Source organism: Alligator mississippiensis, chromosome 12 (assembly GCF_030867095.1).
Source record: "Alligator mississippiensis isolate rAllMis1 chromosome 12, rAllMis1, whole genome shotgun sequence".
NCBI lineage: Eukaryota > Metazoa > Chordata > Crocodylia > Alligatoridae > Alligator > Alligator mississippiensis.
In genome coordinates this window covers 42320685-42440108 of record NC_081835.1, presented here as the reverse complement: position 1 = coordinate 42440108, position 119424 = coordinate 42320685, and the positions used below count along the sequence as shown (strand labels likewise).

Here is a 119424-nt window from a genome sequence, read left to right as displayed (position 1 = left end):
TCACTGAATATGACCCGGTCTGGTGGAACATGGAGCGCCTATACATGAGCGTGGAGGCCGCTGCAACTCACTGGAATTCCAGCACATCAGAGCAGACTCGATTAATTGAGTCTGCTGGAACCTGGCAATTACCATGCTCCAGGAGCCTCCTGCACCCCATGTATCAGTGTCCCTGCACTTAAAAATAGTAGGAGGCACTTTAATTAGAGCAGCACTCGGAGCCACTCCAATTAAAATGCCACCGCCCCCACACCCAGAGCACATGCAAAAGTGTCCCTAGTGACAGTAATTCAATGGTGCTCAATCTTCTGGCCCTGCAGGCCAAATTAATGGTGCAGGGTTGGTCTGCAGGCCAGATCAGGCCATGCACTGCCTCCACCCAGCCTTGTACACCTGGATCCAGCCCTGTACCACACACCTACTCTGGGATTGGACCCTGGAGTCCCATGCCACTCCCCACACACTTGGATCAGGCCCCACACTGCCTTGCATGCCCAATCCAGTATACAAGGTCATGCTCTCCAGCCCACTGGGCACCCCTTGAGGGCAAAAATTTGGCAGCAGAAATACTGCTGCCAAATTTCCAGGCTCATGGGGAGTCCTACATGTCAGGTCACCCAGCATCAGGGGCTGGATTTGGTGTGTGGGCAAGAGGTAAGCACCCCTGACCTAGTTAAACATCACAATAGTACAAATTAAGCAGCTGCAAAATGTGGCAATTAAGGTTGCATGAGGCATCGCAATCATTTCCTGACTTTTGAGTGCTCCATTACACAACATTTACGTTATGTTAACATTCTTTTCTGAATGGAAATTCCTAGGCTTATTAAAAAGAAATTAAAATGAAAAAGAAATTCTATATGATATGGAACAGCATCTACAGAAAGACTAAAGAGCTCCTGCTTTAGTAATTTAACATACAGTGTGTGGCAAAGCATGTTATTGTTGTCTAGCAAAACTATACATCATGAAAAAAGAGCTGTTTCACAGTCTTTGAGTTTATGATCCAAAAGCAACTAAAGGAAATATTTCCCTCTACTACTGTACATTATTTTCATAGATTTCATAGACTTTCAGGGTCGGAAGAGACCATCAATTCTGATCCCCTGCCCTGGGCAGGAAAGAGTGCTGATGTCAGATGAACCCAGCCAGGTGTTTGTCCAGTCTTCTGTTAAAGACCTCCAAGGTAGGGGAGAGCACAATCTCCCTTGGAAGCTCATTCCAGATTCTGGCAACCCACACCATAAACAAGTTCTTCCTAATGCCTAGTCTAAATCTGCTCTCTGTCAGTGGGTGGCCGTTATTTCTAGTTACTCCAAGGGGTGCCTTGGTAAACAGGGTGTCTCCTATTCCTTACTGTCCCCCACTCCCTTGGAAATTTGTAGACGGCCACCAAATCCCCTCTCAGTCTTCTCTTATGGAGCCTGCGGAGATCCAGGTCCCTCAACCTCTCCCCATAGGATCTATCCTGCAGGCCCCTAATCATATGAGCGGCTCTCCTCTGGGCCCTCTCAAGGCTATCCTTGTACTTGTCAACAGCAATTTTCCTTCACCATCATGTTGCCCATTCACCAGGCTTGGTTAGGTCCTAGCAGGTTCCTCACAATCCTGCTGAATCTAAATAACTTCTCTCATCTGCAAACGTTGCCACTTCCCTGCTCACTGCTCCAGTTCAGCCAGTTATTTAAAGCCACAAGGACCAAAAGAAACTCGCCACACATAAAATAATTAAATGACTTCAGAGATGCATCACCCTGTATCAAACCCAATACCTTGCCTCTGGGGCACTATGCAGGCTCTCTCAGATATCCTGCCTTGCAATGAGGAGAAACATTTCTTTTCTCCCCAGAGGGGCATTATGAGATAAAAGCACAACCTGCCAGTGTCTGGGCTCCGGGTCCATCAGCTCTCTGTACGTGCTGTGCTTGGCGCTGGGGCTATGGAAATCAAGGCGGGTGCTCATGCGGATCACTCCATGCCAAGCAGCAACTTGTTTTAAACTGAGCAGTGGTGACTAGACCACAGGGACCGAGGCTGGGTTGGCTGTTGAGGGCAGCACAAGCACGGAGCAGGCGCCACACTGGTACTGTTTCACCTGCAGCTTGTCGCAGCAGTGGTTTTTGTTACGGACTACGATTCCCAAGATGCACCGGGCTCGCGGTGCTGGAAACTGACCTTCGCGGGGCGAAGCGGCGGTGTTGCTCTTTCTCGGCTGGAAGCCGCGGAGCTGGCTGCGCGGGGCGGCGCGTCAGCGGGGCAGGGAGCGGGGCTCCTGGGCGGCGGCGGCGGCGGCAGCAGGAGGCTGAGGACCCCAGGGCGGCTCGGCCACGGGGAAGCAGACACTGCTGCGGGCACCGCCGCAGCACCCAGTTCCTGTCGGAGCTCTGACCTCGCCGTGCTGCCGAGCAGGGCCTCCAGAGCGAGTGGGAAGCATTGCAAAGGTTGGTCCCTTGGAGCTGTCCCCTCATTCTCTCTCTTCTTCCTTGCATGTCTCTGGTGTCCCTCGGAGGCATCTGGCAGCACAGGGAGATCTGCTTCCCCGGCTTTGGAGCCCGTGCACTGAGGTGGGATTGGTGCACAGTGCACTTTGCAGTACAGGCGATTGGGCCGGCACCCTAGCAGGGGATGATAGTGGTCCGTGAGAGACAAAAGTGGGTGGATGGCTTCAGCCAGCCTCTGCGGTTGTGCTCAGGGAGAGGGGTGGGAAGGGGAAGTGAGAGAGGGAAGGGAAGGAGTGAGGGAAGGAGAGCTGTCTCCCAAGGGTGCTTCCAGGACCCCCAGCTGAGGTTTGGGCTAGTGCTACCCTTGACTTGGGCCCCAGCTCAGGGTGGAGAGTGGGCATGGATGATGAACACAAAGGCTGGTGCCGCCTTGGGCAGGGGCTTGGACTTGGACTTGACCTCTTGAGGGCCCTGCCAGCTGGTTTTCCTGTGTTTCTAAGCCCAGAGCAGTATTCAGGTGCTGGTGAAAAATACTAAATGGGAGCCCTGGAGACTTAAACTCTCTGTTCACTGCTACCAGCCCCTCAGGTAACCTCCTGACAAGATCTGCCTACGCTCCAGGCACTGCTTTGCACTCAGACACTGGGCCTGGGTCAAAGAGAAATGACTGCTTCTGGCCCACCAAAGCCTTGACCTCTCTGTAGATGGGGCTGGCAAGGAGTGGGGCAATTAATCCTAAGGGCAGGGATGGCTGTCATGACAGTCTCCTCCCCACATGACTCCACTGCACAAGGGCCTCCCAACTGTCATGGGATAGGAACTATAATTATTGCCATCTTGGGCAATAATTTCAACCAGCAATTTAGAAGCAAAAGGCTCCCCTCTCATTCCCCTTGACCACCAGTGGGGAAAGCCGTTTGCCACCACAGGGAACTGGTGGGCTGCAGAACCTCCACCCCATAGGCGACTGGTAGGGGGTGCACGTGCCCCCCCTGATGAGACCAGTGCCTCCCCCAGTGGCTGACACCAGTGCTGTCAGTAGGGCTGGTGCCCCCCCGACAGGGCTGCAGATGACTTGTGCGGGTGTCCCCCCGGATTCAGGAGGCACCAGTCACTCATGATCCACCCCGAGTGCAGTGGAGACCTTCTTAGCTTCTGCTTTCCAGCTGGGTTGGTCATAGAAATAGCCCTGTAACTCCTGATCCTCAGAGTTCCTCCCCATCCTTCTTTGGCTGGGAGATCCTTTTTTCCTGTCAGCTCTCAGACAATTCACAACTGCCTTGATGCAGCAAGGAGGGAAAGTGTCAGGAGCTTTGGCCTGAGGTCAAGGTTAGATCCTGCTTTTGTTGTGCAAGGCAGTTATGTGTTCAGCCTGTGTGAAGCCAAACTGCAGGACTGGAGCTAGTCAAGTGAGAAGTTTACAGCAGGCCTGCACTGTTTGAGCCCTTTCCAATGGGAGCCTGATTATAGAACACTTCCAGAAGCAGGCACAAATCTTATCTTGTACAGCAAAAGTCACCTTACAGCTAACTGTGTTTGGTTGCAGAGCAAAAAAAAACACTCAGAAGGGGAAGAACAGGAAAGGGCATATGTTAGCACTGGAGTCAGGAGGAGAAGCACAGGGGTTCAGGACTGTTTACTGCACAAAGATTGTTAAATCATGAAATGGGATTAAGGACTGTTGTTAAACAGTTGATACAACTCATTTGGTGAACAACAGAAAGACTTTATTTGCTACAGGTATTCATTGGTAAATGAGCCCAAAGCAAAGCCCAGTATATTTAGCTGTAAAAGTGATAGTATCTCACCAATTATAGGCAAAAGAGGTGATTGATCTTGTCAGCTTCTCTAAGGTGTGGATACTTTCACCAAAAGATCAGCTGGGCATGGTAGCAGTCCGTATCAGAATGATTTCTCATTCTTGAAGCATGCCCTGTTAGCTGCTTCATTCCTCTTTTATACCCTTTTGCTCAGCATCTTCAAAGCATTCTTGTAGTTGTGTAAATCAAGACAGAATCCCAAGCAGTAATTAACAGGAAAAGCCTGTTAATCAAACTGTTCATTATTGGTTATCAGAAAGTTCTAGTTTTGATTTGATTACCTTCCTCAGTAACAAGGGGTTATCCATTTCTATTAAGTTGGAACATATCAGGAAATTGATTAACAACCAGGGAAAACACAAGGTTTTTGAGGAGTTGTCCTTGGAAGAACACTGAGGCAAAACAAGAGTAAATCAGGAGACACCTATTAAAGCCCATATGAAGATTGGTTCTTCCTACACACAAACACAAGTTAATTGAAAAAAACTATTTACTATACTAATTAATCAAGGTTAGGCATTTTACACAGTTACATGCCAGACATATAGGAGCCTGCTTAAAATAATCCTAAATATAGTAATATAAGCTGGAAGTGATACCTCATTATTTCTTTCAGAAGGTCCAGCCACAAACTTATATTCTCTTGCACTTATGCAATTGTCATCAATATTTTGTAGTTTAACTTTTGTAAGTAGGCCCAGCTCAGCTTGCGTTTCACAGTTATCAAGATCTAATGTCAGCATCCTTAGGACTGTAACTCAGACAGATGTCAGATGATTTTAATTAGCATCCAACTGACAGTATGGTCCCGACACAGAGCAGGGTGTGGGAAGATAGAGGTATTGATGTGTAGAGATTTGTAATTTACAAATGGAGACTTCAGAACAGTTGCAGATCATTCCTACCTTTGTGCAGCTGCAAAGGTCTGAGTTAAAAGTTTCCTTGGTCCCAGCTGATGCTGTTCCTGCCCCTTAAAGCAGCAGGCTGCAGGCAGTTCATGGAACTCTGCTACATGTCATCTGATCAGCTCTTGGAAAAACAGCACAGGAGAGCTGTGAATTTCACTCCGTTCTGATCATCTTAAAGGACTAGATGATACAAAGAGCTACAGCAAAGCCATAGCACTCAGTTGCTTTTTTCTGCCCTCAGGTATTAATTATACACACATTGAAGTCAAAAGAGCTCAAGCACCCCTTCCATGCTTGGGGAAGCTTTGAAACAGATCATGTTAATGAACCATCCTTGGTTCCCACTATTGCTTTCAGTTCCTTTTGCTAACTGCCGAACACGTGTTTCAGGGGAAGAGAGAAGACTATGTCTGTTTACAGTGAGTGATTCCAGCCAAAGTAGGTCTTTTGTGTTCAGCACCAGGCTTGATATTAATAGATCCAACTTCTAGTTTCAGCTGTTATTCTGCAAAGAATTCTGCACAGAATCAGAAGATGAACTGGCCTGATCTCTGAGGCTCTACATGTTTCAATTTGGAAGGTCTGTGTCCAAAACATTATCATCCTTTCCAATTGATATCAGCATGGCCAGAGGAAATTAAAGAGTTAAAACTGAAGGTGACAGGGAGAACAAATGATGATGCTGCCCGCATCAGGATTGTTGCTCAGGATTGTTGCCCAGGGGCCAAGGGAGGTCAGAGACCACACCTTCATTTTAACATGGTCAAAACAGTATACTATATTATTCTGATTATAAGTCAACCTTTCTTTCCCTCCAAAAGAACCACAAAAATTGAGTTCCCCTACCATGCAGGGTCACCCTGTGCTTGAGTCTTGATAGTCCTGACTTCTGTAATAGCAGTATTTTTGTGCATGCAATAAACATACCAAGTTAGAATTGTTTTCAGTAGGGGTGCACTGATAGAGATTTTTGGGGCTGATATCGATAGCCAGTATTTCAGGAGGCATATCAGCTGATACCAATCTCATTTCTGATACAGCTACGTGCAGCTGGTAAGTCTGTTGTGGAGGAAGGGGAGGGAAGGGGCATAGGGGCGCAGATCAAGGCTGCTGTGGTGAGGGAGGGAGTGGGGCTGGGGCAGGTGCTGCCTGGTTGGGGCGGGACAGGGCGTGCAATGGAACCGCAGCTCGTCGGGGCGGGGGGGCTCTCGCTGCTGCGTGCACCCTGGGAGGACAGGGCGGGGGGGGGGCAGGGGAGGGATGTGTCTCAGATCTGCACGGGGCACAGGCGGCGCAGGCTGCAGCTGCGGACTGGGGCTGGCATTGGGGTGGTGCCAGACAGGCGGTGGTGCTGGGAGAGGACTATGGGGGAAGGCTGCAGCCACCCCAAAAATCACCATAACTGCCCCATAGCCCCCCACCCAGTGCTGCTGCTGCCTGCCCTGCACAGATCTGGGGATACATGCCCCTCATGCCCTCCCAGACGAGAGGTGGGAGCAACAGCAGGAGCTGCCAAATGATTGGACAAGCCGCAAATGAGCTGGGCGCAGCAGCAGGAGCCACCCTCCCCTCCCTTCCTGTGGGCCCCAGACAAGCCGTGGCTCTGTCCCTCCCCCCTCACCCCATCTGGGCAGTGCTTGCCTCTGCCCCTGCCCCAGCCTCAGCCCCACACCCTCCTCACTGCAGGGGCCTTGATACACCCCTCCTCTTCCACCAAAACAGACTTACCAGCTGCACACAGCTCTCCATGCTGCCAGCTGTGCTGCTCACTGCCTACATGCTGTGCTGCAGTTGTGCACATGCACAGGCCATTTATTAGCCAAACTATCGGCTATATCAGGCGGATTTCTAATACAGACAATTTTTTTTATATCGGTGCCAATCGGATACCGGACCAATGTATCGGTGCAGTGCACCTCTAGTTTTCAGAGCAGTTGTTATTTTAGTTTTTTTGCATTACTCTTGGGGTCCTTTCCTTGGTTAGTTGATTATTTTCTGAGGTTTTGCAAGGGCAACAGCAGTTCAAGGTTGTTATTGACTTGTATTTGGGAAAATAGCTGTTTTTCCTAAAATTCAACCTGAAATTGTAGGGTTAGCTTCAGGGTCAACTTGTAATTGGAACAATATGGTATTTCACACTGGCCCTTTTGTTGGAAGCAGCGGAACCATTTGGCCTGAAATTTGCCAGAAATCCTCATTCTGGTCAACACACAGAATTCCAACGTAAGGGATTAATGTTTAGAAAAATTGTGAGAAATTGAGAACAAGGTCTTATCATAAAAAGTGTTGGGCTGCTTTTCCTAAAGGGTTGCCCACAGTGTTGCACGTGTGGGTCCCATTATTTGTAGAGCTATTGTCTCCCACAATGCTAGAAGCCTTTTCTGATCAATCCTGCGTCTTACTTGACCAGGAAGTTACTCTCTACTCAAGGATAGAGCTAGCCTGGCTGAGCAGAGCAGCTGGGTCTCTGACTCTAACACTGATTTAATCCTCACACTAACCCTGAGGTTGCTTTGAATCCAGGGTGACTCAGCTCCTCTTCCACAGGCTCTGTGTGGTCATTCCATGTACCCTGAATGAAATGTTAGGCCTCCACTCAGCTTTCATCCAAATTAAAAAGGGGTCTGTTCAATGATGTTGAGCATTTCTGGCATTGTATCATGGATTGGATGCATTTTCCAAAACTTATTACACTGACAAGGAAATCCTTTTCTAGTTGAGTGTATGGCCTGTGCTTTACTGGCTATTATAATCATCAGTGTTATCATGTCTGCTAGAACTAGAACATTGCTGTACACCACCTTTTAACATTAATTTGCCAATATCATAGAAATGGTTGGCGCATCTACATGAGATGATTAACTGTTCAGTAGCATACTTTACTGCACAGTAAGCATATGCGTCCACATGTGCACATGCTTACTACACAGTAAACCTCTTGGTAATCATGAGTAAATTTGCTACCTGCAAATAAAAGTAGCAAATTTACTTTCAGTTGGTAATGGCACAATAGCACTCGTGTAGACATCTCACAGGCAGAAAATCTGCTCCTGGTCATCCATCCACCAGGGGGTGAGAGATTGCTGCCTGCTGCTGGGGTGGGGCTGGGACTGTGTCCCCCTGCCTTGGCAGCAGGGAGCTCCAAGTCCTTGGCTCTGAGATCATGATTGAAGAGCAAGGGCTGGGAGATCCTTATTTCCCAGCCCTTTCTCCTCCATCACAATTGGGAGCAAGGGGCTGGGAGATCCTTATCTCCCAGCACTAGCTCCGTGGCCCCAGATCCTTATCTCCTAGCGCCAGCCCTGAGGTCGCAGAGCTGGCGCTCGGAGTGCTGGCCCCATGGTGCAGAGCTGGCACTGGTGTTGCACAAACAGCTAGTTTCGTGTCCCTGGAGGCTTTTCCAATATACCTCAAGAGAATCATACACACTCAGGCTGGATCCATCTCAAGTTTATTTGTTTGCAAACAGATCAACAAGGGAGCTCAAAACTCAAATCCATGTCGACCCCTAGCCACACCCAAAGATACATTTTTATACCTCTCATGAACAAGATCCCATTGTGGCAATCTGTGATTTGCTACAGTTTTCTGCAAAGTTTATGTGCAAAGCAGGCAGTAATTAATCTGTGTTCCCACAGGAGTCAGCCTTATCGTGAACCAAGCATTGTTCGGACTGCTCTCTCCCCCTAACAGGACCCCCCCCTCCTGGCCCCGCAGTGATGGAGGAGAGAGAAGAAGAAACAATTTGCAGTTTACAGTTCTCAGCTGTGAAGCCTTTTGTGTAATGAGATTACAGTTCTCAGCTGTGAAGCCTTTTGTGTAGTGAGATGAGACATTTTTGCAATAACTCCCCCCTCAAGATGCTCTCTAACTCTAATCTTAATAGGTTTCAGCCAGTGCTAATTTTTGATAATGCACAAGCATTTCTTGGTTGAAGACTGACTGAATTGTCCGTTTTATGAGGGCTATGAGACAGGGTAAAATACAGGGGAGCAAGCAAAGCATTGACATTAGTAGGCACAAGACGAGAAAAACTCCTTTTAACCATCCAAAATTGGGGAGCCAGGATGTAAACCAATCAAAATTCCACCCATTCCATGTTTGGACGGGGACATGTGCAACCTTTTCCATTTCATCTGCTAAGGCTTTGATTATCTCACCATTATCGTCGATATTAATACAACAGTTTGATAAGTTCAGCTTTTTACATACCCCTCCTTCACTTGCAAGTAAATAATCAAGAGCTAAGTGATTTTGCAGTACCATGGTATGAAGTTGGGTGAGCCGGTCCCCGATCAGGCGTAGGGCTGCAGCAGTTTTATTTGTAATAATCTCCACTACGGCTTGGAGTCTAATAACGCGATTTGTCAAATATGTGGGCTCTCTCCCAACTACATTTGGCTCCCAAGTTGCTGGACCATAGTACTGAATTATTCTCTCCACTGGCCACTCATCCTTACCCCACTTTTGGCCCCGTCCTGCCGCTATTCTCTCGAAGGAGATATCAGTGCTGCATTTTGCTCAATGAATTTTGGGTTGTGTTGTCCAAACACCAGGAGTTGTGGGCTGTGTTATCCAAACACCAGGAATCGAAGCTCCTAAATAACAAGTCCCAGTCCATTTGGGGGGGAAGCTGTCTATATGCCCATTGCCCACAAATCCACCATAGCCCACAGGCTTCATTTGTGATGGTAGAACGAGAGCTCATTAAAGTTAGAGTTAGTGAGCCTCTTTGTGTTGAACTCTCACTCACCGTGGTACCATTTCGATAGTGAGTGCAATTAATGCCCCAAACCAAGATCCACTCCTTACCCAATAGGCAGCTACAATTGTCAAACTTGTTATATGAGACGTTTCCGCATGTCCATGCACCCTCCCAGGGGGCGATCTCCTTAGAAATCCATGTCTCCTTACACCTTGACTGTCCCACTTTAAACCCACCTATGTGTTGGGAAATGCAAATAGATCCACCAATTTTCGTCACCATAAGTCTCCCAGAACCATTATATCGTGAAGAGAAATTGAAATTGCTATTAAAGCCCCAATCTGAGACTATACCTGTCCTATTGAGGGGGATAGGCAAGAAAGGGACTCCTTCATCTCTAGAGACAGGAGTAAGCGCACACAAAAGACAACTCTGGTTAGTTAGTGCCCGGGCTGAGTCCTTGAGAAGGGCCACCCAGGAATTTCCCACCCATGTATTTGTAGGTGGGCTTTTAGGTTCCCATATACTACTGACAGGTTGAAGGCTTGAAGGTCAATCTTTGAGGATTGCAGACCAGATTTCTGGGTCCGGCTTTACACACAGCGGTGTTGTATCGCCGGACTGAATTATAATTTCTCGACGCGGGCAGCACTGGGAAATGGGGTGCAGGAGGGCACTAAGTACTGTAGACTTTGAAATTTTGTAGTTAGCCTTATTGAGGGTTCCACCCCTGCTTTGGGGACACTTACAACAGGTGGGCATAATAGCTGGGTTTGATATGCCTAAAAGGGAAAAGAGCCCCAACAAATAGACTAGGGCCCACATCTTTGCAAGCGTAACTTCAAATCTCCAGCAGGTTCACTTTTCCATTTGTTGGCTTTTTGTTCCCGGGTGTTATCAGCTTCCAGAGTGACCACACCCTGGGAGTTGGTGTCCTCCTGATGAAAAGGTTTCACCCTCGAGCAATGGGTCCACTTATCGCTGTTTGATAAGCGAACAGCTGTGTGTGTAGTCAGCAGCACCTGGTAGGGTCCCTCCCACCTTTCCGCAAGAGGTTCCTTTCTCCACTTCTGTACCAGGACCTGGTCACCCGGTTTAAAGTTGTGGATCGGCGCATCAAGCGGGAGACTCTGGAAAGGTGCAGCGAACCTGTGTAGGGAAGACAAAACAGACTGCAAGGCGATAACACGTTCCCAAATTTCAGATTTTCTCAAATCTACAGTAATCTGTTCCCTCCACCTTGCTGGCAAGACTCTGGGAGGCATACCAAACATTAATTCAAAAGGTGACAATTTAATCCCTCTACGTGGTGTGCTACGAATACAAGTTAAAGCCAGTGGGAGTGCCTGCGGCCATTTCAAATGAGTCTCAATACAGGTTTTTGTTAACATTGCTTTCAGTGTTCTATTCATGCACTCCACCTGACCTGAACTCTGGGGTCTCCATGGAGCATGGAGTTTCCACGTGATATCTAAAGCTTTGGACACTTCCTGTACTATCTTCCCCACAAAATGACTTCCTTGATCTGACTCAATAGACTCAGGCAACAGAAATCGGGGTATTATCTCGTGGAGTAGTACTCGTGTCACCGTGGATGCGGTAGCCGTTCTTGTGGGGTATGCCTCCACCCATCCAGTCAGTTGATCGACCAATACCAGCAGATAATGGTAACGACCGAACTTAGGAAGTTCAGCGAAGTCAATCTTCCAGGCTTGTCCAGGATAATGCGCCCACGGTCTTCCTCCCATGGGGGCTGGTGGTCTTGCAGATTTTGGGTTCACCTTTTGGCAGGTCGGGCACTGAGAGGCCACTCTCTGGGCATCGAAATAGAGTCCTGGAGCCACTATCTGATGAACTAACAGATCTCCCATGGCAGTGCCCCCCATATGGGTGGAATAGTGTAACTGGTGAAGTACATCCCCTAAGATACCTCGGGGTACTAATACCTTTCCTCCAGGTACGACCCACCATCCCTGAGGATTTTTGATGGCTTTGAGCTCTGCGGCCAGCTGATTTAATTTTGGGCCATATTGTATTTTACAGTCTTCTAAGCAAAAGGGCACCCTGTGGGCCGAACCCTGGAACACTACCTCTCCTCCCGTCTGTGCTGCCTCTTTGGCTGCCACATCGGCCTTTGTGTTTCCCCTTTTCTGGCGCTCGTCTGCAGCCTTGCCATGGGCTTTTACGTGTACCACGGCCACTTCTTTTGGTAGCCAGAGGGCTTCCAATAGCCTTACAATCTGTGGCCCATTTGCAATCTTTTGTCCAGAGGCCGTGATAAACCCACGTTCTTTCCACAACAATCCATGGGCATGTACAGTGGCAAAAGCATATCGCGAATCTGTAAAGATGTTCACTCTTTTATCTTTACCTAATTCCAATGCGCGTGTCAGGGCAGTGAGCTCCCTGACCAATTTGCAGGGAGCTTTTCTTTCCACATAGTCTCAGTCAATGTTACCACAGCACACCCAGTATGTCGCAAGCCATGTATTACACTACTTGAACCGTCTACGAAGAATTCCTCCTCCGGGTTCTCAAGTGGGTCATCTGCCAAGTCAGGATGAATCAGTACTGTCTGAGCCAATACCTCTAAACAATCATGGCACGGGGGTCCCGGTTCTGGCATCAGGTGGCTGGGTTCAAAGCAGTGGTGTGCTTGAAGGTAAGGCCTGGATTAGATAGGAGAAAGATTTCATATCTGGATTGTCTGGAGGGGTTTAAAATTTTTCCTCCCTCTCCTCCAAGGATCTGGGGAACTCCATGTGGGGTATGTATTTCCATATCAGCTCCCATAACAATCTTTTGAGCCTCCTCCACAAGAGTAGCTGTGGCAGCGACAGACCTCAAACGTGCAGGCCACCCCTTTGCCACCGGGTCTAGGACCTTGGAGTAGTAGCCCACGGGCTTCCAAGTTGGGCCCACCGGTTGAGTTAAGACCCCGGAGGCTACCCCCTTATTCTCATGCACATACAGTCTATAGGGCTTGCACCCATTTGGAATCATCAACGCTGGGGGTCGCAAGAGGGCAGCTTTTAACAACTCAAATGCATGTTGATTTTCCTTAGTCCATTTCCAATTTGTGAGACCCTCCTTTGTGAGGGATTCATATAGGGATTTGGCTTTTCCCCCATAATCCGGAATCCACAGTCTACAAAACCCGGTTAGTCCCAGGAAAGCTCGCAGCTCTTTGGGGTTTCTGGGAGCGGGCATATCCTGTATTGCTTGAATTCGATCTCTACTCAGAGCCCGAACCCCCTCCTCAATCTCATAACCCAAAAAGGTGACCTTTGGCTGGCAAATTTGAGCCTTTTCCCGTGACACCTTATACCCTTTCTTTCCCAGGGTATTCAGCAAGGATTCTGTCGCTCTCTTTCCCATCTGCACATCAGAACTTGCTATTAATAAATCATCAACATACTGCAACAACGCCACCTCAGGGTGTCTCCCTTTCCAATGCTCCAGGTCTTTTTGCAATGCTGTTCCAAAGATATGGGGGGATGATACAAATCCCTGGGGTAACATTGTCCATAACAATTGAGTCTTATGATACGTATCTGGGTCCTCCCATTCAAAGGCAAACAATTTCTGACTGTCTTCGTGTAGCGGAATAAAGAAGAAAGCATCTTTCAGATCTAATACTGAGAATACCTTGGCATGTGCTGGAACTTGGGTCAGAATGGTGTGGGGATTTGGAACCATAGGATGATCCACTAAAATCTTTTTGTTTACAGCTCTCAGGTCTTGCACCAACCTAAAGGAGGTGCCATCTGTCTTGGGCAACCCCAGAATTGGGGTGTTAAAGGGGGATGATCCCTCTATTAACCACCCATACTGCTTGTATTTTTCAATCAGCAGCTTCAAACCCGTGCGGGTGGCTTTTTTCAGAGGATACTGTCTCACACACACAGGACCCTCTCCTTCCTTCAGAGGAATTTTGACTGGAGTAATGCATTTTGCCCAGGCAGGAGTCCCATCCACCCACACACACGGATCAACATTCTCTAAAATCTCAATTCCTTTGGCTTCTGGCACAGTCTCGGCTGCCTGGAGGGCTGTTTGGTAATTTGAGCCCTGTTTTACTGATAGCCGCATTACAATCAGGTTTTCATGGAAGAAGATTTCAGCTTGTAGCTTTGTTCTTTCCGCTTTCTTCTGCCCCCCCTCAGGTTTCTCCTTTCATCCCCCACCGGTATTGGTGTTTTAGAATGGCTTGTGTCAGCTATCCCTTCCCGATCCGTTTGGTCTGTGTCCGGTGGCGTTTTAGCCTCATCCCTGCACCATAACCCTTGAGTCAGATCTTCCCTCACTATCAGAATTAAAGAGAACTCGGGGCTTTCTCCCAGCGTCTTTTGCCAATAGCATCTTACACATTTTTCCTTTACACTTCTGTACCCATGGGGGACTGGGATTCATCACAGCACTCACCCAGCAATCTACATACGGATACTGATCCCAATGACCATCCTTTGTTATCACACTTAACACTTCATTAGCCAATTTCACATCAAAAGAACCGATATTCGGCCACCCCACTCCAAATGATGGCCACTCCTCCTGACAGAAAGTAATTAATCTATCTTTTGACATCTTTATCCCGTAATCCCCTTTGAACTTACTAAAGTTCCTTAGCATGCATCCTAATGGGGTTGCGGAGTTTTCTTCTCGGGAGCTACCCGAACCCATTGTGTCAACCAATACACAAAATCACTCAAATACCTGTCCACTGGGTCACGAGGTTCCAGCTGAGCCCCCTTGCGTTCGACACTACCTTGTCAGGCAGAATCGGGGCGGCTAGACTCAGCCTTAGTCCCAGACCTGGTCAGCGGCTCATGTTTCTAAATGAACAAAGTCCCTGGGGCTAATGTTCAGACTTATATACTGAACGTTCCAAAATTCCAAATTCCCCAAGAGACCACTCAACAAAGTCCCCAAAAGACTTCTCAAATGACACAAGGCAAATGAATACTTACTCCGTCAACACCCTGGCGCCGTCTCTTCGGATCCACTTAGCCTGGTTGACTCATTTAAAGGAGAGCCTTTAACTTCTCGGGTGCCCCGACTCACGGTTCCAGTGCCCGTGACAGACTCCAAAAGCGGTCTGGTGCGCACTTCACGGACCCCTTTTCCGATCTTACCGTCCGGCCCCGAGGTAGTCCAAGGACATCTCCTGCCTGGCTCGCCAAATTGTTGCACAAATGGCTAGTTTCGTGTCCCTGGAGGCTTTTCCAATATACCTCAAGAGAGAGTCATACACACTCAGGCTGGATCCATCTCAAGTTTATTTGTTTGCAAACAGATCGACAAGGGAGCTCAAAGCTCAAATCCATGTCAACCCCTAGCCACGCTGGAAGATACATTTTTATACCTCTCATGAACAAGATCCCATCGTGGCATCTGTGATTTGCTACAGTTTTCTGCAAAGTTTATGTGTAAAGCAGGCAGTAAATAATCTGTGTTCCCACAGGAGTCAGTCTTATTGTGAACCAAGCATTGTTCGGACTGTTCTCTCCCCCTAACAGGACCCCCCCCTCCTGGCCCCGCAGTGATGGAGGAGAGAGAAGAAGAAACAATTTGCAGTTTACAGTTCTCAGCTGTGAAGCCTTTTGTGTAATGAGATGAGACATTTTTGCAATACTGGGAGCTCCCTGATGGTTGGGGCTGGGAAGCCTGTTCCCTGCCCAGGTCCATGAATGTGGAGCTGGGCAGGGAACAGGCTGAGAAGCTTGGTCTCCACTTAGCTCTGTGCTCGTGGAGTTGAGCGGGGAACATAATCCCCGGCCTGTTCCTCACTCAGATCCGCACTCTCAGAGCTGAATGGAGAACAAGCTCCCCAGCCTGTTCCCCACCCAGCTCTGCATTTGCTGAGGTGAACAGGGAATAAGATACTGGCCTGTTCCCCACCCAGCTCCATGCTCACAGAGCTGAGTGGGAAACAGGCTCCCCAGCCTCTGCCCTAAGTGCAGGGTGGAGGCTGGGAACTGTCCTGGTCTCACAGCCCTGTGTGAAAGAGCTTGGAAAGAGCCTCAAGAGTGGGGCAGGTCCCATTCCCCTGCCTTGATCTGCCGGAGGGGCAGCTAGCATCAAACTAGCTGCTGGCTGCCCCTCCCCTGCAGCTGAGACCTGCCCCCTGGGACCTGCCCCTCCCCTGCCACTCTTTCCAAGTCCCTTGCCCCTGATCAGGGAGCCAGGGCCAGGAGTTCCATGCTGTGGGGACAGGGGGACATTGTCCCCACCCTGGCAGCAGGCAGCCCCCAGGGGCAGGTTGCAGTGTCCCAGCCCTGGCCACGAGACAGCTGTCTCCTGGCCCAGTGTTCCCTGCCAGCCCCTGGGCTAGCATACATGTGGAGCCTAAACCTCCCCCTGGTGGTGGCAGAGACCCATAGCAGGGCCCCAGGAAGCAAGTCTAATCCCGTTTCTCTGCATGTGTAGACGCCTGCCCAGGAGCTTTTACTCATGAATAGTTTACTCACAAGTAAACTGATCCCGGATCAAATGCATTTTTAGGTGCATTCACTGAAAATCAGTTGGAAAGAACCTAAGGAAATCATCTAGTTCAAGCTCTGCTCCAAGGCTGAATCAACTCTTCATACAGCATTTCTGGCAGATGTTCGTTCATCTATCTAACCCTCTAAAATTTCCAGTGATGGAGATTCCAGCACCTCCCAAAGTAATCTGGTCCAGTGCTTAAGTGTCCTTACAGTGATAGCTTTTTCTGAATGTCTAACCTAAATCTTCCTTGCTGCAATTTCATAGATTTCATAGATTTTTAGAGTTGGAAGGGACCATCGAGTCTGACTCCCTGCCCTGGGCAGGAAAGAGCGCTGGGATTAGATGACCCCAGCTAGGTGCTTGTCTAGTCTTCTCTTAAAGACCTCCAAGGTAGGGGAGAGCACCACCTCCCTTGGAAGCCTATTCCAGATTCTGGCAACCCTCACTGTAAAGAAGTTTTTCCTAATGTCTAATCTAAATCTGCTCTCTGCCAGTTTATGGCCATTGTTCCTGGTAACCCCAAGGGGTGCCCATGGGCAACTGGTGCTGCCTTAGTCGGGGGGGACGTGCTCCCCCTGCAACCAGTCCTGCCGACTGGGGAGGTCCCCTGCAAGGACTGATTGCTACGGCCGGTCACTACAGCCGCTTCCGGGAGTGGCTGTGGTGATTGGCCAGCGCTTGCAGAGGGGGCATCAGCACTCCCACGTGCCCCGCCCTGCCCATCACCTAAGCTGCCACCCCCTCCCCCCCCGATGAATTTGTAGACAGCTAAAGATCCATTCTCACCCTCCTTTTGCTGAGGCTGAAGAGGTTCAAGTCCCTCAGTCTCTCCCCATAGTTTCTTACCTGCAGGCCCTTAACCATATAAGTAGCCCTCCTCTGGACCCTCTCAAGGTTATCCACATCCCTCTTGAAGTGTGGTGCCCAGAACTGGATGCAGTACTCCAACTGTGGTCTTACCAATGCTGCATAAAGGGGAAGCATCACCTCTTTAGACCTGCTGGTGATGCATCTTCTAATGCATGAAAGAGTGTGGTTGGCTTTACTTATCACTTCATTACATTGATGACTTATGTTCATTTTGGAGTCGGCTATGACTCCGAGATCCCTTTCTGCTGCTGTGCTGCTTAGAAAGTCATCTCTCAGTCTGTAGGTGTGTTGGTGATTCTTTCTCCCTAGATGTAGCACTTTGCACTTATCTTTGTTAAATTGCATCCTGTTCTGATCTGCCCACTTTCCCAATTTGTCCAAATCCACCTGAATCTGCTCTCTGCCCTCCAGCGCATTTACTTAGCTCTGTAATTTGGTGTCGTCCACAAATTTGGACAGAGTGTTTTCCACGCCCTCATCCAAGTCACTGATGAAGATATTGAACAGCACTGGTCCAAGGACCAAACCTTGGGGAACTCCATTGCCCATATTTCTCCAGGTCAAAAACAACCCATCCACCTCCACCCTCTAGGTGCGTCCCATAAGCCAATTCTCCACCCACCTGACTGTGTAATAATCTACATCACAACCGCTTAATTTAATTACTAATTTAGGCCCATAATTTCTCCCAACTGCAGTCAATAACAAGAATTTATTACCTTGTTCTTTGCAGTAACTTTTACATATTTGAGGACTGTTACCAGCCCCTCCCCCCTTCTATCTTTTTTTAGACTAAACAAATCCCAGTTCTTTCACACTTTCCTCATAGATCCTGTTTTCAGGATATCTGATAATTTCTGTTTCTCTTTTATGAACTCCACCTCTTTCTTGAAGTATGATACCCAAAACCGGACACAGTGCTCCATTTGGAACCTTACCAGTGCTGACTACTTCACATGTTTTCTTATCTTTGACAGTCCTGTTTATCCATCCCAGTATAATGTTTGTTTTTTTCACAACATTATGACATTTTTGACTTATGGTCAATTTGTGATGTATTGTAATTCCCAGTTACTTTTCTGCCGAAGTGCTGATTACCTAGTCATTATCCACCATGTATTTGTGTAGATGATAATTCCCAGTGTAATACTTAGTACCTTCCTTTATTGCCTTGCCTCCTATTTAATTTAAAACATTTCTCCAGTTTGTCAAAATTATTTTCCACATTTGCATTGTCCTCCCAAATGCCTGCAACCACTAGATTGGTATCATCTGCATTGTCCTCCCAAATGTCTGCAAGTTCTTCGAGATTGGTACAATCATGAGTGCAGATAGGGGTTGGGAGCTTTGTGCTGCCAGGGCAGTGGGATATTGTTTCCACCTGAGCTCTGGTGGCAGAGCCCGCCCTGGCAGCAGGCAGCTCCTGGGGGCAGGGAGCAATCTTCTGCCCCCTGCTGTCCGCACATTTGCTCCTGGTCAGCCATCTACATGTGCTGGACTGCACAGTAACTACTCCTGAGTAAATTTGCTACTTGTATTTATAGGTAGCAAATTAACTTGCGATTAGAGTAAATTACTGCACAGTAAGTGTCTACACGTGTAGACAGTGACACTTACGGGGTAGTAATTTGCTCTAATCTTGAGTAAAGTGTCTTGTGTAGACACGCCCCCTCTGGCTGGTATTAATGACAGAGTAAGACAGATATGGCACCTTCTGCTTTTAAAGTTTAATTAGATTTTCTATTTAGGTTACATCTAAAGAATTAATTTTAAGGAGTATCAGTAGGGGTCTACTTAATTCATGGTTTCATGGTTTTTGCAGAAACCACAAAAAAAACAGCATTGTCCACGATTGCCAGGAAATACTGTATTTGCCACAATTTCCCTTGAAATTAATTTAACCAACACCTCAGCATATTCAGATAATACGCTGCTTTAGAATGTCCCAATGCTTACCACAGTTCAAAGACAATGCACAATCACTGCAGCCATAGATCACATGATTGAGAGTTAGTGAAGTGAAGATGTTTCAGTGCTATCTTTTAAGAAGTTAAATGCAAAGCTAATGCCCTACACTAATTAGTGGTGAGGAACAGGATTGCTGAGAAATGCCTGTAAAATCTGCTCTTTGTGCCATGACGAAGGCGTGAAAATTGCTTTGTCTCATTGCAAGTTAAGTAGACCCCTGAGTATTGGTCATTTTTTTCCTCTTCTTCTCTATCACTGTATTTTAAAGGAGGCTAATGGATGATATTATATAAGGGATTCTACAAAGAATTGTCCTCTTTCAAAATAGCTCTGCCTTCTTACATTTCACTGGCAATGAGGACACAGGCTGTCCAAGTAACAGCCCAGCTGCTCCTCATAGTATTTCTGTCTCCTTCCTGACACTATGGGAGACTCATATTTCCCTTGATGGCTTCACTTACATTAGCATCAATAAGAGTTGGTAGTCATTTTGAATGAGGACGTCTGAGTGGAAGGCAGCTTGTGGCCTCCCTCCTATTCAGAATGATAGGAATTGGAGGGCATTTTAAAAGTGGGTAATTCTTTTCGAGTGTCTCTAAAAGAGGTAGGATGTGCAAGGAAAATAAACTAGAGACTCTGTCATCTATGTGTGAGAGCCTGAGCAACTGGCACGGCTGGCTGGCTGACCTTGTTCCTGACCCTAGCCTGACTATTCTGTTTCACCCGCTGTAGGCTATCCCTGTTTCTCATCCTTCCTACTTCCACAGCCTCCCCATTTCCTTCTGTTCTTGCCCTCAGGAGCTTCTGATTGATCTTCCCCTCCCCTAAACTAAACCCAATCAGCCCCTGTCTATGGCATGTTTATGAGAGGCAGGCTCTGCTTTCCAGCAAAACATTGGCCACATTTCCCCACTTCACCTGTCTCATCAACTTTCCTGGTCAAAGCAAGCTAGCCCAACCCAAAGAAATGTCATTGGGGCTACGTTTGTACTGCCTCCAGACTGAGCCCAGGGCACTGCCAAGGAACACGTCCCATCCCCTCACTCCCCTTCAGCACATGCCAGAGCCTGGAAATTAGAATACCTTAGAGTGGCCCTGAGCATGCACCAAGTCAATGCTTGAGAAAGGGAGTCTGAGAGCAGTGCTGAGTTTTGTGCTCAGGGCTACTCTAAACTAGCCTAATTTCTGGGTTTGGCTCACGCTGACAGAAGTGAGCAGACAAGGGTTGCTCTTAGGCTCAGCATGTATGTGGTGTAGACTCTTCCTATCTGAATTTTGTTAGGGCTGCTCAAAGGATATGCCCTTTCTAAATGGGCTAGGTCTTTAACCCTTTAATCACATTTGGGACCTTCACCAGAGGCACCATCCCTTCTATAGACAAAACTTCAGGTCTTCCTACTGTTGGGTATACTGAACATGATCTCAGCCTGACTGTTGTAGGGGTGCCCCTATAGATACATTCCAGCTGCTAGGAACTAATTCTAGAGACCGAGATTTAAGGATAGCTTCAGAAGGTAGCTTCATAGCATGAGCATGCTGTATATAATGTGTGACCAAAGCCTTATGTGTTCTCTTGTGTTCTGTCTCCCCAAGATGCTCCAGGCATTAATAAAGCAAGCTGAAATGAAGTATTCCTTTGGAGCAGAGATTCCACATACCACCAGTGCTACCCTATCCAGTCAATACTTCGCTGACCTATCCCTATCCCATCAGTGGGATGAAGGGCAGCAGCTCCAGTGTCCACTGTGTCGCATTGCTTCTGTTGCCCAGCCAGGGAGCAGCAAGAAAGGTAACAAAAGTATCAAAGGGTTGATGGTCTCATTTACATGCAGGTCCCTGTCATCCCCTGAGAAATGGCTGCTGATGTCCACAAGAAAAAAGGCTGGGAAGTGCCCAATGGATCCTTGGTGCCAGCAGATGGGCAGCACACAGAGCGGTCTGAGAGCCCTACCCCAGGTTTGGCACAGGGAACAGAACCAGGTAGGAGCAAATTATTGCTGCACTCCATGGAGTTAACCATACCCCAGCAATGCAATTGTCCTTCTGGCTATGGGAGGCCAGGAACTCTTCCCCCCTGCCCTGCTGGTCTTGGATTGGGATGGAGACTGGGGTGAGCAGTGCTCCAGCAGGTGCCCTGGATACCAGCTGCTAAGAACTTCATGCTGATTCTGGGTCCCCCAATCCCTTCTCAGGGATCTTGGCAGAATGAGTCTAGAGGAGCTGCATCCCTCACACACTACCTTGTGTCTCTGTCCCTGGAGACATTCTGGTGCAAGAGGATCCTACAAAGGTTACTGCCATCCCAGCATGCATGGGATTTGTGCAAGCCTTCTGCTGGCTTCTGTTCAGGAGAGTATGTACCTCCCTGGCCCTGGATTTGCAGAGCACGCTTCATGGTGAGCAAAGTGCCATGGGGTCTAAACATTGACTTTTCTGCCCGGGGGGCAGTGAGATCTATGCTAGGGTCCCAGCCACATTTCAGTTCCCAGGAACAATTCCCACTATGTTAAGGCAGGATCTGATCTTATCTAGAGATGGGTATGGCAGGACTATTCCTCTAGACCACAGACCTCCCCTCTTGGCACATTAAGTATTCCTCTGCTTCTGTACTCTGCTCTCCTATAGTTTCCTCTCCTTCAGTAAACATAGTCACTGGCCCTTGTATGAGTGACACGAGGAACCTCATGTGCTCTCCCTTTCTGTGCTCTGCCCACTGGTTGGGGAGCCTGCTAAGAGGGGACAGTGCAGGCCTTTGGCAGGGCTTATCTAACTTAGACATCACCTTCCCCATGTTCCTTGGGGGAGGGTGATGACTGGCTCAGCCAGGGCAGTCTGCAGGCACAGAGGCAGGGGCTTACTTTGTCTTGCCCAGAAACTATGGGCAGTCACATTTAGCACAGTCATGGCAGGGTTCCAGCTGCCTATGACTGTTTTCTGTGGCCTTGACTAAAGTCCCCTCACAGCTCTGGAGTGGAGATAGGGAAGGCCATAAAGCAGTGGCACCAGCCCCAGCTTTGTGCTGCAGGAGAGTATCAAGGGCTGTGTGTGTGCCTGCACAGCCTGTAGCTAGAGATAGGCACATCCTATTTAAAGGGGCAGCATCATTTTGTGACACTGGCCATGTTAGGAGGATAGGTCCCTATAAAGCTAACTTCTTCCTCATTGTGGGAGGAGGGAAGGGGAAGTGAACCAGCTGGGCTTATTTTTGTCTTGGTGTCAGAGGCTCCTGTTCTGCTGTTGACCCATCTGGCAGGAAAGGGGAGCTGAGGGGGGTGGGCATTCATGCACTGGCCCAAGGATTTCCGTAGATGGCTGGGAGTGACCACAGCTCTCTGGTTTGTTGGTTTCTAGGGGCAGGTCAGGAGGGGACAATGTTTGTTCACACCCGGTCCTATGAGGACCTGACAAGCCCAGAGGATGCAGGTGTCACATCCAGGAGCCCAGAGGAAGGGCAAGGGGACGAGGTTGACCAGACCAATATGGAGCAGATCAGCAAGGACTTCAGTGAGCTCAGCACACAGCTGACAGGTATGGCCTTGGACCTGGAGGAAGAGATGAGGCAGAGCAAGGAGGACAAGCTGGACCTCTCACCCCAGACATGCCGACGGGACTCTGTGCTATCGGGAAAGGAAGAGGAGGATGTGACTATGGATGCCTGGCGCATGCATCAGAAACATGTGTTTGTGCTGAGTGAGGCAGGCAAACCAGTATACTCTCGCTACGGGTCAGAAGAAGCGCTGTCCAGCACTATGGGGGTGATGATGGCTCTGGTGTCCTTCCTGGAGGCAGAGAAGAATGCCATCAGATCTATCCATGCAGGTACCATCATATCTGGGGGTGCCCATAAAGTGCATGTTACCTCCAAGTTATTGGGTGGGCCTTTTGATTGGAAAGGACTGCTGTAAGGGACTAGGGGAAATGACTTTTCCACATCAGAAAAACAGCAAAGCAGGGACTTTGTGATGGATCTGGTAGGGGGAGAAGCCTCCATCTGCACAGATTGAGGAGCTTCTTTAGTTACCACTGTACAGAATGGCATGAGCAACAGTTTTAAAAGAAGCTTACTGCCAGACAATGAGCCAGATTTCCACGTGCAGCTATCTTTAAGTCACACATATAAATGCCTCATCACATGTGTAGTGACTGCAGCTGGACTTGCAAATAGATAACTGTCTAATTTGCATAAGCAGTTGCAAATTGCTCAGGGTTCCCTGCCTGAATCCAGCCCAGGAATACTGAATTTGCCAAATGAGTCCATGATCATATCCACATCCCAGTTGAACTTCTTCACCAATGACCCACAAAAGGCACCATCACTGTCATGGTATTTCCCAACAGCACTTTGCTCACAGACTCACCTCTCCCTCCCTCCCCTTCCCTCCTTTCTCTCTCTCTCTCTCTCTCTTGCTCTCTCTCTCTTTCTCTCTCTCTCTCATTGATGGGACCTCCCATGCCGAACAGATGGCTACAAGGTGGTCTTTGTGCGCAGGAGCCCTCTGGTGCTGGTGGCCGTGGCTCGGACCCAGCAATCAGAACAGGAGATTGCCCACGAGCTCCTCTATATCTACTACCAGATCCTCAGCCTCCTGACCTGGACACAGCTCAACCACATCTTCCAGCAAAAGCAGAACTACGATCTGCGCAGGCTACTGGCAGGCTCTGAGCGCATCACTGACAACCTGCTGGACCTCATGGCACGGGACCCTAGTTTCCTGATGGGTGCTGTGCGCTGCCTACCAATGGCAGCTGGGGTGCGGGATGCTGTGAGTGCCAGCCTCCAGCAGGCCAGAGCCAAAAGTTTGGTGTTCTCTATCCTTCTGTCCAGGAACCAACTGGTGTCTCTGGTAAGAAAAAAGGACCAGTTCCTGCACCCCATTGACCTCCATTTGCTCTTTAACCTTATCAGTTCCTCCTCCTCCTTCCGGGAGGGTGAAGCCTGGACTCCCATCTGCCTGCCTAAGTTCAACTCCAGTGGCTTCTTCCATGCCCACATTTCCTATCTGGAGCAAGAGACAGATCTGTGCCTACTCCTTGTCTCCACTGACCGTGAGGACTTCTTCACTGTATCCGACTGCAAGCGCAGATTTCAGGAGCGTCTAAGGAAGCGTGGCGTGTACCATGCCCTACAGGAGGCACTGCGCACTCCTTTCTACAGCATCTCCCAAGTGGGGATCCCAGACCTCAGACATTTCATCTACAAATCCAAGAGCTCAGGGCTCTTTACCAGGTGAGAATCTGCGGCAGGTGATGTCCCCAGGTGCTGAACTGGGGCATGGAAGCCATGGTAAGAGAGTAACTTGGGGTGCTCTGCATAGGTGCCAACTCCATGGGTGCTCTGGGGCTCAAGCACCCACTGAAAAAAATTAGCAGGTGCTCAGCACCCACAGAGCCACTTGCAGATGTTAAAAAAAAAAAAAAAAAAAAGCGCTTTACTGGAAGAAGCAGCATGTTGGTTCTATCCGGCTCTGCAGTGTCTACAAATATCACACGCTTCAGCAGGACTTTTTGGCACTTTTAGCTAACACTAATTCAATCAGCTATTAGATAAAAGCACCAGAAAAGCCCCACTAAAGCACCCCATCTTTACAGAGGCTGCAGAGGAGGGTCTGAACAGGGCTCTTTTAGGCATGTGCGTGGCTCGCCACAGGACTGCGCCAAGTTAAAAGTAAAGTGCTGTTTTTTGTGGTGGGGGTTACATCTGCAAAAATACACCAGCAAAAAACAAAGATGGTACCTATGGCCCTCTCTACCCTGAAGGGCACCGGAGGGAACTTTCAGCTACCCCTCCAGTGGCCAGGGGTGTATTCTCTGGCTTTTAGAGCCCTGACCTGCCACAAGATTTGTGTGAGGGAGTCAGCACCTGCCTTCCTCTGTGCTGTCACTATTGAATAGACATATTGCTCAGTCTGGGAGTTGCAAGTCCAAGCAGGGACCCCCACAAAACCCCTGTTTATACTTCAATCTGGTCTTGCCTTTAGAGCCACATGTCGTCCACAGTCAGCTCTGAGCTTGCCACCAGCTGCATGACAGCAAACATCAGGGAAACAAGAGGCCCCATGAGATGTGTTATGGGGCTTCAGGGAGCTTTGGTTCTGGATGGACACTAATGGGGCAGCTTCAGCAGTAGGCAGGTGGGTGGCATTCCAGTGCAGAGTAGTTGTTCGTGGAGGTTTTCCAAGACAGTAGTGATAAGGGGATGTCTAATAGCTAGAGCTTCTTGGGTACTTCTGAGGCAGCTTTCCATCTTCAATGTGATTCATGCTCTGGGTGGGAAGACACCCAGGGAGAAGACACTTCTATGGGGAAGCATAAAGTAGGGACTCCCAGACTGTCTTTATCCCATTAAGCTCCACCTGAGGGATACCAGTGATGTCTAGAAGTAAACAGTTCAAAAGGAAATGGATATCAATGGTGCCCTGGAGAAAACAGTTTCTAAGCAGCTGCCAGATTTCCAATTCCCACACCATCCAGACACTTCAAATGAGTTGCAACAATATGGCTTACATGCCCTGTTCACACTAGGTCCCCCTTAGTTGTGTGGTTGGGAGGGTTGCAGCCTTGGTAGCACTGATGAGGAACATTACCAGGAAATCCCAGCCCTGGAACATGCACTCACTCTTATTACAGCTGCTCCAAGGGCTTTTCCCATCACTGCTGTGGCCCAGGTTCCTCCCCACCACCCCCTCCAGCCTGACAGCAAGTGTCTATGTAGCTATCCCATCTACACAGGGCATGAAGCCCCACTCCATCTTTGTCGCTCAAGCCAGGCAACTCTAAGGCAAATCTCCCCCAGGATTTCTGTTCTCGCTGGCAGAGAGATCATGGGGAAAGTTGATGATACCTTTCTACTCCCAGCCTGCCATTCAGGGGACTTGGGCTGTTTGCAAGAGTGAGATGCCCAGTCTGGCCCAAACTGATGGCATTTTAAATGTGGTAAACAAAATCAAGAGAGCCTGAACTAGCCTAGCTAGTTCCTTGGCCTGTATGGTTAGGGCAGAGGTCAAATTCAAGCTTCTGGTTAGGCCTCTTGCTGTTTGGTCTCTTCAGTAGACTCTATTGGCCTGTACTCTTTGGTCTATCTATCCAATAGACTCTATTGCACTGTACTGTTCCCCATTGCTGATGGATCATCTGGTATTGTCCAGCAAAGATACTTCTTGATAACATAGGAACAGCTGATAGGCTATACTGGCAGTGCCATGCGGACCAACACAGGTAGGAGGATGGATCATATTGCGGCATAACACAGGACAGATTTGCACCTTATAGACTAACTAAATCAGAGATGTATAGTATAAGCTTTTTTGAGCCTATAATCACTTCTTCAGATGCTCTGAAAGGTCATGCATAGAGCAGTGTATCAAATAGTGTGTGTGATTGTCAACTAGGGAGGAAGGGAATGAGGAGCTCTGGGGAAAAACAGGATAAAATGTGTTCTAGACATGGTTTTAAGGTTATTTCCATGTTATGTTACTCATAGCCACAAAGGCATACAGGAGTGAGGGACCTTTTCCTTACCCCCAGCCTCAGCCAGACATTTCTCAGCATTTTCTGCAGCTGTGATAGACGTGATCCTGTCCAGTCTCTGCTCTCCGTGACGGCTCACCTGTCACTCACTTTTCTCTCTTTGCTCTCCTGTTGTATAAGTTATGTTGTTCTCTTGATGTAAGCCCTGAGCCTTTGTTGGGAAAAGTATCATATACATTGCATAAATAAATACACAAATAAATAAAATGGACCTGTGTCAGCTATTATCCCCCAACCCTAGCTCAGGAGTTCCAGGGGGGCTCTCTTTCTATCCCAGAAAGAGGAATTCCATTGTTTTGTGTTGCAGTGTTTGCCTTGGTTTAATCAAAGGAATTTGTTTTCCTAGCCCTGAGATTGAGGCTCCCTATGTCAGTGAAGAGGAGAAAGAGAGACTGCTGGGGCTGTATCAATACCTACACAGCCGAGCCCACAACTCGTCACATCCCCTGAAGAATATATACTTCACTGGGCCCAATGAAAACCTCCTGGCTTGGGTAAGAACTGCTTGTCCTTCGTACCGCTGCACAGCCACCACAGAGCTTACCACAACCTCATTAAAGCCAGCAGGATGTTTGAACCTAGAGCATAGCAAGGAAGCAGTAAGAGCTAAAGAAGTATCTTTGGCTGGAAACAGTAGTAGATTCTTATCCTCTTGTAAGGACCAGTAACTAGACAGACAAAGACCCTCACACACCTATTAAGGGATAACATAACCAGGCAGGAGAACAAGAAGATGCTGACATAATCCAGCTAGCATGTACATGTGTCTCATTGTCCTCTAAAACGAATTGCCCCTGAATTAAATCTTATTTGTGCTGAAATACTGTCATGATAGATGCCCTGGAAATATCTAATGTGTATGAGAGAGATTCATAGCTTTTTCCTGTTTGCAGCTAAGGACAGTCTCCTTTAGCTCAAATGGCAAAGTCCTGACTTTAGACTAGGAAGATCTGAGTTTCATTCCTCCCAAGTCCGGGAAGTTCCAGCTGACTGTGGTGTTGCAGCATAGGGGCAGCCATAATGTCCCAGATATCCAGTGTGATAGTGTGGACTGGCTAGCACCTGGCGCAGAAGGGGTTAAAGAGAGCTTCTAGGCTGGGTGGCCCTGCCCTGGTATGCTTGCAGTTGGTTGCAGACCTCCAGGAGTGGTATTGAAGAGGGAAGTCAGGCTGAAAGTGGGGAGGACTCTCAGTACTAACTAAGCCTGGCTCTTGGTCAGACATATTATGAGGAGTAAAGTTATGTGGATTCCCAGGTCAGTTAGGGTGCCTTGGTAGATTGTAACACAAGGATCAGGCAGCTTCCCTGGTGCCCTGTTATACCCAGAAATTTGCAATGAAGCTCCCTTGATGCATCCCTTAGCATCTGATGTGTCCATAGCCTTTGTCTTTTCACACTGCAGCTGGGCAGTCTTGGAATTTCTAGACCCTGACGCTTCATAGCCATGTAGTGTCACAATGGCAGTGCATTTCAAGAGATTTCTAAGGTTTTACTGTGAGCCTGGGGTTGCCACTTGTGCCAAAGGTGGTGAGGAGGCCCTGGTTTCACCTGGATTAGTAATGCTGCTATGGAATAGTCCCATGTCTCCAGATCAGTCTCTGGAATGACACAGACTTGTTAGGGAAACAAGGAGATACTACTTCCGTCACAGGATAGCTGCATCAGAACAATACCTTTGCCATGCTGCAGAGTACAGTGGGAATCCTAAGAGGAGCTAGACAAACTGTCACCTATCAAACAGGGTCAGTCCAGCATTCTGCAGCACAGCCCAAAGCTATCATCCTCTTTAATATGGGAGCACAGTCCCTAGGGGCTACAGGTCCCAGCATGCAGTGTTCTGGCTTAAGTTGAGATGTCTTGCTGCACTGTATGCTGTGAGCTGTCATCTCCATAGGCCTCATTTCCCTACTAAAGATAAGGAGTATAGGATCTACTCCATTGGATGAGAATTACTTGCAGGCCTGGGCTCCTGGCAAATTCCCAGTGCGGCTCTTAAGTGGGCATAACTTAGGCATCACTTTGAGTCTGTAAAAGACCAGAGATTCAAATGGAGGAAAATTAATTACATCAGCTGTTTGTAGAAAGCCAATGAGATCCCAGTAATAAGGTTATGGTATTCAGTATTTAAACATCCATGAGCAGAGTGATTGATGTAAATTACCAGAATAGGCAAATATACCTTGTTCATGAATTAGGGCCACCATCAGTGAATGCCTCAGCCTCTGCTGCGATGTGCTTCATGCACACATTGCTCTTTTTCCCCTTGTACAGATGGGAACTGAAGCCTACCTACAAGTCAGCAGCAGGCCTTAACATTCTAGGCTAGGACTCTAACTACGAGACAGTCATACCTTTGTGCTCAGAAACTGACTGGTGTATGCTCCCCCTTCCCCAGGTGACGAGTGCCTTTGAGCTCTATGTATGCTACAGCCCCCTGGGGACCAAGGCAGGTGCTATCAGCACTGTCAACAAGCTCATGAAGTGGATCCGTAAGGAAGAGGATCGGCTCTTCATCCTGACACCACAGACCTACTGATGGGTGCTGGGAAGTCATCACTGGCCTAGAGAAGCTCCGACAGCACTGTGTAATCTGTTCCGAAAGATGGGCTCTTCTCAGGGCAGACCCGGGCCCCTTGGAAAGGAAGGTGGGGATGCAGGAGCAGAGCCGTCTGGGAATGTGCAGGAAGCATATTCCTGGATTCATTAAGTAGCTGGTCTTAAAACCAGAAATCATTACTTCCCAAGCCATATGCACCATTACTCTGGGGCTGGGAGCTGATGAGAACTTCTTCCCAAGGGGAATGCCACCTAGCCTACCCATCCCAGATGCACATTCCTTGCTGAAGCCTCCAGTGCATCAACAATGCCTGCAGGTTCTTAGTCTGTGTATTGAAAACTGAAGCTGTCCTATCTCCCCAGGAGACTTTCTTGTGTTTTGGGGTAAATCTCTGTGGTGCTGTGGTCTCTTAAGTGGGGGGTGTAAATCCCTGGGTCACTGGAGAGAGGTGGGTTAATCTATTCTTGGGTTTTTCTTCTGTGTTAGGACCCTAGAGCCCCTGATCCACTCCCATTTTTCAGTTTCTAGGAAGAAAGTCAGCTGGAGGAATCACCTAGTATAAGCCCCTCCTCATGGGCCACCCCTGTGTGAGCCATCCCAGACCAGCATTAGTTTAACCTGCCCTTAAATTTCTACTGACAGAGACTCCAAAACCTCTCTGGGTCACCTTGTGAAAGACACTCATTTCTGCTCTTCTCCATCAGTAGAGTCTCCTCTGAGAGCACAAAGGTGGCACCTCCCCCACCAACCATCCCAACTAGGCCTGAGGTGCTGGCACCTGCCTGCCCCTTCCCTCCCAGTCTCTGACCTATGTACCTGTGTAATGTCCCAGACACTTCCAGGGGCTCACAGGCCAGCTCCCTCCTACAGGGCAGCTATGGTTTTCTAGGATGTACAATGGACAAAGGAGAAGTTGCCAGGGGCAGGAAGAATTGTACTGTCCAGGGTCTGGATCATATGTCCAGCCCATCTTCTTGCTGCCATCCAGCATTTCCCCTACTTTCAGCATCTCTTACCAGCACCTCTCAGCAAGGCAGATGGTCCTTCATCAAAGAGGCCTGCCATGAGGAATGGGAGCTGGGAGGCAGGGAGCAGTCAGATGAAGGAAAGCAAGCAGGTCTCTGGGACTCCGCTGCAGCTTAATGCCCTGAGATGAAGCTACTGGCCTGCCTCTGCCAGAGACAACTCTGATAAGCCTCCCTTCCCCCTGCACTCAGGTCCAGGGGGTTTGTGGGGCTTGGTTCTAGTGATGAGGGAAGCTACAGCCACACAGCAAGGAGGAGGCAATGAAGCTGGCACAATGTGACCTCAGCACCTTGGTGCAGGTGTGGAAAGAACTGCCTGGCTGAGGAAGAGGATTAAGTAGAACTACTGGATGGGCAGAGTCACAGGAAAGGGAGTGCTTTGTGCTGATTCAGCAAGCCTGGGGCCATGCACATCCATGGCTCTATAAGAGCAGACACGGTGCAGTGGGGCCACGTAAAACTTTGTGGCTGTCACTGGCTGGGAGCTCCTGTTCCTGGGCACATGCCTCTAGCCCTTTCCTCCAGCAGGATCTGTACCTCTGTGTTATCCTCAGGAACATAAGGACATAATTGCCATACTGGATCAGACCAATGGTTTCTCTGGCCCTATAACCTGTCTCCAACAGTGGCAAAAGTGGATGTCTCTAGAGTGATCTACCCCCTAATCAGTACCCTCCCTGGCATCCACCATTATAGGTTTGAAGATGCCAGAGGGAACATTTTTAACCATTCTGTTCAATAGTAATTAATAGATCTATCATCCATGAATTTATCGAATCCCTTTTTGATCCTGGCTATGTTATCTGCCTCCACTACTTCCTATGGCAATTCATTCTACAAGTTAACTACATTTTACATAAAAAAGCACTTTATCTTATTAGTTTTAAACTTCCACCTACTAATTTAGTGTGTTCCCCCTAGTTCTAGTATTCTAGGACTTGGTGACCAATAGTTCCCTGTTCATTTTGTCCATGCCCTTTATAAATTTATAGACCTCTGTCACATCCCCCCTCAGCTTTCTCATTTCCAAACTGAAGAGTCCTGGCCTTTTTAGTCTCTCCTTCTATGGTAACTGCTCCATAGCCCTGATCATTTTGGTTGTCCTTCTTTGTACTTCTTCCAATTCTACTACATCTTTTTGAGACGTAGAGACCAGAACTGAACACAGTACTCAAGATGTGGATGTCCAGGGGATTTGTATAGTGGTATGATGTTTTCCATTTTGTTTTCAATTTCCTTCTTAATGATGCCCAACATTTTATTGGCTTGTTTTGGCACCGCTGTATATTGACCGTATGTTTTTAGAGAACTATCTACAAGGACTCTAAGGTCTCTTTCCTGAGTTGTAACAGCTGGGCTTAATCTCTCTGTCAGCCAGCCCCTCCAGGCAGATGCAGCCGCAGCTGCCGACCAGGCCTATATCCCCTAATTGAGAAGCTCATCCTGCCCCCCCCAGGGCAGCCCTGGACGAAGAGTCACCCCTTGCCCTGGTGAGAAAGGGTTTCTATGGGTGCTGGCTCCAACCTTCCTGCACTCAATTCTTCAGGTCCCCAAAACAGGTGCTCTCCCCTTCCCTGCTGGGGGCTAGATTATTATGGCCTGCTGAATGGATGGTCTGGGCCCAGCACTCCTACAGTGATGAGTCCTGGTGCATGAAAGGATGAGGAAAATGAGTGTTCAATAAAGAGCTATGATGAAACAAGCAATGCAGCAGCTAATGAGTTTTTTTTATTGCCCATAAATGGCCACATGATGGCAACAGAGAACATGAGCTGGGGAAGGACTGGCTGAACTGGAGACAGGAGTCAGCTTCCACAGAAAACTCCAACCTTACCCCTGCAAATTGCCCTTGCTCAGGGGTATAACTTGACATTTTGTTGCCGTGGGATAAGGGTGCCAAGCACATACCTCCTTGCATAGGGGCCACTGCAGCTGCAATGGTGGCTGATGCTGTCCCAGCAAGAGCTCCCAGAAAGCTGGCACTATGGTGGTAGCAGAACAGATTTTGTTAGGGGGTTGCCATTCTGGCCCCCCTATAACAGTGCCCAGTGCTAGGGCCCTGCTTGTCCACCCCTAGTCATGTTACTGCCCTTGCTGTAGCCCAGCCTGTCTCCAGCTGACTTGGTCAGTATGATGGTTGTTTGAGAGTTGGAGTTATTAGTGATAACTGCTATTTTCAGGATTTTTATTTGGTAACACAGCAAAGAAAAAAACAATGCAGTGTCCATATCATCTGTGTCCCAGGCCTATAGACAGAAGGGCTGTGTGCTACTGGTAGTGAACAAGCACCAAGAGACCCTTAAATGTGCCCTGTCTCAAGCCATTGCTCCAAGCAGGATTCAGCGATTTCCCTGGCTTGTGAAAGTGGTTCAGGAAGGTCCTGCCTGGACTGCCTCATGCTGCATGTCAGCCTGGACTCAGAGGAAGGACCAAGGTGGAGGCAGGGGGAATGCATTTTTTACTTTTAAAAATGCTTTGCCCCATATTTTATCTGCTCCTAACTTAATAGGGTCATGGAGCCAAGACCCCATTTATGCAAGAGCGCTCTCTGCTGCTCTGACTTCCCTTTTGGGGTGCTGGCTCAAGACTAGGTCTCCCAGGCAGGACTGGAATCCAAATAACACATAGCAATGATATATAACAGGGCTGCCCAACTGGTGACCCCATGAGTTAATTGGTAACCCCTAGGATTTCACCCAGCTGCCACTCCCCTCATTGCTCTAGCTGCAGCAGTAGCTGAGGTCTCAGAGCTCCTACTTCCTTTGGCTTCCACTTTCTACCCCTGTCCCAAGGGGTGGGGAGAAAGCACAGACCATGATGCTCACAAAGCCTACAGCCCAGGATGCCCACTGGTGTACATCAAGGGAGCCAGTAGCTAGGGAAATGAGGGTGAGGTCAGGGTGCCTGTGCCTGGCGTGCAGCCCCCCAGTTGCTTAGAAGTTGGACCACCCTGACATATAATATGAAGAATAAGCTACACTCATAGGATGCATCTTTATTCCAGTGTAATAGGGTGGTCTAGCAGGTCTTGGGGTTGGCCAGCCCAGTCCCATGATGTGTGTCTTCTTTAGGGAGATACATATTTAAGGGGACAGCAGAGTTGAGACTAAGTGGTTACTAAGGAACAGCCTATGGATCAGGATAGAGCCAAGCTGTCCAGTAACACTGAGGAGAACTTGGATGGGCCTGACATGGGGTTGTTGTTAGACTGAGGGAACGTGTTTGACCCCAGCATAGCCCTGTAGTAGAGAACTAGGGGATCCAGGATACTATGAGCCCGGGTTCCAGGATCGGAGAAGATGTGTAGGAAAGATCCTTTGAGAAGTTGAGGGGCAGGAGTGGGACTAGCAGTGCTTCCTAACTTAAAGGAACTGGGAATCTGATGACCTGGACCAGGAATGAACTGGAAACCCAAAGAGAAGAGGGCTGGGCAGGTAGGGCCAGCACTGACTGTGCATCATAGAGAACTTCTAGCCTGGCCCCAGGAAAGAACATGGCACCAGAAGTGCTCTGGACTCTGAATGAGTTATGGAAAGGAGCAGGGGGCCACACTGTGCCACAAACAGGTTTGCCCTCAGCCTACCTGGCATAGCTGTACTCGGGGATAGACAAGTGTATCAGGTAACTAATCATCCCCAAACCATGGTACAATCACAACAGGCAGCACTGGCCTGCATGTCACATGATGTGTCATGGGTGCCATGTCACTGGGATACAGCAAGTTCTGATTTGAAAGAAGCCACCATTTACCTACTGTTCACAGCTAGGTGTACCCTGAGACACCCCTCATAGGCCCATGGAAATCAGGCTTCCAGCCCATGGCCCAGAAGGAAGATGCCTTTGTACCTTGGATTCATTCTTGACTGTGGGTTAACAGGTATGACAGAAAGACCAGCTACTACCAGGGGATGTCAGGCTTGGAGTTCCTGGAGGTGGCTGTTACCTCAATACAGCACCAACAAGCATGGAAGCAGAGGAAACTCTTTGGGCATTTATACATGTGCTCTGTGGTAGAGGAGGGAGAGCTGTAATTAAAGTGGCTCTAAGAGCCACTCTAATCAAAGCGCCCAAAGCATCATGTGCATCAAGCTCATCAAACAAGCTTTACTTAAAGCACCTCCATCGCCATTTTTCAGTGCAGGGATGCTGATACATATGAAGCTGGAGTCTGCTGAAGCACGGTAATTACCATGCTCCAACAGACTTGATTCATCAAGTCTGCTCTGACACACTGCAATTACAGCATATCAGAGCAGCCTCATTGCACGTGTACAGGCACCCTTTAACATAAGCATCTAGTGTCAGCATTACAGTGAAAAAGTCTGGACTTCAGGATCCCTACAATGCAGCTATAAATCATGTCCATGATAGCGAATTTCCTAAGCCCTCCAGTTATTTTGTCACCTACCCAAAACCTTAACCCAAATAGCTCAGCAGTGAGGTTCACTTCCATAAAGCTCACTCCAAGCAAATCTGTTGAGCACTCTCCTCTTCACTGTGCCACAAAATTGTCCATCCATTGGGTTTAGGGGCAGAGTTATGGTTAAGATGGTCATGAGAGTTAGTACCTTCTTTTGGTAAATGCAACCTTAACTCCGCATTTCACACCCTGGCTGATTTTATTTAACTCTGCTCAGACAAGGTAGTCTAAGCAGAAAGGAGCAAAAAAGTGTAAAGGAAAAGTCAAAGGCAAAAAGAGAGGGAAAGAAAAAAAAAGAAAGGATAGAAAAAGGATAGAAGAGAAGGAAAAGCAGAAAGAAGAGTCCAACATTTAGCCTCGTGGATGTCCCTTCACTTATCCCTACTCTTATTTGTTGTAATTGCTCACCCTAGACTGCTCAGAAATGTGAGTGGACTTTACATTCAAAGTTCTGTTGTAGTAATATTCTAGTACAAGTACAACCATCATTATGGAAACTTTAAAACTGTGGGACGAAAAAGCATCTCCTAATCTAACACATTTACCCTCCCACCCTGGCAGCAGGGCAGTGCTTATATTTCCATTGTATAGGTCAAAAAGTGATGCTAATGATATGTCTCCACTACACCCCAGCATGTCCTCCAAACAAACACAAACTACTTATTCTTACCTGCATGCACCAAACCCAAGGCTGTGTTCAGAAAGCTGTTCCAAGGCCCATCTCCACCAGCTTCTCTCAAGTGTATGGGAGCCTGAGGTCTCAAGAGTGGCCGTGAGAGGACACCCAAGGTGGATGTACCCTGTATTTTCAGACTTGACATGTGTGAACAGGAATGTAGGGGTAGCCATGCTCAAAGGCCTCTCAGCTACAGCTGACAACTCCCCGGTGCTGACTTTGAGGAGGCACAAAAACAGAGCTGCTGCTGCTGCTAGCCTGGCCTCCACACCTGCAGCTGCCAGCCTCAGCACTGCCAATCTTCTTGCTGCTGCCACCACCCAGAGAGCAAAGAGCCTGGCAAGAGTCAGCGTATGAATAAGGGAGGAGGCCAGGCTGGTTCAAAGTGGGTTGGGGAAGGACAGGGAGGTGAGCAGCTCAGACTTGGGGCATCTCACCTACAGAAGGAGCAGGTCACTCATAAGCAGAGATGGGAGGCAGGGAGGCAGTAGGGAACGGTGCAGGAATAGGCCAGAGAGTTCCAGACAAAACAGAAACAGAAAAAAAGGGGATATTAATAGAGCCAAGAGTGAAGCTGAAGTAGATGTCCCAGCTCTGGGCAAAAGAAGTAGGTACCATGGAGAGGGTTGGGTTAGCACAGATTGTCCAGAGGAAGGTAGAGGAGGTGGAGGTGCTCGAGGGAGCCTCTGTGGGCCACAAATGTCTTATTCCCCCTGGGGACCCTGCTTTTCCCTCCTGCTCCTCTTCCTTCTGGAGTTAACAGGGTTGGGGTTCCCTGTTACACAAGAAGACTCAAAAGACTTCCTTGGGGCTTGTCTCCAAGAGGAGAAATGTTGCCATCATAAATATCCATGCTATGATCCATGGTAGCAAATATCCCCTTTTTATTAGAGAGGACTGGTGAGTGCTCCTGGAAATGAACTCTTTCTAGTGTCTTACTGTGGTGGGAGAAAACTCCCTGGGGTTTATTGCTTAGCTGTATAGGAACCAGACAACCACAGGTAAAGGTTTATTGTAGTATATTTGCTTGAGTAATGACTATTAAACCAGCAAAGAGGCAAAATGGCGCCCCCTCAAGGGTGAGGCGATTTTTTATATTTATTATAATAAGGCAAGACTTACAGGGTTAACAAAAGCAATACTTGGGCAGTGCTTTACAAATCTTTATAACAGCATATTTTTATTAAGCTGAGCTAGCACTTTTTAAAAGCTAAAAGTTAAGTAACAGTAACATTATGATACGTTAGCGAGAACTTGCAGTAGTAGATACTTCTTAAGGACACGATCACTGTATTTCGAACAATGGCTTCTTTGTCTTATCTTGTTTCTTGTTGTAGCTGATTTTACTGCACATAGACACAGATTCCCTTTCTGCATTTTACTCAGAAAATGCTTAACACAGTTAAGATGATTACTTGACACAAGCAAAGGCTTAGCTATCATTTTGCCTTGTGGTCAGCGGCATTTGTTAGGCCACAGGTCATGCGTTGTATTTAGCTGTAAAGCTAATATTTTTTAATAATCCAAATTATTGTTAACCTAACAGTATGTTATCAGAAAACTATTCTATTTCAGGGTAATAACAAACATGCTCACTATAATCCTCACTCTGTTTTAATTTTTTAGAGGAAATTTTGGAATATACTTTTAGGTATTTAACTTCTTGTGGGGTTAGGTTTTGATGATTGATGTTGGATATTTGTACAAACTGACTATATATTTTTATTTGCCTTTGTATAAACTGTTGTCCTAGAGAGCATAAACACTGAAAACAGCACAACAGGCAGATTACAGTTATAACAATTTTGATTAAGCTTAGTATAAAAGGTCTAAGCCATCCTGTAAGGGAAGGCAACCAATTAGTGAGCCAATTAAGAGATGTATCTTTGGGGATTTTAACTATATCTTTGGCTTTTTGGATATGGACAGCTGCATTATTGAGGTGGGTTTGTACTATTGTAAAAGAACTGTTAACCCAAATATAACATTCTGGTCCGATAACCGCACAAGCTCCCCCTTGAGCAGCGAGGAGAAAATTAAGGGCTATACGGTTTTGAATTACTATTTGTCGGAGTTTTTCTTGGGTGTCAACCAAGGCAACAACAGCCTTTGAGAGGTCTTTGTGATCTTTGCTGAATTTGTGAGCTATGATTTTTATCATAGTTTGGAGGCATAATGTAAATTTTTTAAGACACACAGTGCCTATTTTTGAGAGCATATTTGTAAGGGAACACCTGAGTAATATTTTTTTGGTAAGTTGAGTTTTTTTATATTTGTTTATTATATCACGGCTTTCTTGTAAATCCCTCTTGTTTCGCTACCTGCCCCGTGGAAGGTGTGTGGCGAAGGACGTAGAGGGATTTACCAGTGCCGGATAGTAGATATCTTTTTCTTTGGCAGGGATTTTATGGTAGGCGTGGGAGCCACAGACCCAGTATTGTCTTTTTAAAGCAGTGAGGTTTGAATACTTAGGAGGTATTCGGCCCCCGTTTCCTAATCCTAGTATCCTGCGTTCACCCTTTGATTTAAAGGAAGGATTTGTAGTTTTATTGAAGAAGCATTGTCCCCAGGAGGTATCAGTGTATAAACAATACCATAAAGTATTATTTAAAGAGGAGATGGGGGTATAGATAGGATTAGTGCCCTTGGTTAAATTTTGCTGTTGTAGAAATCATTGTAAGAACTGTAACAGGTAGGAGTTGCTGTATCATTATTATGCCAGTCTCCTCCACTTGAACTAGTAAAATAGTGGTGATATATGCTTGTGTCTAAATTAATGTAGTCTGATACTGAGCAGTTTATATAGAAACACTGATCTCTAACAACAGGCTTTATTAAAAGGAACTCCTGTTGACTTTGGTCCCAAGCTTGGTTATTAGAGGGGTTTAAATGACTCGATGGGGCCTAAGGGGATGGGAGTCATGGAAATTTCTCCTTGGGTGTGGAGAAGAAAATGACTGCACACCCAACAGTTACTTTGGTTTTTTGTTTTAGCGGCTCTCTCAACGTATTGGAGGTATATATTGTTATTAGAGATATGGGCAACAGTAGGTTTAAGAGTAGTCTTAGCCTGAGGAGACTCTGTAAATTATCTGAAAACTGGGTGGTTGGGCTTTATATCATATTCTGTTTTATAAGTAAATACCCAAACTTTTGTTGAACTATAACAATGTGAGGGAGGATATCAACAGGCAATGTTGACCTTCCCGTCTATATCAGAGAGTTTGATTGAATTGCTTATCTAGACAGGAAAACCTCAGGCACCAGGATTAGCACATCTGCAGCAACTGGTAGCTATAACCGACCCCTGTGAAAGACTTATTTCTCTACCAAAGATAAAGATTAGAAATAACATAGTTATAAAAGCCATATTATAACAAGATCAGCACAAACAGTATGAACAACCCTGCAGCTCTAATAACTGTTTTTCTGGGGCATGTTACAGTCTCAAAGTGTTTAGTTTTCAGCTGATCTAAAAGTGTCTAAAGGATGCAGTACTTGGAGTTCAGTGTTTTCTGGGCTGGGCAGGACCCCAAAAGGGTGACAGTTTATTAGTGGACTTTGATTAGTTTGAGTTTTATATTATCGAATGGGCTGTAGGTCCAGGAGGTGTTTGTTTTTATTTTTTTGTTTGTTTCTGGCTTATCCTTGTCACGGTCAGGTGGGCGCGCAGTGCTCCCGTGAAGTCCGCAGTCGTCTTCTTCTGGCTTCCCCTTTTTTAGGTCAGGGAAGCCTGCGTTGGAACCGATCCTGAGCTCTGGTGAAACTTCTGTCTTTTTTGTATGAGTATAATGAATCCAGTTGTTTTTTTTGTTATTTTTATGGTGGTGTGGGAGGTGAGAAGGACTTGATACGGTTCTTGTTACTTAGGTTTAAGGGGAGACCGATTCTAAGTTTTTACATACATCCAGTCTCCAGGCTGGATGCGATGTGTTGGGACATCGGCAGGTAAAGGTTGGCTTAAAGCAGCATACCTATGGAGAGATTTTAACTGAGACTGTAGAGATAAAATATAAGAGGTTAGTCCTTTATCGCCTAAAAGAGAAGAAGTGTGAGCCGGTAGTAAGGGGAAATGTTGGGGAACAGGGTGTCCAAACAGCAGCTCGTAAGGACTGAGCTTTAGTTTTTTCCTGGAGGTTGATCTGATGGACATAAGAGCCAGTGGGAGAGTCTTAGTTTATTTTAACCCGTTCTCAGCACATAGCTTTTTAATTTTTTGTTTCAGGGTCTGATTTATTCTTTTTACTTGTCCTGAGTTTTCTGGGTGTCAAGGGGTATGAAATTTTTATTTTATTTCTAGGCAGTTAGTCAGTGTTTTATTTAAGTCAGCAGTAAAATGTGATCTATGATCGCTTTTAATGATACGTGGAGGACCAAACTTGGGTATAATTTCGTTAAAGAGTATTTTTTTTATTTGTTGTGTTGTAGTTTTTTTGGTGGGGAAGGCTTTTACCCACCCCGTGAGTTGGTCAACAATTATTAGGAGGTTTTTGTATCCATTGTCTTTAGGCATATCAGCAAAATCTATTTGTAGTCTTTTAAAGGGAGTATAAGCCCGGGGCGGGCTCTAGGGAGTCCTGATTTTTTTCCTTTGATATTAAACTTTTTGTATATATTGTAGTGTTTTAAAAGCTTTTTTGTTTTCTGGTAGACTCCAGACTGTAGAACAGTCTATTAGTGATAGCAGTAAAAATTTTTTTTTGCAACTTAAAAGCTTGTTTTGGTGAAGTTGTTGTAGATAAGGTTTAAGGGCTGCTTTAGGTAGCACTATTCTTCCGTCTGGCAATTGTTATATTTTATCTTTTTTAACTACTTTATTTTACAAAAGATCAGGTATAGAAGGTTAAAAAAAAACCCCTCAATCTCACTAAAGAGAAACTATTCCAGGACATTCAGAACTTTACACCGTGACAAACACTTTTGCAGTAATACACATTATGCCTAACATTTCATATAGTTCTCGAGAAACGAGCAGTTCTACTCTTCCCTGTCTCATAGAACACATGTAAAAACTTTTGGCATTTTACTCTGAGAAAAAACAAAAGCAGCCTGGTGAGGGACCAGGGCACGGCACAAGCTGGAAGCCACAGTCCGCTACTGTGCCGAACTGCTCAGGCAGTGGTTCAGCTTTAAATATTTTAAATGGAGTTACTACTGCATAACCTGTTCTTCTAACTCCATTGACTAATTTTGAAGAGCCATCTATAAAAAAAATCAAGTCAGGGTTGTCTAAGGGTAAGTCACTAAGATCTGCCCTGGGTTTGTCTGAAAATGTTGCAACTTGAAGGCAATCGTGGGAGTTTGGTTTCCTGTGGTTGGGTAGAGGTAATAGAGTAGCCATATTCAGGGTATTGTATCTTTTTATGACCAGGTTTGTAGCCATTAAAAGTGTGGTTTTATACTTGTTTATTTTTTGATGAGAAAAATGTTGAGTATTTTTCTGGAGGAGGAGGAGGGCTACTGCATGTGGAGCCTTCAGGATAAGGGGGTATCTGAGGACTAATTACTGGGCTTTTTTGACTATTGTTGTAGCTGCTGCCACTGCGCAAAGGCAGCCTATTCCCCCCTTTGTCATTGAATCTAACTGTGCAGAGAAGTAAGCTGTGGGCAGCTTTATGATCTCAAAAGACTGGTTTTTTTGCATCTTTTGTTTTTCTTTCTTTCTTTTTTTTTCCATTTTATTAAAAGTTTTAGTAGCAATGGCTAAGATTTTTTTGCCATGGATTTACTCTCAACACCTTTAGTGTTATGTTGGAGCTTCTTTTTAATATCTTTGTTAGCCTGACTTATGAATACAAGTCTTAACACAGGCAAAGTGGCAGGTGTCTTGGGGTCCATGTTTTTATACTGATGTATAACTTTATGGGTCTTTTAAAGTAGCCTGAAGGGTGTTCTCTTGCCAGTTTAAGAGGTCGGTGGTGGAGAACGGAGCGTGTTTCCAGTGACTGATAATTTTTCACCACGCCAGGCACAGGGTCTGCTCTTAGGGGAGCCAGAAGGCTAGGGGCAGGTACTCATTGTCGGGTACGATTAGCTATGGGAGTCGGATCAGTGTTCGGGGAAGTTGAGTCTGGAGAGGGATGCCTTGATCCATTTACAGGCTTAGGACTTGGGTGGTCACTGGGAGGCAGTCGGGGTGATGCCTCCCCACGACTTCCCGAGTCCCCTGCTGGCATGGGAATGAACAGATCAGGTCTGATAGGGGGTCTGGGCATGGGTTTATAATCATCATCTGAATATGAAGGTGGTGCAGAAGGTTTTGGACATTGAAGGGGAGCTAACAAATTCGGGAAAGGTACAGGGGTCGGGGTGACTAAAGGCTTACTAGCAACATTGCTAGTAATAAATACCAATAATTTATTAGGTCGAGGCAGAGATCGAGGCAGAGGTCCTCCAAGATCTTTCGTAAGGCAGCCAGGCAATTTGGGTCAAATGATCCATTTTCTGGCCATTGTCTTCCCAAATCTAACTGAGACGTATGAGACGTCTAATTAATTAAACAGAGTTCTGCCACACGAGACTTGGATAGTTCTGTCCGTCCCTCCAAATGTTTCCAATTCCTGACCATATAATCAAGGGGTGAATATCCTAGGCCAGAACCCATGATTATATCCAAGCACAAGCAGTCTTATTTCCCTAAGTTCTACCTGCCTAGAAGCTGTTTTGTCCACGTACAACAACCGGTGTTCTCGGACCCCACTGGCTTTCTCCGTGAGGAGGGGCGTCTTGAGTCCGAGACCCTAGTCATTGGCCGTTATAACAGCATTTCTACCTTATATCCGTGTTTTTCGCCTTTCGGCTAGGCTGCCGGCTCTAACAGCGTTTAAAGTAGCAGATGGATACCCTCAAAGACTGCTTCCAGAGACCTCTAGAGGTAAAACCAGAAAACCAGAAACCAGATAGAAACCAAAAACATACCTGACCTGAGGTACTTGCCGGTACCGTTCCTTTACCCGATTTGAGGATCCCGCCTTATTGGTCCTGAGGGGACTATCCACCTCCCGAGACTGACCCAAATAGATGAACTCACCTGGTGCGCGCTTGGGTGTCAGGGGGTGGAGGTCTCCAAAGGCTCCAAGCTAGACGGGTCCCATCTGGGGTGCCAAATTGTGGTGGGAGAAAACTCCCTGGGGTTTATTGTTTAGCTGTATAGGAACCAGACAACCACGGGTAAAGGTTTATTGTAGTATATTTGCTCAAGTAATGACTATTAAACCAGCAAAGAGGCAAAAAGGCGCCCCCTCAAGGGTGAGGCGATCTTTTATACTTATTATAATAAGGCAAGACTTACAGGGTTAAAAAAAGCAATACTTGGGCGGTGCTTTACAAATCTTTATAACAGCATATTTTTATTAAGCTGAACTAGCACTTTTTAAAAGCTAAAAGTTAAGTAACAGTAACATTATGATACCTTAGCAAGAACTTGCAGTAGTAGATACTTCTTAAGGACACGATCACTGTATTTCGAACAATGGCTTCTTTGTCTTATCTTGTTTCTTGTTGTAGCTGATTTTACAGCACACAGACAGAGATTCCCTTTCTGCATTTTACTCAGAAAATGCTTAACACAGTTAAAATGATTACTTGACACAAGCAAAGGCTTAGCTATCATTCTGCCTTGTGGTCAGTGGCATTTGCTAGGCCACAGGTCATGCCTTGTATTCAGCTGCAAAGCTAATACTTTTTAATAATCCAAATTATTGTTAACCTAACAGTATGCTATCAGAAAACTATTCTATTTCAGGGTAATAACAAACATGCTCACTGCATTACATTAGTGCCTCTTATGGTGATTCACCAGGGGAAGTGCCCTTAGTACTGATGAACTCTGAGGCCTGGCATAGGGGCGAAGAACAGGAATGTGTGATCTATAATCGTGTCAGTTGTACTAGGCATATAAAGCCATCAAACATCTCCTGAGCATTGCCAAGCCTTACACCATGTGGCACCAGTACCTCCACACTCCCCCTCTCACAGCAGCTGATCTGCCCACAGCAAACTGACAACTAGCAGTGAGGATTTGTGAGTTCCTGGATGGTGATAGTCACATGCTTCTGAATGGAAAAGGGAGCTCTCACATTGGGGTGCTGTCTCTACAGCTCTCAGAGTATGGTCCATAGACATCCCCTAGACAGTGCCTTTTGACATTTTGCAACATACTCTTTGCTCGCCAATTGGTCTCTGTGCCCCAGTTGGTGCTTGGCTCTTGAGCACAGGAATGATGCTTAGCAGAATGAAACTATTCCAAAACTGTCTCCTCTGAATCATTTTCTCAGCCTCATTGTCTTCCTCCTCCAAGTCCTTGTCTGCACTTTTTTTCTCTTCTTACAGCAGCTGCAAGCAAGAAAGGGGAACTATATGTAGCTGCTCTTGCTACACAAACCATAACCAAAACTTTTTAGATCATGGTGGTTGCCTTGCAAAGCTTCACTCATTTGGGTGAATTTGATGCCTGGATGTAGAATGGAGTGATTTCTAGCCGCCTTCTGCTAGGTATCCCACCATGCACCATGAGAACAATCTCACAATGCACAGAGCCTGGCTGAAAAGCAAAGCAGCATGGAATCCACACCAGCAATGCTGAACATACACTTTTGAGGAGATCTTGCCTGCATGGAAGCAAGGGCTCCTAAGAAAGTAAAAGCAAGCCCTTGTGCAGAAAAGTCTGTAACTGGGAACCCCTGCCCATTACTAGAAGGACCTGAGAGGGTGAGACTTGGGGCCAGGATGGACAATAAGGAGAAATAGCGCAGGTGGACTAGCCCTTGGACTAATGAGGCCAGGAGGCTAATAAAGTAATTGGCTGTGCCTAATCCCTGGGTGCAGAAGACAGTCACATGGCCAGGAGGTGAGGAGGCTTGGGGATTTAAGCCCAGCCTTTGGCCATACCAGGGGGTAGTCCTTGCTTGCAACAGGGAGAGGAAGGGGTTGTTAGAAATGGGTGGGCAGGCATCCAAGCCACCCAGGGGACCTGGGAGTGAAGACTTCCATGAAAGTAGGGCCTGCAAGCAATATTTACTGTGAAGTAGGAAGCTACTTGTTTTTATGAAGCAGCTGGCTTGTGTTTTTGTTCTGTGTGAGACTTGTGAACCAGTCCTCTTGAGACTGGAGGACCAGACTGTGGCTACAGGGGTATGTGACAGGGCACTCCCCTGTTAATTGTGTCAGCAGCTAGCCCTAGTCCAGTGGGGTGGAGACTAGTGTGCTGAGACTGAACCCTCCAGGAGAGGGCTGCTACCAAGGCAGGGATGAACCTGAAAGCTGAGGTCTTAATCAGTAGCCCAAGGTAAATATAGCTGAAGAGAAAAAGGGTGCCCAGGTGAAACCCTGACAGGCCCTCAGAAACCTATAGATGCACTCTCTTAAAAGAGATGCTGTGGGAGAGCAAAAGGCAGGCCCAGCTATGCACGAGGTAACTACCAGAGCCAAGGATCTATCCCTTAACAACAAACAGCACTGAAGTCACGGTAGGTGAGAAAGAGGAGGTGAAGTGGGGCTGGGAAGGAGCTGGCAAGTGGGACAGACTCCCATGGGTTCTGCAAAGTCCTCAAGTTAAAAATAAGGCACCCACTGAAAATTAATTGTTAAAGCAAACTTCTAAGGGGAACAGTGGATCTTCCATCTTTTGATGTCATTGAATCTAGACTGGATGTCTTTCTGAAGGATGCTTCTTCAGCCAAATTAGTGTCAGGAGAGAAGCAGCAATACGATTCTCTAGTTTAGGCCAGAGATCGTCCAAAGATCCTCTCATGATATGACCATGATCACCCAAGCCTTAACAGTCCCTGCAGAAGGGGTTGAAGACTGGGCCCCCTGCTTCAAAATGTAACTTCTGCTGACAAGAGCAGCAGGCAAATCTTTCATCTGCGCTGATATCATGGTTTGCGAGGGAAACTTGCAAAGGCACATATGGAAGGTAGGGTCCCAACTCCCACAAACTTTCAGTGAGACTAAGGCACCAAATAAACTTGTTTGCCTTTCAAAATATCTCTACATCTTCCATGGGCTACAGGTGTTGGAGAGGGAGCTGGTCCGGTATTGTATCCAACTGAATTGGTACATTTATGAGCACAGCCAGACATGACAAGTTTTGCCCAATCTAGCCACAGAAAGCAGTTTAGAGCTGTGACCAAACACAAGTGCGTGGCTGTACACTACTTCAAAAACCGTTGATTGGGTAAAAATCTGAATTCTCTTTGCATGAGGGGTCAGATGAAGAAGTTTCAAAATGGAGTATCTTCTGTAACTTTGATCTGTGCTCAAGGGCGGACTGTTGCTGTTTTCAGAATGGGAGGGGGAAATGAAGCAAAGGGAAACCAGTCTGGGAGTCTTTCAGCCCCTGCTGGAGTATGGGGTGGGTGTATTGGAGACCACTTAGGGGGGCTCCAGTTTGCCCACCACACCCCACCCTCCAGTGCTGGCTGGGGAACTCCTAGAATGAGCTCCCTCTTCTCCCCACCACCCCCCTTCCCTGTGCAGGGAGGAGAGGCTGTTGCTAGGGGAAACCTGCTGTAGGCACATGCTGCTGAGGTGGGGAGGTAGGGGGAGCTGGCTGGCACACCCGCGTTGGCTGGTATGCACCACACTATGGGGGGCTTGGCCAGTGCGCTCCTCTCCAGGGAGGGGGTGGGGGGCAGGTGTGACTGCAGGAGGGGTGGGTTCCTCCCAATAAACCTACACCCCCATCCATCCTGCCTCTGGGACTTACTTGCTCAGCACTGGCAGCAGTGAACACTGATAAAAGTAACTGTACCGGGAATGGCTTGTGGGATGAGGGTTGAGAGGGCTGGCTGGGGGGAGCATGGGACCAGGAGGGGGCAAAAAATAGACTAGTGCAAGGGGAGGAGCAGGTGAAAGAGAAGCACCAGAGCTAGGGCTGGTATCTGGGTTTTCCCAGCCCTGGTGCTGCACAGAAGTGGACAGAAGTTCCATGCACCCTTTTTTCCTAAATTTAAAACTGTGTGATACCACATGGAAAGCCCAGTTTAAGATAAACCTGAATCTAATTTCTAGACTGGTTTTGTACATGGAATGTCTGTAGAGTTACAAGTTTAGACTAACTGCTGGTCACTGAGACCTGGTCTGTAAGTGTGCAGTTGGTATCAGGGCAAGGTAAGTTTAAATTGGGCTGCCACTTTGAACCTGGTTTAACCTCCCGAATGCCTGGTACCAGTAATATCCAAGTCACTACATCAATGGTTCTCAACCTAGTTAGACTCGAGGCCTGTTCATATAGATTCAAGGCACCCCTTGGAAAATGCCAGCCATTAGCTTTCCCCCTCTTTCCAACTACAAGAAAATAATAGGCCAAGTATTCTGTGACAAAATTTGGAAAGACTGCAACAGATCAGATTGTTCTTAATGCTATGGATTTCTAGTTGAAATCTCTAGGTTTATATTGTGGAACATGTACATGTTTACACACCTAATAGTGCTAAAATTGTGCAGCACCCCCTGGCAACCTTATTGAGCATCACTTGTCCACACTGTGCAGTATATATGACAAGTTCCCTCTGCTGCCCTGTATCACAGGTTCGGTGAGTAACATTGATTAAGTGTCATTGTGACTGTTTAAGCAATACTGATTATCCCTTAACTGGAAATTGCTGTGGCTGCTAGGATTGCACCATAGGATTAAGTGACCATGTTGTGTCATGGAGGAAATATTCTTGCAAATTACTGGAAAGAATTGATGCTTTTTGAGATCTGCTTTTCTCCATGAGAAATTCACTGAATGTATTGTTACCCTGTTCACCCTTTTTCCAGACTTTGCAGACAGATAGACTTGTCATTGAATTTCTGCTTTTTCAGCATTTTGTCACAAAAGATTTTACAGACTTGCCTGAGCTAGCATGGTATCTGAACTAGTTATGGAAGCTATTAATGGATCTTAAACCAGGATTGAAGGAAGAAAGGTTTGTGAGGAAACGAATTACTCCCACTACGTTTTCCTTTCACTTTTCCTTTCCCTTCATGTAAGCTTTTTACCTCTCTGAAATGTCAACAAGAAATGTTAGCTGTATTGAAAAAGGCTTCTTGTCAGAAAAGAGACTACAATGTCAGTCAGAGGAGGAAAGGTTGTTTGTTTTGTTTTTGTTTCTTAATTATTCTGAAATATTTCAGAGAAGTGTAGAAAATGTTGACTGTTTTGCCTATAGGTGTCGGGAATCAGGGCAGCCGGCCGGCAGCTGCTTTCTGAATCCCACTGGAGCAGTAAAACTTTTACCTTGACAGGCAGGTAATTAATGGATGGAGTGGAATTAACCAGGCACAGACGTGTGTTGGTTACAGGAGATTGTTTACTTACGTCGCCCAGATAGTGACGTGCGACGCAGGCTGAGCCTTTGTTCCGTTATAGTTGTATCAATTACAGTCAAACGTACAGGTTCGGGTTATAGCCAATCAGTTAATGACGAACGTGGCGCCGGAACGAGCTATCGTGCTTGCAGGGCTTTATTACGTCAAGATTTACGATGACGGGGAGTGATTGACGGGTGATCAGACCGCCAAGCTGCTCTGGTGATGGACTCAGGTTTCTCGTCAGAGAATCCCCCCAAAGTTCTCCAGCTTGGGCGGAAGTTGCTAAACTATTTATAGACAGAGGTAATTAACGGGGTATCCAATGATGAACTGCTAAGCGGACTCTTTAATTTTTTGGCAAGCAGCAGTTCTTTGTTTTATCAGGTTACAAGGTAGTGGGTCAGGTTTCCTGCCTGTTACGTATGAGGTTACGATGAGGGGCTTACACTTGTTTCTTGACCAATTATATACAGTTTTCCCTCCGGGTTTTATTGCAGGGATTTATGGCAGGGCTATCCCCTTTCACCCTGACCAGTCTTAAGATTCGTTTCTTGGTTGTGACGTGGGCATAAATTATATACAGCTCTCCACCAGGATTTTGTTTCAGGAGTTTCTGGCAAGGATTTTTTTTAACCCTTAGTTGACTACTGTGTGCGAAGTGAGGATGGTCTGAATGGTATCTCTTGCTAGTGGCATGGGCACTGATTAACTGGGTTGTGACAATAAGAAACAATGAAAATGGGCTTATCTAATAGTGTCCTCTCTAAATTAAATTGACATAACACTTGAGTTCACTTTCATGCTATTGAAAGGGGAATCCCCTCATCCCAAATAGGGGTCTACTCACTAGTGAATCCAAGTTCCAGTTTCCAGGTAGATGAACCCAAAATTAAAGAACTGCCAAAAAGCACAATGCAGAGAGGGAAACTGAGAGGACTGCTGACCACTAGAGATCAGAGCCTGTGCAAATAAAGATAGTCCACTTTCTTTGCATTCTAGAGATGGAAAGGCAAAGTGTCATAAATGGGGATACCCCTAGAAGAGGGCACAAAAAATAGAGCTGGGGATAACGAACAGACCAGCCAGGGCATACAGCATCCTTCAGACCAGAGGAAAAATGGGGCTCAGCTGTAAAGCTGATAAAGGGACTTGTCCCAGACTACCACAAAATGAAGTTGTCCTCTTTAAAGTCAGCTTGGACTCAGTACTCCTCCTGGAAGAGACTGGTGACACAGGCACAGGCACCTGATCTTTGGCTTTTAAATGCTAATGTTATCACAAGTTTCAGGATTTCTGGGTTTTTTTCTTAAAGCACCAGCTCCTGAAGCCATGTGATCATGGGAGAATCATAGCTTTAGCTTTTAAAAAAGATAACTTTTCCATCTCTTTAGGTTATGAAGAAAAGCTGGAAAAACTCTGCCAAGATTCTAATATCTCCCCTCCCACTCAACCCCCCTCCCCAATACCAAACCCTTGTTTAGAAGGCAAATGAAATTTGGTTTGTTTGGTTTCATAGACGTTTGGGTTGGAAGGGACCTCCGTAGGTCATCCAGTCCAACCCCCTGCCTGGGCAGGAAAGAGAGCTGGGGTCAGACGACTCCAGCTAAGTGCTTGTCCAGTCTCCCCTTGAAGACCCCCAGGGTAGGGGAGAGCATCACCTCCCTTGGAAGCCCATTCCAGATTCTGGCAGCCCTTACTGGGAAGAAGTTCTTTCTAATGTCCAACCTAAATTTGTTCTCCATCAATTTGTGGCTATTGTTCTTAGTTACTCCAAGGAATGCCCTAGTAAATAGAGCATATCTGATTCCCTGCTGCCCTCCCCTGATGAATTTATAGGCAGCTACAAGACCACCTTTCCGCCTTCTCTTGCGAAGGCTTAAGAGATCTAGGTCTCTCAGTCTCTCTCCTTGTAGGGCCTTGCCTGCAGGCCTCTGACCATACGAGCGACCCTCCTCTGAACCCTCTCGAGATTCTCTGCATCCCTCTTGAAGTGCAATGCCCAAAACAGGACACAGTACTCCAACTGCAGCCTGACCAGTGCCACATAGAGAGGAAGCATCACCTCCCTGGACCTGATCATCATGCATCTGCTAATGCATAATAAAGTGCGGTTAGCCTTATTGATCACTTCATCACATTCAAGACTCATGTTCATCTTGGGAGTCACCTATGTCTCCAAGATCCTTTCTGCTGCTGTGCTGCTGAGAAGGTCATCCTCCAGCCTGTAAGTGCATTGGTGGTTCTTTTTGCCCGGGTGCAGCACTTTGCACTTGTCTTTGTTGAATTGCATCCTATTTCATTCTGTCCATTTTTCCAACCTGACCAGATCTGCCTGGATCCGTTCCCTACACTGGTGTTTTAACTTTGCCCCATAATTTGGTATCATCTGTGAATTTAGATAGGGCGCTCTCCATGCCCTCATCCAAGTCACTGATGAAGACATTGAATAGCACTGGTCCAAGGACTGAGCTGTGCAGGACTCCAGTGCCCACATCTTTCCAGATTGATATCGACCCATCCACCACCACTCTCTGGGTGCAACCCCTAAGCCAATTTGCTACTCACATGAGCGTGTAATCATCTACATCATAGCCTGTCAGTTTATTTATGAGAACAGAATGCAATACTGAATCGAAGGCCTTCTTAAAGTCTAGGTAGATGACATGTACCTCAACTCCTGCATCTAAGTATTTTGTGACCTGGTCATAAAAAAAACCAACAAAACAAAACGAACAGAAAAAACAACCACAAGGTTAGTCGGGCAGGATGTACCTGCAACGAACCTGTACTGATTTCCTTTCAGCATTACTTCCCCTGCTGGGCTCCCACTAATGTGATCCTTAATGATTTTTTTCCAGAGTTTTCCCAAGGATAGAGGTGAGACTAACCGGCCTATAGTTTCCTGGTTCCTCCCTCCTCCCCTTCTTGAAAATAGGGACTACACTGGCCTTTTTCCCAATCATCTGGGACCTGACCAGAGCACCATGAGTGCTTGAACAGCCATGCCAGCTGCAGAAAATCAGGTAGGCAGCTACACTGTAGGCAGCATCCTTCAGCAGTTACCTGGGGATTCCCTCAGCAGATCTTAAAGCATTTGACATAGGAGGTCACTCTCTCTGTTTTACAGGTGGGGAAAGTGGACCACAGGGAAGGGAAGTGACTTGCCGCAAATGTATTTGTGAGGGGCTAGCTGGTAGTGATTTGACCCAGGGGTTTTGTAAGGGTAAAAGATGATTGGAGGGCTTGGGATTCCCTTTCCTCACCAATCGAGCCCCAGAGACTCCCCCTCCATGTCCCCTGATTGGCCCCTTGGGTCACCTGGAGGGGGATAAAAGGGGCAGTGCAGCTGACTCGGAGACCAGCGAGGGACCACAAGGAAGGGGTTTCAAAGAGCTGGCAAGAGCTGGGCCAGCGGGACGGGAGCAGTTGCCCCAGAAAAACCTGAAGGAGTGGGACCTGCAGGCAGCAGCTGGACCCTCAGCAGTGCGGTGTGTGGCTGGCAGGTGAGGCTCCCCGCTGGGATCCAGGATCCCCTATGAGAAGCTGCAGCCAGCAGGAGAGGCTCCCTAGCTCTAGCAAGAAGCTGAGCAGGGACCCGAGAGGTTCCCAGCTTTGCTTCCAGCTTCTCCAGCAAGAGGTTGGGAAGGTTGTGAGGCAGGGGCTCCCAGAAGGTCAAAACCCCTAGCTGCTCGGCACAGTGCCAGCACTGGTGGCTGTGTAGTAGACTTTCTGCCTACCACATGGGAGATCTGAGCTCAAGTCCCAGCTGGGTCAAGTAGGGGTGAGTGAAGTGATGGGGAGAAATTCTTGTTGCAGTGGAAGGGGGTCATTGTGTTCTTCCCTCTTTCTCCCCCCTCCAGATACCTATGCCCTATATCTTTTGTTATTTGATGTTTTGTATTTTGTGCATTTTTATATTTTGCCAACCAGTATTGTTTGTTGTGGTGTTTGTGTTTTATACTTGTCAAATGGATGAATATATCTATGAATGTAAATGCCTAACCTTTATTGAATTCCGCCCCCTTGGGGCATTATAGTGTCCCCTATGCCCCCTGGTTTATACACGTTATGTTCCCACTACTGTTTTTTCATTAAAAGGTTTATGGTTAAGTCCCCATTGGTGGTCTGGCTCTGCTCTATAGGGGAGGGAGGGTCCCTACACCTCCCACAGCGCTTGTGCACCTGCTCCGATCCCTTCAATTGGAGAGGGGGTACGTCTTGGAGTACCGCCTGGGTTACATTTTAACTGAGCAGAGCCAAGAGCAGAACTGAAGATGTCTCTGCAGTATCCCAGTTCAGGGATCCAACAGAAGCCTGCACTGCCTCCCTTGGTAATAATCCTGTTTTACATTGCTCAGCCCTGAGGATGTGTGTGAGGGAGGTAGCTTGTTCTGAGGGAGAAACTCTTCACAGCTCTTCAAATAGCCTGAAGAGCTAACAACCTAAGTGTTGCTTGGGGTAGCTGGAAGGATCTGAATAGACTAATGCTGTCTCCACCCTCCCATGGTAGTGGTGACTCAATGGGGCTTGTACAGATCCATATCAGTCAATGCACTAGCCTCTCCCAAAGGTGCGCATGTTTGTCTCTTCAGGTAGGTGTGTGTATGCAGGTATATATATGTATTTGTGTGTTCATACTTATGCATGTATATCTATCCATGTATGCAAATATATACACACTGTATATGTGCACATATGGGTATGCAGGTATATGCATGCATGTATACATAGAAGTATAGGACCTGTATATGGGTACATGTGTACACACATGTACTAGTAAATATATGTGCATGCATGTATCCAGATGAGGGTTTATGGGCTTTATGTCAACCTTTTTATTACCCTCTCAAAATGTGTATTTAATATATCTATTGGCTTTCTGTGCCAGCCTCCCCCCCTCCCCCCCCCCCCAAAAAAAGGGGCTACGGGTAGCTCGTAATAAAACCAAGAGATACCATAAAAATCATATAAAATATTAAAATAGCACATGAAAAAGCAATCCCCCAAACAACCGCCTGCCCACGAGGAAGATGTGGCAATGCTTCCAGGCCCCGAGGGGCTGGGGCTGAGGCCGAGCACCCGCTGGTGGCTGATGTCCCGCCTGAGGGGCACGTCGGGTACCTGCGGGAGGTCGCTCTCGGCTGCCGGGGGGACCACGATGGCACAGGGGGAGGACGGGCCCTGTGCCAGGACTGTGCCGGCGGCACCGACATCCGCGGGAGCCCTGCACAGCCCCAGCCCCCGTGGGGCAGCTGCCCCGGCGACCCTTTGCTCGGCTCGTGGCGGAGGCAGGGCCCGTGCCAGCTTCCAGCCTCGAGGGAGCGGAAAGCTGTTTTTTTTCCCCCTAAAGCGAAGTTGAGGTCGCCTCTCGTGGGCGCCGGGGCGGTGTCTGCCGCACACTTGCGAGCCCCGCGGCGCGGCGCGGCGCGGCGCGGCGGGCGTGTGGGTGCGGGGGGCGCGGGGCTGGGCGGGCGCCGGGGCGCGACGCGGGCGGGGGCGGAGTGACGGGCCCGGCCCACTGCAGGACCCGGGCGGGGCTGGGGCTGGGGCTGGGGCGGGCTGGCTCGGTCCCGCAGTCCCGGCGCGGAGCCGTCCGGCCAGGTGAGGCAGCCGCGGGCTGGAAGGCGGCGGCAGCGGCGAGGGCGGGCGGCGCGGGCCCGGGGGAGTCGTGGCGAGGGGCGGCCTCGTCCCCCCCCCCCGCCGGGCAGAGGCTCCTGCTCCCGGGTACCGGGCTGCGGGCGGCCGCGAGCGGGTGCTCCGGGGCGAGCGGCAGGGCTGAGGAGCGTGCGCCGCCGCTGCCCCCGCTGCCATATCCAGCCGGACCGGCGGGGCCAGGGCGTGGGCACCGGCTCTCTCACCTGCTCCCCTGTGCCTGGGATTGGGACTGGGCTGGGGACAGACCCTGCCACCCCCAGCAGCTGCTTCACATCCGCCTTCACCTGCTCAGGCACTAAGAGCCAGGCCTGGACCTGGCTCCCACCTGAGCCCTTTTTGCCCAGGGTGTCCCCACCCCACTGGGGCAGAAATCCCCTTGTGCTTCTCCATATCTGGGGAGCCTGCCCAGCAGATGGGTGGGGAATAGGGAAGGACTACTCCCTCGCAGTCCAGTCTGCCTCCCCACCTCTGTGATCATGGGTGTGTTCAGATGAGCCTCAGAGCAGAACAGGTGGTGCACAATGCAGGTGAAGAGTTGGCTCAGCAAAGTCCTGGATCATGAGCACCCCTGTGATCACTGTGGTGAAATACATGTGTAGATGGCACAAAGGAACTTCCCTGTGTTAGGGCCACTTTATTTAAAAGCAGATTTTCCTGAGGTCTTGCTACACAGGACAGTTAGGCCAGTATAAGTAAAACTGTGAGATTAAACCATTATAGTAGAATGATTTCCATGGGGACACTTATCCTGAGAGCAGAAGCGTTGTTGTAATTTTTGCCAGTTTAGTCTAAGTTGTTGCAAAGACATTTAAACTAAAATCATAAAAGTAATTTTTATACAAGGACAGGTGTATCCACATGGGGGTTGTCCTGATATGGCTAAGCTATTATAGTCAGTAAAGCTTTCCCATATAGACAAAGTGCCTGATGCTGATAAAAGCAGGCACAGAAAGAATGACTTAGCTCTATCAGTGGCCAGTGGAATAAACACAGATCATGCCAGAGGACACATCTGAATGTGGCTGCTAAGATTTTGGAACTGTGATCCTAAAGTTTTCAGAATATACTTAAGTTTATTAGAAAGAAATGAAAGCCTGCTGTTTCCCCCAAGTCCAGGTCCTGTCTGAAATGTGTTGACATCTGTTTTCAGAGAGTGAGTGCTTCAAAAGGGACAGGTGCTTTATAAAGAAGGAGCATAATTTTATGGGTTGTGTCTGAGAATGATTTAAGGCAGCAAGTTTTGCCTCCTGATCGCTCTTCATTATTAACCTATGAGGAAATGAGGTGCTCTCTAATCTGGCTCAGACGCTGTTCTGCACTCCAGTGATCTGTGGTTCTTTCCCTACAGAGGGTTCTACCCAAATGGTTTTGGGAAGACTGTGAGAAGGGTAAAGAGGATGTTTGTGATGAGTCTCAGTCCTTCTGTATCTAGAGACAGACTGAGCCTGTACCAGGGTAACCTCTGGGTGAAATGGTTAGCTTTCCAACCTCCTGACAAAGGGATGGAATTTTTCCTCTGACCTCTTTCAGTCTCTCTGGCTTCAGCTCATTGCAGTGGGGACTGAGATAACAATAGGGAGTCCATCAGAGAAATGGTTGTGAGGTGCTGGGTGCTGCAGTAAAACCTCTAAAATAAAACAAGTTGAGTAGTGAAGATCTAGATTAAAGGGATGGAACAAGTCCTGTTTGCCAACTATGGATTTCTGCCTGTGAGACTTGGAAGGGATTCTGGAAGAAAGGTATGTGCAGTGTTTGTTCAGATGCAGTTTGGTCCTCCACCCCAAAGGCAGGCACCTGCCTGACATCTAGGAACTTTTCAATCCAAGCATTGTGGCTAGTTAAAACAAAATGAGACCTTTTCAATGTGCCTAATGTTCAAACCCTGTCCAACTCCATGCATGTCTAGTGGTCCATACAGGGAGAGTTACCCTGTCCTGCTACCTGTGATCTGGGCTAGATCATTGCTGTGGGATAGGTAAATCTGCCCCAGGTTACTATGGCTCTGGCTCTCAAGTGACTGGTGACACACAAGGACAGTGTGAGGACAGCAATTTTCCCCACCCTTAAGTAATAATCCTCTCATTTTGCTCTCTCCCTACCTTCCTCAAGTGGATGAGGACTACTAACCATTCTTGGTGCCTGGGAAACTCAGTGGCTATTTAAGAGAAGAACATTTCACCATGGGACGGTCTGGAGAGGAGCCCAGAGCCTTTCCTAAGGGAGGACAAAGTAGTGTTCTCTTGGCAAATTCTTTCTTATTAAAACTCAAGTGTGGGATGTGACATCTTTTTACTGGTGCAGCATTACGTGCTTGTTATCTCTCTCTCTTTCTTTCAGTTGTAATACAATGCTGACTCATCCTAAATGGATTGCAGGCCCACTCAGAGTTGAGGAACTGACCTAACATCTGGATCCAAGTATCTGGGAGAAGAATTCCCTAGCATGGGGCTTTTGTTCTTTGTTTGTCTTTTCCTGGAGTTTGAGCTCCCCAGAGTTTTTTGTAGTGCATGGGAATGCCCACGGATCTCTTACAAGGCTATGAGGAACTACACTGTGGAGTACAAGCTACCCAACTTCATCACTGACAGCCCCATCCAGAATATTGTCACCTATGAGGACCCAAGTGGTGCAAGTGCCATCTTTGTGGCAGTACGGAATAAGATCTATGTGTTGAGCCCAGAGCTGACAAGTATGGATGTCATTGTGACTGGCCCCATGGGCAGTGATCAATGTAAGATCTGTGCTCTTTGCCCAGGGACAGCAGGTGCTCTGCAGCCTGAAGACACGGATAATGTTGTTTTGGTTCTGGACCCATCTGAACCATGGCTTTACAGCTGTGGGACTTCCCAACATGGCCTGTGTTTCCAGCATGAACTGGAAGCCCAGGACAGCTTAGTTCTGGTTAAAGTCTCTCACTGCTTGTATGCACAACAGCAGAACAGCCCCTTGAAATGCCCTGACTGTGTGGCCAGTCCCTTGGGGACTAGGGTTCTGGTTACTGAAGACTCCCATGTTTCCTACTTCTACATTGCCTCCACCATCAACAGCAGCATAGCTGAGAAATACAATCCCAAATCAGTGTCTATCCGTAGACCAAAGGGCACTTCAGATGGGTTCTCCCCTGACTTCCGCTCTCTAACTGTGTGGCCTGAATACCAAGACACTTATCCCATTGATTATGTATATGCATTCAGGGACCAGGCCTTTGTCTATTTCCTGACAGTTCAAAAGGAAAATCCCACATCCAAGGCATACCACACAAGGATAGTGCAGCTGAGAGCTGATGAGCATGACATGCAGCACTACCGTGAGTTGATACTGGATTGCCGTTTTGAGTCTAAACGGAGGCGGAAGAGGAGCTCGGCAGGTCAGGTATACAAACGTGATGTGACTTTCAATGTCCTGCAAGCTGCTCATGCCACTCAGGCAGGTTCCAAACTGGCTCATGAAATTAGCATCAATGATACAGACCTGGTCTTGTTTGGTGCCTTTGCTGAAAGTGAAGCAGAGAATGTGATGCCGCAGAAATATTCAGCAGTGTGCGTCTTCCCGGTGCGCATGATCAACCAGGCCATCAAGGATGGGATGAACAAATGCTGTGGCTCTGACAAGCATATCTTACGAGGCCTGACTTTCTACCAGAAAAAAGAGTACTGCCTGTACAGTGTGAGTCCCCCGTAAACGGTGCCCTTTTCCTCACCCTGGTTCCTCTTTAAGAAGGGTTTCTTGGAAGCGGGCCATCTGGGGTAGAATAGGAGCCATCACAATTTGCAACTCATCCCTACAACACAAACTGAGCTTCAGCTTCTGAGGCTTAGCAGTTTGGTTAGTGGGTCCCTGTTCCTTCCTGTAGCTTGGTCTCTGTAAGGGCACCTACACTGCATTGGACAATGCTAGGAATTGCCATGAGGAAAGCATGCCCTGCCCTCTCGCTCCCATTCTGTGCACACCACAGGCTGAAAGTTATCATGTACCTGTTTTAGAGGTGCACCCAGTGACTCTCTCAGGTTGATAAGCAGCAGCTCAAGGCTTGTCCTTTGCTACACCAACAGTAGCTACATGATATTTTTTGGAATGTGGTGCACATAGAGCAGGATGGAGTGGATGGGACACATTTTCAAAGCAGTGTTCCCTATAATCCTCTGATGCAGTGCAGGAGACCAGCATAAGTAAGGGAGGGTAAACACCAGCCTTGCGTGCTGATTTAATGGGGGCACAAAAATAGCAGCCACCCCCTCTGTCAGCCCTGCACTGCTGCTAGCATTAGCGACTCAGCCACTGCCACTACTTTGTGTTGCTGCCACCCAGAGCATAGAACTGTCCAGGTACACCTCTGAGATAGACGCCCTGTTTCCTGACTTGGCACACGCTGCAGTTTCAGTGAGAGACTTTTCTGGGCTAGGGACAGACATTCAAAAAGCCTGAGCCTGAATTGATTCAGCCTTTGCAGGTTAATCTAACGTGGCTAGGCTCAACCGGTTTGCAACTGTACAGAATGCCCTCTGCACTGAAGAAATGTAGGCACATGTCTGTGGTGGCTCAGGCTAGAAGCTTGAGGGGCATTAGAGCAGCCCTCCCTTCCCTTCTACAGGGCCGAGCTGAGGTGGGGGGGGGGTGTCCAGGCCCTGGCAGGACACTCTGTTTAGGGAGGGGTTTCCCCCCTCGAGGCTCCTGTCCAGGGAGGGAGCCAGCAGGGAGTTGAGGTGCTAAATGCTGTGTTATCATCAAGAAAACAAAACCCTCTCTCATTAGTTTCAAGCTCTTAAACAACTTTTTCCAAGGAAGAAAGGGAGGGACATTACCAGATGACCTGTTGATTAGCTTCAGAAAGCCCTAAGTGGACACTGTCTTATCTGCCTTTGTCCTGTCTGCCGTATGCAGACACCTCTCAGGATTAGCTAGCACACCACATGCTGGCTATGGTCTATGCTATGGGAGAGGGAAGGGGGGAAATCCCTGCATGAGCAGAGTGGTGGGGCATGGGGGACTCTGGTTTAAGTTAAACCAGAAAGGGGTCTGAAATAAACATTGCATAAATCTGTTTGACCCAAATCAGTTAAATCTGATACTACATTCAACTAGGTTTATCTCAAGCTGGTTTCAGCCATTTTCAAACTGGTTTATGTGCACTGAAATGTCTGTTCTGTTCAAAGTTTAAACCAGTTTCTGATCACTTAAACCAGTTTATGTGTAATGTCTTTCCCTAGTGTTTAGGAATTTGAAGTTCTTGAGATCTCCTCAGAGCCTTTTTCCTTGTGGAAAATCCAGCCTGGGTTGGCAGACTGTAAAGGCCACAATAAGAATCCATATGCAGAAATGTGATGAGTGCTGAAGCACTGCAAAAGTTTGGGACTGAATAGTTTATATGCAAAGCATGGAATTTGGGGTCTCCTGAAATATTGATGAGTTTATGCTGAATTAAGCAAAATATTTTGGATGAATAAATGGGAAGAGAAAATTCTGGAAAAGTTGAAACATATTGTTTTAACAGCTTTTGAATGAAATATTTTGGTTTCTTGTTTTGAAATATTGATAATTGTCTTGATTTGTTTTTTTAAAATAACAGTTAAAATAATACCTAAAAATGAAGCAAAAGGCTTTGTTGCCCTTAGAATGAATTTCTTCTGATTTGTTTCTCTTGGGTGGCTGACTAAAAGATTAATAATTTACCCATCTCTAATTAGCACAGAGGGAGTATAAAGTGGTGTTCCTGTTGCAGCAGACTTTCTAATGATTATCTAGCATTACAGTGTCTCTGAACTGAGCTTGTTGCATAGTACACTCACTCCCATGAAGGGTGAATTTACAGTAAGACTTCTGGCCAATGAGCACGCTTGCATTTTATGCTATACTGGAGTGGCTTTCTTTCCACCTTCTTATAGTTTTCCAGGCCTAAATCCTTCTCTTCTGTCCAAGCTCCACCCGCTGCTGTTGAGGTTTGGTTTAATATTGTTCTACACAATTAAGTATACATGAGCTGGGATTGCATAATCTCTTCAGTTTCATCACTGCCTGGCAGGGTTTTAGCATATAATTGTGCCCTCTCTCTGCTGCTTTTATTTTTCTGAGAGGGTCCCAGCCTACTGTATTAGCAAGTCCCTGGTGCTTGGCATTAAACTAGCACTTTAATGCCTTACAGGATCATTGACAAGTCCTCCCAAAGCCCAAGTAAGTACCTTCCTCACCACTTTCATTGTCCAGAAGGGGAAAGCTGAGGTGGAAGGCATGGATCTGACTTTCCCAGGACCCACTCAGTAAGTCATTGTCAGGATCAGGATTAGAATCTGTGACTGCCTGGCTTCGACCCTCTGGCCACCACTCCAGTCCATGTTTGCCTGTATCCCCTTTACAATGCCTTGGCTATTGCTTTATTAAGAGAGAATTTTACCAACTCTTGGCTCCTTCCTTGTATTTTTGAGTACCTCTCTGCCTGTGAACCCAGGACAGTAGAAATTTATCATAAAAAATGTACTCTAGATGACAAACTTATGTTGAGGGCAAAGCCAGTCATGTGCCCACCCAGTTCATGTTAATGGATGTTAGCTCTTGCTGTCTTTTGTGTACTCATACGCTGGTAACAGTCTGTCAGAAGGGATGAGTCTTGTCTTATTTGTCATTTCTTTCATTCTACTACTGTGCTGCTGTGGCTCCCTTCCTGCCCTCTCTGTTTCCCCACTTCTCTTGGCTTTATTTTTTTCTGGAGTTATGCAAGTGAGAAGTTCAACCACTCATTTTGGTCACTGTGGTCTGTATGCTGGATATATGCCAGCTGGTACATGCTCAAAGCTTTATGTGCAGACTTTTGGAAATGTGAGTCCCTGGGACTTCACCGGAGTTCCTGGGAATCCCTTTGGTCTGGCTAGGCAGTGCTCACCTCAAGGGGGCACTTGGATGTGTGGTCTTGCCATGGGGAGGGACTCAGTAAGGACAGCATCCCAGTTTTGAGGGAAGTTCAGCAGTTAACATTCTGAGCCATGCTGTATTGGTAAGTGGCCAAAGAGGTGGTATTCTTGCTACCACCTTGCTCTGCATGGCTGGAAGAGTTAGGCATTTTTTAGTGGGAGTTGGTCCTGGAAACAGGTTGAGACTTGATAGCATCGGGTGTTTGTACTAAGTCTCCTTAGTCTGCACAAACAAAACAAATAGTGTGTTGTAAAGCAAGTGGATGGAGCTGCTTCTGGAATCCAGCAGCCAGGTGCCAGGAGATTGCACAAGGGAACTGACTCATTTCCCTCCCCTTTTGTTACGTGGACTCTGGCTCTAGGGCAGATTTCTTCAGGGAGAGGAAGAAGTGCTGGAGAAGAGTGCCCAGCAGAATGCTTCTGTGAGGCTCACAGGAAGCCCATGTATGTTTGACTGTAATGAAGTGGTAGTGGGTGAGGCCTTGGCAGAAAGAGGAATTTAAGTGTAGAAGGGATGCAAGAATGGCACAGAGAGGCTCCTGCTTGGGTCCCTTCCATCCTACCAGGGACCTGGCTGGGACCACAGAATATGTTAAGCCCTCAAAGAAGGGGCAGAAAAGACATTGCTACACAAATACCCAGTGCAATTCTAGGGGGTAGATCTGCTTAAAACTTTACCCAGGCACTGCTTGGGAGGCAAGCGAGACCTCTGAGGCTGGGTTTACTGTCACTGCACAAAGTCCAGCCTGTTCTGCTCTTAAATGACAGTATGAAACATGCCCAGGAGATACTTTACCCCAGGCTGTGGGAATGAGCAACATGTTTCTCCGCAGCTCTTGGCATGTTCTGTTGCACTGGTTGTGCTGAATTCTGCATGGACAATCTGACAGAGCCATGGGCTTCTGGAAGAACTGGGATTGTTGAGTCTGGAGAAGAGAAGACTGAGGTGTGATTTGATTACACTCTCCCACTACAAAAAGGATTGTTACAAAGAAGAGGATGATGTTCAATTGTTCTTTGGGGTGTTTTGTTTTGTTTTTTTAAATTATTTTGTCCATAAGGGACAGGGCAAAAAGTAATGTGTTGAAATTGCAACAAAGGAGATTTATGTGGGAGATTAGGGATGACTTTCTCTTTATGAGTGTAGTTAAGTATTTGAACAAATTATTTGGAGAGGTTGTAGATTTTTCTATCCTTGGAATTTTGTAGGTGCAGGTTAGACAACCACTTGGATAAGATGATTTAGGCAGGGATAATTTTGCCTTGAGCCGCAGGTAAGTATGTGACCTCCTTCCAGGCCATTCTTTGGTTCTGTTCTGCCCTAGGGAACATGGGCATTTGGGTTGGTCCTTGCTCTCTTTTGATCCAGGTGCTTGTTCTTCAGTTCAGTTCCACCTTGTGGCAATGTCACCTTCCGGTCCCACAATGGATGTGCCTTAAACAGATGGGTTCCTAATAATTTCATAAGACACGCCCCCACCGGCGCATGACACCATAATTGTCCATTACGGAATGAGATATGGCTACATTGTTCCATTTTAACTTTCACTTATCTTGAGGTAAAAGTTGGCACACAGAGATGGTCAACACTGAACTGCTGAAGCAAGGGGGGGTCCTTGACCCCTGTGAATTATGGGCATTCATGTTAATGGTGGGGTTGGGAGATTAGGGTCTCCAGGAGGCTCACAATCCCACTTTTAACTTCCAGGACCCTAATTGGGAATCATGACTACGGATCCAATTTTCCATTGGCCACAGAAAACTACAGAATCCGTGGTTTTCCAGGAGTACCAAAAGCACGGAGGTGTCCCCTAGCGAGCGGCATCTCACAGCACACAGCAGTATTGCTGCTCTCTTCTTTTTGCCACAGTTTTTGCCTCTTGGCCAATCAGCAACATTACCTGCCCGCCCCCCCACCCCCTGCTGATTGGCCAAGAGGCAAAAACTGTGGTAAAAAGAAGAGAGCAGCAACGGTGCCTCTCACTATAGGATGCTGCCATGCTTGGTAAGTCACAGAAAAACATGGATTTTTCTGGTTTTTAAATGGAGATTTTTCTGCTCCCCCACCCCCCTGAAAACTAGGTCATGACCCTACTTTATGGACTGCTAGTCTTGATGGAGCTTGGGTGCGTCTGTGAACAGTACCTGCCAGCAAGACTTGGATTTATTCAGTGAGGAGTCTCCTTTGTGCTCTTGGGTGTTGGCAGCATTGCTCAGGGTTAGATAAAATTGAAAATCCCCTAGGATATGAAGCATGGAACAGAAAAGGAGTGGCATTTATTTAAAGACTGAAGCAATCAGTAAGGTTGGTGCAATTCCCTGCAGGAAACACTCCCTATATAAAGGCCACCCTCCACTCAAATGTTTCCTGGATTAGCATGTGTTTGTGCTTCAGTTCAGGGTCTGGAAGTCCCTTCAGGTTTGCAAGGGAGCATAAATAAATCCGTTAACCTGTAGCTTGTTCTGTGAAACCAGCAACCTGACTGCACGGCTGCAAAGCCTGGGTTTTTTACAGTTGTGTTGGAGTAGGATCAGGTTGGCATAGCCATGTCCTTTAGCTATAGAGCGTCAGGCAGTGGTGAACCTCAGTGGTCTCCTCTTCTCTTTCTGTATCCTTGATAATATACAGCAGATCCCAGGGGACAACTCCCTGCTGTGATAAACAGGTCTTTCCTACTGCTGGCTTGCCCTGACATCGCTGTTGCTTTTATCAGCTCTTTGTGCTAAGGTCCCTAAATCCAAATTCCAAAATAGACTTAGCTGGATGGGTTGAGGATGAGGCAGCTAACAATCCCAGCTGAGCGCTGTGTGGAGCCCTGACCTCACGATGCCTAGGGCTGAGTGCCACCGTGAGTCTAGGGATATGTGAAGGGGTGTTGCCTAAGTCAGGCCAGGTGCTAAGAGGGAGAAGGAAGTGCCCCAGGTCAGAACAGCACAGAAATACTGACTCATCAATACCTACACTTTTTATGGAAGCATACCAATTTCAATAAAGCTTACACTGAGGAAAAGCTCTTGGAACCAGCATGGATTTCCTGGCCAAAGCCGGAGAGAGACCCATGTCCCTCTGCCCCACCCTCTAGGCTAGCCAGCAGCCTCAGTCTTCTGCAGCCCAGGCAAGCGCCCAAACCTAGGCTGTTGGCCATTACAGATTCACAGAAGTTTAGGGCAGGAAGAGACCTCTTGAGATCGTTGGGTCCAGCCTCCCTGCTCTGGGCAGGAAAGACTGCTGGGGTCAAATAAACCCAGCAAGGTGTGTGCCCAGTCTCCTTTTGAAGATCTCTAGGGTAATTGCCTGCACCACCCCTGCTGGGAGTCTATTCCAGAGTCTGGTCACACAAACTGTAAAGAAGTTTTTCCTTATCCAGTCTGAAACTTTCTTCTAGGAGTTTCTGACCGTTGCTCCTGGTTTTCCCCTGGGGTGCTTTGGTGAATAGTTGTTCTCCCGGCCCCTGATCCTCACCCCGGATATATTTATAAACTGCCACGAAATCCCCCTGAAGTCTTCTCTTTTCCAGGCTGAGCAGTCCCATATCTGTCAGCCTTTCCTTGTATAGCTTACTCTTTAGGTCTCTAATCATACGAGTGACTCTTCTCTGGACTCTCTCAAGCTTCTCCATGTCCTTCTTGAAGTCTGGTGCCCAGAACTGGGTGCAGTACTCCAGCTACAGCCCGACCTCACCAATGCCAAGTACAGTGGGAGAATAACTTCCTTAGCTTTGCTTGAGGTGCATCGGTTGATGAAAGCCAGTGTATTGTTTGCTCTGCTAACTGTAGCATCACATTGGTGACTCATATTTATTTTATGGTCCGTTATGACTCCCAGGCCCATTTTGGACATGGTGCTAGCTAGCATAACATCACCAAGCCTATAAGTCTGTTGCAGATTTTCCTCCCCAGATGGAGCACTTTACACTTCTCAGTGTTGAACAGCATCTTGTTCTAGTCCACCCATCTAACTAATCTGTCTAGGTCCGCCTACATCATCATCCTAACCTGATGTGTGGCCACACTTCCCCACAGCTTAGTGTCATCGGCAAACTTTGCCAGTGGGCTTTTCACCCCCACATCCAGATCATTGGTGAAGATATTGAAAAGCACTGGTCGAAGTACCAAACCCTGGGGGACCCCACTGGCTACCTTCTGCCAGGTCAACACAGATACATCTATTAGTACTCTCTGGGTGCGACTTTGCAGCCAGTTTCCCACCCATCTGACCACTGAATTGTTGAGCCCATAGTCCCCTGGTTTTACCTTTTGAGCCTCATGGGACACCAAGTCAAAGGCCTTCCTAAAGTCCAAGTAAATGACGTTGACCTCATCTCCCTTATCCAGGTGGTGAGTAACCTGGTCGCAGAAGGAGATGAGGTTAGTCAGACTTGACTTACTTACGACAAAACCATGCTGGCTGTCATTCAGAATTTTGCTTTCTACTAATTTGTTGTATATGGACTCCTTGAAAAATTTTTTGAGGATTTTTCTGAGGATTGAGGTCAGGCCGATCGGCCTGTAGTTCCCTGGGTCCTCTCTCCTCCCCTTCTTGCAGATGAGCACAACATTGGCCCTCTTCCAGTTTTCTGGGACCTCTCCTGAAAGCAGTGAATTCTCAAAGAGGTTTGCCAGCAGTCCTGCGATGACTTCAGCTAGTTCATTCAGCACTCTCAGATGGAGTTTATCCGGTCCTGCTGACTTATAGTTATCCAGCCTCTCTAGCTGTTCTGTTGTTTCACCAGCTCTACATTGACTTTCTGGGGACAGGTCTGCTCAGTGTCTCCTTGTGAAGCTGTTCCACTTTGTATAAATAGTTGAGAAAGAAAAATAGATTCTGTCCCAGTGGTGAGAGCACTCACCTTGGAGTGGGGAGAATGGCAGAGCAGGGTAGACTCCCACACCGCACAGGAATGTCAGGAATCCTGGTCTAGAGAGTGAGTTCAGTCTCCCCGTCTCACCTGCTGAAACTGGTCCTCTTGTACGAGTGAAAATTATGAGCTGACTATAATCCAACGGTAAAGGCATCTGCCAGGAATGGAGCAGACTGATTTTCAAGTGTGGCTTGAAGGAGAAGGATTACTGACTTGAACCTGGGTGTCCTACATCCTAGTTGAGTGGCCCCCTCACCCCTGCCAGGCTGTTGGCTCTCTGGGGGGTGGGCAAGGGCCTTGCTCAATTGCTCTTTCATAGACGATTTCAAAAGGTCTCATTTTTATCCTTTCATGAGGTGAGAGAATTTGTGAAGTCACAGGAGAGTCATTTCCTGCCCTACTCTGTCCTACAGCTCTGAATTGTGGCTATGTGGATCAGTTCAACGTGGGTTGTTCCAGCTAGCCCAACCAATGTGTTTCCTTCTTGAGTTAATTATTTAGCCTCAGCGTGTATGATGTTTGCTTATCAGCTTTTGCTAAGGACCAGAGGGAAACTCTGTTCCCCTTGTAAAGACATTTCTTTACGGGAGGAATATTAATAATATGGTTGAGCCAGGGGTGTCCTTAGAGACAAGGTCAAGACTGGTAGCATCCTCCCTGATGACCATGGGTAGGGTGTAACCAGTGTTGTAGTAGAGGTAGGAGATACCCAGCTCCCATAGTATGTAAGATTGAGGATGGCAGTCAAATGAGTCTCCCTAACCACACATGCAGTTATGTAACTTTGGTGCTGCCAGATGGGCATCTCTGTGCTCAGTTGCTTCAGCCCTTGGAGGCACCCCCAAGGTCCTTGCTCATTGTCTGCTCTGGTTTCACTATCCTGTGGCAGCAGTAAGGTGCCATCTTACTGTAGAAGCTCTAGAGATACCCAAATAACAAGCAGAATGAGCAGGTGCTGAGAGCAAGGTTAGAGGAAGTACAGGTAACAAACCTGCCTATTTCAAATGCAGACAGGGTGTGGAGCTTGCTGAGCATTTGTTGTTTCTGATCCCTCCCCTCTGAGTATTCATATCACAGTTCTCTGGGTGACGTGCACAGAAGCATGATTAGTCACAAGGGTTTAGGTTGTAGCCGCGTTGGTCTAAGGACATAGGCAGACAAGGTTCCTTGGATGAATTTAATATCTTTTATTAGACCAACCCAAATGGTTGGAGAATAGTTATTAAGCAAGCTTTCGGGTTCAAAAACCCCAACTGCTGAAACTTCCTTAGCCCAACGAAGGGTTTTTGAACCCGAAAGCTTGCTTAATAACTATTCTCCAACCATTTGGGTTGGTCTAATAAAAGATATCAAATTCACCCAAGGAACCTTGTCTGATTAGTCACAAGGAATTTATGACCTTTTTTTCCTTGTTTGAATCCACTGTTCTTATCAAGGTGAGGGCCTCCTTTGAGGTTGCAGTGCCAATTCCCTGGGCTGTGCCAGCTTTTAGTTGACCTTGTAGACTGAGAAGTGCCTCTACCCCAGATCTCAGACTGCTTGGCTGTGATTTTTTTTCTCTTTCTTGTTCTCAGGTGTGCATCTTATCAAGTACTCAGGCCATACTAAATTAGCTACACTGCCTAATTTCCAGATTGCAGTGTGCACTGAGAGGCAATGGTGGGCAGGGGCTTTTCAGTAGCATTGAAGTGGCATACAAATGCCTGCTACACAAGTTGGTGAGAGCAGAAAGACCATTGGCATTTGAAGTCATTAATGGGTGAATTGGGAGAGATGCACAAACCTTTCACTCCATTGACCATGTTAGCTTGGGGGAGGGTTTTAGAGGCATGAAGCAGGAGAAATATTTCTCATAAGAGTGTGGATGTCTCCCCTTACATAAAGCCTGTTGGAGTTTTGGGTTGAGACTGGAGCCACCTTCACTTAAATCCTGAGGGGACAAAAGTAGCTTGTTCTGTGATTGCACCCTTGAGGTCAACCCAAATTAGTTTTGGTCCAGTGACCAGCGAAGAATCTCACTACTCTGATTTCTGTCCCTGGACACACTTACCTGCAACTGCAGTAGAGCCCCAGGAGAGAAGGTACCACACAGACAGAGTTTGGTGTAGGGCTGAAACACATTGCTTGGAGTCTGACCTACTGGCGCCCATCCTGTGCCTGCTCCCTTGTTGGATGACTCTGACAGACCCACACCCACTGAACGGGCTGGTGGATGTGCCCTGCCGCCTTGGTCTGCATTGCACCTGAGCTTATTCACCCACCATGACTTTGTTTTTCCCTGATATACCTTGGGAGGTGGTGCTCAGTGGTTCCTTTAGGGGCCAGGGGCAACTCCATTGGCGTGTCTTCTTTGGGGCTCCTCCTCCTTTACACCCCACCCTTTTCCACTCAGGTGTTGCAATGGATCCAGGCAGCACCTTGGCACAATCACAGGCTTCTCCTTCCACTCTGGGGTCCAGCAAGAAGGGATGCTACAAGATTCTCGCCCCTGTCCTGTGCTCCCAGAAAATCCCAATAGAAAATTTAACCGAAAGAGGTCAGCCTGAGTGGTGGGCAGGGCATGTTGCCTCAAAACAGCTCACCTCTTTGAGTGTGGGGGATTGGGCACCTGATGCACTCTTCGCTCTCCCCCACTTTGGCCTTAATTGTCTTCCTGGCAAGCCAGCTTCCTGCTACAGGTTCTTTCCCGTCTGATCAATGGCCCAGGTATGCCACAGCCCTGTGGCGCTCCACACAACACTTATGTGGGATCTGACGCTCTGCCAGTCCCTCATCAGTGTGCCCTGGGCTCACAGCCACGCTAGTGGGGTGTGTGGGGTCCGTGGGGCTCCCTGCCGGGGTTCCTACATGTTTGGTGCCTGCAGGGCCCACTGGGCTATCCTCTCTCGGCCCCACCTGACCTGCAGGTTCTCAGGTGGTCCTCAGTCTGCAGCAGCTAGCAGGCTCACATCCATGCCAAGCTGCTCTTTGGTTGGGTCAGGCAGGCTTGTGTCCCCTTCAGTCTTCCAGGCTCCATGGGTAAAGGAGCCCTCCTGTGTTTGCCTGGGCCTTTCAGACCCATAGAGCATGGCTAGTCTCCAGCTGGCCATTGGGAGTGTGTCTGGGCTTTCCCTGATTGCCTCCATTACAGAGCACATGTCTGCTGTTCCCCTGGGCATGCTGGCTGTCAGGGGAAGTACTGGGTGTCTTCTGGCAGCGGGGAGAGCGTCTGATTCCATATCCAATGCCTGGATGCGCCCCCCCCTCTACCTTGGGCCCTGGGCCCATTTTGAGCACATGGCCTCTAGGCCAACCAGGGATGTGTTCCCCAGACATGTGGTTTCACTTGTTTTAATTGCTGCCTGACCACCTGGGCTGCAGCGCTGAGGTAAGCCAGACAGGGGCCTATCCCAAGAACTGTGAAATTAGCACTAGTATTCCCAGGATTTCACTCTATGGTTGGAGAAAATCATGCTGACATCTAACTATTCTGGGCTTGTGGGCTTTGCACTACAGGACAGAGCCTTGTGTTTCTGCCCTGGCTGATACAGCAGTCTCTCTTGGAGTTTCAGGCCCATGGCTTTGTGCTTATTGGCAGTGCAGAGGGGATTCTAGAAACATGTAGTCTTAAGCCTTGAAAATGAGTGTGCTTCCAATGGCACCTGGCAATGTTGGGACTGCAGCATGATTTGAGTGATAATGTTAATTGTTGTCCTCAGTGGACCACCAAGCTCAGTTTCAGCTGCTGGACCCCAGGGTCTGCAAGCACTTCAACAGGTGACCGTTTCACCTATGGCATCAGGGTGGAGATCTCAGCATGGAATGAGAGCAGAGAGAAGGAAGAGGTGTGGGGCTTGGGCCATGGAGACTGACTGTGTACAGGTAGAATGAATAGATGCTGGGGTTCTGGCTTCTCCTGGGTAGATTACAGTTAAGCAGGGGTCAGCCCTGAGTTTGTCTGTCCCGAGCTATGAACAAACTTAGGAATTTCCTCCTGCAGCAGAGAAACAGCATAGTCCCAGTTTCTCCTGCCCTGCAGGCATGTCTCATCCAGTCCCCACCTGTGTTTGCTGTGAGTTGGATTTATTAGCTTTTGGCTAGGAGGCGTCGTCGGCATGCACCTCACTGTACTCCCAATCTGGGTGCGTCCTGAGTAACCCATTTCCTGGCATTATTTTGGGTGTTCCTAACTTCTCTTTATTGATAGCAGGAAAAGCTCTCCAAAGGCCCTTTAACTTTGTGTGTGACTGTCATACTAGAGCAGGTGTACTTGAGCCAGAGCTGAGCATCCAGGTACTGAAAACTGTGTGGATTGAGTGTTCCCTAGTGCATGTAGGTCATCCCAGCACAACCCATTTTGTATTAAATGTGGCTTAATGCTTCCCCTGTAGTGAGGAGATGGAATGTCTCAGGGGGGTTGAAGGGAGGTTAGCTTTCAGCCACTTCCATTTACAATAAAATCTTCCCTCGTGGGGGTTTGCATTGTTTTGTGTCCTTTCTGTTGGATATAGAAAAGTAACATATCAGAAAAACTCAATGTTTGGGGCCTCATTTGGGCAGAGCCAAGGGGTTAAGTGGTACTAACCCAGCCGTGGTCTTCTAAGACCTCGAGCCATTGTTGTGGAAGCTTCTAAGCAAAGATTTAGAAGAGCAGGATGCTATTTTGAAGTCTGGCAAAATTCGCTATGTTATTGTGTTTATTCAGTATAAAATTTGCATCATTACATTTTGCTGGACCATTTGCTTTTTTACGAAATGATTTCTTCTTCACCAACAATGCTGGGTTGTTCATTGGGACTCCACACAAGAGGATTTGATTTCCTGGCCTCAAAGCATGCTGTGCATTAGCACCCATGAGTTGCAGTCATGTACTAGGTGCTGTACAAACACAAAATGGAGAGAGGTAGTTAATTGTGTTAATGTGAAGTCAGGCAGAAGGTGGGGCAGGGTACCACAGAAACTAACTGGTTCAGAGAGGCATAAGTTTTTCTAAGCAACAGCTTAGTTCATCAGATGTTATGAATGAATTCTGCAAGTCTGTTACTTACAGAAGTTTATGCCTTCTGATTCAGTTGGTCTCTAAGACAGTGTTTCTCAGCCAAGGTACTGTAGCACCCTGGGGTGCTGTGAGATTCTCTTAAGGGTGTCCTGGTGTGACACACAATATTAGTACTTTTGGGTGTGAAAACACCTACACATTTTCACAAAATTAACCCAGAGATTTAAATTAGGAATCCATAGTGTCAGAAACATTCTGACCTATCGTGGTCTTTGAGTTCTTTGCAACAGAAGAATTGCTCTACTATTTTTCTGTAGTCAAGAAATTAGTAAAAGCTAAGAGCTGGCATTTTTGAGGGGTGTCTGGAGTCTAATGAGGCTGAGAACCACTGCTACCATGCCTTGCTTTCTTCCAAATGCAGAATGTAGCTATATACATACCTCGCCACAAAGCTTTTTCTTTAAGGTTGTACAGGCAGTCCTTGACTTTACAATGTTAGGGTTATGCTGAATGGCACTTACAATGATGTTTATAAATTGACACCCTGTTTCAACTTTCCAAAGTCGGTTTTGACTTTCCGATGCTCAGCCAGATGTGGGGCAGGGGTGGTGGCCAGACGTGGGGGGGTGACAGCCAGATGCACCCGGCCAACACCCGTCAGCAGCCCATGGAGCCAGATCTGCAGCCGGCCATGTGAAAGCAGTGCATGGCAGCATGGGGTGGTGGATGGCGGTGGCAGACACTGAATGCAAGAAATGGGGTTCCTTGTTTCAGGAACTAATCCCCCATTTATTACATTGTTCCCATGGGAAAATCGGTTCTGAGTTACGATGTTTCAACTTAAGACCTTGTTTTCAGGAACCAACTGTGTCATAAGTCCAAGGACTGCCTGTATCTGTCCCCACTTTTCCCTTGCAATAAACCCTGTTATGGTTGAATGTTGTTTGTAAGTGGGGAAGTTTGTTCACTTTAGAACCCCAGTTAAAATGTATTTTCCCAGGTTTCTGGGTAGGGATTTCAGCCACATTTAAAAAGTTGGTGTTAATCCCTATATCTGAACCCAGCCCCATTACTCCTGTCCATCATCTGGCAACGTTACCCCATCTCACCCCTTCCCCATGCGCCCCACCCCCTGGCTCCTCTACCTCCTTTACCCCTTTTCCCTCAATCTTCACTCACCCTGCCCCCACTCACTTGTTTACCTGCCTGTTCCCAGCTATAAATCAAGGGCCAGAGTCCTGAATGATAGCTAGTGCACTTGGGAGTGATGCCTACTAGCATACTGCAGATTAGTGGTGCTGTCTCAGATGAACATCCAGAAGTTAATTCAACTCAAGATAGATAGTCTAGCCTAAAGATAATCCTGACCTGAAGTGACATAACTTTAAAACACCTAAAGGACACTTAGTGCTAGTTAATGAGTCTTAATGTAAGTGCTCTTAACATGGTCTAATTGTATTGTATAATACAAGGGGGGACAGGAGAGCTAGTTCTCCAGGTTGTAACAGACCTCTGGATAGTAGTCCATGCCCCATCCCTGACTTGACACAAGTTACCTCATTTGCCTGTGCCAACCCTCAGTGTTTGATGGTGGTGCTCTCCATCTTCACAGGGAACTTCTGTGTAGAGCAGTGCTTCTCAAACTATCTGATGTGGCAGACCAGCAATTTTTTTTCCAGTGGGCCAGGGACCAGTGCCCGGTTCAGCCGGTGGCAGCAACTGCGTGTAACAGCACTACACAAATGCGTGACTGGCTGTTTCTTTCTCTTTCCTCACCTCGCACGACATAACGTCACCTGAAGTGTTGGAATGTACGAACTGTGGCGCTATGACATGTCAATGTTATGCTTCTAAAAATATATTTCTTTCTTTCCTGGCAACTTGCTGCAGACCAGCGAATATATTTCTTTCTTTCCTGGCAACTCACTGCGGACCAGCGACTGGTGGCTCGCGGACCGGCACTGGTCCGCAGACCACTACTTTGAGAAGCACTGGTTTAGAGGGCCAGGGCAACCAGCCTATGGGTAGGAAAGGCTTCTGGACGGTTGGGAATGCGCAGCTGGGGTTTGTCACACAACCTAAGTAAATATTCCCCTCCCCAGCTGCTTGCCAAGAGGCCTCTTGCTTCCATGAGCTCTAGCTGCAGAGGGGAATGGTTGTCCTGGGTGAAGAGTAAGCTGCGGAAGGAAGCAGGAGAGGGAAGGCTCCTTGGCTGTTTGTCCCGTTCGCTTCCTTCTGTGCTTGTAATTTGGTCAGCAACCATAGCAGTGGAAAGGTTGCTCTTAAGGTGGAGGCTGAGCAGCTGCTTACCCCTCTGGCCGGGTGGGTCGTGTACATTGCCCTTCCTGTGCCAGGTGAGCACAGGGTGCCATGCCCTTGATCTGCAGAACAGGCACATGCGTGGCCTTATGTCACAGCTGCAGTAACAGCTTGGAGTTACTGTAGGCTGGTTCTGGAGGGGAGATCTGGCCTGCAGCATTGCTCCAACTGATCAGCAGCTGGTTCAGCTGTTTCCCTCAGCATGCATGTCAGAGTCTGGGAGGGAGGGGGTGCAGTGCTTGCCTCAGCTTTGAGGGTGAGAAGTGCATTCGGAGCCCTAAATGAGACAGGAGTGGGGGGTGTTGACAGTTCCTTAGGAGGGATACAGTGTCAGATTTTCACTTTGCTCCTCCCCATTCCTTTCTCCTGACAGTCATCCGGCCTGTGGGAGCTTGAGGCACTCCAGCAGTGCAGCTGCTATCTGCCTGTGGGTTGGGCAAGGCTACTGGGCTGCTTTTGGGCCCCAGGTCAGATTGTTCTGGGGAGGGGACAAGAGACTTTCTGCAATCTTCTTCCCCACTCACCAAATTTCCTGCCCCCCACTGCCACCTCAGCCTCTCCTGCTGCTGCCTGCTGGGGATAATGGAAATCATGAGTAACTCACTCCACTTTATCCAGAGGTCTCAAATGAATTACAAAAGAGATCAGCTAAGTTGTCCATTTCTTACTTATAGGGAAACTGAGACACATGCAAGGAAGCAGTTTCCCTAAGACCATCTGGCTACTCTGTAGCCAAGCTTGAAACAGACTCTCATTCTTCTGGGTCCTGGACCATGTTGTGCTCAAGGGAGCATACTGCCTCTCCCCTGCAGTAATTCTTGTCTTTTCCTGGCCTAGCTGAGTCTGGGGGCAGGCTTCCCCCTACTCGAGTACAGTGGCTGGCATGGGTGAGGGCACATGCTAGCTGGGTGTGCTGTCCTAAACAGGCAGCAGTAAACTAATGCTACCTGGGGCAGCAGCCAGCCCTTTAACCCAGGGTTGCTCAAACCCAGGCCCACAGGCCAACTGCAGCCTGCGGAGCCTTGGAATCTGGCCCTTGGTTCTCCCCATGCATTGGGAAATTTGGCAGCGGGGCAGTAGGGTTAGTACTGCCATGTCTCCCCACTGCCAAAATCCCAAACCCTGTGAGGTGGGTCAGAGCTAGGCCATGACCCTCCCCCAGCACAACCAGATTGGAGTGTGCCCTTCCTCCACCCAGCCTGGTTGGGCCTGGGCTACATCCCCTCCCCCTGTGCACCTGGTTCGGGGGCCTGCCACCTCCCCCCCTGCTCCCCCCTCCACCCAGGCTTGACACATGTACCTTTCCCTCTACCCAGCCAGGTTGGGGCTGGGCATGTGCCCCGGCTCCCCCCCGGGCCCCAAGAGGCTGGATCTGGTGAGGTCACAGCTCCTTCCCCATGCTGGGCCTCATTGGGTCTGGACCAAGCCCCTATTCACTATGTGACTGGATTGGAGCTGAGCTGTCCCCCTCTCCACTCTGCACTACTGGATGAGGCCCTGCCAAATCCAGCTTGTGGAGGGTTTGGGCAGTACCCAACAAGCCCACTGGCCAAAGAGATTGGGCACTGCCCATCCAGCCACTGCTTTAGCCCACCCTAGCTCCCTGCCTGCCCCACAGAGTACTGGAAGGAGGCTAGATAACTAGCGTCTGGAACAGAAGGGTCTCAAGGGCCTGTCCTGGACCAAATCTGCAACCTGTGGCAGCTTATACATATGTAAGCACTGAGTTTGGTGGCAGAGGACTTTGCCTGACTTGCATGTTTCCACTGGTGTGCTGGAAGGTGTAGGTAGGGGCTAAGTCAGTCCTGCCAAAGATGAATGTGCTTTGAGAGAGCTGGCTGATCATTTAAAGGCACAGAACCCCATCTACGTAGCTGCCACGCCAACATGGGATTCCTAGTGCAATATTTCAGGGTGGGGTGCTGGTGACGCTTTTAGCTAGGAGCTCTGAGCAGTCTGACTGTTTGAGAGCATGGCTTAACTTTCACGTGTTGTAGTGGGGTGAGGGGTCAGCAGCCTAGGACATGGCTATTACAGGAACTGGTGATAGAGCTATTATTAAAGTTGTCAGATACTACAAATGAAACTTACAGGAAATGAAAACACAGACAAACAACTAGGAAGGAGTATACAAGTATTGCTCAGGCATGCAGGGATGAAATCAGGAACTCCAAAGCTCAATTGGAGTTGCAGCTAGCAAGGGATGTCAAGAATAAGAAGAAGGGTTTCTATAAGTATGGCAGCAAAAAGAGGAAGACATGGGAAAATGTGGGTCCCTTACTGAATGGGGGAGGCAGCCTAGTGACAGATGATGAGGAAAAGGCTGAAATACTCAATGCCTTTTTTACCTTGGTCTTAACAGGCAAGGTCAGCCGCCAGACTGCTGCACCAGGCAGCACAGGTTTTGGAGGCAGTGAGCAGCCAACAGTGGTGAAAGAACAGGTTAGGGACTACTTAGAAAAGCTGGATGTGTATAAGTCCATGGGGCTGGATGCAGTGCACCTTCAGGTGTTGAGGGAGTTGTCCAATGTGATTGCAGAGCCGCTGGCCTTCATCTTTGAAAACTCATGGTGGTCGGGAGAGGTCCCAGGCGACTGGAAAAGGGCAAATATAGCGCTCATCTTTACGAAAAGGAAGGAGGAGGATTTGGGGAACTACAGATCATGCAGCATTACCTCAGTCCCTGGAAAAATCATGGAGCAGGTCCTCAGTAAATCTATTTCTGAACACTTGGAGAAGAAGATGGTTTGTATCAGTCAGCATGGATTCACCAAGGGCAAGTCATGTCTGACCAACTTGATTGCCTTCGAGTTAAGATGACTCACTCTGTGGATGAAGGAAGAGCATTGGACGTGATATACCTTGGGTTAGCAAGGCTTTTGATCCAGTCCCCCACAACATTCTCGCAAGCAAGCTAAGGAAGTTTGGTTTGAATGAATGGTCTGTAAGGTGGATAGAAAACTGGCTGGATCATTGGGCTCAAGGGGTAGTAATCAATGGCTCAGTATCTAGTTGGAAGCTAGTCTCTAGTGGAGTGCCCCAGGTGTCAGTCCTGGGGCCAGTTTTATTCAGTATCTTCATCAATAACCTGGAAGATGGGATGGAGTGCACTGCCAGCAAATTTGCGGATGACACCAAGCTTGGGGGAGTAGTAGATATGCTGGGGAGTAGAGCTAGGATTCAGAGAGATATCAACAAATTGGAGGATCAGACCAAAAGAAATCTCATGAGGTTCAACAAGGACAAGTGCATGTTCCTGCACTTAGGACAGAACAATCCCATGCACTGTACAGGCTGGGGACCAACAGGCTAAGTAGCAGCTCTGCAGGAAAGGACTTGGGGGTTACAGTGGACAGTTAGCTGAATATGAGCCAACAGTGTGTCCTTGTGAACAAGGCTAATGTCATACTGGACTGCATTAGTAGGAGCATTGCCAACAGATCAAGAGAAGTGATTCTTCCCCTCTATTCAGCACTGGTGAGGCAACATCTGGAGTACTGTGTTCAGTTTTGGGCCCCACACTACAGAAGGGACATGGACAAATCAGAGAGAGTTCAGCAGAGGGCAACAAAAATGGTGAGGGGGCTGGAGGACATGACATGAAAAGAGGCTGGGGGAACTAGACTTATTAAGTTTGGAGAAGAGAAGATTGAGAGGAGATTTAATAGCAACCTTCCACTACCTGAAGGGTGGTTCCAAAAAGGATGGAGCTAGACTGTTCTCAGTGATGGCAGATGATAGAAGAAGGAGCAACGGTCTCAAGTTGCAGTAAGGGAAGTTTAGGTTAGATATTAGGAAAAACTTTCTCACAAGAAGTGTAGTAAAGCATTGGAGCAGGTTACCCGGAGAGGTTGTGAAACCTCCATTTTCGGAGGTTTTTAAGACCCAGCTAGACAAAGCTTTGGCTAGGATGATCTAGTTGGGGCTGGTCCTGTTTTGAGCAGAGGGTTGGACTAGATGACTTCCTGAAGTCCCTTCCAACCCTAATTTTCTCTGATTTTGTGATTCCCATTGTTTACATCTTTGCCAGACATCAAATGTTTGGGCTGAAGTGTGCTCTGCCTGGTTGCTGTCCTATGCAGAACGTTTTTGGAAAATATGTGATTCAGGTGTTTCTGAGAATGAGGCGCAGGGAAAACACATTGTTTCTCTCACATTAAATAACATTGTAATGATGTTTTCTTTGAAAAACTTTAGTATCCCCAATGTGTCAAAGCGGGGTTTTAAAGTCTGCAGAAAGTGGTCTCTTTGTGGGGGATGGACTTTTACCAACACTCCCCCCCAAAATTGACCCAAATAGAGACTAGTTTGATTTTTCAACTCTGAAGACTCCATCCTGACTCGGCATGCTTCATCCCTTACCAGATTCTGGTGCTGGTCAAACTACTCAGGAGCCATCTCCACAGAACAGGTGAGCATGCTGTACTCCATGGCTGAAGTAGGATGTACCTTGTCCTAGGTGTTTCTAGTCAGGCCAGGCATCATCACTGAAAGCAGGAACTTGTCCTCTTTGCTTTCTGCATAAGATCCTCCAGTTTGTGCCCTCCCTTCTCCTCTCCTCCACCCAGCAGTGTGGAAGAGGAAGTCATCTCACTGAACTTTAACACAGTTCTACATATAAAGGCGAATTACACACGGTGCCCTGAGAAGAGCCAGCCATGTGAGTTCCAGTGACATGAGTGCCTTTGTGCAATAACGGCCCTGTCCTCTGTTCACACCCTCTGCAGTGCTTGCCCAAGTGCAACTCTGGCAACCACTCTCTCTTCCTGTAACAGGGCACAGAGCATAACTATTTTCAGATGTGCAGAGGAAACCTTGCCCATCACCAGACCCTGACACTGCATGTAGTGTGACTGACTTTCAGCACCTCTTGGCCCAGGGCAGGGCTGTGAAATGTCCAAGGTAATTAGGATGTAGAGGGAACATTTAACTTCTTGCTGAGAGCAGAAATCCTGCTCTGTTTCTATTTAGGGTCAGCTGGTATTGGGGTGGGGGAAGAGAAGCAGAGCAGGATTGTGAGGCTGTGGTGGAAGGCACAGCTCTATTTTCATGGACTGTCCCCTTTTGTATGGACTGATGGTTCAGTTCCTGCCCAGGTTCCCTGGTAGAGGAAAGGGGTGGTTTGGAATGGATCTGAGGCTGGGTGTCCAGACCCAAATGTTGAAGACAGTGGCATAAGGAATTCTCTCCTTCCTTCATTTTAAAACCTGAAAGCTCTTTCTGACGGAGGAAGTGGAAATCCTTCAAGACTCTGCATCTCTGGTTTGCTGGGAGCAGGCAGGAAGAAAACCTCCACTACCAGCAGGCTGCTGTTTCTCAGTCCAACTTCATCTGTCTTTCCTTTTTCCACTCCTAAGAATAGATCATTCTCAGCCCCTGCAGTCATCATGAAGTCAGTTGTAATTCCCCTGCCTTGCTTCCGGAATCAGAAAAATAATTTACTGCACTGTGTGGTTTCAACTTGAAACTGTTTCCAGACAACTGGACTGGCCTGTTTCACAAGAGCACTGGCTTGAACTCAGGCTATCCAGGCTGGCCTGTTTACAGTCACTGGCTCCTCCCCTTCTGCAGCAGCTGGCTCTGACTGTGCTGTGCTGCCTGCTCCTGCTGCTTGGGGAAGTGGTGTGTAGGGAACCCAGGAGCAAATGGCGCCTTGCATATGCCAGGGGAAAACGTGCCCAGACTCCACTACAAGGGGGAAGAGCAAGTGGCAACTTGCTCAGCCAACAGAATGCCCTGGTGGACATGTTACCTCATTGTCATTAGAAGCACCCATTGGCTGATTTTTTTAGAATGAAGGCCAAAAGTGCCTTTGCTTCCTACTGGCCCATTTCTGTGTGTCATGTTAGAGGTACAAGGCTTAAAGCACAATGCGGTGGCTCCTGTTGTCAACTCCGCTTGCATCCTCAGACCTGCTGAGGGACGAAGGGAGAGCCCACACCACATCCTGGGCACCCCTGTGATCACCTGCCCTGAGGTATTCCTTGCCCACCTGCTTCCACTAGCATGCACCAGACCCAGAAATCGGGAGGTAAGGCTACCTCCACTGTCGCTCTCAAACACAGCAGAGACAGAGAGATCCAGAGCAGCCTGTGGGGAGGCTACTGGGGCAGTCTCACCCCAGCTCTTCCAGGCTTGGTACTTTTACCTGGATCACAGGTGAATTGGTAGGTTGGCTACTGATAAAAGAGGCAAGAGACAAGCCAGCAGAAGCACCTTTTACTACTTACACTCCTAAACACAAGAACAAACACCGCAAAGTCTGTCCTGCTATCCATGATGGCGCAACATAGATTCTTACCTACATCATCTCTGGGGAGACTAGAGAGGAGGAAGAGGGTATCATGCAGACTAACAGCAGGTCTTGGATTTGCTGAGTTTTCTAAATTTCCCTTCAGGTTATACCCTATATTTCTAGATGGCTTTTTCTAACATTCTAATAAATGTTCTTTGATTGGTTTTATTTAAATTTCTTTGTTGCACTGAAACTTTGGGGACTGGACTGAACTGGCTCTCTTATAGACTTGGGAGGTGTCAGTCAGTTGGGATTTATGTCCTTGAGAAAGTTACAGTTTTGGAAGAAAGGGTTTCTTGACAGGATGATGTACTTCTGCTGTCAAAGATCATTTATTCTCTGCTGCTGAAAGACTGATACCTCAGTGGCTCTTTTTTTTTTTTTTTTAAGTCTACAAAGGCAAATCTTACCTTTCCAATTATTCTGTTCATACAACTGTATGGTTTTTATGTGGCTGAAGGTTAAGGTTACTAAAAAAGAATGTGGGGTAGGAAAGCAGATAAAGCAATTCCAGTGTGGAGGAGCAATCCATCAGCAGTCTGTCATTGTACAGTATTATTTGGCATCATTTATTTTTGGAGAATGCAACTCATTTCTTAAATAGAAGTTTTGGTGTGAAATTAAGTTTGGGATAATAATGCCCTGCTGATGAATTGGTGTAATCTCTTCAAGGCATCTTGTGCCATGAGCTAGTTCTACTTAATTCCCAAGGTATGGGCTAGGCAAGAGTAGAGTTTGGAGACTGTTTCCCCTTCTCTCTCTGCATGTCATGGTCCACGCATTGCTTTTCTTTGGGAGTCCCTGACTGCCATGGAGTGTTGAATTTTGCATGCGGCATACGTCAAGGTCTGCACTGCCTGCTGGAGACCTGCACCATAGCAATCCCATGTACAGCATGTCACATGTTCATAGATTTCATAGACATTTGGGCTGGAAGGGACCCCAGAGGATCATCGAGTCCAGCCCACTGCCCCAGGGGCAGGAAGTCAGCAGGGATCATCAAAGCCTTGTATAACATTAGTTTTGCATCTCTCCAGCTGTGGGCTCTGGACTCAGCATTAAGCATGTAAAGGAGACAGGGTGAACTTATGATTAGTGCATATGACTGGTGGTCAGGACACTTGGGTTCTAGTTCCAGCTCTGCCACCAGCTCATTCCTTGGTTTTAATCAGGGCATAGTTCCTGCCCTGCCTCAGTTTTCCCACTGAAAACCCTTGCCATTGTGAGCTGAAAGCTTCTTGGGGCTGAGGCGATGTGCTGTATGGGAGCTGCTCTGTTGTTATAGATGGGGGAACAAGCCTCTCCCCTAGTGCTGTGCTTTCACGCAGGCCCCAGGCCCTGTGTTCCTTCATCTCCTGATGTCTTTCAGTTTGCAAGTTGTTCTCCTTCATTCTCTCCCACAGCCTTTCTCTTGCTGGCATACTGTCTGCTCCATCACAGCCCTTCCTTGGCTGGGGTACTCCCACACCCTGCTGAGCTGTTTGTCCAGTATGCAGGGGATCCAGAACCTAGTTTCGTGAGCTGCTTCTCTGGCCACCTGAATGGGGGCCTACTGGCTCAAGACAGTGGGAAAACTTCTGCTGCTACCTCCCTCTGCCATGCACTGCCACACATTCTCACCTCTGCCCCCTGACACCACCAGAGCTGGTAATTCCATGACTGTGGCACCACCACCCAAGCAAAGGCACTGTCTAACAAGCCAGGGCACTGGTGTTGTTCCAGCAGTCAGGGACTCTGAAGCAACAACCCACACTGCATCTGCTGCAAGAAAAGATTCTTTCCAGTGTCTCCTATCTGTGGCTTAGAAGGCCTGTCTGTGCCAGGACTCAATCCCTGCACTCATCCCTCCCTCCTGCTCGGCAGTCCTCACAAGGGGACTTGGACAGTTTGCAACTTCTTTTCTGGGTGGGTGGGTGGTGAATCAGAACCCTCTAGTCTTGCCGAGCCCAGGGTCCCTCAGGTATGTTACCAAAACCCCAGTACTGTTTTGTCTTTAGAGAGCTGGTCTTAGATCAGGACTTTTTTGCAAGTTTAAATACACATTAAGGGACAGTTACAAGTTCCTTAATGATTATCCTTTTTCATAGATTAATAGATTCATAGATGTTAGGGTCGGAAGGGACCTCAATAGATCATCGAGTCCGACCCCTGCATAGGCAGGAAAGAGTGCTGGGTCTAGATGACCCCAGCTAGATGCTCATCTAACCTCCTCTTGAAGACCCCCAGGGTAGGGGAGAGCACCACCTCCCTTGGGAGCCCGTTCCAGACCTTGGCCACTCTAACTGTGAAGAAGTTCTTCCTAATGTCTAGTCTAAATCTGCTCTCTGCTAGCTTGTGGCCATTATTTATTGTAACCCCCAGGGGTGCCTTGGTGAATAAAACCTCACCAATTCCCTTTTGTGCCCCCGTGATGAACTTATAGGCAGCCACAAGGTCGCCTCTCAACCTTCTCTTGCAGAGGCTGAAGAGGTCCAGTTTCTCTAGTCTCTCCTCATAGGGCTTGGCCTGCAAGCCCTTAACCATACGAGTAGCCCTTCTCTGGACCCTCTCCAGGTTATCCACATCCCTCTTGAAGTGCGGCGCCCAGAATTGCACGCAGTACTCCAACTGCGGTCTGACCAGCACCCGATAGAGGGGAAGTATCACCTCTTTGGATCTATTCGTCATGCATCTGCTGATGCACAATAAAGTGCCATTGGCTTTTCTGATGGCTTCGTCACACTGCTGACTCATGTTCATCTTGGAGTCCACTAGGACTCCAAGATCCCTTTCCGCTTCCATGCCAACCAGCAGGTGATTTCCTAGGCAGTAGGTATGCTGGACATTTTTCCTCCCTAGGTGCAGCACTTTGCATTTCTCCTTGTTAAACTGCATTCTGTTGTTTTCCGCCTATATGTCCAACCTGTCCAGGTCTGTTTGCAGCTGTTCCCTGCCCTCCAGCACATCCACTTCTCCCCATAGCTTTGTGTCATCTGCAAACTTGGACAGAGTACACTTCACTCCCTCGTCCAAGTCGCTGATGAAGACATTAAAGAGTATTGGTCCAAGGACCGAGCCCTGCGGGACCCCACTGCCCACACCCTTCCAGGTTGAAACCGACCCATCCACCATGACTCTCTGGGTGCGACCCTCTAGCCAATTCACCACCCACCGGGCTGTGTAGTCATCCACGTCACAGCCTCTTAACTTGTTCACTAGTATGGGGTGGGATACCGTATTGAAGGCCTTCCTGAAGTCTAAGTATACGACATCCACCCCTCCTCCTGTGTCCAGGTGTTTTGTAACCTGGTCATAAAAAGAGACTAGATTAGTCAGGCATGATCTACCTGCTACGAACCTGTGCTGGTTTCCCCTCAGCATAATTTGTCCTGCCGGGCTCTCGCATATGTGAGCCTTGATAATTTTTTCAAAGACTTTGCCAAGAATGGAGGTGAGGCTGACTGGCCTATAGTTGCCCGGGTCCTCCTTCCTCCCCTTCTTGAAAATGGGGACCACATTGGCCCTTTTCCAGTCCTCCAGGACTTGCCCCATGCGCCATGAGCATTCATATATTCCCGCCAGTGGCTCTGCAATGATGTCGGCCAGTACCTTCAGCACCCTCGGATGGAGCTCATCCGGGCCTGCCGACTTAAAGGCATCCAGTTCTTCCAAGTGACTCTGCACCATCTCAGGGTCTACACATGGAAGTCTGGCACCTTGCTGCTGCCTCTCTACAATCCCAGTGAGAGACTTGTCTTGCCCCTCTCTTAGGAACACTGAGGCAAAGAACTCGTTGGGGAGTTCAGCCTTGTCCCCCCTGTCCTTCACCAATTGCTTCTGCCCATTTAGCAGGGGTCCTATTCCTCCCTGGGCCTTCCTTTTACTCCCTATATATCTAAAGAACAATTTCTTGTTGTCCTTTACTTGGGATGCGATCCTCAGCTCCATGGTAGCTTTGGCCCGTCTAACTGCCTCCCTACAAGCGCGAGCAGAGGAGGTATATTCATCTTTGGTGATCTCTCCCTGTTTCCACTTGTTATGTGCTCCCCTTTTGGCCCATAGGCTGCCCTGGATTTCTCTGGTCAGCCAAGGAAGCCTCCTGGCCCCTTTCCCTCTTTTTTCTCACATCGGGATCGTCTCCCTTTGTGCCCGAAGGATCATTTCCTTAAGGCACAGCCACCCTTCTTGGGCTCCCATCACTTCAAAACTCCTACTCTGCAGTGCATCCTTGACTAATCACCTGAGTTCATTGAAATCAGCTTTCCTAAAGTCTAGCACTTTCACCCTACTAGTTACCTTACCCACTCGACGTCTTATGTTGAATTCTATTATTTGGTGATCACTGTCCCCCAGTTGGCTACCGATCTGTAGGTCCCCTACCATGTCATCCCCCATTGCCAATACCAGATCCAGTAAGGCATTCCCTCTAGTGGGACCGTGTACCTCCTGTGTCAGGTGGAGGTCCTGTACACAGGTTAGAAACCTGCATGAACGGTGGGACTTTGCCGTCTGCGTCTCCCAGCAGATGTCTGGGTAGTTTAGGTCCCTCATGACTACCGCCTCTTTAGCTTTTATGGTCTCCGAGAGCTGTCTCAGGAGCCCCAAATCTAGTACTTCCCCTTGGTGTGGAGGTCTGTAGCAGACCCCTACCACCAAATCCCTTTCTCCTTGCCCCCCATGTAACCTAACCCACAATCCTTTTACTTCCTCATCCTTTGATTCTGTCTTGATGAGGGTCGATGTATATTGCTCATTGACATTTTTGTACACCAAATGAAGGTACAGTTACATTTCCCAATGATCCTTCATTCCCTCTTAGCAGGTAAGGTACTGCTAGCACCCAAGTCAGATAAAGAGGTAAGAGACAGGTCTATAAGAGATGTATAGGCAATGGAAGGAGGGAGCAGCCACCAAGGAGGAATATATCTCCCTGGCACGCTATTGCAGGGAATCAGTTAGACAGGCCAAGGTGGGGCTTGAGCTCAGTCTGGCTTCAACAATCAAGGATAATAAAAAGTCCTTCTTCAGGTATATAGTGGGCAAAAGGAAAGCTCAGAGCAACATAGGGCCACTGCAGGACAAATCAGGACAGTTAGTGGTTGACGCGTGGAAAAAAGCAGAGCTCTTTAATGAGTTCTTTGCTTCAGTATTTCTATGTACCGACCAAGCCAATTCCCCCACCTCAATCATTGATGGGTGTCCACATGGCACCAGTCCACCTACGGTTAGTTCTGAAATAGTTAAGGAGCTCCTGGAGGAGCTGGTGGGTACAAGTCAGCAGGCCCGGATGACCTCCATCCATGGCTGCTGAAAGAATTGGCCAGTGTCATAGCTGAGCTGCTGTCACAGCTGTTCGAGCACTCGTGGTGCTCCAGCCAGGTCCCTGAGGACCGGAGAAGTGCCAATGTGGTGCCCACTTTCAAGAAAGGGAGAATGGATGAGCCATGTAACTTTAGACCAGTCAGTCTTACCTCTATTCCTGGGAAAATGCTAGAGAAAATAATCAAAGAACACATTTGTGCAGGCCCAGCAGGGGAAAGGATGCTGAGGGGAAACCAGCACAGGTTTGTCACAGGTAGATCCTGGTTGACAAAGCTTGTAGCCTTCTATGACCAGGTCACACACTGCCTGGATGCAGGAGCCGAGGCTGATGTCATCTTCCTGGACTTTAAGAAGGCCTTTGACATAGTTTTGCACCCTATCCTCACTGGGAAGCTAGCAGACTGTGGAGTGGATGCCTACATGGTCAGGTGGGTGGCCAACTGGCTTAGGGACCACACCCAGAGGGTGGTGGTGGATGGTTCCTTCTTGGCCTGGAGGGAGGTGGGCAGTGGAATCCCGCAGGGTTCGGTCCTCGGACCGATATTATTCAATATCTTCATCAGCGATTTGGACAAGGGTGTGGAAAGCACCCTCACCAAGTTCGCTGATGATACCAAGTTATGGGGCAAAGTTAGTACACCGGAGGGCAGGGAGCAGATTCAGGCTGACCTGGACAGGTTGGATCAATGGGCAGAGAGAAATAGGATGCAATTTAATAAAGATAAATGTAAGGTACTCCAACTGGGAAGGAGGAACCCCCAGCACACCTATAGGTTGGGGAGTGTCCTTTTCAGCAGCTCAGAGGCAGAGAGGGATCTTGGAGTCATAATTGACTCCAAGCTGAACATGAGCCAGCAGTGTAACGAGGCCATCAACAAGGCCAATCTCATCTTGTTGTGCATTAGCAGGTGCATGACTAATAGAACAAAGGAGGTGATGCTCCCCCTCTATGCGGCACTGGTCAGACCACAGTTGGAGTACTGTGTCCAGTTTTGAGTGCCACACTTCAAGAGGGATGCAGGGAATCTCGAGAGGGTCCAGAGGAGGGCCACTCGCATGATTAGTGGCCTTCATGATAGACCCTATGGGGGGAGGTTGAGAGAGCTGAATCTCTTCAGCCTTCACAAAAGATGGCTGAGGGGAGATCTTGTGGCCGCCTATAAATTTATTAGGGGAGGTCAATGGGGAATAGGGGAAGCGCTGTTTACTAAGGCGCCCCAGGGAGTGACTAGGAATAATGGGTGTAAACTAGTTGAGAGTGGATTTAGGTTAGATATTAGAAAGAAATTTTTCACAGTAAGGGTGGCCAGGATCTGGAATGGGCTTCCAAGAGAGGTGGTGCTATCACCTAGCTTGGAGGTCTTCAAGAGGAGGCTTTATAGTCACCTGGCTGGGGTCATCTGACCTCGGTCCTCTTTCCTGCCAGGGGCAGGGGGTTGGATACGATGATCCTTTGTGGTCCCTTCCGACTCTACAATCTATGAATCTATGAAATCCAACCCGTTACTGATTACACCCCAAAGTATAAGAATAAGCACTTGTCTATATGCCCATCTAGCTTCCTGCAACAGCACAATACAGATTTTTACCTATACCAGCTGGGGGAGATGCAGGAGGAAGGAGGACACATTAGCTTCTGAACACATGCTTCTAGGTGGAACATGGGATGTGTGGAGTTGAAGGGTGCTGAAAGGATTGTGCAGTTGATGGGCAACAGAAGCTTGGCGGATCCCTGGGGTTGTTTGAGAAAGCTGTCAAATGTACTGTGGAGTCTAGGGTTGATTTTCAGTGGCTGGAGTTGTACTGGGTTGGTGAGTGTTTCACGTGTGTGGTGTCAGGTGTATCTGGAGTATTTGGCTGACGGACTGGAGTGATGAGTGGTGCATAAAGGATGTATGGTGTAGAGCAGTGCTTCTCAAAATGGTGGTCCGCATACCAGTGCCGGTCCGTGAGCCACCAGTCGCCAGTCTGCAGCGAGTTGCCAAGACAGAAAGAAATATATTCGCCGGTCCACAGCGAGTTGCCAGGAAAGAAAGAAATATATTTTCAGAAGCATAACACTGATATGTCATAGCGCCACAGTCCGTACATTCCAACACTCCAGGTGATGTCACGTCGTGCGAGGTGAGGAAAGAGAAAGAAACAGCCGGTCGCGCATTTGTGTAGCGCTGTTACATGCAGTTGCTGCCACCAGCTGAACCGGGCATCGGTCCCCAGCCCACTGGAAAAAAAATTGCTGGTCCACCACATCAGATAGTTTGAGAAGCACTGGGGTAGAGGATGGTGTAGGGGGTTGGGGTTGCTAGAGGGTTAGTTTGTGTGTGAAAGGAAGGTGTGTTGAGTAGCAGGTAGGGGCTATATGAGGCTAACTAGAGTAGTTGGGAGTGCTGGGGGCCAGCACTGGGTTCCTGTCACTAGCTGCTCTTGTCCTGTAGAACCTGCAGAGGGAACTGGAGGGGAGACAGATTGTGAAAGTTTGCAGGGCGGGGATCATAGTTGCTCCTGGTTGCAGTGGGGCATAGCTATATCTTTCACTAGGCAGCCAGATGAGGTTCTTAGTGGGGTGCCAGGGGCATGCCTTGTGTTCTCCCCAATGACTAGAGTTAGTTTCTGATATGATTGCTCCTAGGTGGACTCCAGCTGCTGGAACAAGCCCACCCAGATTGCCACAGCCCTCTACAAGGTAGACCTCTTCAATGGGCACATGGCTAGAGTCCTTCTGACATCCATCTTTGTGACCGCCATTGGGGATGTGACCGTGGCCCACCTGGGCACATCAGAGGGGCGCATCATGCAGGTGAGCTCCACAGCCTCTGAGCTTCATGGCCAGACCTGCGTCCAGACTACTTCAGGCAAAGGGGGACAGTTCCTAGTACTGAGTACTGATGCCAACATCAGCAGGACTGTCACAGGGTGACATTCAACCCATGAGACAAAACTGGTATCTGGAGTTAGTGCCAGGCACTAATCAGGTAGACCTGACCAGGACTTTGGGACTTTGATTTGTCTGGTGGGTATGATGGGCTTGCTAAGGTGACTGGACACTAGGTCAAAGTGGGAAGTGAGTTGGCAGGGGATGTGCAAATACCTCCACCCCCTGCCAGCCCTGTGCCCTCTCAGTAGGACCCAGATTGTTCCTTTGCTTCAAGGAGCTCAAGGTACTAAGTATCAAACTCTGCTCCTGGATTCATAGCATCCTGCAGGGAGGAGGTTAGATCACAGTGCTAGGCAGGAAGAGTCATGAATCCCTTTCAGTGCCCCCTGGTCTGGCTGCAGACTTGGCAAAGGTGCCTTATCCCTGCTGGTGCAGCTTAGACCTACAGTGGGGCAGGATCGGCTGTTCACCAACTCCACAGTGTTAGCCCAGGGCCTGCTCTCCTCAGCCCTGACTGCTGCAATTACTTCCCCCAGGTGGTGCTTCAGAGATCCAGCTCCTACCCTGTCATCTTGACCAACTTCTCCCTGGGGGCGTTGCCAGTTCTGCGTGAAGCTGGCTTGCTGGGGAACTCCCTTTTCTTCGTCACAGGCAACAAGGTGAGGATGAGTTGCTTTAACCTTGGCCTTGCTGGGCTGGGTGCTCTCCAGGGGGGCTCCACTCTCATAGGCCTCTAAGGACATTCTGTTATTGGCCAAAAAATCCTTGAATCTTAACGAGCTTAGAACCTACAGATGCCTCTGCCTGTGACTTGACTTCTCACCATGGGCTCCAGGATGGCAGAGCAGGAAGGGACCAATGCCAGCAGCATCAGTGCCTTCTGGAACTTATCTAGTTTTTTCTGGCCTTTTTGTGGCTGTCAAGACTGGTGTTATGCCTGTGTCTTTTCCTGGCCAAGCTCTCCTAGGGGTGGGAGGGCAGTGTGTGGAGAATGCCCAGGGCTGCCTGCAAGTTCTGCACCAGCCCCTCTCTGCTAACACCCTCCTTTCTGTATCCCAAGGTGTCACGTGTGAACATTACTGGCCCAGGCTGCCAGCACTTCCTGACTTGCCAGCGGTGCCTGCAGGCAGAACGGTTCATGCGCTGTGGCTGGTGTGGGGGCTCATGCACACGGCAGGAGGACTGCACAGCAGCCTGGAGCCAGGAGAGCTGCTCCCCTGTCCTCAAAGATGTAGGTCTCAAGGGTCTTCTCATGCCCTCTGCACCCCAGCAAACATACCTGATGTGCTGCCCTATTTCACAGCCCGCTCTTAGCCTCCTGGGGCAATTGGTTTCTATTCTAGCTTTCTTTGCTTAACGAGTGTTTTGATTTCCTCATGTGCTTGGAAGGTGAGGCAGAGATGACTGCCCCTGCCAATGCCCACATGTCCACAACATGGCTGCCAGAAACCAGATCAGGCCCTGGAATCCCCTCTCAACTGAACACTAGGGCTGTGCAAAATGGCAACGTTTCGTTTCGATTTCAGCTTCACTGTTTCGAAGGGACAGTGTTTCGTTTCACTGTTTTGAAACATTGTTCCATTTTGAGCTCCACAGTCCTGGGACCCTGCCTCTGACAGATGGGTAAGAAATATAAGAATGCTCCTGGCAGATAGATGCTCTGCCTTCCTATGGTGGGCCTCAGCCTGGTCATAATCAAGGCGAGTGTTTGGCTTCAGCCCACAAGTAGGAGTTTTTCTGTCCCTCCATAAATTTTGCTATTCGTTTTTTTTACCCACACTAACATCTTGGTCCTGTTGCATTTTGCCAAGTTCTTCCCATCCTGTAGCAAAGAGTTCCACTAGCTAATCACTGCTGTGTGAGAAAGTTTTCCCTTATCAACGTGATTAACTGTTTCCTTGTTTGCATGTGTGGAGGCAGGGTGAACTAGTGCCCCAATCTCTCCTTTCTAGACCATCCCCTTGATATGGTAATAGTCTCAAATCTTTTAATGTCTTCATGAGAGAACTTTTCCAGACCTCTAGTTGTTTACCTCATAGCAGCAAAAATTCCAGCTCCATCCATGGGCTTGCAACTCCACTTTGGAGCCACAATTGTCTCTGGATGCTTAAGGCAGTGGTTTTTGTCTAAATCTAGGCTTTCAGGCCATACAGCCTCCCTCCTTCAAAATCTTTAGCAGCCTGAACCTATCAGGACAGAGATGTGCAATAGCAGAGCAAAGAATAACAGCCCCTAGGCCAGTAAGCATGCCTAAAAGTCATGGGGAAATGTGTATGGGACAACAACCCTGTGGTAGTGCTGGGAAAGTGACATTTTCATTCTCTCTCCCTCAACTCAGTTCCACCCCCGAAGTGCCCCATTTCAGGGCAAGACCAAGGTGACGCTTTGTGGATTGGGCTTCCAGTCATCCTCACTCTTCACGGCCTCTGTGGGCTCCCACATCACTGACATCACCTATCAGGTGACAGTGGGACACAGGAACTGCACTGTGCTGCCTGAGGAAAGCCTGAACAACAGGTGAGGAGTGTGCAGGACCTGGAGTGTCTGCTAAGGTTGTCACCTTTAATCTCTCCCACTGGCTGAGAGGCTACTCTGTCTAAACCTTGCAGATGGCTTCTGCCATGGCCAGCTGCCATTTGAGAGTTGGGAGGGATGGACAGTTCAGCTGAAGGCAAAGGCAGGGGCAAGACCCCATTTAGTTGGTGAGGAGGAAGCTCCTGGACTTAGCCAAGGACTGGCTGTGGCTTTCCAACTCCCAGCCAGACCCAAAAGGGCTCCTTTGCTGAGAAGTGACCCCTGGCCCCTGCTCTGTGCCTGGCATGCTGTGTCCTTGGTGCTACTTCATGTCCTCATGTGAGGTCACTAGCAGCACACTGCATTGCAACAGCCCCTGCTCTGCTGTAATGTTGCAAAGCGGGTATGTTCTTCTGGGTGCTGGCTACAGAGGCTGGCAGGTTTCCTAGATACCACAACTTGTGCCAGGTTCATTCCCTAGTACAGGGGTGGGAGCCAGTCATCTTCCTCAGCCAAAGAGCAAAGCAGCCTCATATTTTTCACCTCCTATGACATGGGCTCCTGAGCTGTTGTCCCTCTGTCTGTACCACACAAGTGCTGGGCATGATTAACAGTATCAGTGAATGCTGACTAAAACTGAGGAGAACTGGCAGAGCTCTAGGGGGAGCCTGTGGCCAGGATGGTGGGGGATGTGAATCAGCTTAGAAAAACCCCAGCAATACTGTGTATGTGGATTCCAGGCTTTGGTTAGCAGGGGGCTATAGGCTAGGACTGAGCAGTACCAGCAGAGCTGTGGGGGGAAGTATACCACAGTCTTGCTTAAATTGTGCCTTACTCCTGCCAGATTATCAACCTTCCATCTTTTTGAGCATTGCTCAGCACAGAGCCAGGCCATCCTGTTGCATTTGGGGTTGTTTTTTTAGTGGGGGGGGGGGCACTCTGACATGCTGAGCTCTGTTCTTCATGAGGGTCTCCCAGCATCTCCAAGAGATCTTGCTGCTTCCTTGCAGGGCTGGCAGGGAGGGGAGGTCTGATTCCTCCTGTGACTGACTCCACAGGAAGCTGGAATTAGGTGTTGGTATTTGTCTCATGGGACCCCTCAGAGAAGGGCAGGGACAGTTACAAGGGGAAGTTTGTGGCCCCTTGGGAAAGAAAGGTAGAGGGGGAGGGAGTCAGCAGAGTGGGGCAGTCAGTTGTATGTCCCTTTCTGCCTCCCTCCCACTTGAGTAAGGCCAGGGGAATCTGTTCCCAAGCACAGCTTGCTGCGGAGCCTGCATAGCTTGGCACTATCTTGCTGTCTTGCAGGCCCCGCTTGTTGCCCCTCTGGCAGGACTTCACAGACGTCTTGGTCTGCAAGCTGGAACCGTCAGAGCCGCAACAGCGGGCAGTATCTGTTGAGGTAATGCTTACCATCCTGGAGCCAATGAGGATGCGTCCCTTCTACGTCAGTGGCTCCTCAACCCTTGGAGGCTTTTCCTTTGTGGTACGTCCTGAGCTGCTCTGTACTCTGCCTACCCACTCCTGCCACCCAGCCTCAATCCCAAGGAAAATCCCTCCATCCTCCCCAATTGTCCCCCCCAAGTCCACACCCTCTCTCCTACAGGGGGCTGTGGCTGTTTGTTCTGTAGATGCATCCATTCTCTGCATGCCCCACCCTAGGTGACCTTGGGAGTGGTCAGCTGGGCTTCACAGGTGATGTCTTCTGCCTGGCTTCTGAGAGCAGGGGCCCCAGAGAGGCTGGTGGGTGACATTCCAGTGGTCCCTTCCTGTGATGTCCCACTGGGGTGCTTTGCTCTCATCCAATAGGCAAGCACTGCCTTATCCTCTTGTCCACAGGAGCCCAATGTCACTTCCATCCACCCCACATTCGGCCCGGTGGCTGGCGGCACCCAGGTCTCTATCCAGGGCAGGAATCTCACCGTGGGAAGCAGCCGGAGGGTGACAGTCAGTGGAGTGGAATGCCCTCTGCTGGGGGAGGACAGGTACAAGTGTTGTCTCCAGCGTTGGGACTGTCTTCCTCTAGCCCAGGGGTTGGATCTGTGCTGATTCCAGCAGGGAGTGGACCCCATCAGGTCTGATGGCCTGGATGTACCATGGATGGAGGTTGTTGGGTCGCTCTAGCAGGCTAGCATCCATCTTACACAACTCACTGGCCTTGCCCAAGTCCTTTGACAGTATGGGGGTTTATGAGCCCCCACCGCCTCCTTCCTAACCAGAGGGTTGCTGCAACACAAGCTATGATATGTTTAGAGCAGGCAGGTGATGAAATGGGGCTTGCTGCCAACTGCACTGCACCTACTCCAGAGTTCTGTGTCCCCAGCTTCTACTGCAGAGCTATGCATGTTGCCAGACTCAAGAGCTTCAGGGGTCCTGGCCTTGGGGGAGGGGCTGGCTCTGCTGGGCTGCTGTGCAGCTCAGTGTCTGTTCAGGTCTCGTTGTTCTCTGTCCCCAGCCAAGAAGGTAGGATGATCTCCTGCACCACCCCTGCCAGCAGGAACCTGAGTACAGCCTCTGTGGCCCTATGGATAGACGAGGCACCGTTCCCTGTCCTGCAGCCCTTCATATACCGCCCGGACCCCATCATCCACAGCATCTCCCCAAACTGCAGCTTTGAGTGAGTGTGCCTGGGTGCAGACTGTACTATGCTGCCCCTCTAACACCAGCCAGGCTTGGCAGGAACCACAGAGCTGCCACTGCTCTGAGTCCAGCAAGCCAGCTCATTTCATCATGTTAGAGCCAGGGTAGAAGAATCTCTTGGTGTCACCCTATAAGACAGTGGTTCCTAACCTTTTTTTGCCATGACCTGCTACTGGGAGCAGGGTGTGGTGGCCTGGTGGTTGGGGTGGGGGTGCTCCCGGCATGCAACACAGCTTGTCCTTTGTGTGTGGTGCCTCTGGCATTGCCACCGCGACCCTCATTTGGGTTGCAACCCGAGGTTGGGAACCACTACTGTAAGACCTGGGGTCACTGTAGTCCTTGCTTCCAGTGGCAGTACCTACCTATTGGACCCCAGCCCTCACCACAAGGAGTTTGTCCACAGGGGTTTGGGCAGGATCCATAATTCCCTGTATGCAGGTCCTGCCCTCGCTTCCTCGAGTGTCAGCCCAGCCCTGCCAGGCTGCCTTGGCGTGGATGCCCTCTCAACTGGAGCCCAGGCTGAGTGCTTTTTGTGTCTGGGAGATATTTGCCCAGGTCTTGTGACAGTGACTTTTGCCCTTTTGCAGGGGTTCCAACCTCACCATCACTGGCACCCACCTGGATTCCGTGTATTACGCCAAGATCCAGTTTGATAGTAGCAGCATGAAAACACAGGCCAGAGTGAGTACCTGGGGTGGCTCCTCTTGGCTCAGGGCACGTGTCAGAATTTGGTACCAGTGGATCCTAGGGACGATTAGCTAGTCACTTGCTGGGGTGGGGAATCATGCTGAGCTGGCAGGGAAGAGAATGGCCCCAGGTGGGCAGGAATGGGTGAGAATCCACTGCACCTTCACCTAATGCTGCCAGAGCATTGCCTTGCTAACCTGCCCTTGTTGTTTCAGTTGTGGGCTCCCCACTCCCAACCCAGCTCAGCCAGTGTCCCTCACTCCAGACCCACAGCCCCTGGTGCCACACTCCAGTATGCTTTGCCCAGATCCTGCTAAGTTATGGACCCATGTGTACTAGGAACTTGGTTGAGAACTCGAACTCATTCCACTAGTCCCCTCAGCTGTACAAGCCTGGCACATTAACATGGTGCATCTGTACCCAGCTCCCTGCAGAGACAGACCCAAGATCACCAGAGCCCAGGGTTGGGTCCAGAGTACATAAACAGCTGAAAGCAGTGCAGGAGTCCTTGGCCTGTTTCTGATGTTCTGGTGCCTCAGAAGGCCAGCAGTTCTTCTGTGGTCAGTATGTTTGATCAGCATCCAGGGGCCCCTTCCTCTGGCTGTAATCTGTGTTCTGGGCTTGGGGTGCCCACAAGCCCTCACCTCCGTACTCTATTTCCTGCAGCTGTGCCAGGGATCACACTCTGCCAAGAGCCTGGTGTGCCAGAGCCCAACCTACACCTTTGAGAACAAGAGGGAGAGTGCCCAGGGCAACCTGACTGTGCTGCTGGATGGCACCCCTGGACACAGGGTCTTCCACCTCCGCTACTACCCTGCACCTATGGTCCACCCCTGCGAGCATGATGACAGGACATGCCGGCTGAAACCAGGCGATGATGAAATTGAGATACATGTATGGCATGTGGCCAGGAAATTGCAGGGTCCAGAGCATGGGGTGGTGGCTGCTGCAGAACTAAGGGGCTGGACCCTGAAGGGTGGAGGCACAAGTCCAGGGGTGGGCAATTATTTTGGGCGGAGGGCCGCTTACTGAGTTTTGGCAAGCCATCAAGGGCCACATGACAGGCAGCAAGGGGCAGATAAATATTAATTTTCTACATTTTTAGGGGCCCTGTGGGCCGGACAGAATGGCCTAGAGGTCCACATCTGGCCTATGGGCCACATTTTGCCCACCCCTGCACTAGTCAGAGTGAAAGCACCAGAGGTGGGGCAGAAAGGGAAGGGGCTGAGCTGCTGAGTTTGGGCTAGGTGGAGGGAGGCCCTGAGGAGAAGCTAGGGTGCTCAGGCTGTGAGCAGGGAGGCCTTGATTAGGAACTGGGGTGCCAGTCCTCTGCGCCTCCTAACCCGAGTCTGTCTGTGCAGCATACTGGGCTGGACATGCTGGTAGAGTGCATGAGCATCACCATGATGGTGGCGGGCAGGGACTGCAACACTAACGTGCTGAAGAATGAAGTGTCCTGCAGGATCCCCAAGGATATGAGTATCCCCATGGATGGGGCTCCTGTGAAGGTAGAGAGGGGAGAAAGGGGGGCGGGATCAAGTCTGGCCACCCTGTCTTAGATGTGTGCTCTGGCACAGGCACTTCCTTGCTGGCACTGGCTTCAGCCCCTCTGTTCTGTCATGGCTCCGAGACCTTGGCATGTCAGGACTGTAGCAGTCCTGCATGGCCTAGCACAGGGATGTCCAACTCATGTCCAGTGGCCCATGGGCCTCATGCAGCCCTCAAGGGGTTGACTTGCCCAGTTGCTGCTCCTCCAACACCTCCTGCTGCTGCTGCCAGCATCTCCAGTTTCCCCTCCCTCCTCTAGCTTCTGCTTCCTGGTCACTGGAGATGGTGCAGCACAGCCTATGCACTGAGGAAGCCCATGCAGCCCATGTGCCAAGGGAGCAAGTACCCACCATGTGCCCCTCTGTGTCAGGGGGCCCACATCACATGTGGCTCAAGGGTCTGCAGCCACACAGCGCATGGCCCTCAGCCATTCAGAAGTTGAACAGCCCTGACTTTGCTTTCCCACCCTGCCCTGGCTCTTTGCCACACCCCTAACAATCCTGATGCTGTTGGCCAGGGCTGGAAGGGCTCTTGAGGGTTCTTTGAGCTCTTGCATGCGGGTTTTTGGTTTCTTATTACCTTTGTTAGCTCAGTGGTTACTGGGAGGATGGAACAGTTGCCAGACCTCAGCATGGGGCCTCAGGAAGGACCAGGACAGGAGGCATTGACATGTAGCATATGTGTTCTGAGGAGCAGTGACATATAACCCTGTTGTGCCAGAAGTGTCCCCCAGGAGCCAGATAATGTGTCCTGCTCCCTCAGGCCTTAGAAGATGGCTTGGCAGGTTTCTGGACCATGCCCCTTTCTGCCACATTCACTGGCTGGGTCATGGCAGCTTCAGGAAGATTGACTGGGGAATCTCACCTTCTTTGTGGAAGGCCTGTGCCCCTGGTACCTAGGTTATCTACTTAATTCATAGCAAGACAATGAGTACCTTTGGGCACAAAGCCCCTGGCTGGCTGGCAGTCCCAGAATAGCCTCAGCTGTGGGTGCCTAGCTTGTTAATATGTGGATGGACAGCATGGGTATATATGGATATGTGGGGTGGTTCACCTGATCTTGCAGCAAGACCCATGAACCTCTAAGAGTGACCTCCAATCTTCCCTTCCCAGATCTGCATAAATGGAGCCTGCACAGACCTGGGCTGGGTGGTGAAAACTCCCTCTCTGGATGCTGTGACAGGCATTGTGGTGGGTGCTCTAGTGACCTTCCTGCTCTGCTGTGTCCTGGTGTTCCTGCTCCTGAAATGGAAACAGAAGAAGAAAAGGGGTACTTAATTCCATGACTTTCCCACAAGATAGCTGGTCCCGCAGCACAGTCCCCATGGGCATCACGGGACATCTTTCCAGTGCCTGCCCCCTCGCAGTATCTGCCTTATAGGTGCACAGTTGGGCATCTCCACATAGAACATGCATGGGTGAATGGGAATGCCCCAGCACCCAGGTTGGGAGGAGTGCCTCCTAGCACTACAAGCCCTCTGGCCCCCACAGTACTGCTGTTCTTTGCCAGTACTTCCAGGCACTGGTGCTGAGCTGGATAGGAGCTGGTTTGGCACAGCAGTGTTGTTCCCCCAACCTGCATTTACTTTCCAACTGTATGCTTACCTCTCCAGGCAGAGGAAGAATAAGCAGTGCCCATGGCACATGGGGAAGGGGGGGTTGTGCTCTAGCAGAAGTGGGGTAAGTCCAAACTGCTTATGGGGCAGGGGCTGCCTGCGAGTGAGAGCAGCTTCCCAGTGCTTCATTCTGGGTCTGCAGGGACAGACAATCTGGAGATGCTTGCGGCTGCCAACGGGAATGCGCCCAGTGTCACCACCATGCACCCCTTTGCCAGGGACTACCGGGAATTGCAGGGTAAGGGCAGGGGCACTACAGACAGAGGGCCAGTATTGCCTGTCTGTGAGCTGTCTGCTGGGTACTGTTACTGATGTCCTGGGGAGGGGTCTCTGCAGTGACTGTGCCTGGCTCCTCATCCAGTGACCCATCACTCCCTCCCCCATGCTCAGGCAGGGGACCTTCCTTGATTTCACACTTCAGAGAGCTGGAGACTTCCTGCCCACTGGTACCCAGTACTGCCACCCAGGGAGTGCCGATATCCATTTTCTTGGCTGTCAGGCATTGTGGGACAGACACTGTGGTGGTACCCTGATGGTGAGGGGGGATCCAGTTTCCTTCCCTCTCCCTTGCTATCCAAGATCTGAGAGCAGCCAGGTTCCACAGTGCCAGATAGGTGTGTGAAGCAGGGCAAAGGGAAGGGGGTGTGGGGCTTTGTTGATGTATCCCTGACTGCCTCTTTTCTGGTAGTGGTGCCCTCAACTACACACCCCCACAGCAGTGCTGCCAGGGCACGGTTCCATGGTGCCTCCTTCACAGCTATCAACGATGGTTTGGTTGTGCCACTCATGAGGGTGCCATCCTGTTGCATTGAGAACCTCCGCCCAGAGCTGCTTGAGGAGGTAAAGGACATTCTTATCCCTGAGGAGCGACTGGTTACCCACCGGGACCGTGTCATTGGCAAAGGTGAGCACCAGATGAGGGCTGGGCACTGACATAGCCCCAAGGTAAGTCTTGAAGGACTCTTACTTTTACTTTTACCAGTGTCCCTGGGGCATCTGGTTTACCTGCCTTTTGTGAAGAGGACAATGCTGCCCTTCTTTGATAGTAGCTCAGCACTTCCCTTACCTATTTGTCACAGCCATGGACCTCGGGGTAGCTGTCCCTTTCTGGCTGCCCCTTGAATGTGAGTGGCACTGGGCCATGACCTAGTTTGTGAGAGGAGAGAACAAAAGTGACCAGGCCTGGCTATGCTCAGGCTTCCTGCTGGCCTGCAACAGCCCTGGGCCTCTTGTGGGAGGAGTGGACAGTGGCTCATGCTGCTGTTTACCCCTAGCCTTCATGGTAGAATTACTCCCCTCATTGGCACCGGCCTAGCAGGGGCAGCCTGGCTAGCAGGAGATGTGCGACTGACCCTGGCACAAGGGGCATTTATACACGTGCTCCAGGGTGGGGGTGTTAATTAGAGTGGCTCAGAGAGCTGCTCTACTTAAAGCGCCTGGAGCGTCATTTGTATCAGTGTCCCTGCATTGCAAAATGGCAGTGGGGGTGCTTTAACTAAAGCTTGTTGAACATGCTTTAGTTAAAGTCCCCCTACCACCATTTTTCAGTGCAGGGATGCTGACACGTGTTGCTGGAGTCTGCTGAAGTGCAGAAATTACCACACTCCAGTAAACTCAACTGATCAAGTCTTCTTCAATGCACTGTATGTACAATGCATCAGAGCAGCCACGCAGCCACATGTATAGGCACCCAAGGAGCCCAGATGCAGCCACTGTCTTTCTAGAGGGCCTGAGGTGTGTCACTTCTTGCAGCCTTCCTGCCTCAGGGCATTTTTACATGTGTTCTGGGATACATGGCGGGGGTGCCTTAATTAGTGAGGCACACTAATTAAAAGTGCCCAATCGCCATGTGTATCAGCATCCTTGCACTGAAAAAATGGTGTTGGAGTGCTCATTCGACAAGCTTTAGTTCAAAGTGCCCACCGCCATTTTTCAGCGCAGGGAAGCTGATGCACATGACACAAGTCTGCTTGAGCATGTTCATTTCCATGCATCAGGAGCCCTCAGTTCTTCTCACCATAAAGTAGAGGTAGGGATACCAGTCCACTGCTTGGAGTCAAGGGAATGCCCACATCTGTCCCCAGTCGCTGACAGTCCTGGCAATGTTGAGGCTGGTGGCTGTTGCACTTGCAGTATTGGACTGGAACTGCATAGGAGGATATCAGGCCAACACGGAGAAACCACAGCTAGATTAGATACCAGCTGGCAGCATGGCTGCTATACTGTCCCACACCCATGCTCAGCTCCCCACACTGAGGCTGCAGTACCAAGACACAACTGCTTCTATTTAGGCATGTCACAGCCCATCCCCATGGAAAGGAACTGTGCCCTGCTCATTGCAGACCCATATGGTCATCAGGCATGAATGATTCTAGGGCCACTGTATTTGCTTACATCCAGGGCATTTTGGGAGTGTATATCATGGCACATACACAGATGCATCCCATCAGGAGGTACACTGTGCTGTGAAGTCCCTGAACCGTGAGTATCCCTGTCCCTGTTCCCTGGCACACCTTCTTACTGCTTTTCATGGCAGCCATGCAGGAAATGCCTCCTCAAGATACCCCTCACCTGCAGGGATCCTTTTGGGCTTTGGGTGGTCTTCCCCATCTCTTGCGCTGACACTGGATTATGCTGTGTCATGACCCCAAGAAGAGCAGGGCTGTGTGTTGCTCCAGGGCTCCATGTCACCTGGAAGTGCTGAGCTGTGCGCCCTGGTTGGCTTGGCCATGGCAAGCTGGGGCAGTCAGCTCTCATTTTCAGCCACATGGTTCTGAGTGGGCACTGGGCCAAGTTTCAGCACCAGTGACACCAACCCTTCACATACTGGTATTCCCACTGCTTCCTGGGCTATGAGTCCCAATGTTGCATGGTGCCGTAGCAGAGCTGAGAGCCTGGGCACTTTACCTGTATTGAATGGTGGAGCCATACTCTGGCTTCCTTGAGCAGCCCCCAGCATGCACTGCCCAGGGACACTTTGGTACGTGGGGAAGCAGGTACAGACCTGGGTCCTGATCCTGCCTCTGAGGTCACCTCATGCCATTCTTCTCTTAGTTGTTCTGTAGTGGGGGCTGTAGCTTGGGCAGGTGGGGACTGGCTAGCCACCCCCAGAGCAGTCATCATCTTCATAGACCCCAGGCCTTGCTCTTTATGCCTTTGCCCTTGGGCCCCTGCTCTCCCTCCTGGTCTCCACAGCCCTGGTGCTTTCTGTCCTGCCAGGCCTGCCCCCAGCCATAGTGAGGTGCAACTGGCTCATAAAGCTGTGCCCAGCCCTGTGCTTCACCAGCCTGGCTTACACAGTGTCTTGGCAGGCATCACTGATGTGGAGGAGGTGGAGGAGTTCCTCAAGGAAGGTATTCTGATGAAGAGCTTCCATCACCCACATGTCCTCTCGCTCATTGGCATCTGCCTGCCCCAGTTGGGGCTACCCCTGGTTGTGCTACCATACATGAAGCATGGAGACCTGCGGCACTTCATCCGCTCTGAGGAACGGGTAAGGGATGGGCTAGCTGTGTGGCCCCATGCCTGTCTTTCCCTTCTGGCTATGGGACTAGAACTGCTACTGCTGGGGCTCACTGAGCCTCTAGTGCAAATAAAAGCAACTCCATTGGAGGTGGGGGCAACAGTGGGAGATTATAACCTCCCAGCCCTGCTGTGCCTGCAGGAGTCAGACAGCTGTGCCCTTGCAGGGCTGACTGAGTAATCAGGCCTTATTTTCAAGGCATGCAAAAGCAGGTGACACCAACTGGATAAGCCAGCTGCAGCCTGCAGCACTCTGCCAGCTGAGCCACAGCGGAGTGAGCTCTTCTGCCCATTGGTAGCAGGACCTTTGAGCAGTTTTAGTGGGCATCACCTTCTCTGTGCTGGTACCAGTCACCACATGGAGCTGTGTCAAAGTCATGGCATGGGCCTGCTCTAGGGGCACTCTGCTGCCCAGGGGATTGCCAGCTCCAGGCTCGGCACTGAGAGGCTGGGTGATGGCTCTATCTCCACAGAACCCAACAGTGAAGGACCTGATCGGCTTTGGGCTGCAGGTGGCTCAGGGGATGGACTACTTGGCCCAGAAGAAGTTTGTCCACAGGGATCTCGCTGCTAGGAATTGCATGTGAGTATCACTGGGCACAGTACGTGGCTGGAGAGCTGCTGAATGGGCTTCCTAGCCAGTCTCTCCACAGGGAGGTGGTCCCATTCCCTTCCAATGGATTCTGCCATGACAGCCACTGTCTCAGGAGTCATGGGTTTTTCCCCTGCCCACCTCTCTACCACCCAAAAGTTGCAGCAGCGCCAATAGTTCCAGGAAATGGAGGCTGAACCCTGGAGACCCAGGTTGAGGGCTTCCAGCTCATTTCACAAAGCTGTCTGCTAAGAGCAGCTTTGGGTGCTGCTGCCTCAAGGCTGGGTTCAGCCGGCTAACACTGAAGGGCCCTGCATGCCAAGGCCCCGTGTATGCTACCCCTATTTGTGATAGAGGGCCCCCAGGGTCCTTCGCACTCCTCAGCCCTTGGTGTGCCTCACAGGCTGGACAAGATGTTTACAGTGAAGGTGGCAGACTTCGGGCTGGCTCGAGATGTCTTTGACAAGGAGTACTACAGCATACGGCAGCACCGCCAGGCCAAGCTGCCAGTCAAGTGGATGGCCCTTGAGAGCCTGCAGATCCAGAAGTTCACCACCAAGTCAGATGTGGTGAGTGTAGAATTCACAGCAAGGCTATAGGGCAGCTCTGCTCCTGCAGACTGGCAGAAGGTCTGCAAAGAGTCCATCTGCTCCAGGCTCAGTGCCTTTTGCTGGGCTATTTGCTTCCTCATTGCCCTCCCATCAGATCCTATCCTGTCCTTTCTGCCTTTGGCACAGGCCTGGACAGGGGCTGCCTGTGTCCATCCTGATGTTCCTGCCTGGGAGGGATCAGTGCCTCTTACCCTCCCCTTCATAGGCAGGGAATGTTTCTAACCAGTTTGTACAGGGTTAATACTAGTGACAAGTGATGAGTAGCATGCTTGCCGTCTGCGCAGTGTAAGGTTGCTGATACTTGGGGATTTCACACAGCCCATGGACCAATTAGAAGAGCTCTCCAGAGTTACCAAGGAGTCTTCTGGAAATGATGCAGGGCTGGCTCTGTCCTGGGCAGTGGGAACCTAAGTGAGGGGATGGTTCTGTTGGCAGGAGTGAACCCCAATCCAAATGGGACAGATCTGTACTGCACTCTCAGCCCCCTCTAGGCCAGAGCAGGTGAAACCACTGTCAACTCTGTCTGGAGTAGGCTGAGCAAAGCAACCCCAGGCAGGGCTCCCCTAAGCCCTTGTTCCACTAGTTCCTGTATGTTTAGTGAGAGTCTCTTCCCCTGTGTGGGGTAAGGGGTGTTTTCTGGGATGTACTGGGCTAGAAGGAGCTAGGGAAGGGTGAAGTGTCCCCAGCTGGGGCCTGGCCCCAGAGGCAGTGGTCTCAGCTGCCTGCCTGGTCCAGCAGTAGAACAAACCCTTTTTTCTCTTGCTCAGTGGTCCTTTGGGGTCCTCATGTGGGAGCTGATGACACGAGGAGCCTCACCATACAGTGAAGTGGATCCCTATGATATAACCCACTACTTGCTGCAAGGAAGGCGCCTGCCACAGCCGGAGTACTGCCCTGACTTGCTGTGAGTAGAGAGCATCCCCACACTCACCACTCAGCCATGGCCTGGGCTTACTGCCTGAGGGTTGCCCAGGCCTGATGTCCCCTTTGGGGTGAGGATTCTCTGCTGAAACTCTCATATACTCCAATAATTGGGACATGGTGGCCCAGGAGCCCCTCTGTTACATTCTCTCCCATTACAACTGCCCCCCTCCTACTTCCCCACGGTATTCTCACCTCTCCCAGCTGCCAGGATCCTGCTTGCCAGTCCTCCAGAGCCCTCCAGAGACTGGCACCCTAGCCTGGCTTCTGCCTTCCAGCAGCCCCTGGAATAGGGCCCTCTTCTGAGCTCCCCCAGCTGTTCAAATCCTCCCTTGGGAACTCTGGCTGTGGGGATGGAAGTAGGAGGGACTTGGTGCATAAGGACTGGGGCAGTATGCCTGATTTGTTGATGTGGGTTTGTTCCTAGTTTTCAGCTGAGCAGCCTGCCTGGGCTGGCACTGCCCAGCTGTGTAGTGGGGCTGGTTTGTGACTCTTCCTGTGCTAAGGGTTCTGTTTGCCTGGTACAGGTATGAGGTGATGCTGAGATGCTGGTCCCCGAATCCCAGTGAACGTCCAGGCTTCTGTGCCCTGATTGGGGAGCTGGAGCAGATCATGGCCTCCCTGAAGGGGGAGCACTACATCAACTTGACTGTCACCTACATCAACCTGGAGCACAACCAGCCCTTCCCACCTGCACAGGGCTCTGAGGATGAGCTGGTCTCCAGCAGTGATGGGGATGAGGCTGAGTGCTAGCAGTAGGCTCTATCCCTGCTTCACAACTCAGTGCTGGAGCTGGACCCCACTGAACGCTGGTCCCTCGAATGCAGACGGAGCAGTTCTTCCATCCCAAAGCACACTTCTGCTGCAGTCCCAGGGGCTTGGCCAGACAGTGCTGATTTTGACATTATTTTTCAACGGAGAACATTAGAGTCTATGATAATAGGATGAAATGATATTTCCCTCTATGACACTAGCAGAGTATTTTTCAAACATTCTCATGCACTGTTACAGTCTAAGGGGCCAGGGGCTAGTCCTGCATAGAAAGGTTCCAGAATTTTTGTTTCCTGGGAGAGTTGTGATTCAGGCTCCAGCCAGAGGGATTTTCTTCCTGAAAAGCCAGTTTCCTTCAGAACAAAATTCAGTTCTGAGCCAGCCCTAACTAGGATTTTTCTTCTGGGGCTGATTTGCGGCAACAGCTCCAGAGATGGTCCACAACTCTTTCCTCAGTGGGGCCATGGGCCAGCTCAGGAACACCAACAGCAGTGAATCCTTCCTTTCTGCACCCTCATTGCTGCACCCTCAGATGCAGAACAGCTCAAGAGCAAAAAAGACAGGCAGCCTCCTGCCAGGGGAGTGAATGGGCCAGGTGTCCTGAGCAGGAGGAGGCTGGAAGTACCAGTACAGCCCTTGAGGTGACAGGGAGCCTTTTTGGCTTTGCAGAGGGATGCTTAAATGTCTTGGACTTAACTGAATATGTACTTGGATATGGAATAAATGCAGGCCAGGCTGATAGTTACCTCTGACATGACTGCACAACCTGGGTGTGTGAGTGTACTCTGTCTCTCTCTCTCTCCTGTGAGTATGTGAGTGCATGCATACATATTTTCTGGGACAAGCCGGTCACTGCTGAGGCAAGAAAGGCCTGACAGATGCTGGCAGTAGGGCTGCAGGGGACGCATGCTCCATCTGCATAGTTGTGGGGCTGTCCCTGGGCACTGGAAAGTCTATGTCCAGGTGGTAGGTTAGGATCTGGCCTGTCTAAAGGAGGTCTGAGAGGCCCCAGGCCCAGCCATGTTTTCCCCCTTACACACCAACCCTTGGGACAGGGGGAGCTGTGAAAATGTAAAGCTGGCCAAGCACATAGAGATGGTAGCCAGGTGGGCTTCTTCATGCAGCCCCACTGCAAGGTTCTGTGGAGCCACCTTCTTGGGGGCAGGGGGCAGCTTAGACCTCATGGCTTGGTCACCATAGTTCTCTGTGCTCAGACTATCCCTATACCTCTCCTCAGCCAGTGTGACCATGATGCTTGTCCTTGGGGTCCTATGATGCAACCTGGCAGCCTTGTATCTTTCCCTGTGACAGCCATGTGAGGAGAGGCTGGAAGGGCAGAGGGGTTGCACTGTAGCACACCAGCCTCTTTCCATTTGAAGGCACAGGGCACATGGCTTCCCTCCAGCACAGTGGGGGTTCATGTGTCCCTTTTTCTTCTTTCCATGCCCCTCCCACAAGCAAGCACCGTAGCCAGACCCTTCCCCCTGCCTCTTCCATGCTATTCTGCCACCTCTGGCCCTGTGGTTTGGCTTGAACAATTCTTGCATCTTCTGCCCAGAGGAGGGAGTGCCAGACTGCGTATGTGCTATGCAGACTCCTTAGTTGAATGGGGCAGTGCAGGAAAAGGGGCTTCTCTGGAGTGAAGAACCCTACCCATGGTCCCTAGTGCTGTGTGCAGGGGCCACAGGAGGGGCCTCAATCTCTTCAAACCCCTTATCTCTCCAAAACTAAGCAGCCATCCAAAAAGCTGTGTTTCCTGTCACCCCTCCTCTCCACCCAAGACCCCCTTCAGGATCTTTGTAGCCAGACCCTGCAGCAAGGAGGCCAGGGAAGAAATAAAATCCTTCAATCCCAGGTCATGTCACCTCCTGGATAAATGCTTGGATTTCCCCTGATTCATCCAACAGCCAGAGGTTGACAGCTGCTCTCCTCTAGCACTTGGCTGGGCAGATCTAGGAGCCCAGCTCTATGGCTCCTTACTTCAGGCTGCCTGTGTTTGCCTGGCTCATGCCCTTTCTAGGAAGTGAGCTCAGCAGGCTGCCACCTCAGCAGGAAGTCCCTGCTTTTGAACCACACACCCTAGGAGCAGTGTGAGTGTGCAGCAGTGGCATAAGTGACTCTCCACTCCTGCAGGCCCCTTGGACATCTCAACATGTGGCATCCTAGTTGAGCACTAGCCGGCATCCTGTTTTCTGGAGTTGCCAAGATTTCTGGGACAGCAGTGGTGGCTCTCCTGCTCTCTAGGAACTGGAAGCAGGTTTCTAGCTCTGGCTGCAGGGCTTCTTGGGCATCCTGCCCTCGCTCTGACTTGGCTTCACTCTGCTCCCTCAGACCGGGGGCGACGCTGGGGGAGGGAGGGGGGCAGGTGTCTTCTCCAAACTGGGTCTCCAGCTCCTGCTGCTCCTGTCAGTCTAGCCCCAGAGGGTCCCCACTTAGTGTGATACCAGTTGCCTCTGGATCCCAGCTTGACAGTCTCTTAAGAATCGTGCTGTTCTTACAGCCTGGCACAAGAAGTAACCCCAGATCATCACCGGCAAGGCCAGGGGAACAGGAGTGTCTTGCTTAGCTGGCCAGCCCCACCAGAGGGCAGTGTCAGCAAAGGATTGGAGGTCCACTTCCAGTTCAGAGCGAGGGAGCTGTGTTTTGGGCATGGGGTTGGACCCCTGACCTGACTTGCTCCTTGCCTGCAGTCATCACTGCAGAGCAGGACACTGTTTCAATGGGTACAGGTGCAAATACAACCAGCACCATGCTCTAGCGCTCAGCCCGAGAGCTGACCTCCCCATTCAGTTCTCATTGGCTGCCTGGGTGCTGCTCCCATCCTGCTCCCTGTAGTGCCATGTGCGTGGAGGCAGGGAAAGTTTTGCCCCACTGCTTCCATGTGCTCCACCTGTGCTTCACAGGGATAAATTCTACCCCATGCCCTTCCAAGAGCCTTGTCCTGCTGCCCTGCATTATGGCTGCCTTGGGTGCATGAGCATCACCAGGATTTGCCACCTAAGGTGCTTTTGGAAGCAAAATCCATGCCAGTCTTCTGTGCTCTCTAGACCTCCAGAACCAGGAGCCGTCTACACCACTTCCAGGTCTGGTTTGTGTAGCCACCTCAGAGAGGTATGTCTCACAGGCTTGTTGGCAGTGGTGATGGCTGAGCTAATTAGTCTGGGTGCAGCCTTAAAATCACAGAATCGTAGAAAATTTTCATTGGAAGGGACATCAGGAGCTCATCTAGTCCAACCCCCTGCAGGACCCGCCCCAACTACATTGTCCTAGCCAAGGCTTTGTCTAGCCTGGTCTTCAAAAACTCCAAGAAAGGAGATTTCACAGTCTCTCTGGTAATCTATTCCAGTGTTTTACTACCCTCCTAGTGAGGAAGTTTTTCCTAATATCTAGCCTAAGCTTTCCTTGCTGCAACTTGAATTTCCCTTGTTGAAATGTGCTCCTACTGCATCCAGGTTTGACAGTAGCCCGCTGAAGCACAAGCTGGTTAGTCATATTACTGTAGCACCAGGCACCATCCAGCTGTCAGCCAAGAGTCAAAGATAATTCACCCAGGCACTGCGCCCAGGTTAATTAGTCCTGCGTCAGAGCAGAGGCAGCAGTGTGGTATCTGACACCTGGAGCATTTGGCAGGAGGGTGTGGGGCCAATTCAGGACAAATTTTCCAAATCTGAGACCAGTCCTGCTTTGGGGACTCCTTAGGACATAAAGACACAGACCTGAAATGCCCTGTGATGGAAACTTGAAGACAAGGGGTCTCTTTGCTCTGCCAGAAGTGCTGATGCTGGCACCTGAGTTGCCGTTAACTCAGGCACCAGCAAAGAGGTGGTATCCTAGTAAGTGACAAGCTATTTCATAACTAGCCATGGGAGACACCTGCACCTTTTGCAGTGCTCCCTTTCCCCTGCCAAAGAAGCAGCTCTGCTTTAGCACAGTGTAACCCACCCTAGTGTACCTGCTCAGGGTGGGTGGGGCCCTGTAGGTGCTGCTCAGGCAGCCCTGGGGCCCTGACTGCCAGAGGCAACTGAGCATCTCTCTCTCCCTGCCCAGGGCTCCCAGCCAGGGAATGAACTCATTAAGTAGCAGCCCACTGCCCAATGGGGCCTTTGCATTTCCACACTGGAGCTGCTGGTACCCCAGGTGGCCAAGAAGTCTTCCTAGAGCCCCCTGTCTGCCCCTGCCATGTGTGCTTTAAGCATGAAAGTTTGGGTGTGTGCTTATAAAGTCTCCATGGTGGGGGGTGTTACATCTCCACTGTCCAATCTCACTTCACTTTCCACCCCTGTGCAGGAAAAGGCAGGGCTGGCTCATCCAGACACCCCTGTTCATGAGGCACTTGTACTGAAGCTCCCTTCCACACTTGCCTGTCACTCACTCCCACGCTCAGTGCTAAGGCACAAGTAAGCACAGAAATGCCTGGAATGTGGTTGTGACTGTGGAGTCCAGGCTGGGTCTTGGAGTTCCTGTGTGGTGCCAGCACAGGATGGAGCCCAAGGGAAGCACAGGGTCCATGTGTCCAGTAGCCTCCAGGCCCAGTGCCTCTTCCTTAGAGGCACTGCAGGGCCATGTGAACGAGTAATGCTCTGGAATGTGGACTGGTCTTGGAGGTAGGGATGGAGTGTTAGCAAACCTCCTTGCTAGCTGTGGGACTGGAAAACAATCATGGCAGAGGGCCAGAAGGTGGAAGGATTGGGACAGATTGGGCAGCCAGGCAGGGACCAGCTGTGAAGCAGTTCATAGCATGGGATGCAGCTCTTGGACAGATTTGTGTCCTGTAGTGGCCAGAAGGGGGAGTCCTCAGCTCACATAGCTCACAATGGTTCTTGCAGTAATGTGGTATTCTGTTCAAGCTTGTCTCCCAGCATGACTTGTTGAGCAGAAGCTGGATCAGACTTTGGAATTGGGTACTGTTTTTCAGGAGAGCCTACAGCCACTCTAAAGCTCTTGGCTATAGCAGATTCTGCGGGGATTTGGCATTTTCCCCCACCACTGTTCTCTGGAGTTGGGGTTAATACCCCTGGGAGAACTCCAGGTCATATTGTCCTCAGCTAGGCTTCAGCTGGGGTGGGGGCACAGGCTGCAGATGCCCTGGGGACTGAGCCCAATTGGTGCCCATCATGCTTCACAGGGACCTTGGTACCAAACCATGTTTCCTCTTCAAATTTCTTGAATTAACCCACTGATGTCTTCAAAAATACATAGGAATGCAGAATTCAGATTGAAACATTTAGACAAGAAACCCGAATTTTATATAATAATAAAAAAAACCCAATTAAAACACAAAATGGCATTTTCTTCCCTTTTTCCTTAACCAGGAGAAGTTGGGGTATGTGTGCTTTTATTTCTCCCAACAGTCGTGTCTGGTTGCACCACCAGCACTTCCTGGCACTTGCATGCAGCATATGGACCTTCACGGGATGGATGTGGAGTCAAAGAGGACTTGGGAGACAGAACCAGCAGGGCTGTTGGAGAGCCTGAATGAACCCAAAGTGCTTAGCAAATATGCTTGGAGAAGGAAGGACCCTAGACAGTCTGACATGTTCACATAGGAGCAAATAACTTGCAGGGGTTCCCCAGACACCTACAATATGGAAAAACCCTAAAACAACAGAAGTGGAAACTTTGGAACCTGACTCCCATATGCTAAGGGCAATGCTCCATCCCTGGCACTGGTGATGCCTGTCCTGGGGCTAAGGGGCAGAGGCTTCAGCGAGGTGGGAATGGCTCTCCAGTGCATGACATGTGGGTCAGTTGTTTTCTAGGTTCCTCCAGCCATGCCACATGAGACTAGGGATGGAGAAGAAGTGCTGCTGCCCCAGCCCCTTTTTCCCCTCACTCCTTATCCCAGAAGCAGCAGTGGGAGCCCAGCATACTTTTTCCAGAACCAGGTCTATGTCCTCTGTCCTGTTAGCACCTCACTTACCTATGCCAGAGCCAAGACCTGCAGTGTTTAGAGAATAAGGAGTGCCCAAGGCAGCAACCAGAGCAGCAGAAACAGGAGGGACAACTGGGAGGCAATACATTCCTATCCTGCACTTGCACTCCCACCTCCCCTGTGACTGGCCTCTGGCAAAGCTCTCTGTAGTCTCTTCTGCTGTTTCCCCTCAGCATGGTGCTCCAGTAGCAGCCATGTGCACATGTCACTAGAGGCTGGGACGACAAGGCCACACACCAGTCGGGGACATATGCTATGTTGCCCCAAGCACTGGAGAGTGGGGACCAGTTCAGCCCGGGACTGTGCATCAGGGCTAAGGCTTGGGGCTTCTCTAGTGGTGATACCAAACATCACAGGCTGGTGAGTCATAACCATATATATATATATATATATATATATATATATATATATATATATATATAATAAAATTTTGAGAGAGAGAGAGAGAGAGCGAGCATGCGCGCCACAGGGCCTGTCTTCATTCAAGAGCTTCTGCTCCAAATCCCCTTGCTATCTCTGCTGTCCTACAAGGGATTCTGGGTGTCCTACATGAGCTCCCTGCTTCTCTCCTGTGTTCCAGCCTGGGGACAGACAAGCCACGGAGCACACAGCTGCTTTGCCTGACCACTACCCTCCCAGGCGCTCTTGAAACAAACCCAGTGCAAAATCCCATTAGTAGACAACTGATAAAGCCTGTGAGCTTGACTTACCACAAAACCAAGTCTTGGGTATGATCACACTCTGCTGAAGCCACCCTGCAGTCCAAACTCATCCACACTGAGCTTGGGATATGCGGCCCACCTGCCCAGTGTAGCTCCCAGCCTGTCAGCCTTTCTCGTGAGCTAGCACTCCAGCAGGTTCAATACTCAGTTCCTTCCCCTGGAGCCCTGTTGCTGGGATACAGAGCCTAGGCAGCTCTGAATAAGGGTGGAGGGCTCAGTCCTGCTAGCCCTGGTACTGGTGGGAATGCCAGCAGCAGGAGGTTGCTCTGGCAAAAGTAGCTGGGAACCACCAGTTCAGACTTAGCCTCCTGGAGACTGCCTTGCCATGGGGCCTGGCTGGCAGGCAGACCAGCCTCCCTTACTGAAGTTTAACCCAGGATCCTAAGAATAATACTATGGAGCATGAAATAGCAGCACAGAGGACAGCTTTTCTCCAGTGTGTTCAGCACAGCCAAGGAAAAGCAAAGACTTTGACAGGAGATGCTGCTGAGCCAGAGAAGCTTACTGCCTGCATCCTGAAGGCCAGGAGCTCCCCAATGGGCTGGTTATAGAGCTTAGAGAGACCAGCCAGGCATGCAAGTCAGGGACCAGGATTTCAGCTTCCTGCTTTAGAGAACAAGCCATCCCTACCCATGGGCCCAGGAGGGAACAGGTTGGCCCATGGCTGCCTCCAGCCCAGGGTTCTACCTCTTTCTTGCAGCTGGTGCTGGGCCCCTCACAGAAGGAGCAAGGACTGTGTAGAAATGAGGCCCAGTCCTCTCTCAAGGGATTTCTGTTTGCTTGAAAGCTGGTAAAATGCAGTCTTCATGCAAAGCCAATTTTTCCACAGCCTTGACTCCACTGCTTGGCTAAGCCCCAGTCTCCCTGTGAGGACCCATGCAGACATCCCTTATAGCTGGGCATACGCAGCCCTCATGGCCAGGTGTGCTCATATCCCTATGGCCTAAAGTGCACATCCCCCTAGCCAGGTGCACACATTGTCTGCAGCCAGGAGACACACCTGGAGGACATCAAAGGAGGACTCAGGCTGATCAGTCAGCTCCTGCTCTGGGACCTGGCCATCCACAGAGGCTCTACAATGGGGGTGGGCAAAATATGGCCCGTGGTGCAGATCCAGGTGGCCAACTAATTGAATCCGGCCCACAGGTGGGTGCCTGTCAATTGACTGTATCCGTTCTGAACTTGTCTTGATGATGTATTTCATTTTGCTGTGGAATGGACTCTTCAGCTACTCAGAGGTTGCACCATGGGAAGGTATACGTCTTTCATCTGGTATACACAGAACAGGAAAACATGTTCATCTTGGCAGGAATCACCGCTTATAACATTAAGAGATCTAGAATACTGCTTAACCTGGCAAACAAAGCCCAAAGGAAGACCATTCACTACATGATGTGATTGAAAAATATGGCCAAGGGGGACAACCAGGTGAGTGATCTAACAAATGAGGGTAACCTAGGCAGTAAATGAGCACAACATTATCACTTTCACTGTCCATCGTAGGGCTGGGAAATCCCGTCAGTAAGGTACAAATATTTGACTTTAAGAAAGCTGATTTTAATAAGCTAAGGACTTTAGTGAGTAATGCCCTATGAGATCATGGACTGCAGGGAAAGAGTATGGATGAAGAGTGGTCATTTCTCAAGGATACGATACTTGGTGCACAGAAGTTGTCCATACCTGTACGCAAAAAAAGGTGACGCAAGGGCCAGGAGGCCATCTTGGCTCAATAGGGAAGTCGCAGATCTTCTGAAAAAGAAAAAGGAGGCTTACCAACAATGGAAGCTAGGAATAGGTCCCAAGGAGAACTATGTAAGATTGGCCCACACCCATAGAGGGCAGATTACAAAAGCAAAGGCAGTGACCAAATTCAGGTTAGCAACTGAAATCAAGGACAATAAGAAGTCCTTCTATAGGTATGCAGATAACAGGAGGAAAACCAGTGGAAGTGTGGGACCACTGCTCAATGCATCTGGACATCTGATCACCAACACCGAGGAGAAAACTGAACTCCTGAACAAGTACTTCGCATTTGTATTACACCAGGCTAAGAGTGATAGCCTGCCAAATGCAAATATGACACAGAATGGTCACAGTAGGGATGATCACCTACCAACAGTCAATGTAGAGCTGGTGAAAGAATATCTAGAGAGGCTGGATATCTGCAAGTCAACAGGACCGGATGAACTCCATCCAAGAGTGCTGAATGAACTAGCCAAAGTTATTGCAGGACTGCTGATGAACCTCTTTGAGAATTCATGACACTCAGGAGAGGTCCCAGAAGACTAGAAGAGGGCCAGTGTTGGGCCATCTTTAAGAAGGGGAGGAGAGAGGACCAGGGAACTACAGGCTGATCAGCCTGACCTCAATCCCAGGAAAAAGCCTTGAAAAATTTCTCAAGGAGTCCATATATGATTGTGATCACTGGGTCTCAAGTAATCGGTCACATGCTGCCTTGGCTCACCCACTGAGGGATGTATGCCCTGCAGCCTTCCGCAAAAAGCCAAGTTGATGTTCCCTCTGCAGGAATCCTTCCCCGATCTCTCCTGCCATGACTTGAATGTTTCCCAGTGGGGGGAAATGACTACCCGGGGATCTTCTACGGTGCAGTCGGCCTGGTGGTCACTAGCGGGGCTCTGCCACCCCTACACCCCATCCTCACGCCACGTCAATGGGTTGTCCCGTCTTTGTGACCAAGTACCTCTTCTTTCACTACCGTGGAGCCTCTCAATTTCTCTCCTACCCTGGATACTAGCTTCCGAGACAGATTCAGTTATTCCGTCCTAGGTTATATACATCCCCAGGTCTTGCTTGTGGCATCTGTACTCATCTAGGGGGAGCTTTTCCCCGAGGCCTTAATCCCACGTGCCACCCTATGGACTTCACCACATCTCTCTGCACAGCTTTCTGCTCCTCAACCCCTTTGCACAGGGAAACTCAAAAGAAACACAAAAAGAAAAACACAAAATGACCCCTTCCCAGGTCTCTGGTGTCAGAGACCCTGGGAGCTGAGTCCTCTATGGTCTGGCTGGGAGCTGACCTCCTGCTTGGGTCCTCCCTTCCCCTGCCTCTATAAGCTCTGAGCTGCCTCGCTCCTCTCCCTTCCGGAGTGTCCCTATCCAAGTGCCTTGCCGTTCCCCAACGAGCGGCTGGCTTTCTCCCATGCTCAGGGTCAGTGCCTTTATCCTCTGCAGTCCTTCTGTCTGCTTCTGCTGGGGGTCTCTTGCCAGGTACAGCTCCTCCTCCTCCCCACAACCCCCGATACTCCCACCCGCTGTGGTGATAATCCTTGCACGCCCTTCGCTGCTTTCCCTACTACTGGTCCCTTCGCAGGCTGCCGGGGTTGCTTCCTGCTCACCTCCAGTGCTGGCGGTCTGTTCCCGGCTGCTGTTGCTGAGGTTAGTGTCAGGAGCCTCCTCTGGCTCCTTGCTCACTGCTCCTTCCTCCCAGTGCGAATCCCGGAGTGAGCCTGGCATCCCCACACTCCCCAGGTCTGTCCTCCCTCCTCCCCTTCCTTGTCTGTCAGCCAATTTTATTGCTGCCGGATGGGGACTGCTGGTGACGTCACCGTCCGGTCTCAGCTGAATAAAGACGCGGCTAATAAGCCACGCGGGCTTCTCCCTCTGTTTCTGCTGTGTTGCGGCTCCTGTTGAAGGCAAGTGTTTTTTTCTTGTTTTATCTTCCATGTTTGTTTGTTTCTCTCTCTCCTGTGCCCTCTGCCTCTCGTAATTTTCTTTTCTTGTCCGGGGTCTTTCCCCCCGTTTTCTCCCGGGACAATAAAAAGCTAGTAGAAGGCAAAATTCCAAATGACAGCCAGCATGGTTTTGTCATGGGTAGGTCATGTCTGACTAACCTCATCTCCTTCTGCAACCAGGTTACTCACCATCTGAATAAGGGAGATTAGGTCGATGTCATTTACTTGGACTTTAGGAAGGCCTCTGACTTGGTGTCCCGTGGGGCTCTCAAGGTAAAACTAGGGGACTAGGAGCTCACCAATTCTACAGTCAGATGGGTAGAAAACTAGCTGTGGGGTCAAACCCAGAGAGTACTAATAGACAGATCTGTGTCAACCTGGTGGAAGGTAGCCAGTGGGGTCCTCCAGGGTTTAATACTTGGACTTCATCAGTGATCTGGATGTGGGGCTGAAACACACACTGGCAAAGTTTGCCGATGACACTAAGCTGTGGGGAAGTGCAGCCATGCCTCAGAGTAGGCTGATGATCCGGGAGGACCTAGACAGATTAGTTAGCTGGGTGGACCAGAACCAGAAGCTGTTCAACACTGAGAAGTGTAAAGTTATCCACCTGGAAAGGGAAAATGCGCAACAAACTTACAGGCTTGGTGATGCTCTGCTAGCTAACACCATGTCCAAAAGGGATCTGGGGGTCATAGTTGATGTGACAGGGGGGGCCTCCTGGGGCTGAACTCTGTGGCCCGCCCGCCTGTCACCGTGACAGCAGGCCTACTCAGGGCCAAGCTCTTCATGGCCCGCCCACCTGTCTCTGGGCAACCGCCCGCTCATCTCACCCGCCACGCCTTTGATGATAATGAGTTCAGTTAGGATGTTAATTAAGCGGGAGGCTGCCCTTCGACTACCCCGATGCCCAGGGGCGCTCTGCGGCTCCAACCTCCCCTAATACCACAGCCCAAGCCTCGCAGATGGCATCATGGTGTTCAACATCTCACCGGCCCCACACTGGGCCCCAGAATCTTCTACGCGACCCCACTATGGTCTTCTCTACTCAGGCAGCCACTCCGCCGTCATCTGGGCTACCTCACCCCCCCGAAGCCTTGTTCCCCTCTCGGGTGTGGTTCCCCCGGAACCTTGGGCTACCTAGCCCTGACCCACCTCAAGGCCAGTCGGGACCCCTCGCGGTGGGCCCCCGGTCCTTTTGACCCTCACTGGTCCTGGCCCCAGCATGGGCCAGTCGAGGGGACTCTCCCCTTCGGGCTGGGTCTCTCTAGCCACTCACTAACACTGGGCCTCACCGTGCCACTACTCCCTTCCTCCTAGGAGCAACCGCGGCACCTCGCCCACATCACTCCCACTCTCGGGGTCCGCCCTCTCTGGGCCCCTCAGAAACACTGGCCCTCTCGGCCCTTCTCCAACTCAGGGGTCACCCACCCGGTGGTGGTGGGAGCTAGGGGTTAAGGCGCCCTGACTCGCCTTTCACTGGGGTGATAAATGGCCTGGAATTTCCTGGGGGCTCCCGCGCCACTGAGAGCCCCACCAGACCACCCATTCCCAGCAGAGTGCAGTTTCAGGTCATGCCCAGGATCAGGAGCCTCCTGCCAACCCCTTGCAGCTCCCCCTTACCTCCAAGTTGTACACAGCAGCCCTAAGGCCAGACAATGTTGCTACCTGACCTCCTGCAGCCAAACTGCCTGGTTTATATAGGCCCCAAAATGGCTGCCCTAATCAGGCACCTGGAGGCTGCCAGCTCCAGGCCCTTAAAGTGGCAGGAGCACCCTGTGCTCTGCCACAGTTGACCATAAAATTAATGAGCCACCAGGGTGATACTACAATTAGCAGAGCAAACAACACACTGGCATGCATCAATCAGTGCATCTTAGAGCAAGAGAATAACTTCCTTAGTTTTGCTTATGTGGCATTGGTGAGGCTGCAGCTGGAGTACTGTGTCCAGTTCTGGGTGCCACGCTTCAAGAAGGATGTAGAGAAGCTTGAGAGAGTCCAGAGAAAAGCCACTTGTATGATTAGAAGCCTGAAGAGTAAGCCATATGAGACAAGGTTGACAGATATGGAACTGTTCAGCCTAGAAAAGAGAAGACTTCAGGGGGATTTGGTGTCAGCTTACGAATATATCATGGGAGAGCATCAGGGACTAGGTGAACAACTATTCACCAAAGTGCCCCAGGGGAAAACCAAGAGCAATGGTCATAAACTCCTAGAAGAAGGTTTCAGATTGGATAAGGAAAACATTCTTCATGGTTTGTGTGACCAGACCCTGGAACAGACTCCCAGTGGGGGTGGTGCAGGCACCTACCCTAGAGATCTTCAAAAGGAGACTGGACACACACCTTGCTGGGGTTATTTGACCCCAGCAGTCTTTTCTGCCCAGAGCAGGGGGGACAGATCCGATGATCTCATGAGGTCTCTTCCAGCTCTAAACTTCTTTGAATCTGTGTCAACCTCTATATGCAGTACTCAAAAGAGCAAAAATCAGGACATTTAAAAAAAATAAAATTAAAATAAGTTATTGTAGATTTTTGATTTTTAGTATATGATTTTTTTTTATCTATAATTTGTTAAAATGCTATTTTCTGAAAGATTTTATGTGTGTGGCCATCCACAGCTCACCAAAACTCATTAAGTGGCCCTCCACCCAAAATAATTGCCCACCCCTTCTCTACCCTCATCTTGCTGCCTTGGCAATGTGGTGGGGAAGAGTTGACACTGGGGTGAGAAGTAGCCAGGATGTGATCCTGGCAGCCAATATTTGAGCCAAATAGAAGTAGGCATCCAATTAACCAGAAGCCTTGGTTCAGTCTTGTCCCCTCTGCTTTGCCAGAGGACTGGGGATCCAGTCCATGTCTGTTGATGGCAGCCCACCTTGGAGAGAGCACTGCAGGGCAGATGTGCAATAGCGCAGCTCAGTCAGTTCTGGCCATGGCAGGGTCTCCTACCTCTGCATGGCCCAGCCTTGCAGGAGAGGTACAGAGTGCCACGTGGACACATCTAGTGTCAATTGCAGGGAACTTGAGTCAACAGGGTGAGGTTGCTGGGGGCGATGGCAGATAGAGGGACATTCGGGTGAGTTTGGAGGGGACCATGCCTGGGAAATGCAGAATCTAGGATGCCTGGATGTTCGTTGGTATAAAAAGGTCAATACTGTATAACAGGTAGGTACAGAGATGCCTCAAAACACGCAGCATTACCATCCAGCCCTGCCCAGCCCTTTGTCACTGCCCTATGGATCTCCATGATGGGCCGAGCTGGGCTGGGGCAGGCATGCTGGGAGCCCTATGGTTTCCTGAAAGCTGTGCCTTAACTAACCTGTGGTGGCCCACAGGCCAATGCAGGCCACAAGGGTTTGTGCAGCATGGTACACCCCAGCCTACAAGATGCAAGGAGCCCATGGCACAGTACAGCTTAATGGAGGTGGTGATGGGGGCCCTTGAAGCATGTGACCCCTTGGCGGTCAACCTACCCTGCCTTCAACTCAGAGGTTGGACAGCCCTGCCAATGTATGTCTATGGCACCACCTAGTGGTCATCCATACACAGCCACTAAACACCTTACAGGGACCTATGGGTGCTCCCAGCAGCTGAGATCAGGAAACTGATGGAATAGGCCATAAGCTCAACTCGTGAACGTATGATGTTTCCACAGGTGTGCCTGGTGCATGCAGGGCACAAGTTCATCCCAGAGCAACAGTATTAGAGACAAGGAGGTGCATGTAGCTCATCACTCCTGAATTAGCATCTTCCCTTTGCATCCATTTGCTAGTGGTTCCAAGAGCCTAACTGATTCCACACATGGTGGGGGAGGATTCCCAAAGAAGCATCAAATATGCCTGGAAAGTGATGTAAGGCTGAGGCAGCGCGCAAAATTACAGAGCAAGAGAGAGGGTGGGAAGTGTGCATCAGGGACGCAGCTAATTAGGGGCATGGACAGCTATCGGTGACATGAATAATCTGTGACAGGCCTAATCAGCTGCTTGGACAATCATCAGGTCTGGGAATAGTTTGGCTTTTGAAGGCAGCGTTTGGCCAGAGGCTTTTAGATTGCTTAAAGCTGTGCAGCTTGTTCATGCTAAGGAAACCTGGTGACACTGCTACTAGCCAGCTGGAACTATTCTAATATCTTGTGAGTGAAAGGAGTCACTGGTAATTTGCCCAGAGGACAAGTGAGCAGAGAGAGCTGAGGTGAAGGCCCAGGGTCTGCTTTATTATGCTAAGGGGATTTGTTCTGTGAAGCTGCTGTTGCTAAAGAGGAAATAAGGACAAGCAACAATGTAGTGCTGGAACTTCTCAACTCTGAGCGAAGGCGAAAGAAAGGCTGTGAGGCAGCGTGTGAAAGGGAAGTGGAGCTGCAATTATGTGCTGTTCCCCGCCAGCGCTAAGCAGGGGGCGTGAGGGGAGAAGTATTCAGCAGACAGCTGCATACAAGGGCTTGCTTCAGTAAGGGGTGCCAAGGTCACTGCCAACCAGATGAAGAAGGGTTAGAACCACAGCTGCACTGGCAGGGCTTGCCAGGACCAGTCTCTGAGAACAGCTGGCACCTGGCTTCTTCTATTGCTATGTGTCTTGCCAGGACAGAGGGTGTCCAAAGTGGAGTCATGATCTTGGGCACTTAGCCCTCTCCATTTTGAACACTTGACCTGGGGAGCACCTATGCCAATGGCAGCCACCTCTGTGGAAGTTCACAGAAAACCACACCAGAGCACCACATCCTCTGGCTCTGTACCAATTCCCATATGTGAGGGAAGAAGTGGATAGTAGGAATGCTTGTTACCAAGGCTATCGTATCAGGCTCGGTGGTATAGATAGCCTGAGTCATCCCAAAGGGTTCCCCTTCAGCCCCTTGCTCAGGGCCATGGTGTATGCAGGCACAGTGGACTGGGGAACACCCACTGAAAAGGGCAATCTCTTTTGCCCCCCTTCCATGGCAAGGCACAGCCTCCTCCTCCTCTGGCTACCAACCTCATGGCTATTGAGCCAACATGCAGTTCACTGTGACCTGTCCCTTACTGTGCACATGCACAAGGGTAGTAGTGGGAGGCTGGTACAACCACTGGCAGAGAACACATGCAGCCTGGAGGGGCTCTGCACCAAGAAGCACAGAGGACTGCAGCCTGCAGCAGCAGAAAGGGTGCTATCCAGTCTGTGTGTGTGTGTGTGTGTGTGTGTGTGTGTGGGGAGGGGGGCTTACTCTGCATGTAGGGGTGTGCTCGTCTGGGGTGTTGGTGTGTGCCACACCATTTGATACTATTTGTGTTACTCTGGCTGCAGGCAGGGAGAGGAGGATCTGTATGTGACACCATGTGGTGCTGCTTGTGCTGCTCTGTATGGTAGTACATGTGTGTTGCTCTAGGTGTGTGTGATGGGCAGCATTTGAAGTTGTGTGTGTGTCTTTCTGGCACTGCTTCTGTATTTGATTTTTGATGTATACTGCTATCAACAACACAGTAGTAAAAATCACTGTCAAAACAACTCCACAAGCTGCCTGCCAGAGGGCAAGAACCATCCCCTCAAAGGCTGACAGGTCCCTGCCCTGTTGGCCACTTAAAGTGAGAGCACCTGAGAGTCTCTTCTCCCTGCCCTCCAAGTTCTCATTCTGGAGCCTCACCTGGAGGGAGAGAGCCCAGGCTATGAGTCAGTGGGTGTGAGAGGGCACTGCCTTGTGCAGAGCAGTGGTGATTGCCACAAATGAGGAATAGGTCCCTCTCTGGGCACATGACTCCTCATGTGCTGCCAAACTTCTGATTTATGGTTGTAGTAGCCCAGAGGGAAGTCCAAGGTGCCCCAGGCCCTGCAGTCCCAGTGCCAGCCAGGCAGACTGCTGGGGCTCAGCAGCCTAGGAACTTGCCCCAGAGAGCTGATTCCCTTGGGTTCATCCCTGATCTCATGAGCTGGAATGGGCTTTCTGCTCTGCAGCCAAGCACAGGGAGTGACCGTGTATCAGATCCCATCTGGACAGATGCATTGGCAGGCCTAGTTTCACCAGACTCTCATGCTACTAGGGGACTCTCTATACAGCCTCTGGACAGATATGACAATAATATCCTTTCTGGGCAGCTTTCAAGACAGGTGGCCATTGTAAGGAACGCATTAGAGGCCTGGGCATAAGTGCCTCCATCCTTTTTATAGCTTTTATATACAGATGGGAATTGTGTTGTTGCTGTAAATGTATAATTAAAATAATAGAAATGCTGAGTTAACCTTGTCTAAAGACAGGCTTGCAAGGCGAGAATCCATATTTTGCTAAGTTAAACAGGAAAACATTTAAGTGCTTGATCACAGGAACACAAAATAACTGAAACCATTTAATATAAGGAGTGGCATCCAGTGTCAAGGGTTGAAACCTAACTAACAACAACTGAAAACAATCATAGATAAAAAATTGTTAAAACAATAACTGTGGAGATAAGACTTAAGACCTTGTCACCGCTGGGCATCTGGATGACATTCCATATACAAAATCATCACTTAGCAAGAGGGGTCTTCATGACCAACTCCTTTCATTAATATACTCTCAGTCAAAGTATAGATTGATGTATATCATGAATAATGGTATATCTGTGATTGCAAAACAGGGAGGAGGGGGAATTGAGGACCTGGGAAACTGATAACCTGGGAAATCAGGAATCTAGCAACCAGCAAGGGCATAGAGATCCAGAGTCTAGCCTACATCCCTCTCAGGAGTTCATTTTTGCATTCCCATTGCCTAATCTGAGTGCTAGTTAAACTTCTGTTTAGCTTTCCTATAAAGCAATTT

At 49.3% G+C, this 119424-nt stretch overlaps 2 protein-coding genes and 1 long non-coding RNA gene across 6 annotated transcripts; 2 read left to right on the top strand and 1 right to left on the bottom strand.

The window, feature by feature from the left end:
* Positions 1–2190: 2190 nt before the first annotated feature.
* MON1A (MON1 homolog A, secretory trafficking associated) lies at positions 2191–32012 on the top strand. The gene is made up of 6 exons (XM_006265534.4): positions 2191–2441; positions 21034–21181; positions 22553–23020; positions 23663–24428; positions 27075–27222; positions 29124–32012. The coding sequence occupies exons 2-6, from the start codon at positions 21055–21057 to the stop codon at positions 29262–29264; spliced, it is 1650 nt and encodes a 549-aa protein (XP_006265596.1). The 5' UTR covers positions 2191–2441; positions 21034–21054; the 3' UTR covers positions 29265–32012.
* A 21230-nt stretch (positions 32013–53242) lies between these two features.
* MST1R (macrophage stimulating 1 receptor) lies at positions 53243–103076 on the top strand. Of its 4 annotated transcripts, none has more exons than XM_059716149.1 (21): positions 53243–53307; positions 55699–57027; positions 86648–86815; positions 87430–87552; positions 87954–88124; positions 89232–89410; positions 90713–90890; positions 91244–91389; positions 91860–92021; positions 92632–92725; positions 93398–93625; positions 94093–94239; positions 95392–95548; positions 96037–96132; positions 96583–96798; positions 98295–98375; positions 99206–99387; positions 99890–99999; positions 100412–100577; positions 101387–101523; positions 102068–103076. In XM_059716149.1, exons 2-21 carry the CDS (start codon positions 55804–55806, stop codon positions 102291–102293), a joined length of 4191 nt encoding a protein of 1396 aa, XP_059572132.1. In that variant the 5' UTR covers positions 53243–53307; positions 55699–55803; the 3' UTR covers positions 102294–103076. The 4 variants fall into 4 exon arrangements, with proteins under 4 accessions (XP_059572132.1, XP_059572133.1, XP_059572134.1 ...); XM_059716150.1 differs by lacking the exon at positions 53243–53307 and adding an exon at positions 54958–55100 and having other exon boundaries at positions 96652–96798; XM_014598287.3 differs by lacking the exon at positions 53243–53307 and adding an exon at positions 54962–55100.
* Positions 103077–106731: 3655 nt separating this feature from the next.
* On the bottom strand, positions 106732–114435 carry LOC132244559 (uncharacterized). Its single transcript, XR_009456130.1, has 3 exons — positions 114283–114435; positions 110646–110714; positions 106732–110234 (listed from the first exon to the last, which is right to left on the bottom strand). It is a non-coding gene; the product is annotated as an uncharacterized LOC132244559 (long non-coding RNA).
* Positions 114436–119424: the final 4989 nt, after the last annotated feature.

What these genes read in the sequence shown, in the direction of transcription:
- MST1R (XM_059716149.1), top strand. Translation starts at nt 55,804, where the DNA reads ATGGGGCTTTTGTTCTTTGTTTGTCTTTTCCTGGAGTTTGAGCTCCCC. An exon ending in TTGGAGGCTTTTCCTTTGTG is followed by an intron (nt 90,891 to 91,243) that starts GTACGTCCTGAG and finishes TCTTGTCCACAG; the next exon opens with GAGCCCAATGTCACTTCCAT. An exon ending in TGGATGGGGCTCCTGTGAAG is followed by an intron (nt 94,240 to 95,391) that starts GTAGAGAGGGGA and finishes TTCCCTTCCCAG; the next exon opens with ATCTGCATAAATGGAGCCTG.
- MON1A (XM_006265534.4), top strand. Translation starts at nt 21,055, where the DNA reads ATGGCTGCTGATGTCCACAAGAAAAAAGGCTGGGAAGTGCCCAATGGA. An exon ending in GGCACAGGGAACAGAACCAG is followed by an intron (nt 21,182 to 22,552) that starts GTAGGAGCAAAT and finishes GTTGGTTTCTAG; the next exon opens with GGGCAGGTCAGGAGGGGACA. An exon ending in CATCAGATCTATCCATGCAG is followed by an intron (nt 23,021 to 23,662) that starts GTACCATCATAT and finishes CATGCCGAACAG; the next exon opens with ATGGCTACAAGGTGGTCTTT.